Source organism: Phlebotomus papatasi, chromosome 1, assembly GCF_024763615.1.
Source record: "Phlebotomus papatasi isolate M1 chromosome 1, Ppap_2.1, whole genome shotgun sequence".
Classification (NCBI taxonomy): Eukaryota; Metazoa; Arthropoda; class Insecta; order Diptera; family Psychodidae; genus Phlebotomus; species Phlebotomus papatasi.
In genome coordinates this window covers 93,484,327-93,590,096 of record NC_077222.1, presented here as the reverse complement: position 1 = coordinate 93,590,096, position 105,770 = coordinate 93,484,327, and the positions used below count along the sequence as shown (strand labels likewise).

Here is a 105,770-nt window from a genome sequence, read left to right as displayed (position 1 = left end):
GATTTTGATGAGTGAGGGCTTAAACGAAAGATCTCACCAAATGCTACAACTTTCTAGAATATTTGAACTTCGTGGGACCAACACCAGGGGCGCCACAGTCGAAAAACCAATTTCAATATCACATAACCTCAATTATCTCGACTGTCGCTAAACCGATTTTGATGATTACTTCGACATAATTGTAGAGCACATTTGTCTCTACATTTCGTCCATACATCATTTTCCGCTCAGACTACGCTATCACTCCGATTTTGCCGTTTAAGTGTGAAAAGAATGATTTTTCCCATAATAACGCTTTGAAATCACTCAGATGCCAATTTGACTGCCTCTACTCCACCAAGACACTTAAAATAGGGTTTTAAATGGAAAGTCCCGCAAAATACAACAATTCTTTGATATAGTTGAAGTTCAACAAATGACTACTTGGGGCACTCTGGATGAAAAAACGAGTTAAGAAACAAAAAACCTCGCTTATCTTGGCTTCTGAGTAATTGATGAGTTCAAGTTCTACGGCAAAATTATAGAGTACATTCTGGTCTACATTTCACCCATATAACACTTTTCTGTCAGTTCATCCAAATCCTTGACATTTTGGTTCAAATACAAAACTTGTATAATTTCACGAATTTGATTCAAGATAACTGAATGGCGTCTCCCAACTTCAGCTCTAAATCGAATTTGCATGCACTCCGAGTTAGCTAACGTTAAGAATCTCACCTACATAAGCCGGTTAGGATTATCTGTCCCTTTTTAAATTTTCACAAAATACTTTGTAATGAAATTAGTAAATTTCAGTAAAAAGGGCGTATATTTTACTAAAATGATAATCCTGTGATCGTTAAATGGGAGGAATCATCAGCGTTCAATAATTAAAATTACTTTACCAGATTTTCGTTTTGATGAATTATCACGTCGGCCGTTTCCTTAAGTGGTCTTCAGAATAGAGATTTAATCCAGTTCCTCAAGGTCTCAAAATCCTACGTAGTAACCATTTTTTTGATTTTTAAGCATCGAATAAATCATTTTTAAGCTTTTTCAATGCTAAATTAAATTTTTCCAATACATCTTCACTGATGAGAAATTATTGCAGTTAAGCCATAACGATAAGTCTACGAGACGAGTAGTCTCAATAATAGGGAACTATTGAGCGTCGGGGGATTGGGTAACTTTGAAAAAGACGACTTTTTGCAAAGCTTTCGGCTCGGACTCAAAGCCTTCCTCAGTAGATAAATCTATAATTTTCTTACTTTGTTAATTGGTCTAAGCGTTCACAGGATATGGAAATTGAGATTTTACAGTTTAATTATCTTTAATTTTGCTTTTTAAAATTTTTTCTTGTATTCTTCTGTTCTGAATTTCTTTGTGAGGAATAACGTAATCTTAATATCGTATATTTTAGGGTAGCAAAATTACCCAAAAGTAAGGTATGTAAATTTACTGTTGTTAATCTTAAGGGGTTACGTGGATTAAAATTCTAGAAAACATTACTTTTTCTAAATTTTTTTTAACATAGTAAATAAATGATTTAATTTAAACTGAATATTCCGAATTTTTTATTTAAAAGTTTTAAAACTATAATCGCTGGGACCTGATTTTACGACTTAAAAAAAATTAATTTTCCGATGGACAAAGGTACCCTAATATGAATTAAAACCTATTCTCTCAAAAATATATAGTAATTTGAAAATTATTTGCATGAACGTGTATGCTCATCTTCAACAACCTATGACTGGAAAATTCTCCGTTTTGAGTTATTGAATGTCAAAGGTAATTCACTTTCGATGTCTTATTTTTCAATCAATTTTGGTTATACTTCGATTCTTAGGAAAGGTATTGAAATTTCGAATGCGGATGCATTGACCTTTATTGGTAACGAATCGATTAAGTATTGATGCGCTCATTAAATTTCACATAAGGGAAAGTACCCATGTACAGTACGGTCCCAAGCTTGATAATGACTAAATTTTGGCTATGTTTTTGAAAAATGTGATTCCGCAATATCTTTTAAAAACTGGACACTTTCCCCTAGTTTTTGAAAGATGGATGCGATAAGTCACATTATTTATTGAAAAACATAAGAAAAACTTAGTCATTATGAAGATTGGGACCGTACAAAGCATGGGCACTTTCCCCTATGGGAACTTCAGAGACATTTATCGCGGTAACTAGAAGTGCATATGCCATAACTTTACATATTTAACTCTATTTTTCACAATTAGTTACTAAATAATACACGAAGTGACTCTAATAGCCAATTGAATGTCATTATGACACAAAATGTATATGATTTATAAAATTCCAAAAAGTTTGGACATAAAACCAATATGGAATTACAAAAAAAAATTTCGGTTTTCATGAGCTCATACAAGATAATGACTAGTCGAACACCGGTTGTAGAGATTTACAATAAAATTTTTGAAAGTGCGGTTGGATTAAATCTACATTAACCAGCAAAATAATTCAATATCCGGCTTTTGGTACCGCAAAGCCATTAACAATTTTCAATTTAAATTGTGCAATTTATTTAATTAATAACATCACATCATTAACATTGTAAATGACAAATTAAAAAAAATCGCCATTCGTAGTTGAAAAATTAACTTTTAAATAATTTATCAATAAATTCTGTATTAAATTGCGTCTGATTAAAAATTAAATTCATCAAGATCGAAAAATGCGATATATTAAAGGAATATCATCCCCTCATGTTGAAAGGTATTCCATTGAAAGAATATTTAAACGATGATTATCGGATATTGCTGGTATGTTATATAGGAATATGGCACATTTCGTATGCCGATTGCAATCGATTTCAAGGTATTTTGCGATAAAGAGCTACAGAATGGTTCTGAAGATAAGTGAAAAAGGGAGAGTGAATGCGTGCTATTGTCTGACAAAATTGGCGGTAGTTTCCAGGATGAAGCCCAAAACAGAGCCAGAGATACGGGTTATTATCACACCAGAGATTTAAGACGAGCATTACATCCCACCTTCAAACGCAAAGGCATATAATCGAATACGTGACTTGCGTGATTACAGCACCTGAAACACGATTGTAGGTGCACGAAGGTGGAAGAAATTGTTCACGAGACTTTGGAACTTTTAAATTCCGCATCAGTACTAGGATCCTTGTTAGCAAAGAACGAGTGTACCTCCTCTAAGCTCAAGTTTTCAACTTTCCTTCTACTCATCATCGACCGGTCCGAAAATGTTCGTCTGCCAAGAAAAAAAAAGTCTAACTGCATTTTGGTGGAGCTTTGCCCTACGCCCTGCGAGCTTTTTCTTCCTTTGAGAGAGAGAGAGAAAAAATTCTGAACTTTGACGGAATGAATATTATTCCATGAGCCCTTGAGATGGATTTGATGGTGGATGGAGTAAAAAATCCAACCTCTAGGGATTCTATTATATTTCTTTTTCCATCCTGCTCAATTCTCATCCTTGAAATGTAGCGATGAGGAGAAAATATTGCCGCAATAGATCGCTGAGAGTTAGTAGAAGCTTTGGCTTACACCAAAACCACAGATTTGATTAGCTGTTAGATAAGATTAGTGAAACAATCTTGTATTAATGCCTAAGTGTCGCATTAATGCCAGACATTAATCAAGTCTTCTTAAGAGGCATTTGTGAACAAATTCCAGTCTTTGTGCATTTTATTGCTGAATTTTAGTGATGCTTTAAAAGCTGAATTTGAAGGTCACAGAAGAATCTACAGCAGTAAGGTAATCTTGGCAAAGGAAAAAATTAAGAAGTTATGAATCATTTTATTTTTTACTCACCATTTTGAATTATTTACAGACTAAATTTTTTTTTAAATTTTTAGTCAATCATTTTTAGTTATTTTTATGTGTTTATTTAAAAACTGTTTACTGTTTCTTTACTGTTAAAAACAACTTGAATTTAAACACATAGAAATAACTAAAAATGATTGACTAAAAATTAAAAACATTTTTAGTCGGTAAATAATTCAAAATGGTCAGTAAAAAAATAAAATGATTCATAACTTCTTAATTTTCCCTTTATCAATATTACCTGACTGCTATAACGTATGGCCAGTGAAATCTGCACAAAGTTCAAACACAATTTTCTAATATTTGTACATAGTTTTATTATAACTTTTTTACATGTTTTGATAGGTATGTATGAACTTATTTCAGGAAAAAATCCGGTCCGATCCGATGAGCTTTTCGGCACATTCGGGGAACTTCCGCCATTGATGTCGAAAATGTGGATGTTGCCATCTTCTTCAACTCTCGTTTTATTTTTCCCTTCAGCGTGACTCGAAAGTTTGAAAGTGAAAGTTTCGGGCATACACCTTTCACTTAATATTAGCCCAAAATGATTTAATAGGCCTCAATTGGGGGACGTTAGGGGGAGCTTTCTTCCTTCTTGACAACAGGTATGTCAAGTTCCTCCAATGCGTTCATTGTCTTCCTTGAGTAATGGCTGGGTGCTAGGTCTGGCCAGAAGATCACATTGTCCCTTCGATGATACTTATTGATGAAAGCTTCCAGCTTAGGCAAGCAATCTCTGATATAGACGTCAGAATTTTGCGTTAGACTCTTTGTGAGGAACGCGGGCTCAGACATTCCAGCAGCACTGATTGCAAGCCACAAAAGGACTTTTTTCGGGTACTTAGTATGCTCAACGTACTTATCTTTCTTGTCTACATTGTCGTCACATACATAATAATACTGCCCCTGCCACTTATTACCATCCATGGTGAAATAGGACTCATCGTCCATGACACAAACAATGTCGTTCTGAGCGTGAAAAACATTTTGGGTCAAAAGAGACAAACGAATTTTCTGAGTCTTTTCCTGAGTTTCTGAGACAGCTGGCTTCGGTTTTCTGGTTCTCCTCTTGATTCCCATAGACTCCAGATACTTCTTCACCGTTGTTTTGCTACATTCAAGTTTGTTACCAAGCTCACGGTACGACTTTGCAACTTTATTGGATGTTAACTTGCAAGTCGAGCCCGCATCTTCGATTGACTAAGGGTGCTAAAATTTCCAGATCCCTTAGCTCGTGTAGTGATTTTTCGCTTCCCATAGTTCGACAGGATGCTATAAATACTCCTTCGCGATATTCCCATAGTCACAAAATGTTTTACGACTTCAGATTTATTCAATGTGGGATGACTGTCCTGAAAATTACAAACTAATTTTCGTCTATACTCTTCAGTATTATTTGTCGGAGCCATGTTTCCTAACTAAATCTAGCAAAACTTTTATGTCATGTTAAGAACACATCTGGCAACACTGTAAAGTGATATAAATGTGACTGGTATACATTTTAATTATTTTTAAGCCTTCAAACTTTTGTGCAGATTTCACTGGCCATACGTTAGTGCCCCAGTTTCCCCTGTGTTTTATGCTCTTGTGCTTATCCTACATACTTTTAGGGTTGGTACCGGAACAAAAGTTGTTACCTTTGGCAATACCTATTCGATGATATAGGTTTCATTCGTGGCGAAAGGTTGGACCATTTTGCCCAATATCCTTTAATCATAAAAATAATGAAATATTTTTGGCCAAAGGAAAATGACGGAGTCATGAACCATCTTGGCCTTTTCCATTTGATTTAAACGGATTTCTGATCAAATTTTTACATTGATTAACTTCTTGGCTATCATATTCGACTGACTTTACACTCATGGGGTGACTTTGTACCCTGATTTTCTTTAAATAGTTTTGAATGAATTGTCTAGAAACCAAGAAACAGGGATTCAACTTGCTGCCCCTCGGGGAACGGAAAGTCAAGGTGAAAAGAATAGTATACATTTGCAAAAATCCCGGCTGTTACAAATGTTACTATTCAAATCCGTTTCTGGGTTGCTTCTAAGCCACTGCTGCGGTGTCACTACCTTCAGGGTCTTTGTCACTGTACTATAAGTTGGAGAACCGGAGTCAGTCCGATCTAGAACGTCAGAGGAAGGACGCATGGACTTGGGGCTCTCGGAGGAATCTGGCTGGATGCTAAAAGGTGTGGCAGATACACTGAGAGAAATCCGAAAAAGTTAAAATAACATTCCGGAAATGTTAATTTCACCCTGCATTATTGATCCAAAATCGGTGTAAATATTATGCTTTTTAGGTGTATGAGGGTTTAAAGTTACCCTTTTTCATGTTAATTTTACACTTAAAATGGTGTAAAATTAACATTAAAAAATGTTGATATATTTTTACACCTAAAAAGTGTCAAAGTTATGAGGAAATGAAGTTAATCGCACCCCCGTTTTTTTCTCAGTGTAGTTACTTACAAGGGCCCATTCCCTATCAGTAGTAAGCATAAAGCAGAGTACTGTTTTGTGGGCGTGGCTTTCCATGGAGCACGATACTGTTTTGTGACGCCACATCGATAACTCTGGTGTGTGGTCTACGTGGAGGACGATTTCCCCGCTCCGCGCTCCTCCCCTCCTCCTCCTCTTCTGCATTTTGGTTAATTATTTTAACTGAATATGAAGCACGATCCTGCTTTGTGGGCGTGGCTTGTCCGTTGATATGGAGCACAAGACTGTTGCAGGAAGCATTTTGATTGGTTATGAAGCACGATACTGTTTTGGGGGCGTGGCTTGTCTGTGGATATGGAGCACAAGACTGTTGCAGGAAGCATTTTGATTGGTTATGAAGCACGATACTGTTTTGGGGGCGTGGCTTGTCTGTGGATATGGAGTACAATACTGCTGCAGGAAGCATTTTGATTGGTTATGAAGCACGATACTGTTGTTGAGGGACGCATTTTCATTGGCTATGGAGCACGATACTGCTGAAGGAAGCGTTTTCATTGGCTATGGAGTACGATACTGCTGTTTGAAATGTGATCCGTTTCAGACGCCATATTGATCTTAGCTGTAAGCTTTAGGCGACCATCTTGAAATTTTTGGAACTTTAAACTTTTTGAGATTGCGCTTTTTGATAGTCATTTTGAATATTTGAATTAACGGAAATTACTTTGGTGGACTCTTCCTCATGTAATTTTTTTTCTCCCTATATAATTTATATGAGAAAAGATCTGCCATCCATGGGAATTGATCACCAGACCTCTCGGTTGCGAGTCCAGCACCTTATCCATTGTGCCATTGTGGCATGATAGAAGGTTTGTCAGAAGTCTTTCCTATGCAGTAAGCGGGATTCTCTATAGTCTCTGGCCTATATGCACTGTCCAAGTGTGGAAAGATGCAAATGCAATATGAGACCTTTTCGCGCGCTCGAGACCATATGGGAGAGACTATTTGTATGAGTCTTTGTGCGACAATTTGATTCCTTCAGATGAATGAAGCAACATGGAAAAAATGTCTTGCAGTGCGCAATATAATTGTAAAATTGAGTGGAATTTCGCAATATTCACTAATTTTACTGGCGATAAGAACTATCAATAATTTTCATTGGTTATTGAACAGCATGATGTTGATGCCGTCATGCAATTTAAACCATTTTCATTGGATATTGATCAATAGATATATTGAAACGTCATTGAGTTGAGATTTGCATGTAAACAGTTTTTTGTTTTTCAAAGCATGCAACTTTTGAGCTTGCGTATTTCAATATTATTTGAAATATTTAACTTTTTTCTTTAAATTGTAACATAAATTGCCGAAAAATATCTTAATTCTTCACTTACACGATTGTATCTCACATCATTCACATCTCTTGTTGATATGATCAAACGATCAATTTTATGCAATTTGTCTAAAAAATATTTTTCATTCAGTTATTTCAGATAAGAAGTGATAAATTTCGTGAAATATATTGAATTTCTGCTTATTGCAGATGGTGACTGCCATGAAATTTCAAGAATCTTAGTTTCAGATCCTCAATTTTCAAATAAACAAACTGATGATCAAAGATGTTGCTATGCATTTTTATGCAGTTGTGCGGGATTATTCGAAATTTGCACTCCTGTATCATGCATAAAATAAAAGAATTAAAAGATGAATGAAAAAATGTCAATGTGGGCAAAATTTCTTGTCTTGTGTATGAATCATTTAACTCTCTTGATCGCAAGTGGGAAAGTATGTAAAAAGTGTTAGATTTCTCATAACTTTGTATTACAATGTTCTTTTTCTCTGACATTAGAGAATTTTTACAACATTACAGAACAAAATTATTCAAAGTGAATTATTGATTTGTGTTTTCTCTTATTATAATTTAGCAAATATGAAAAAATCTGTAAATATATGTACAATATTTACCTAAGAATTTGATTATGTGGAGAAATGGCAGCAGAGTAAAATAAAATAGGAACCAACTTTTCATACAAAATTGATTTTTATGAATGAAATGTTGTATACACTTCTATAATTCGGTACCTGGGATGCTGAATTAACTTATGCATTTTTCATTGATGACTCATTATCAAATTTATGTATATTTCTGTGGCACATATCACAAAATAGAAGATGAAATCCTCTTTCTTTAGTAGAAGATCAATTTTTTTAAGATGACTCTCAGTAGAATAGGCATAAAAAATAAAATTCAAGCGATACTCACTAAAATAAAGTCAAACATTTGCGTTCTTACACTGATAAAAGAAATTTAGCTTTGCACTCACTAGCACTTCATCACTGAATACTATTAATTTTAGTTCTTGACCGTAAAGCTTCATCCTCCCCTGAATAAATGTTAACAAAATTTTATTTATTATATTGAAAAACAATTTAAAAAAAAGTAACTTCACTTGTTATTTAGAAAAATGTTCTATTTGCCCCTCGCATCCTACCTCTAGACTTTATTCTGAGATATGAACATGACATGTCCAAACATGTTTCATCGTGTATGAAACAAACATTTTGCATACGTTTGCATAATTTTCTCGGGAAATTTCGTCAGTACGATCAAAAGATCCTAAAATATTTTATAGGAATTTGAACATTGGAAAAAAAGTCTCATTTGTATCCCTGATTTATTGATGAATGGAAGGCATTTTCTTAGTGAAAAGTGATAAATCACAAAATAACTTATCTGCAAATATGGAGGCACAAGAAAGATCACATCAAGTTCCAAGTGTAATGAAGGGAAAGCATCACTTCTACAAATATAATCCTGATCCTGCTGAGGAACTTCGAAAGGAAGAGGAAAAATATGCAAGAAATCGACAACAAAATACAACTCCTGAGCTACTGAATGCATACACCTACTTTCTAAATCGAACATGCACATTGTTTACCACGATCGGGTTTACTCTAGACAATTTTTCACCAGTTGCTAAGATATGTGCCGTAAACTACTGGAATGGAATTGATGCTGTAGAATTCACCCAAAGTACATGGACAACGTTCTGTGCCAATGAACAAACTTTAAGGAAATTATTGGGAGAGGATGCTGGAAAGGATGATGCTAATATGAAACTGGAGTTGCTGAACATTCAACTTGACAACTGCGCGAACATTAGTAGTTACTGTGCTGTGGCAAATTCCGAACTACTTATTCTCAGCCAAAATAATGGAAATGATCGTTTATCTCTAAATATTGCAGAATTTGAGAAAATAATGTTACTTTCAGAATTTATAAATGAAACTTTGATTTACAAGTACAGTGGTATGTACAAGAATATTTTGAGAGATACAGCAATGTTTGTAAATCTTTAGGTGTGCAAAGATTGGAAAATTTTAATTTCTCAAGCTACTATACTTTTGATCCACCAATCAATTATTTTCGCCTGTTTCATGAAATTCCTTTTGTAGCAAGTAAATCAAATATTTCTTAAAATGTAACATGTGTATAAAAATCAAATGATGTCAAATATAAAGATGAGAAAACGTAAATGTAAATTGTTTTAATCTTGTATATTTGCAATCTGAATCCTCTTAAGATAAGAAGAATGAAGAAAAAATGAAACTTCAATTGCACAGGGTTATGCATTATGCCAATATTTATCTATACCAACATTCCCTTTTCATCTCAACATGTTTGCTATGTGAGCAAGATTAAAGTCAATGAAATAAAATTATTTGTGAGAATTTTGTCTTGTTGTGTAAAGAAATTGTTTTACAATCAATTATTTCAACATCAGACAATGTTTCATCTGTGCATCATGAAAAACACAACATGTTTCATTGATGCATGATGAAAAAAATCAATATGAAAATGCAGTGAAAAATTTTACCAACATAAAAAAAATCTGCAGAGATATCATATTTTTTATCATCTTGCACTTTTTCTGCATCAGAATATTTTCTTTACGTGAAAAAAAATCTTCAAAGTGGCGTCTGGCATTTTTTCTCAACGTAATTTGATTTTTTCTTTGCAGCATTAGCAGGATTGTTTTAATTACATTTTATAACACAATCAAAAATGATTGTATCGAACTTCTTTGACAAAATCTACTCGATTGCATGCAACTACTTTTAAACAATTCACATGATTCCTCATGTTGATGGCAACATAAAAACAAAAAAAAATAATGATACTTTGATCAGATGCGAAAGAAAACTCATTTCATTGTTTTACAATCAATTTTATTTATAACTTAGTCGGTTGTAGTTTTTCATTACACAAAAATAATCTTGACTTCATTTTTTGTTTTCTTCACGAGAAATATATTCTTGTAGACTCAACGTATGGCTCTCGGCATATAGGGCAATGTCTTGTTTTTGAAGCACATCCTTGACAAGCAGCAACGTGTCCACAAGGGAGGAAAGCGGTATCGTATTCATTGTTGTAGCATATTTTGCAGATTTTATGTGATTGCTGTACAATATCGTATTCTGCTTCTACATTATCACAATCCAAAATTTGATCGCCAAAGAATATCTCGAACAAATTATCGATTGTATTTTCATCATTAGTGTTAAAGAATTGTACCATCAATTGTTTTTTCTCCAAAATAGTCATGCTTTTTCCATTTTTCATTTTTCTTGAAAGTTTTTCCACTACACCGCGACGTAAAATCTCATTTTTGTTTTCATAAAGTAGGCCGATCATTTGCGCTATTGTCTTTTTATGTAAAATAAATTGCACCAAATCAGACTCTGATTTTTCTTTTGCCAAAGCTTCTGCTAATTGTCTCAAGCTGTGCGTACTCATTGCGATATAGATTTTTTCTGAGTGATTTTTTAAGATACACCATGTTAAATAATTGCGAAAAATGTTTGTAATGAACAATTTTCAATGAAAGAAAGGGGAGAGGGATTTTTGGGTTAAAAACGCTCTAAATTTATACTTTTAACTTTTTATTGCAAATTATATAGAAAATTATACAACACTACTAGAATTTTCAGATGAATATACATGATCTGAAGCAGGTTTCCTAGAATAATATAATAGCAGGTTTCCTAGAATAACTTTTGCATTAAAATTTACACATTACACTCATTTTTTAACGTTATTTTCCCACTTGACTTGGATTTTTTACAAATTTTTATTGCGTTTGGTTCTTTTGCCACTAGCAAGTGCGAAAGCAACTGCGGGAGTAGTTATGATACCTTTATCAACCAATTCGGTATTTTCGGGAATTTAAGCGGCTAATACAACTCAATAAACCTTTACCGATTTAGCCCTGATATAACAACTTAAACAAACGCAATAAAAATTTGTAAAAAATCCAAGTCAAGTGGGAAAATAACGTTAAAAAATGAGTGTAATGTGTAAATTTTAATGCAAAAGTTAAATATGACGTCATCGGATTCTGAGAAGTGGCGGGTGATATAGCGGAATGGGAGGGGGGGGGTGGGTGCCCAGTACAATTGGTGTATGTGTATTTTGTCCGAGATGCAATGCAACCTCCTCAGGTCGGGCCCAAATTTTGGATCTACACGTTTTTGACACTCATAAATCAAGAATATGTGCGCAAAAAAAAAACGATTTTCGTGGATTCTACAGGAGAGGTTTGAAACATATCCATGCAAAAGGAAAATCTCCAATTTCATTTTTTTGTTGCAAATGATGCTTTTCCAGGAAATCATTCCGGAATTTAGTATTTTTATTAAAAAAAAAAATCCTAATTTCACGTGTGCAGAGGATCATATTTCAACTGTGAATGGATTTTTTCCAAGAAAAGTTGCGATCGTGTAAGTGTATTTTACTAGGGCCACCAAGTCTTGTTCGAAACATGTCCTAGTGCATACAAAGAAGGAAAATCTCAAATTTCATCTTTTTATCACGTATGGTGTTTTTCCAGTAAAATATCGTACAATTTTGAAACTTTTATGAGACATTTTTCATTGCACGTGTGAAAAATAATATTTGAATTTCGCAATATTGGATAATTTTTTAAGTGATGCATAACTTGAACTGGATATTTCAACCAAGTGTGTAAAATTGTTGTTATTCTATAATCGACAGTCAAACCAATAAGTTTGTTTTACGAAAGATAGGCCAACCTAATTCACGGAGAATACATATTTCGGATACACAATAACATGGTGAGTTCCATATTTTTGAATAAAGAAATTCATAAAAATTATATTTGACGAAACTGTTTTGCAGTTTTTGATAAATCATAATCCTACGAAAGAAGAAGCTGAGAAAATTTTGGAAAGATTTACACGAAAAAGACCACATTCCGATGACCCGCCATCTTGGATAGAAGAAATTTTAAATAAAATGGAACGTGACATAGCTTCTGAGAAGTTACACAAAATTCAAAGGAGTGAGGTAGAGGAGTCTAACAAAGAAGTTGAAGATCAACTCATGTGTAAAAGAAAAGATAAGCTCACAGAAAAATACTTTGAAAAACAGGAGAAAAATCTTTACCTTGTAGAATATGTGACTGATTCAGAAGGAGATCAAGTACCTGCGGAAGATTTTTTATCTGATTTTGAGGAACAAACGTTATATTATTCTAGGAAACCTGCTTCAGATCATGTATATTCATCTGAAAATTCTAGTAGTGTTGTATAATTTTCTATATAATTTGCAATAAAAAGTTAAAAGTATAAATTTAGAGCGTTTTTAACTCAAAAATCCCTCTCCCCTTTCTTTCTTTCGTTGAAAATTGTTCACTACAAACATTTTTCACAATTATTTAACATGGTGTATCTTAAAAAATCACTCAGAAAAAATCTATATCGCAATGAGTACGCACAGCTTGAGACAGTTAGCAGAAGCTTTGGCAAAAGAAAAATCAGAGTCTGATTTGGTGCAATTTATTTTACATAAAAAGACAATAGCACAAATGATCGACCTACTTCATGAAAACAAGAATGAGATTTTACGTCGCGGTGTAGTGGAAAAAATTTCAAGAAAAATTAAAAATGGAAAAAGCATGACTATTTTGGAGAAAAAACAATTGATGGTACAATTCTTTAACACTAATGATGAAAATACAATTGATAATTTGTTCGAGATATTCTTTGGCGATCAAATTTTGGATTGTGATAATGTAGAAGCAGAATACGATATTGTACAGCAATCACATAAAATCTGCAAAATATGCTACAACAATGAATACGATACCGCTTTCCTACCTTGTGGACACGTTGCTGCTTGTGAAGGATGTGCTTCAAAAACAAGACATTGCCCTATATGCCGAGAGCCATACGTTGAGACTACAAGAATATATTTCTCGTGAAGAAAACAAAAAATGAAGTCAAGATTTTTTTTGTGTAATGAAAAACTACAACCGACTAAGTTATAAATAAAATTGATTGTAAAACAATGAAATGAGTTTTCTTTCGCATCTGATCAAAGTATCATTATTTTTTTTGTTTTTATGTTGCCATCAACATGAGGAATCATGTGAATTGTTTAAAAGTAGTTGCATGCAATCGAGTAGATTTTGTCAAAGAAGTTCGATACAATCATTTTGATTGTGCTATAAAATGTAATTAAAACAATCCTGCTAATGCTGCAAAGAAAAAATCAGATTACGTTGAGAAAAAATGCCAGACGCCACTTTGAAGATTTTTTTTCACGTGAAGAAAATATTCTGATGCAGAAAAAATGCAAGTTGATTAAAAATATGATATCTCTCTGCAGATTTTTTTTATGTTGGTAAAATTTTTCACTGCATTTTCATATTGATTTTTTTCATCATGCATCAATGAAACATGTTGTGTTTTTCTTGATGCACAGATGAAACATTGTCTAATGTTGAAATAATTGATTGTAAAACAATTTCTTTTCACAACAAGACAAAATTCTCACAAATAATTTTATTTCATTGACTTTAATCTTGCTCACATAACAAATATGTTGAGATGAAAAGGGAATGTTGGTATAGATAAATATTGGCATAATGCATAACCCTGTGCAATTGAAGTTTCATTTTTTTCTTCATTCTTCTTATCTTAAGAGGATTCAGATTGCAAATATACAAGATTAAAACAATTTACATTTACGTTTTCTCATCTTTATATTTGACATCATTTGATTTTTATACACATGTTACATTTTAAGAAATATTTGATTTACTTGCTACAAAAGGAATTTCATGAAACAGGCGAAAATAATTGACTGGTGGATCAAAAGTATTGCTGTTTGAAAAATTAGAATTTTCCAATCTTTGCACACCTAAAGATTTACAAGCATTGCTGTATCTCTCAAAATATTCCTGTACATACCACTGTACAGAAGTATTGTAAATCAAAGTTGCATTTATAAATTCAGAAAGTAACATTAATTTGTCAAATTCTGAAATATTTAGGGATAGACGATCATTTCCATCATTTTGACTGAGAATAAGTAGTTCGGAATTTTCCACGGCATAGTAACTACTAATGTTCATGCAGTTTTCAAGTTGAATATTCAGCAGCTCAAGTTCCATATTAGCATCATCCTTTCCAGCATCCTCTCCCAATAATTTCCTTAAAGTTTGTTCATTGGCACAGAACGTTGTCCATGTATTTTGGGTGAATTCTACAGCGTCAATTCCATCCCAGTAGCTTACGGCACATATTTTAGCAACTGGTGAAAAATTCTCTGGAGTAAACCCGATCGTGATAAACAATGTACATGTTCGATTTAGAAAGTAGGTGTATGCATTCAGTAGTTCAGGAGTTGTATTTTGTTGTCGATTTCTTGCATATTTTTCCTCATCCTTTCGAAGTTCCTCAGCAGGATCAGGATTATATTTGTTGAAGTGCTGCTTTGCCTTCATTACATTTGGAACTTGATGTGATCTTTCTTTTGTCTCCATATTTTCAGATAAGTTATTTTGTGATTTATCACTTTTCACTAAGAAAATGCCTTCCACTCATCAATAAATCAGGGATACAAATGAGACTTTTTTTCCAATGTTCAAATTCCTATAAAATATTTTAGGATCTTTTGATCGTACTGACGAAATTTCCCGAGAAAATTATGCAAACGTATGCAAAATGTTTGTTTCATACACGATGAAACATGTTTGGACATGTCATGTTCATATCTCAGAATAAAGTCTAGAGGTAGGATGCGAGGGGCAAATAGAACATTTTTCTAAATTACAAGTGAAGTTACTTTTTTTTAAATTGTTTTTCAATATAATAAATAAAATTTTGTTAACATTTATTCAGGGGAGGATGAAGCTTTACGGTCAAGAACTAAAATTAATAGTATTCAGTGATGAAGTGCTAGTGAGTGCAAAGCTAAATTTCTTTTATCAGTGTAAGAACGCAAATGTTTGACTTTATTTTAGTGAGTATCGCTTGAATTTTATTTTTTATGCCTATTCTACTGAGAGTCATCTTAAAAAAATTGATCTTCTACTAAAGAAAGAGGATTTCATCTTCTATTTTGTGATATGTGCCACAGAAATATACATAAATTTGATAATGAGTCATCAATGAAAAATGCATAAGTTAATTCAGCATCCCAGGTACCGAATTATAGAAGTGTATACAACATTTCATTCATAAAAATCAATTTTGTATGAAAAGTTGGTTCCTATTTTATTTTACTCTGCTGCCATTTCTCCACATAATCAAATTCTTAGGTAAATATTGTACATATATTTACAGATTTTTTCATATTTGCTAAATTATAATAAAAGAAAACACAAATCAATAATTCACTTTGAATAATTTTGTTCTGTAATGTTGTAAAAATTCTCTAATGTCAGAGAAAAAGAACATTGTAATACAAAGTTATGAGAAATCTAACACTTTTTACATACTTTCCCACTTGCGATCAAGAGAGTTAAATGATTCATACACAAGACAAGAAATTTTGCCCACATTGACATTTTTTCATTCATCTTTTAATTCTTTTATTTTATGCATGATACAGGAGTGCAAATTTCGAATAATCCCGCACAACTGCATAAAAATGCATAGCAACATCTTTGATCATCAGTTTGTTTATTTGAAAATTGAGGATCTGAAACTAAGATTCTTGAAATTTCATGGCAGTCACCATCTGCAATAAGCAGAAATTCAATATATTTCACGAAATTTATTACTTCTTATCTGAAATAACTGAATGAAAAATATTTTTTAGACAAATTGCATAAAATTGATCGTTTGATCATATCAACAAGAGATGTGAATGATGTGAGATACAATCGTGTAAGTGAAGAATTAAGATATTTTTCGGCAATTTATGTTACAATTTAAAGAAAAAAGTTAAATATTTCAAATAATATTGAAATACGCAAGCTCAAAAGTTGCATGCTTTGAAAAACAAAAAACTGTTTACATGCAAATCTCAACTCAATGACGTTTCAATATCTATTGATCAATATCCAATGAAAATGGTTTAAATTGCATGACGGCATCAACATCATGCTGTTCAATAACCAATGAAAATTATTGATAGTTCTTATCGCCAGTAAAATTAGTGAATATTGCGAAATTCCACTCAATTTTACAATTATATTGCGCACTGCAAGACATTTTTTCCATGTTGCTTCATTCATCTGAAGGAATCAAATTGTCGCACAAAGACTCATACAAATAGTCTCTCCCATATGGTCTCGAGCGCGCGAAAAGGTCTCATATTGCATTTGCATCTTTCCACACTTGGACAGTGCATATAGGCCAGAGAGTATAGAGAATCCCGCTTACTGCATAGGAAAGACTTCTGACAAACCTTCTATCATGCCACAATGGCACAATGGATAAGGTGCTGGACTCGCAACCGAGAGGTCTGGTGATCAATTCCCATGGATGGCAGATCTTTTCTCATATAAATTATATAGGGAGAAAAAAATTACATGAGGAAGAGTCCACCAAAGTAATTTCCGTTAATTCAAATATTCAAAATGACTATCAAAAAGCGCAATCTCAAAAAGTGTAAAGTTCCAAAAAGTTCAAGATGGTCGCCTAAAACTTACAGCTAAGATCAATATGGCGTCTGAAACGGATCACATTTCAAACAGCAGTATCGTACTCCATAGCCAATGAAAACGCTTCTTTCAGCAGTATCGTGCTCCATAGCCAATGAAAATGCGTCCCTCAACAGTATCGTGCTCCACAGCCAATGAAATCGCTTCCCTCAACAGTATCGTGCTCCACAGCCAATGAAATCGCTTCCCACTCAACAGTATCGTACTCCACAGACAAGCCACGCCCACAAATCAGTATTGTGCTCCATATTCAGTTAAAATAGTTAACCAAAACGCAAAATAGTAGCCGGAAAGGGCGGGGGGAGAGAGGAGGGCGGGGAGAGGAGGACGGGGAGAGGAGGGCGGGGAGCGGGGAAAACCGACCTGCAGGTAGCCCACCCACCAGAGTTATCGATGTGGCGTCACAAAACAGTCTCGTGCTCCACGGAAAGCCACGCCCACAAAACAGTACTCTGCTGTCCCCTTACTACTCATATCAATGTAACTCCACCTCAAAATAATCCCACCTCCCCCTAAAAATCTTACCTTTAACCCTTTAACGACGAGACACTTTTTATGGACTGAAAATCAACAATAAAAATTAAACTGAGAAACATAATCAATGATAAGTCTTACATCTAAACTAGGAAAGTCCAACAGACTCTGATTCGGTATATTTTGTGCTTCTATGAACGATAGGGAAAAATATAGCCCAAAAATTTAAATGATTTTTCTGACAATACACACAGAAAAATTTTGACTCTAAATTTAAGAATATATAAGATCCTGGGAACTTAAATTGGACGTGAATCCCCGAGGCGTTTAAGTTTAGAAGCTCTGAGCGAAAGAAATGAGCTAGAATCCCTAGCTCTTTCAAGTTAAGAGATCGGGAACTTAAGTTCAGCATTAGCTGGAAAATGAAAAATGCCTACAGATTTGCAACTAAAACTAAATGATCAAAGGATTTAGAATTAGGGCATTGGCATTCATTGGATGGGATTTGAAATTAAATTCCTTGGTGTTTCTGTTTAAGAATTTTTCATTTTTCTGTGTGATTTTTATTAATTTTTGACCATTGTTTGAGGGCTTGGGGCCCTCCCTGGATGATATTCTCTGTATTTCAAAGCCATTTGGTGCGTGAAAATCTTTTTCCAACATTTAAGCCTGCGCCGAGATTTGAACACGCGACCTTTGTGATGACAGTCGAGCATCTTCCAGCTGCGCCACGAACTCCTATAATGTATTCAAAGCATATCGGGAACCGTTGCATCGGCACACACGATATTCCAAAATGACATTCTAACAGCAGGATGGCAAATTTTACTGGTTTAGATAGTAATTTCAATCCAAATTACTATCCTCCGTTAAAATTTACTGTCTTCTAGTTAAATTCTAATATCTAATATGCGGCCAGTAAAATTTGCTACCCGGATATTAGAAAATCCCCGAGGCGTTTAAGTTTAAGCTCTGAGCCAAAGAAATGGGCTAGAATCCCTAGCTCTTTCAAGTTAAGAGATCGGGAACTTAAGTTCAGCATTAGCTGGAAAATGAAAAATGTCTACAGATTTGCAAATTGCAACTAAAACTAAATGATCAAGGATTTAGAATTAGAGCATTGGCATTCATTCGATGGGATTTGAAATTAAATTCCTGGGTGTTTCTGTTTAAGAATTTTTCATTTTTCTGTGTGTACCAATGAATAATATTTTTCGCTTTAATGAAAAATATTACGTATGAGTATTGTAGTTTTTATTGCCAAAGGGGTTTTACTTTAAAAAAAATTAGAAGTATAAAAAATAAATAAAATGAATTATGAATTTGAAAATTTAAAAATTCGCCATTTTTGAGTTTAAATATTTACTACATAGCATATAGCTAAAGACTTGTAAAAAATATTCTAGATTTCTTCAACCTTATACTTTACAATAATGTAGGGTAAGTGTGCCAAATTTCGGCATAGTTGCATGCAAGCGTCAAAGTCTCAAGTTTGAAATGTAATATTTTAAATTCAAATTGATTTTTTTATTCTTTCTTTTGTGAGAGTGTTGCTTGGAACTTTGTAAAGAGTTTACCGTCTTTATTTACTCTAAAATCATTCTTAAAACATTTTAAAATGAATAAAAATATAGACATAGCTTTGGTACCCTATTTCGGCCACCTTCATTCTCATAGTTCCTTGCCCTTCGGGAATCCTTACAATATCTTTTTTCACGTCATCTCGTTTGTCGTAACTACATTTTTTTTTCTTCTTTTGCATTGTATAATCTCTAGAGTACGTAAAATCTAAAAGTTCATGGAAATTCGAGGAACAAAAAAGGTGGCCGAAATTGTAAGCTGGCCGGAATTTGGCACACTTACCCTACAGATATAAGAAAAAAATAACTTTAGGTACCGTCGTTGCGGGTGACTTTGCACTCGGGGGGTGACTTTGCACTCTGTTGTTCGCGAGACTTTCATTAATTCTAGCACTTATTGATGGTCTTCGCCGATCCGGTCTACCATGTCAAAGTATATAGGGATATGTTATGTACCAAGTAAGGTACAAAGATCCCTAAAAGGATTTTTGTAGTTTCAGTAATAGTCAATGAAATGCTGATATAGGTATTTTGTCAAAAAACGGCTATGTGAAAAAGTTATCTGAAGGTGCAATTCCAAAATCGATTTCAGAGTAGTAAATTGCCCAAATCTAATCTAAATTTATCTGGCTAGAATAATCCACTTCGATTTTGTTGATTATTTTTATTAAAATATTTTTTTTCTCTATTATCTTCCTAAGAACGCATGATTTATGTTATAAAATTGCATATAATGGTCTTTCTAAAGCTTTTTTATAGAAGTATTTGTCTAAAAATTATCGAATTTTGTGGGAATTTAATATAAAGTGACCGAGATCTACAAGATGGTATGGTCGCCATCTTGATTTGACGTTTCTGTCTGCCATTTTGAATAACTGTCAAAGCAAAAATCTCATCCGATTGAGCTGAAATTTTAGTATGTTCTAGCTGATATCAAGGCCTTTTCAGAACATATATAAAATCCAACCTAGGTCAAGTGATTGTCTGGATATAGGGGCTTCAAGTTTAAAATTTTGACATTTTCATGAATACAGAATTATAGGGAGCCTGTTTTATCAAAACCATCACAAAAAAGGCAGCGCTATCGTTAGGCGATGAGATCTAACAAAAAAACAAAAAGAAAAGTAATGTTTTTGTTTATAACAGTGTATTATCTGAGAATCTTAAAAACTGTTTTCGCAAAGATGAAAAATAAAAAAAAATAATTAAATGCGCTTTTCGTTTTTTTTTTTTCAATTATGTTAGAGTAAGTAAATATATAAAATAAAAGTCTCAACCATTTTTAATAGTTACTGAGGCATTTTGTTTAGGTCTCAAATATTGAATATTAAAAAATAAAGACCGCCAAAATATGAGTATTACAAAATTTAAAACTTTGAGCCTCTGTATCTAGGTAAATACTTAACGTAGACTGGAACATAGATACGTTTTAAAAAGGTCTTGACATCAGCTACAACATACTAAAATTTCAATCCAATCGGACTAGTTTTAGGGTTTGACAGTTATTCAAAATGGCGGACAGAAACGTCAAATCAAGATGGCGACCACGTCATCTTGTAGATCTCGTGCATCTTACCCTTAGAACTGAAGATCTTCATTGTCGTTTATTATCAGAAATTGTTGATTTTTTAGTATTTATTAAAAAGTGCAAAGTCACCCGCACCTTATCCCAAGTGCAAGCCCTTTTTCTTGATTTTTTTAAACATAGTAAAATTTTATAAAATTAATGTTAGTGGCACAAAATCCATTCATTAACAACTGAATTCAAATAATTTTACCCATTAACCCCCCTCCCTTCACTTTAACTGTCCACTTTTAGAGGGTAAAGTTGAAAAACAGCGAAAAAACGTGCAAAGTCACCCGCAACGACGGTAGTCAGGAAAAATTATTTTCTTTATGGGACACCGGTGTTCCAATCGTCCTTAAAGGGTTAATAAACTGATTTAGACTTACAACTAACTTTTATTTGCGTTTTCTTTTATAATTACATACTGTAATTAAAATACAAATTAGGGATAAATAATTATGAAAAAATTAGGCAACATGATACTTAAACAATCAACAAGAATGAAAGGGACACCACGAAGAATGTCTGCAAAAAATGTGTAAAGCGGGATCTACTTTATGGAGTACTAGAAGTTCTGCTAGAGACTATAGGGGCTATGATATAAAATAATTTGGTACATATGTATATAATAATTTTCGTGCATATGTAGGGTAAGATGGGGTCATTTGGAATCATGTCTATTTTGGAATTTTGAGCTTTTCCCACTGAATCAGATGGTCAAAGAGAAAAAGAAAACAACAAAGGAGTACAAAATTTTACATTCAAGAGTACTTCTTCGTTGTTTTTTTTTTCCTTTTGTCATCTAAAATTATTAGAAAATCTCACAGTTTCAAATTAAACATGATACCAAATTACCTCATCTTACCCTATATAAGTCATTTTACAAAATATATCTGTACATCATAAAGATAAACTTAGGAATAATAGCATTCCGTTATGTCTTTTTTAAAAAGACTTTTGACCTTGCTTTTTACACTTTACCACTTGTTTAAAAAATTAGAATTTGTTCATAACTTTTAAATCGACAATTTGAATACAAAAATAAGTGATAATAAAATCTATTGTTAAATATAATATTATTTTGAAAAATTATGCAAAAGGGCTAGCAAAACGTTCCAGCTTTGCGGAATACTCGAACTCGTGAGTTAGACGCTATACACAAAAGTACTTTCGCTTAATTTATGACTGAATCGACTGAATCACTCAAAAGATCGCCCAAAATAGCTTATGAGTAATAAAATTGATTTTATGATAAAAATTACTTATCGGTTAGAAATTCATTCATTACCGGTTCATTAATCGATTGGAATCGGTTCAGACTTATCAGAAATTCTAAACATTTTCCAATGAGCCCAAAAATATGATACCATCCGAATGAGAAATACGCACTCTTTTAAACTTTTGACCTTGAAAACCTGGATTAGGAATTATTCAACGCTATTTTCGTATAAGGACGAAAGGTCCACCAGGCAAGCTCTAAAACAGTCTAGCAATCCTTAAAAAACATGGTTTTAGGGGAAAGAAAAAAGTGGGGGAAAATGAGGGGCATATTTACGATCTTTGTGTCGACTTATGGGGGTCTCCCGAAGGTCCCTAGTTCTCTATATCTAACCGTTTGACCTCTAGAGCTGGCAAAAGCCGGACGGGTAGACGGACAGACGGACAAACAGCGTGACGTCATTCCTCAGAAATCATCTGAAATGTGGATATATTGATAAAAGTGGTGCCCGAGGGGTGGAAGCTGCAAATTTTGGAAGTGAAAAAATCGAGGGATTTATATACTGCTCTCTCTGTTCGAGCAGTAAAAGCATTTCAAAACAATGACAATGACTTTGAATAAAAGGAAGCAAATGGGTGCCGCATGAATTGGGACAAAAAATCAAAAATCCACTTGCGAAATTTTGCGTTTGGGGTATGAAAGAAAAATTATAGATAGACTCTCTGGTGATGGCCAGTGGATTTGAAGATCACTGAAATGACCACTGAAGAAGGTCCATATCCAGGATCCAAAGCTCTGGGCAAGATTGAACAAGTGTTTTTCTTTGTGAATTGATTTCAGATACACTGGCCATCATCGGAGAATCTGCTGTGTACAGGGAGCGCGCTTTATATTGAGACTGACTTCAAGGTCTATTGGGGGCCATTCCTTTGCTCGATAGTTGTCGCTACTCGGCTTTCTTACAAGCTGGGTAGATCAGCTGATATTATAAGCAGAAAATAATTGTAATGGTCAAATCAAGTGAAGAGCACAATCGCTGAGTGACCATTACTGAAGCCCTCCGCGCCGATCGGATTGAATTAGAAATATAATTAAATTCTTCTCGTACAAAAAACCCACAGTTTACCGTATTGTCCGCAAATTTCAGAAAGCCAATGGGTCAGGAGATATTATCGACATATCGATCAGGAAGAAACACGCCAGGAAACCTTCCGTTAGGACTCCTGAAATGATTCAAAGCGCTCAGACGATGATTTGTGATGATCCAAGGCTATCAATTCGGAAAATACAGTGGAGGAAATTTAAATATTTGGTCCAACAAACTTAGTTTTATTATGCCAAGTAAAGGTCTGCCCAAGGATCATTTTTATCATAGTGACCCGCACTCACTCTCGTGCGTCCGTGAACACAAGTCGATAATTCGAATTTATGGTACAAATAGGGGGGAAATTTGAATAGGTATTTTTATTTTTTAATATTACTGGAACCGTTCTTTTATAAGAAATTGTTTATATTGATAATAAAATGATCAAATTAGACTTTTCCTTCAAATTAAAGCCTTCAACAGTAAGAAAATTTTATTTAATAACTAGAATTTTTGATTGATAGAGGCCATAAGATTTTAAATAATAAAATCGTTCTAATAAAGGGCTTTAAGGAGTTTGGCTTAACAATACTTGTTGTTACGTAGAGGATGAGTAATTCGGGAAACATTATTTGCCAATTCGTCAATAAAAAGGACTCCTAGGGACGAAAATAAGGTACTTTTAATGGTAATACCATGTTTTATAATAAGGATTTAGCACGAATTTCTTATAAAACAGTGAGTTTTACTTTATTAAACTTTTCAGATACATGTAAAATATTGAAGTACAATAATAGTTAATAAACATAATTTTGAGGGTCGATTGAAATTCAAAGAGAAATAAATTTCTATCACAAGGTTTGGCGGAATGTTATAAATTAAAGTTTTTACCAATAGAAAAAATAATATTTCGTCAGTTTTCATCCATATAGAAATTCATTTTTACTGAATACCAATCGAGCGACAAAATGCTGTTTCTTTACTGGTAGTTTCTTAAGAGATTTTGTCCACTGTAGGTAGATTGTAGCCATCAGGATTCCTCGGATGCGACGTGTAGTGATTGGTATTTGAATATCCTACCTGTATTTCAGATTTTGTAACGTAAAAGTCACAGCTTTGCAAAAAGTTTATATCAAATTCTTATCAAATAACATAGTAATACCTATTAAAGTACCTTATTTTCGTCCCTAGGAGTCCTTTTTATTGACGAATTGGCAAATAATGTTTCCTGAATTACACATTCTCTACGTAATAGCAAGTATTGTTAAGCCAAGCTCCTTAAAGCCCTTTATTAGAACGATTTTATTACTTAAAATCTTATGGCCTCTATCAATCAAAAATTTTAGTTATTAAATAAAATTTTCTTACTGTTGAAGGCTTTAATTTGAAGGAAAAGTCTAATTTGATCATTTTATTATCAATATAAACAATTTCTTATAAAAGAACGGTTCCAGTAATATTAAAAAATAAAAATACCTATTCAAATTTCCCCCCTATTTGTACCATAAATTCGAATTATCGACTTGTGTTCACGCACGCACGAGAGTGAGTGCGGGTCACTATGATAAAAATGATCCTTGGGCAGACCTTTACTTGGCATAATAAAACTAGGTTTGTTGGATCAACCCCACACCCACACCACCCCCTTTGAAAAAATACCTATTTAAATTTCCTCCACTGTAGCATCGATTCTCGAAGTGAGTGATCATACGATGCGTCAGAGTAGTGTCTGGAAGACCTTATATATCTTCCAACAGGACGGAGCGCCCGCGCACACAGATCATTTGGTCCAAAATTGGTTGAAGGACAATGTGGACATGTTCTGGCCCAAGGATTTCTGGCCTCTGAACAGCCCGGATTTGAATCCTCTGGATTAACCAACAAGTTCAGACATCCTAGTGTACCGCATCTAAAAGCAAGTATTGAGTATTGAGTCTGCATTCAGGGGTATGGATAAGGATGCGTTTCAACGCGCCTGTGAGCGCTTCAGGGCTAGGATGGCGTCTGTTGTGGCAGTGGGAGGGGTATATATTGAGTAAATGTAATCTATAACACCCAATAAGAGAAATCATGAAGACAATTTTTTTTACCTGAAAAGTAATAAATCTTACGGCGTTATCACACTTGCACATTAAAATTTTAATGTGATTCACATTAATTGTCGCTTGTGAGCGTCCAAATATGTTATTTGTGTCTTTGAGTCACTTAATATTTGGGGTTTTTCCATTTATTGATAAAGAAGTGGACTTGGCCTGCAAAAATAAGTTTAAATTGACCTAAAGCACAAATATTTTTTACATTAAAAAATTAAAGAGAAAATCGCATTAATTTTTCACATTAATGCTATAAATAAACTTATATCGAATTTTGCGGGCCAAGTCTACCTTTTTATCAAAAAATAGATCAAATTTTGAATATAAAATGATTCAAACACACAAATTACACATTTGGACTCTCACCAGCGACAATTAATGTGAACCATATTAAAATTTTAATGTGCAAGTGTGATAATACAGTTAGTAAGAATAAGAAGATGAATAAGTTTCAATTTGAAACACCGCACCCTGTAGATAAAATTTCAACATAAAATCATACAAAAGAATTATTTGTATTTGGAATATTTAGGTTTACTTTTCAATAGATTTTAATCTACAAACTCTCAGACAAGAAAGAATTATAAACAGTTATACAAAGAATCATCCTAAAATGGTTTTACATCATAAGGGAAATCTAGTTAAAAAAAATAAAGAGAAAAATAAAATAAAAGTTCATTTATTCCTGGTTTAAAAAATTTACAACCTTTATTATCTTCAATATAACAATTCAATCTATTACATACATTGTTGTTAATCGATTCTATCCTCAGTAGCATTCTTAAATGCTTCTTCCAAATTTCCAAGTCTTTGGCTTAAAATCTCTGTTAAAACCTCTTGGGATTTTTTAATTTCTACAAGAGATTTGTTAATTACATCAATTTCTTTTCTTTGTTCTACGTAAGATTTTGTAAATTCTTGCAGTGTGAAATTCATAGCTGCAATGTCCTTAACTTTGCCTTCTAGTGTATTGATCTTTTCCCAAAAATATGCCAATTTTTCATTGGTTTTTTGGGCTAAAATATTCTCCAAATTATCGGAATTTTTTAGTAATTCGGTTTCGTGATTTTGATAACAAGCATTTCCATCAATATTTGTAGTATTAACTGGAATTGTTGTATCAACATGAAGTTTGATATTAAGAGCTTTTAACTTTTTCAGCAGAAGAAACAGTTTTGAGCATTTAAACCTGTTATGTGATAGACCAACTTCAACTAATTTCGGCATAAAAGATTCAGGAGAGTCATTGAAATCATGCAAGGGGTTTCCATTCAAATAAAAGAATTGTAAATTTTCAAAAATTGACATTGTATACTCATCAACGACTTCTAATCGATTGAATGACAAATCGAGAAATTGAATTACATTGTCTGGGAAAAAGCTATCGTGATTAACCTGATAAATATTGTTATTTTGTAATTTTAATGTCTCCAGAGTCGACATATAGGCAAAGCAGGAGTCAATGTTATCAATATTATTTGATTTAAGAGACAGTAAAGTCAAATTTCTACATCTACAGATATCTTGTAGATTATTTCCCAATTTGTTATTATTCAAGTTCAAAATGTTTAGAGATGCAATTGAGTCTCCAAATGATATTTCAGTAATTTCATTATCTTCAGCATCAATTTCTTTATATTTACTTCCAATTGCAAGATATCTAACCTTATTTCTTGCAATATTTAAAGACTTTATTGAAGTATTTCTCAAGTCCAAATAAGTAAGTTGATTTGATATTAAATTAAGAGCAAAATCACTGGATAATAAATTTTCCGTCACATTGAGAACTTTTAATTTATTGTAGCTCAAATCTAACATTCTAAGCCCAGTAATTGTTTTAAATCTGTTCAAATCTAATTCTTCCAGGGAGTTTTTTTTAAGGTTTAATATTTGTATATTAGGATGATCGAAAACAATCATCGTTATATTATTTATTACATTATTAGATAAATCGACAATTTGGTGAACTCCCGAAAAAAGACTGCCTTCCAAAATTGTAATTTTATTGTTTGACAGAAGTATTTTCGATAGTTCTGGACAGTTAAAAAATGCATTTTCTTGTAGTGAAACGATTTCATTTGATGAAAAATCCAATAATCTTAGATGATCAATTGGAATTGAGTTAACGTACTTCAAAGTAGTATTAGTCACTGTTAAATATTTTAGGTTTCTTAGGGGGTAAAAAAGATTTACTGGAAGACTTTCCATAGATGAGTCCGTAATCTTAAGAATTTCTATGGCCTCACTATTGCTGAGATAGTAAACACGTTCACTTGATAGTTCATAATTCCTTATAATACACTCGACTGCTGAAATATGCCTCCCGTATTCATCATAGAAATAACCTCCATCTAAGATGTTAAATTCCTCACAGTGTACATTTTTATTGCGAATATTTTGTCCTATGGCTGTGGTAGCAATTAGAAGAAGTGATACTACGTTCCTTAGTGAAAAAAAAAGAGATCTATTAAACAGACAAAAGAATATAATTATTTTAAGAAATTCTACCTCAGAAGACACATTTTATTAGCAAATTATCACTGTAATCGTCTGACCACAAGTTTCCTCTTTAGTGTAACTACCACTACTGAGCTGAAAATGTTCAATTGCTCTCTATTTAAATATCAATCATCTTATCAACAATATTACAGTTTCATTCCATTTTTGCATACGTTATTTTGGTCTATGAACTGCACGTTCTCAAAAAAAAAGAAAAAAATAAGGGAAATGTACCAGCGATCGTCAATGTTACTCGGATCAGAAAGCTGTCCCACGTATCGGAACCCCAAAATAAAATGATTTTTTCTTAAATTATTTGCTGCACCAATTTTCTCTTATAGAATTTCCAAGAAAATTGTTATTATTTTCCTTATTTATTAAATTACTGTGTTAGAGTTTTAGCTAGAAATTCGCCATTCACCACTTTCTTAAAATTTTACCGGAGAATTGGTCAATCAAAATATTAGGAATTATATTTTATTACAATAAATTTATAAACCTTTGTAAATAAAAAGAATGGTCCTCAGTTATTATAATTTCATTTTATCAATGAATTTTATTATCTGGGTAGAAAATATTGATAATAAATTATTTTTTCGCGACAAGTCCATTTTCTTCCGTCTGTTCCTCGAATCGACACATTTTCTTCTTCACTAAGAAAAAACTGAAGATTTGAAACAACGCTATCGCCGAGTTGAATTAACTCGTCGAATATCGATGTAATTATTACTCTTTTTCGGTCTAAAATTCCATCTCGACTGAAGTATATGCTTAAGTGTTTTCGTTTGAAGAATATACTTTAGTCAAGACGATTTTCATGTGACAAAGTTCATATGGAACATCAATTAGAAATATGCCTAACAGTGTTTCATGAAGACATGTGCACGTGCAGTGCATCATATGTGATATTTCGCTCGAAACATAAGAAACTTCACATCAAGAAAATATTAATAAAGGAAATGAAAAATTAAAAAAATATATATAAAATTACCAAATCTATTCATTTTGGGATTTGAAAGAGTTATTTTAACACTAAAATAGAATTCTTTTAACTCTTAAAAAGGGTTATTTTAACTCTTAAAAAGAGTTATATACAACTCTTCTGAATATTATATCTAAATAGAAGTAAAATCAACTCTAAAATATAATTAATCGAAAATCACAACGAAAAAGACTTAATTTAACATCGATTCGTGTAAGTTGTACTCGTTTACACTGTGCAACAATTTCAAACTTTTTTTTGTCCCTGGGTTCTTATGCTATTTTTTCTATTGCTAGGGTCAATCGATTTACGAAAATACTTATCATTTTGATTTCATTTGGATTTTGCGCCTGGTATTTACGAGAAACGGTTTTTTCCGTTTTTTGATACTTGGGTGCCTATATCTCCGAATCTGCTGAACTGATTTATTTCTTAATTTGGAACAATTTGTTGTCCTTTACATGCCCGATAAATCCTCTGAACAAATGAAGTTCGTACAACTGACACCAGGGGCGCTGTAGTCCCATAAATGTCAGAAAACATGTAAAAATCGAAATTTGTAGCAACTTTGATCAAAAATATCTCGAAAACTAAAACTGTCCTTAACAATCTGTTTTGTGCAATCTGCTACATTTTCGTTCATGTACAACTTTTCTCTCAGATTATTTTTTAACCTCGATATTGAGGTTCAAACGAAAAACGAGCACTCAGCCAACTCAAGAAAAATTAACTATTTCGCAAATTTTGACTTTTTCTTTTCAAGTTTAGATAACCCAGAGTATTATTTTCACTTTTCTTACAGTTGTAGGACTTTATTAATACTTATTGCATTATAAAATGTGTTTAGATATAATACAAGGTAATAACTCAAACAATATCTTCAGTAAGATTTCAGTGTTATTTCAATCTCAAAAGACTATTACAAAAAAGGCATATTAACTGCATATTGCAAAATTTTAAATATTTCAAAGAATATTTCTTGTTAAATTGACGTTTTAGAATCAATAAGTATCTATTTTACCCTTTACATACCAGTTACATATGGAAACTTTGCAAAAAATCCCTTTTCTAAATTCATTTCTTTTTATAATTCTTTAAAAAAAATTCCTACATTTATCTACAATCCTACAATTTTAACCTCATAATTACGTGATTTTCGTCGAAATAAATCTAAAACTAGTTTTTGAACATGTAGTAATTGTTACTTTATGTATATCACATACGTTAAAGTTTTATACAAGTTTCCAAGTAATAAAATAATATTTAAAAATTTAAAATGTCATATAAAAATCACCATAATATCGATATTTAAGTATTAAATAATATAATAAAAGCTTGTACTGCCTAATTGCGAGGAAAGAAAGCAATAACACTCGAAATTGTGAAGGATTTATTAAGTTGGCTGAATGCTCATTTTTCGTTTGAACCTCAATTTCGAGGTTAAAAAATAATCTGAGCAAAAAGTTGTATATGAACAAAAATGTAGCTAATAAAATTCTCTATCAAACCCATAAATCAGGTTGGTTAGGACAGTTTTAGTTTTCGAGATATTCTTGATCAAAGTTGCTACAAATTTCGATTTTTCCATGTTTTCTGACATTTATGGGACTACAGCGCCGCTGGTGTCGGTTGTACGAACTTCATCTGTTCAGAGGATTTATCGGGCATGTAAAGGAGAATAAATTATTCCTGAGTGAGAAATAAATCGGTTCAGCAGATTCGGAGATATAGGCACCCAAGTATCAAAAAACGGAAAAAACCGTTTTTCGTAAATACCAGGCGCAAAATCCAAATGAAATCAAAATGATAAGTATTTTCGTAAATCATTTGACCCTAGCAATAGAAAAAATAGCATGAGAACCCAGGGACAAAATCATCGTTGCACAGTGAATTTTTCTAAGTGTAGATCTGCAGACCCTTCCAAATATAACTTAATCCGATCGATGATCAATGGTATACCTTGAACTGGATTTGGCCAATGCAATGTCGAAATTGAGTGAATGAATGGTTTTAGATTCAAAAAGGACGCGAAAATCTTGTTAGAAATATATTGAGTTTTGGCTAAGTAATTGCAAAAAATTTAGGACCATGCGAAGATTAAAAATTGACAATTATCTCAAGAATCCAAAAGCTAACTATGCTGAAATCGCGAAATTGATCGGGAAGTGAACCACTCTCCTGTTCGGAGGACTATAATTCGGTTCTGGAAACTCAAAACTGTTTCTCAGAATTCAAGAGGAAGTAGCTGATGGCCTGGAATTGAGGACAAGAGGATGAAAAACAAAGTGCTTGAGCTTTTCGAAAAGTAACTCAATCTTTCCGTGCTAGATGTTGGTAAAAGGATGGGAATACATTGGAGCTTAGTCCATAAAATCAAGAGGAGGAATGGTTTGAAAACCTACAAAGCTCATTCTGCTTCCCATAGGACCGACAAATAGCACTAAAGTGATAAAATTAAGTCACAGAAACTCCAACTATCATCTTTTCAAAGGATTCCAAGGCTATGAGAAAGATGTTTAACCCGTCCTGAACTCTAAAAGATTGAGAAATACTGGAAAATTTTGAAGACAAATGTCAGGAAGAAGGATCAGACAGCCGAAAAGGCCTAGAACTTGCTGGATTTCGAGATTAAGTGGGAGAAAGCCATCCGATACCGTGGAGACGGGTTTGTTATGTCCTTAGTGAATTCGGCGAGAAGCCATTGAATTAAAAAAAAAACAAAATCCTATAAAAATCTCAATAAAATTATCTTTTAGAAAATACTTTTGTTTTTTTTCATATTATCCTGTGGTTAACATGTGAGAGACATTTTTCAATGACCAAAATTTATCATATACTCGCTTTAGAAACTACCTTGGACCGATGGGAGGTATCCTAGAACCGATAGAAAGTGTTCTGGACCCAATGGAAGACGTCATGGTGCCAGTAAAAGGTGTATTGGATCCATTGGAAGGCATCCTGGAGCCGGCGGAGGGTGTCTTGGCGCCGATCGAAGGCATCCCGAAGCCGCTAGAAAAAGTGCTGGATCGGATAGAAGATATTCTGCAGTCAGCGGAAGTTGCTATGCCGACGAAAGTAATTCTACATTCGATTGAAATCCAGCCCACTCAAGTTGAGAATATTTTCCATGATGTTTTTTTTTGGCCAAAGTCAATAATCGGTGAAAGTAAAGGTGTGAAAACCAGGAAAAAAGAAAAACTTCCTATATCAGTGACGTCTGAAAAATTTCAGGAGTATCATAGGCAAAAAAAATAGAAAAACTAATATAATATTAGAAGAGGAAAAACAAAAAAAGCGACAGGAAATGCAAAGAATCTTGAAAAAGAAGTGAGTGAAAAAGAAAAGAAAAGAAACGGAAAAAGTAAGAAAGAAAAGTGAAGAGAAAGCTGGAGGCCAATAAAAAAAATAAACTCGAAAAAATAGCAAAATTTGAGGTTGGAAAAATGCTGTACTAAAATAATTAAATTTGAAAATATAGAGAAATGAAATAAATACCAAAATTTATTAAAAAAAAAAACAAGACCAAATTTACTTAAAATTGTCAATATTTTTTTGTCTGCCGATCCGTGGAACATCTGATTAACTCCCTTCTGATCCGTGAAACACAGTGGATTCTTGCAATTACACCTATTTTTTTTAAATTCTAGTGAATAGTGAAACTATAAATATACTCAGATATAGTTGAATGGAACACTAATACACCAATTGGCACATATAATAATATCAAATAGTGTTTTGGGGCTTATATTTCCAACTAAATATTGAACACTTCTCTTAACATTCCGATCCGTGGTACACTTGCCATAATAATAATAATAATTTTGCAACTTTCACAGATTATGAGAAGGTTCTGAGAGATTCTCCTGATTGCTGTAGCGAAATTTTCCGATAGAGACAGTATTTGATGCAGATCTTATCCGAATTGTACCAAATAACAAGAAACCCTGCCAATATCACCAAAATCACTGAAAGTACCGCCATTAAAGTCATTAAGGAATGATTTTTCTCTCCAGTTGCATCACTTTCCAGGTTTGAATTACTCGTCTCATTGATTCTATTCTCAATTTGATCCATTCTCATATTTATCAGTTGCATGAACTTCCTGAAATTCTTCAGTGATACAGCATCGGTAATTTCTTCATTTTTTTCATCTTTCTTCTTTGAATTTCCCAACGATGCGATTAGTGTAAGATTCGCCGCAAGTCCATCCCGAAGATTTTCATTGGATTTCACCATTTTCCACACAAGATCTGAATAATCTTGAAGTTCGAATTTGATTTTTTGTATCTCCCGCCAAATTGTTGCGTTAGCTTCATCGGTGATCCTTAGAGTAGATCCTGAAGATCCTGAAGAATTATGCTTGGTATTGTAACAGATGATTCCATGGATGTTTGTTGTGTTGACAATGGATGGTTTATCAATGTTGAGCACAATGTCATTTCTTGTGGCTTTGAGTTGTCGAAAGATCGTCAGTAGTCGGTTACACTGAAATCGATTGTGAGACAATCCAATGATAGACAAATGAGGAAGGATTTTAGCCAAATCATCGGAGATATCTTCAATTCTATTTCCATCCAAGAAAAGCTTCTTCAAGTTGTGCAAAAGCGACAAGACATGCCCATCGATTCCTTCAAGTAAATTGTACGATAGATCAAGCGTCTCAAGGACATTATTCCCATGGAAGTATCCGTAATCGATATGAGTGATTCGGTTCCTCTGCAGTTCCAAATGCTTAAGCGTGTGAATTTCAGCGAAACAAAATCCCAAATTTGCAATTGCATTCGATGCCAAGGATACTTCCTGCAGCTTCTCGCATTGACAAACATCTCCTAGATTGTCCTTCAGTTGATTACCCGCCAAATTGAGCACCTCTAAGGTCGCAATTGACTTCTCAAAGGCAATTTTCTCAATCTCATTGTTCTCAGCAAAAAGTTCTCTGCAATCTTTTCCGAGTGTTATATTTCTGAGCTGATTGTTGCTCACATTTACTGATGATATATCTGTATTTTGAAGACTCAGTGATCCCAATTTGTTGAAGCTCAACTCGAGATTAGAGCTGATAAGGGGCGTTATGGAGAGAATCGTCTGCGGACTCTCAACTTTCTTTAGGCGATTGTTGCTAAAATCCAATTGTTTTAGAGATCCTAAATGAGCAAACATTTCTAATTTTATCTCCTGCAGAAGGTTCTTTTGTGCCCAGAAGACCTCAAGGGAAGGTGTTTGAGCAAAAAGCCCAAAAGGCAATTGAGAGATACTATTTTCTGCCAAATTAACCGACTGCAATTGAGACAGTCCATCAAAAATGTTTCCTTGGACAACTGTTATTTTATTACCATGAAGATCGAGTTCTTTAAGGACTGTACATCCTGAGAAAGCAAAGTCAGCTAGAGAATGGATATCATTTCCAGATAAATCAATTGATTTAACTTTCTTCATGCTCAACACGTCAACACGATCAATTTTTGCCTTAACACTGATTGATTGCAAACTGATAAGCCTTCCAAGAAGCCTTACTGGAAGCTTCGTGATAGTTGAATTGAATATCTTCAAGTGATTTAAATAGATACTCTCCTCAATTGCTGCATCATCGCTGTCCATTAAATCCAATCCAATTAGTTCACAGGTGAAAGTTGTATGAAAAAATCCAGCATAGATCTTATTGGAGCAGGAGATGGTAGTACTCTGAGACCATCCTGCACTTGTAAGAACACTCACAATAAGAATCAACACCAGATTTCTGCAAAGATTCATTGGAATATGAAAATTATTCAGCACTTTGGGAATTTTTTTTAGACACTAACACTCTAAGATCCATTTTGACACTCTTTCTCAGCAGAAGATTAGCTCTAAGAACAGTCCTAAATGTTCAACAAACCCTTTACAAATGATCACAAATCACAATATCATAGTGATTATAATGAAGATGTTGACAAGTTTATCAGAAATTTCTCCACTAAGATTCACTTTTTGCTGTTTATGTGAACTAGTGACACTTATTATTGGCACATTTGATAACATTCATTCTCAAATGGGGAAAAAATGTTATTCACACTCAGAGAAACTTTAAGTACAATTTTGTTGTCCATAATCATCAGAGAAGATAATAAATTGAGCAGTATTAATTTGTATTATATTATATTGTTGTTGTATCCTGTGATAGAAGAATCTGCTATGTCCTTTGTTGTAGAACACCCAGGAGCGCCTTCCCCGTAGTGTGGATGCTCCTTCCATACTCCCGGAGTTTTAGGGAGAAGGCAGTGCATTTATTTATTACGTTATAACACAGTGAAAATGTCTTTTTCTAGATCTTTGCACCGACCGGGCGGGACTCGAAGTCACAACTGTGAGTCAAGCCGGGGATCGATCCGTCCAAGAGCCAATGATCTTACCTATTGCTCCACTGAGATCCCATTGAGCAGTAATTTATATAGCATAAAATCTTTTTGTGTTCTAATTTTAGTTACTTACAAAATGATGGCTTTAGTTGGATTCCGAGTTTGTTGTCACTATTCTTCAATTCAGTCATCTTGATCCAGGAACCATCGAAATCATTTACATTGTTCTTTTTTAAGAGGAAATTCGTGTCAATATGTTCTTGATGATGACTGTAAACTACTATTACTGACTACTTTACAGGAATGTCTGAAATAGATAAAAATCAGACAGTGAAAAATCTCTTCTTTCTGTAAAATATATTTGACAGTGACAGTTGTGACAGATTAAGCGTGTCCCAAAAATTGGGATCATTGTCCCATAGATTGTCCATCTATCGTCAAACTCTGCAATAGCAACACTTAAAATCAACTGACATTTCACAACATATTTCCTCATGGTGTAATTGCGAACAATAGTGAAATGAGATGAGAGTGAAATGGGGCAATAGACTTTGATAGAGCACTTCAAACATGATAAAGAGCCAACAAGTGCCATTCACGTGTGGAGGAAAGGGAAGATATTGCACAGAGGAACTAATTGGAAGAATAATGTGGAAAACTTTAATCACTAATGACTTCCAATTGCTATCATTTGCAATGTAGAACAATGTTCCAATCTCAGCTGCAAAATTATGCGATTTCCTTTCGAATAATTTAGCTAAAATCTTCAATTTGGAATAAATGTCCCATTTAAGATTTGCATTTTTCGGGGAAGTCCCGTACTATAAATTCATTTACCTTATCAAGCACATTTCTGCTGCGTCCTATGCTTATCTCCTATTTTCTTTATTTACAAAAGTCTCGTGTCGGATTTTTTTCTGCTGATTCTGCACGTTTTAATCGCTCATACAGTATAAAATAAATTTTGATAACTTGCTGAAAACAAGTAATGCTGTATGGGGGATTGTTGAAAAGCATATTTGTGTGTTTTAAAATAAATGTTACATTCCTTTGGCTGCAGCGATCAAGACATTTAGCAAATGATCTAGCGTAGATGTTGAGGCTAAAAAAGAGGTGATCACTAATGATGGTCTGCATTCTGCATAAGTAATAGAGTTGGAAAGAGCATGGACAAGTAAAATCCACAAGGTACAATTAACGATCTTAATTATGATTTATGATAGTGTCTAATGTGAATGTTGAAAGCTTTTGATCTTCCAGCATAAATTGTCTCAAAGACGTATGTGTTTGGAATATGTTTCTAAGCCTTTGGTTAAGCATAACTTTTTTCCCTCGATCACTGGCAATTGTACCCATGACACATTCACAATCAACATGATGATTTGATTAAATGCCCATCGATTTGTTGAGGTGAAGAGATGATGATCACTTAAGGATCACATGTGATTCATTCATCAAGTGATCAATTCCACAAAAGAACAGCCACAATAGTGGAATTCATTCAACTCCAAAAAATTTCCACGAAAACTTGCACATTTCTTCAATGATACAATCACTTTGGCGATCTCTTTGCCATCACGATTGGCGATATAGTCAAAATTTGTTTGTCTGCCATGCCATAAAAGATACATCTCGTGTCTCCATTCTGCCACTTTTATTCCACCTCGACTTTTGGGCACACGCGATCGCGCGATTGAAGGAGCAACAATCTGATCGAGAGTGGTTTTGTTTACACTAAATTGATTTTGTCCGTAAAAGACAGTCATTAGATCGTATTTTGAACCGTGCACCTTTCATTCTATTGTCACATTCAGCTATATATCAAATGACAAGAAATTAATCATTTCTTTTTCAACAGTTAAATCGTGGAGATGTTAAAATACATTACTTTAACACAAGTAGGGGTAAGGCAAGGCTTTCAGGCTTCGCACCCACTCTAGCTTCGAACACTTCATATCTTTCTCAAATTTACTTCACGGCTGAAGATGAGAAGCCGATTCTATGCCTTAGGATAATCCGGATAATCCATCTAGTGGTCATCACTCTGAAGTTAGCCGTTTTTATCAAAGCCACCACCCAAACTGAACTGAATTGGTATCGTCAGAAGAGTCTTCATCAGGATATCATTCCTCTCGTTCATTATTAACCTTCCTGATTTGAGAGCTCTCTCCGGTTGAGGTTTTTCCTGTACCGACTCGAAGGTATATCAGAGAGAACTTACCTTTTAGAAGTTCGAACGTTTAAACCAGAGGTATAGCAAGAACTGTTTGAAACCGAATAAACGTCAAAATAAGTTTGTCCAGGGGGTAAATTCTCTAATTTTGGTGAGTTGGTCACCAGTGACAGACTCACGAAAAAATTCGACCACTTTGTTCTCACTTTCTCATATTTTATGATTCTGTATACTTGAGTGAGAAGTTAGTGACAATTTTCCCGCGACTTTTTGACAGGAGTGGAGGGCAACCTTTTAGTACCGATTTTAGTACTTATTTTGCTCTAAATTTTGAACCAGCCCGCAGGCGAAGATTTTCTTCCTCTGAGATGTATGCCAAAGTGATGTGTCAACGTCAACGTATTTGTGTCTAAAGTGAGTTTTATAATTTCGCGAATAAAGTAAGAAAAACAATTATTAGAATCAGAATGTCGAGTGAGATATGTGGTTTCTTTTAGTTTAGTGACTTTGTAACTTTAGTGTTAACAAGTTTTGTTTTTTTTTTGTGGCTCAGTTCTTGAGAAAGTAGTGAAGTATTTCATCCGTACAGAATGAATTTTTATTGATACCTGAGATCAAACAGGTGAAAAATTAGTTGCTCCTTATCATTATTGTGTTCACAGACGCCTAAACATCCTTCCAAATCTATCGATTCAGCCACATTTCCCATAATTTTCTACGAGTCACCGAACCATCATCGCGCGAGAAGTGTCACGAAAATATCGTGACAAGTCTCACAAAAATGGGCATAGAGAATCACACTTAGTGACAAGTTTCGGTATTTTCTCATTTTTAGCACTTCTCACGTTCTCACAAAGTTAGAGAATTCACCCCCAGGGGACAAATTCTGAGATGGTGAGTTTTTCACGTGAGAAACTCACGGTTTTTAGCTCGTTTTCTGTAAACGTTTGGCAAAGCTTTCATAAAAAGTGTCACGTGAAACACTTGCAACATCTAACAATTCATATGAAAGTTTTTACGAAAGCTTGACAAAATGCTAATTAAAGGTGATCTCAGAGCCGTGAATTTCTCACGTGAAAAATTCATCATCTCAAAATTCATACCCAGGCAGTGTTTTGACAATTGACGTACATACAATTTTCATTTGACGTTTATTTGGTTTCAAACGGTTCTTGCTCTCCTCTGATTTAAACCAACGAGTTACACAAAACTGAGCAAGTTCATGGAAAGGACATTTATTATTTTAATGAAATTGCAATTGAAACGTTCTGCCATACTGAAATTCCACAAAACTTCACAAAAATTTGCTTTTTGCAGCAAACATTTACACACTGTTGTTGACATTGGTTGACGGAAGTGTCAAGAATACCGAAATTCGAAATGGCAGAACAATCAGTGCTAAAGTGGCGAGTACGTTAACTTACGCACTTTAGGCTTTCGGCAGGTTTTCTAATAGGCTTGGCTTGGCTTTGGTGTGGCGGCTCCGTTTAGTAATAACACTGTGCGACACGTTGTGGGTGTCTTTGACGAGAGTGCCAAAACTTGTTAGAGGGTCATTTAAGGACCTCAAATCTGCAATCCGTCTGTCCGGGTCACCTCTAGATTTTTTTGGAAAAGCATATTTAGTTTTTTGATGTTTTATAAAATTCAAAAATTCATATCTCCGGTTCTAATTATCCGGTGGTAGTCATATAAAGCTAAACTGACGCGTAATTTCATCCTCTATAACTCTTGTGAACATATCAAGCACCTACGATGAAATTAAAGTATATTTTTTAAAAATTTTTTGGAAAAGGGCACCTAAAATGCTGCATTTTTCTGTGTTTTTTCCATCTTCTAGTAATTTTCCCAGTTTAATAGAGCATTTTATATGTCAAATAACTATGCCTAAAAGTTAGAGAATTTAATATTCTTTCATTTTCTTTTGGTTTGAATTTTCTATCATAATTCGTTTATTCACAATAATTTTTTGAAAATAAAGTGCATTAAAATCTCTTATTATATATAATTATATTAGTATCTTTGTCTAACCTACTGAAGAGCATTCTCTTTTGCACTCTCACTTACAAATTTCATATAAAAAGAGGTGAAATGAAAAAAAGAGACGTATTTAGAAATAGAGAGAGAAGAATAGCTGTTATAAGTGCCAAAAAACTATTCTTCTCTCTTTATTTCTATATACGTCTCTTTTTTTCATTTCCCCTCTTTTTATATGAAATGTGTAAGTGAGAGTGCAAAAGAGAATGCTCTTCAGTAGGTTAGACAAAGATACTAATATAATTATATATAATAAGAGATTTTAATGCACTTTATTTTCAAAAAATTATTGTGAATAAACGAATTATGATAGAAAATTCAAACCAAAAGAAAATGAAAGAATATTAAATTCTCTAACTTTTAGGCATAGTTATTTGACATATAAAATGCTCTATTAAACTGGGAAAATTACTAGAAGATGGAAAAAAACACAGAAAAATGCACCATTTTAGGTGCCCTTTTTCAAAAAATCTTTAAAAAATATACTTCATTTTCATCGTAGGTTCTTGATATGTTCACAAGAGTTATAGAGGATGAAATTACGCGTCAGTTTAGCTTTATATGACTACCACCGGATAATTAGAACCGGAGATATGAATTTTTGAATTTTATAAAACATCAAAAAACTAAATATGCTTTTCCAAAAAAATCTAGAGGTGACCCGGACAAACGGATTGCAGATTTGAGGTCCTTAAATGACCCTCTAACAAGTTTTGGCACTCTCGTCAAAGACACCCACAAAAAGGTAAATTTTGTCGCACCGTGTAACCTTTCAAAGAGACAAATTTGTCTCTCTGAAACGTTATTACTGAACGAAGAGACAAATTTGTCTCTTTGAAAGGTTATTACTGAACGAAGCCAAAATAAGTCAGTCTATTAACTCTTTCGCATCATTAGGGTCATATATGGCCCGGGGAAAAAACTTTTTTTTTTTAACTATTTACATTAATTGAAATCTATCGGTTTGTGCACGACATCATAATAGAAGGATGTAAGATTCTTGGCTAATTTTCTCAAGACTCCAGATATTCAGGAAAAGAAAATATTTGAGATAAAAAATCACTAATTTCGAACTTTGTGAAATGACTTTTCTTTTTCAAAATTTTTTATATTCATTTATTTTTTTCAACCAAAAGTTCTTTAGAAAAACAAAATAGAATATCCAAAGATTGTATATTGCATATTTTGATATAATAAACTACTCTCAATTTTCCAGAAAAGCGTGTAGAATTTTCCGGGTCATATATGACCATATTGTCCCCAAGGGTAACAGTGTTTTCGTCCCAAACCTATAGCGAAATGTAGTTGGGACAGTGTTTTCCTTTGTGAAATGCAGGTGGGACATCTTGCTCCTGGATATTTCTTCTAATATCTGATGAATTATAACATATTTTGCATTATTTTAGAGTATTCTGCAAGGGTCTCATATTGTTCAATTGTATTGTGTGTGAATATGAGGATAAGTTTATTTTTGCCAAATACCACTCAAAATATTGTGACAGTGACTGATAGATTGATGGATAATTTAGATAGATAATTTATTTATCACAATGTCTGAGAAGTACAAATTTATAAAGTTGCAAGAGTGTGTAGTGTTTTCTGCGGCCACCGCCGTCTTAGCGTTGATGACCAACCTCCAAAGTGAAGACGGTGGAAAACTCTTTCACAGGTTGTATATGCCAATCATGCATCAAACATGAATAAAAAAAAATCATGATGTATACAAACTCTAACATACATTTTGCTCATTTTAATGAGCAGTAGGAAAAAAGCAAACAGAAAATGCTGCTCTGTACCATTTGTACTCCTTTAAACATAGTGAGAGAAATTCAAAATGGCTAGCTCTGACTGAGCTGTAAGCCATTAGTGGGCAGTAGACTGTTCAAGGGATTACCAGGAAGATTCCTTGAACACCAGGAGTACAGTGTTCATCAAGACAATCCAGTTTGCCATGGTTTTGGCCAAATTAATAACTTCAAGCAAAAAAAAACTCTTAAAAAGCCCGTGATATAGATTTTGAAAATGGTATGTACACTTCCCTTGAGGACAATAGGGTCATATATGACCCGGGGTTTTTTCCGAGTTTTCACGCAATCGATTTTTTTTCCTCTCTGAACTATTATATTTGATCATAAAGCATTAGGAAAAACTCAATTTTACATGAATTCATCTGCTGAATAAAAGTGTGACGCGAAAGAGTTAATGGACTGCGTTTGAACATTACAACTTACTTTGCTCACCGCTAGAGGTTACCAGTATAGGGGCGCTAAAATCGAAAAATCATTTTTCCTAAATTTAACATAGATCATCTCAAAAACTAGAAATACATTATCACACTCTTGATCGTAAATTTACGTATGTTTTCGTGCATTAAAATTCAAATATTTTCAATGACTGTTAACAGTCGTTTCTCTTAATTTAAAATCACAACCATCTCCTCGTTCAGTCTTCCGATTTTCTTTTTTTGTTTACCGACAAATTAATCGAAATTGTCTGAACTTCTGATTGAATTTGCTTCCTCTTGAACTTCCCTGAATGCGACTGACATTCCTCTGTGGGTGATTCTTCTCCAAGTGGAAGACTTATGAGTGTTTGATGGGAAGAGAGAGCAGGCGCCAGAGATAATTTGGAACCTGTTGAGAAAACATTCCGGGAGATTGTCTTTGGACTCGAGCGCATCAATAAATCCGTGCCCAATTAGCGCAGAAGAGTGCCCTCGAGAGCGCCCTGGAGATCCAAAAGGGCGGCTTCTTTTCTCACTTTCTTCCTGGACAAATGCACATAAATTAGCGAGTTGCCCTTTTTAATGCATGTGATTGACTTTTTTTAGGATTATCAAGTTTATCTCTGGGATCCATTGAGTTTTCTTTGGGATAGAGGTGAATGTTGTCCGTTAATTGAGCCATTGAGCTCGCGTATTTGATTGCGAAATATTTGGTGTTGAGAGGGTGTCTCTTGAAGATTCAGTCAATTAGCCAACATTATGGAGTCCATCGCCCTCAGCAATGGGGCCCATCTCATTGAGGTTTTTCTCTCACGCTCCACTCCACCAGTCAGTGAGCTTTGGTGCAAATATTTACAATAATTAGTGCGAAATTTTAATGTTATTGTCCCGTTCTGATTAACACTGTGTCCAAAGATTGTAAAATTCACAGTCAAATTGCCCAAATTCACCTTCTCTTTCCGTTTGCCTTCTTTCAACGACCCATCCAGCCAAATGCATGCACTTTTCTTGCGGGCATCTTTTTCCCTAATTCATCCATTTATCCCAAGAACTGCGCGAATTTTATTTGGTTGCTCATACAGTTGCCTTTTTTACGATTCGACCCAGAGATAACCCCACATCTTCGGCCAATTCACGGTGGGATTTGACCCCGAAAGAGTCCATATCGCGCCCTCAACTTCCAAACAACTAACGAGAAAGATGCGGCCCCCCAAAAAAAAACCACGACCCAGAGAGATCCTCATTTCGAGATGGACACGAAATGATAAGTTTATGTGCAAATTCTTGCAAGCAATAAAAATTCAATTAAATTTCACCGCGATTCACCTTGGAAAAAAATTCACGAGCACACAATGTTTCGAGAAGCTACTGTCCATTTTAATGCCAAGATCGCGATGCTGTGATTGGGGAGAGAATAAAAGAAATTGAATGGTTTAGGTTTGGTTTCAGCCAAAAAGCCAGCAGGAGAAAAGCAAATATAATTCCTTTCATCTCCATTCGATATTAATCTCTTTGTCTCCTCATGGAGAGATCCCTGAATTGGCGCCGTTTATGGCCAGGATTTACCTGGGCTCTGAATTGGCTGAAGAATGGAATTAGTGAGGGTCGATATTTTGCAATCTTTTGTCCATCTATTAATTCAATAAACGCACGCATGAATTGCGTGTCGAATTTCGCAATTTTTTAAATTAATTTGAAGAAAAAGAAGCTTTAATCGAATTATGCAGTTTTTGGAATTAGTTCAAGGTTTAAAGTATTAAACTTAAAAGAAAATGTACGAATTAACACTAGGCAACCAGTTGTCTTTCTTAATTAAATGTCTAATTAATTTAAATATATCCAGTACAAAGAAAAGATAAAATTCGTTACTTTTCTAAATGTTTTAGGAAGATGAGCTGAACATTCTGTTAAAAATGATTTTTTTTCATTTTTGGATATTTTTTTAGAGATTACACAGGCGGAAAATTGACCATGTATGAAAATACCGTTAAATCATTCTTAATAACGGTTTTTCAAGGTCAAAGGTAAAAAAGCTCTAGGGAGCGCATTTATCAGGCGAATGGGGCCATGTTTGAGCTCGTTGGAAAGGTCTTGGAATTTCCGACAAAGCTGGACTGGTTCCAATAGGTTTTGAACCAGTAATAAACTGGTTCTTAACCGATAACTAATTTTTATACGAAATTCAATTATATTACTCCTGATGAGTATTTTGGGCAATGTTTTGAATGATGTAAAAATCCGTTTAAATCGGTTGTGAACCGGAAATAAACCGGTTATAAAGCGATAAGTAATTTCCTCAAAACTATTTTAGTGGTTCTTTGAGTGATTTATAAATCGGTTTAAATCGGTTGAGAACCGGTAAAAGGTAAGCGAAGCTTTGCCACCCCTTTTTTAGCTGAGATTCTTTACAATCTCAGCTTTTGTAGTCACAGGTGAAATCCGACCTGGTCAGATCGGGCCCAAATTTTGGATGTACACGTTTTGACACTCATAGATCACGAAAATAATGTGCGCCAAAAATCGATTTTCGTGGACGTCCCGTCCCGTCCGTTTCATTTCGACTTCTGGAGAGAGAACGGAAAGAGATATCGACAAGCGGTTTTCGGCAAAGGTTAAAAGTCATTGGGCCGCTAGAAGTTGATGATGCCAAATCCACCCCCCTCCGTTCCGCCATTTTGGAACACCCCAAAATTTTGTTTTTTTTTTAACTCAGCCCCTATGGCATCGATCGATTTAAAATTTTAGTATGTTATAGCTGGGCCTAAGAGCTTTCGATCGGTACCAAACTTGACCTTCTCCGACCCCCCTGACCTGAGCTAGAGGGGGTCAAAAATTGAATTTTTGAATGGTCATATCTCCGGTTCTAGTTATCGGAATGCAAAAAATTTGGTGTTTTGGAAAGCTCTCGTGGAGCACTACAACTCTTGTGACATCCCAATTTTATCCGATTTAATCGAAGGTCCGATTAATCGAAAAATCGATTAATCGATTTCGAATATTTCGAAAACTAGACGATGCATTTTTTTAAAATTTTAATATGTTGTAGCTGGGGTCGAGGCCTTTCCAACGGTGGGTCGCACTCCTCCCTTGATGTTCCCTGACCTGAGCTATAATCAAAAATGTCTTTATGGGACTGTATTTTCTGTATTTATAAAGGGATTTCGATGAAATTTTAGCCTATATTGTATCTGAGAGCACGATCTTTCTAATAATGGGTCCCATCCGTCTCTACCCCAACCCACTGTACCCCGACCCTTACTATACCCATATGGACCGGACTCTATCACTTATGTTTATTAACCGATTTCAATGAACTTTTTTTTCTTTTGTTGGTCTTCCCCACTCAGACTATTTAATATAGAAAATGACCAGTGATAAGCCCAGATAAGCTTATGGTAGCTGAGATTCTTTACAGGTGACCTGGAAATACGTGCAACTCGGGGTGCTTGCAACTCTGAATGCGTGAAAATTGGATTGTGAGTTGAATTTCGGGGGTAAAGAATCGCGTCGAGCCAATTTCATCCATTTCGACTGCCAAGAACAGTTTACTCGACGCGATTCTTTACCCCCAAAATTCAACTCACAATCGAATTTTCACGCATTCCGAGTTGCAAGCACCCCGAGTTGCACGCATTTCGAGGTCACCTGTAAAGAATCTCAGCTACCATAAGCTTATCTGGGCTTATCACTGGTCATTTTTTTCAATACCAACACGAACAAAATCAACATAGGGGAAAGCGCGCTACCTTCGAACGATTCATTCTTCGCACAAATATTTTTTTTTTCAATGTGTTATAAATGAATTTGGCCTATTGTAATTATTATATTTAAATAACTAGTGCAATGCCTCATATTTTCAAAAAAGGTATATATCCCTAAAGAACATAGAGAAAAAATTCAATTGCCCGAAGCTTGAGTCGTCCGAAGGTAGCGGGCTTTCCCTTAGTTCCATCTCTGATGAAGGATTGGACTAGCTTCCATACATTTAATGCCTATTATTCTTTGCTAATTTACTTATCATTTTTCATTTTTATTTAATATATTTGAATTGAATTGAATTTTATTGTCATCTCTGTTTTTTCCCACCCCCCATGCGGCCATCGCCGTCTTAGCGTCGATTCCAACCTCCGGGATAAAAACGATGGAAAATCCCTTCATTTGTTGTATATTTCGGGACCGTACATATACACGTAGGTCACTTATATGGGAAGATGGGTATTAGGGCGTTTCAAGTAGGAAAAATTTTTTTTGGCACTATTCTCACGGTGCTGTATTTGATGAGACAAGAAAGTTTTTCTTCTACGACCATATGATCAGACGCTGTTTAGAGGTGGCTGAACGACCCTCTCTGTAGTGTAAAATCCGGTAAAATCAGAAATTTGTTCTACAGAGAGGGTCGTTCAGCCACCTCTAAACAGCGTCTGATCATATGGTCGTAGAAGAAAAACTTTCTTGTCTCATCAAATACAACACCGTGAGAATAGTGCCAAAATTTTTTTTTCCTAGTTGAAACGCCCTAATGGGTATGCTCACTAAACTAACTAAACTAACTAAAATAAATAACTAAATCAAGTTTTCACTTAGTGATGTGAATTGGCAAGTTCAAAAACACTCATTAACCTCACTAAACATACGTGGAGCTTAGGATCCTCACGATCTCCTCAGTGCACGCCGAATAGAGCCACGATCTGACTATCTCCATGGACAGCGCCGGAAACCTCAATGTCAAGTTGTTTATAAAATGGTTGGGGCTGAGAAATTGATGGACCTCGAGAATCCCGTAGTTCTCGGCCTGGGCACTACGCAGACCTGTCTCCTTCTTCCCATTCCATCCGCCCCGCCGAAAAAGCGACGCTGGCCACTTCGATCGAAGAACATCTCCGTGACTGTAGACATACACATGCTGAATAGGCAGGACTCTCAATTTCTCAAATAATGGGCGAGTGTGTTCCCTTCTCCCCGCACGCAACATAGCTCTTATAGCCGATTTCTGCACCACTTGGAGCCGCCCTATATGGGTTTTGCAGGCATTACCCCAAAATGACACACCATACCTTAACCTCGACTCAATTAGAGCGAAGTAGAACGATCTCACGATTTTTGAAAATACTTTAACAATTTGCTGCTGACAACATTTTTTGGTTGGACTAAACTGCTTACACGCTGACCAAGAATGTTTATGCAATTGTCCTTGTTCAAGATGAACATGCACGTTCATACAAATAATTTTCAAATTAGGATTTTTAATCTTTGAGGGATAAAAATGGGTTTTAATTCATATCAGAGTACTTTTGAACAGTTAAATCAACAAGATATTCATCCTATGTCCTTACATCCTAAAAAAGATACGAATAATTCAACACAAAAGTTGGACAGTTTTGGCTTCACCAAGACTTTACAAGGTTTTCATTACCCGTACTTTTTAAGTAAATGACTTATCGTTAAAGGATTTAAGGACTATTACGTAATTTTTAGATACTTTTACTACTAGGAATGTCTTGTCATTTCAATTAAAGATGAATAGTTTAACTAATATACGGATTTTAGTTTTGGCTAATTCGAGTCATTTCACTAAGTATACAAAACAAGCCTCATTTTATCAGCAAATATTAAAGAAACTAGGATGCTAAACGATCCTAAACTTTTACCATCCTATTTTCTATCCTTAACTATGTCTGATATCAATCTGCTACCATTTCAATCAGTAGTTTATATGATATTAGAGATTTAAAATTGTTAAATTCTTATTGAAATTAGGTGCTTAGTGCTAATGACATCCGTTCATTCACTTCTTGATCAGCATTTTTTCGTCAGCAAAATAAAGAATGTTCAATTTTGCAATTACGCATTGTGGGATCACGGAGTTCATCTTACAGTAATTAAATGGGGTAAAAATGATTTTGTATAAATAGGGTTAATTTTTGTTAAATAAATCAGATTGCAATAGAGATTCCTGAGTTTCACTTCTAGCAGCACGAGAGTGCTTGTTCCAGAGAAATCGCATCTCCCTTTTGGCCCAAAGACCAGCGGCATCCTATTGCCTAAGGATTACCAGCGGCCGATTGGCTCCCTACTGCCAGGAAACAGCGGCTTCTCTTCAAGAAGTCTTAAGACCTAGGGCAGGATTTGAGAGTATTTCTAGAGGAATTTTTCCCTAGAGGCATTCATTTGCCGGACTGCAAGGTTGGAAATTTATTTCTAACCTTGAAAACTCTCTCCAGGCACCCCCGGGGGTAGCCTACACAAGGGGGCATTACTGCCTTAAGCCCGGTGGCTCGAAAGAGCCGTTACTAGAGGCCGTGAAAACAGCTGAGTCGTCCAAACAGTGGAAGAATTCCCCAGATAGAGCAAGTGAATAATCTGATGGGATTCGGATTATTCTCTTCCCCTAGCTTCGGCTTTTCAGCTGTTTGGAGCCGAATCACTCCTTGTCAATTGACAATTAATTTACTTCATGAACGAAAGAGATTTGGATAGTCGGTTGGCTTTTAAATTTTGCACGATGCATATGCTTCATTGTAGTGGTAAGGCTTCTTACGTCCAAAATTCTTGTAAATAAGTAGGACTTTTTGTAATCTAATATATATTTTAATAAAAATGACTGTTTTAGTATATCCTCTAAAAGATTAAAAAAAAACTGTTGTGTTTGGAGGAATATTAGATGATATGAATATGAAATGAAGCATAGTCGGCCGCAGCATATGTCGGTGGAACTTATCCTACAGCCCGCTACTGCAACAGCGCCACTTTCAAATGGCACAAGAAAAACGGTCAATAGTAAATCAATTCAATGCGTTTTTTTTTCAATTAATTTATTTACTGCTCTTTATTCTCAAAAACTCTGTACACAAAAATATTATATTATTATTCATTATACTTGTGGGGAAAAGAGATATTGTGTGTTTGTCTTTTTTCATCTTTGTCTATTTCTTTTTTAAACTTCGGTGTTGGGGAACTAAAAAAAACTCAAGGAGGAAAATTATGCTGCTGTACGTGGATTAAAACTCTTTTAATAAATTCCATTTGCATTAAAAATTGCAAATTTACCATCAAAATTCTCATTTGTCCTGGGGAGATGATAAAAAGTCGTTGTTAGTGTGTGAAAAAAATGTTGAAAAGAACAACATTAAAATTTTTAAGACACACACTAAAAAAAATGTTTACACAATTTCCGTTTTTTTTTTGCTAAATATGCAAGTTAATTGTTAATATTTGTCTCCATAGGCTTATTAAATTGTTAAAATATTTTTTTTCTTGTTATGAATTCACTTTACAAAATGTTTTTTTTTTCTTATTTCTTTTCAATACCTGAGAAGTTTATAATATTCATTTTTTTTCTTTATTATTTACTTCCTTATTTTATATACCTTTTTTTGTTATTGAGAATTCTTGATTTTTTTTAAGTATTTGAAAAATATGTTCTTTTTTCTTCTTTAATGTGTTACTGATAAATTTTTCAAATGTTACAAAATTTTTTTATTTTCTTAATTTTTTAGCTATTCATTCTAATTTTATTATGCGATTCCTTTCTTTTTTTCTTCAATGCAATATTAAAAGTTCACTTTATTGTGGGGAAAAAGACATTTTCAAATATTGAAATTGTATTTTATTTATGATTTTTCAAATCTCCTCAGTATTTTTTTCTTCATTTTTATTTCTTAAATTTTAATTACTATGATTTTTTTCTTATTTTTTCTTTTTTTTTCTAATGCTGAACTTGAAAATTTCGTACATTTTCTCTCAGATTTTGAAGTTTTTCTTTTATAGAAAATACTCAGTTTTTTTTTAAGCACGTACACAACATTTTTTAAAAGATTTTTCAAAATTCTTTTATTCGCCGCGTTTATTTATTTAATTCTTTTATTTTTTAAATTTTCAATACCTCCTTGAAAGAGTAAATTTGAGTATAAGACTTCCTTGAGTGTCTCTCAAAAGAACAGAAGCAGAAATTGAAATTAAGAGGGCAGGACTTTTAAAAATTATTCTACATTACAATTTATAAAAAAGAAAATGGTTTTTTTTTGTCTGAATCGTTTGAATGAAAGATTTCTTTTTCAGAATTCACCATTTCACTATTTGCCATTATTTCAAAGAAGAGTTTTCCTTTTTTTCTCAGAGTAAAAATTATTTACTGAATATATAATACGCCTATTTTTTTGTTTTAATAAAAATTACACTGCTTACATGTCTAAATTGTACATCGACATTTATTAATTAGAAATTATTATTTTTTTTCATTATGCTTTTTTTCACTTACAGTCGAGAGAAAATGAAAACTAATTAGCCGCCTAAATATGTAAAATATTTAATTTTAATATATATATAAAAAAAATCATCTACTTTGAACAAATCTTCCACTTTTTTCAGCGGGGAGGAAAAAATCGATCCCAGGGAAAAAAATAACACTTACATAGCTAAACACTAAGAAAAGAGGGAGAGGGGGGGAGTGGAAAACTAAAGAAATTTAATTACAAAGTTTGTTTTTTTAATATTTTCGCTTAAATTAACTTCATTTGCTACTTTGTTGTTTTGTTTTTTGTTTTTTTTATCTTTTTTTTTATATCATTCAGTAAAAAAGAATTGCAGCCAAGCAGCAGAACACCATTGAATGGATTTCACTTGTCATTCTTGATCTTTCGTCTAATTCTTTCTACACATCTTTGTTTTTAAAGTTGAAAGTATGACCCAAAAGGTTTCAATGCTAAATTTTTTCTATTGAAGTTTTTTCGTGTAACCTTTCTCTTAATTCGTCACGCAATGTCCAATTCTTTTCCAAATACATTTTCAATTCTTTTTTTTTAAATAATTTCACTCAGATGTGATAATAAAAATAAAAAGAAAAATTTTCTACACGCCAATAATTCATCAAGTCTTATTTTTTCGTTTTTTGAAAGCCCTAAAGCCATCAAGTTTTCCCAAAGATTGATCTAAAAATATGTTTCTTTTTTTTTTAAATTTTTATTGAGCATAGGAGAGCCTTTGAAAACGTAGGAAGGACAAGGTTTTCTGGAAAGGAACAACCCGCCATGTTGAAGCCTTTTTGTCAACTAAAATCACTCAGGCCATTTTGAACATCGTAGATGTAGATTGACAACTGTCCCAATCTCATCTCTGTCCCAAATTGTCACAAAAATAAGAAATTGCATTTGAAAGGTTTTCCCAGCAACTCATCGAAAATTTTATCGTCATCAAGGGGTGCAATCCTTTCAGGACAGGAAAATACAAAATTCTTTGCCAAAGCTTTCGACGCTTCAACGCGTCTTCTTCAGTGGTCAAATCTGTGATTTGTTTCTGAAATTTTGTCCGCACTGTCTGTCTACTATTCCAAATGAGGATGTACAGGGAAAATCGGGAATTCGTCGCGGGTACTCCTTCTTGGACATTGATCTGAGACCTCAGTTGAGAGAGTTGGCCTCAGATCAATGTCCAAGAAGGAGTACCCGCGACGAATTCCCGTTTTTCCCTGCAAATCCTCATTTGGAGTAGTAGACAGACATTGCGGACAAAACTTCAGAGACAAATCACAGATTTGACCACTGAGGAAGACACGTTGAAGCGTCGAAAGATTTGGCAAAGAGTTTTGTGTTTTCCTGTCCTGAAAGGATTGCACCCCCTGACGCATCCCGAGGGAGTTCATCTCCTGGACCTTCTTATACGAATTGCCGTCAGTAATCTACCGAAAATTTATCGTCATTGCATAGATTTTTCGATTTATCTCGTGAAGACACCGGTGAGCGTCGGAGAGGAAGCAGCTCAGAAAAACAACGATTCTTCCCAAAGATTTCTGCTCAGACTCCAAGCCTTCCCTCAGTGGTCAAATCCAACAATTCCTTGCTTTGTCACATGGTCTAGGGATGCACAGGGCATGGGATTTTGAGGGAACTGCACTTTAAATTCTAATATTTTATTAATTTTGTGGCATTTGAAAATATTTTAGCTTCACTTTTTTTTGGTCTTCGTTTTGAGATCTTTCGATTTATTCGCACTTTAACAGGTTTTCTCGATGAACTGTTGACAGGAAAGTGATGTTCAAGTAAAAACCGCGAGAGCGCGCTACTCGCAAAAGTGACAAACCACCGCAAGGCCGCTACACCGCGTCGCTGTCATTTTGTTCCTGTCGTTCAAAGAGTTTTGTTCAAAGTATTTTGACTTGTGTTTTTTCTCCAATTTTCACGATTAGCTTGGTATTTTTAGTATAATAAATTACTGAAAAATAATCTCCAAGTCATCTAAATGTGTTTTACAAAGAAGCGTTTGTTGTGAAGTGTTTTTCCTTCTTGATATTTACGGAAGAAAAATACATTGAATATTTTTTGTATGATCTTATTGTGCATCCATCTGTTTTTTTTTTTTTTACTTAAGTTTCTCTCCAGTTTACTTCTGGTTGTCGACCGTATGGATATTTAAGTCAAGTCAAGGTGGGAGTTCGATCTATATTTTTATTCTTCAATTTATTTTAGTTAGCCAACGTTTCGATCCTGGATGGGATCTTATTCATGGTATCAAAAATCTGGGAGAACAATTATCAGGCAATTGTTAGGTACACTACTTTTCACCAATTCCTCTTTCAACACTTCCTCATCCATCTATTCGTCCTCCATTGGTGATGAATGAGGAAGTGTTGACAGAGGAATTGGTGAAAAGTAGGGCTTCTAATAATTGCCTGATAATCCCCCAGATTTTTAATGCCCTGAAGAAGACCTCGTCCAGGATCGAAACGACGGCTAATAAAAATAAATTGAAGAACAAAAAAATAGACCGAACTTTCAGAAAATTTCATCCGTTCGAAGAAAAGGGGACTTGAAGAAGCTTTCTGGGCAACAAGGAAAATCCCAGTCTCAGGATATTAGTTCGACATTGTGGCCCCCATTACTGGGTCCCTGAAACCCCTGAAACTTGGAAAAATTCACCTGTGTACCCTTAGCGCATAGGCATGGCTTGTCTGATATTGACCAGGTGCGGATATCTTCTCTGGTCACTCATGTAAATTTTCATACATGTCATTACGCCTAGTTCAAACAAACAAGAGTAACGACCTGCATGAAGAGTTATGCGAGTGACCAGACTTCAAATGCACTCAGAGAGGGCATAGTTCCGTCTCATAATAATCAACAACGCAAAGTGCCTTTATCAAACCATTTCGAAACAGTTCCCATTTTATGAATAGGTCTGTGAGAACGTGGGCCTTTTCTAGGGCCTCGTAAGTTATTAATTCAATAAGAAGGCTACAAACTGAGCTCTACTAAATCTGGAAGAACACTGAAGTTCTACTTCCTGCACATTGCTTCCGAAACTCCGTCAAGGAACAAGGGAAGAAATTAAAAGTTTAGGGAACTGATATCAATGATGTACCTTACATAAACAAAATCCTAATTTTGTATCAAGGACAAATTCTGAGTACCGTAGATGAGGGTAACTTTGCTGCCTCCCTGCTGATTACAGCTTTTAAGTCCAGTACTTAAGGATAGTCTTTACCGATCGGATATGGTAAATCAGTTTGATGAAGGCTATCTTTAAGTACTAGAATTTAAGAAAAGTTTATAAACAGAAGGAGCGGGCAAAGGGACCTGCATCTACGGTATCTTAAACTCAGAACCCAATCAGTTCAGTGAACGCATTCAGTTCAGAGATATTATTGCCAGAATGGTTCTCTGGATAGCGGAACATGCTGGTGTGCCGTCCATCGCCAGCCTCCCGGAGTATGTCGCGTATGCAACCACTTTTTAAGTGCATTGAAAGAGTTTTTGTGTCGAGGCGACGAGGTCGCTGAAGGCAGTGAAGAATTGGAAGGAAACGGTGCCGCTAATGGGCAAGAAACAAACACACGGTCTCTTTTATCAGCGGCCATCGGAGAGTCCATATGGCTCCTCTAACCGCCATCAGACCTTTCAGCCACCAGCCACTCACCCAGCGCATTGCTTCTGGTATCTAACAGAAGCCCATAAGCGAAGCCGAGAAAGAAGATCTAAAGAAGTCCACCCGGCACTCTCCAATTCATCCCCTTCACCATCACCACAAGGCCTCTCGTCATATCCTAGCCCAACCATCGTTGGAAAGCCCTCATCGGAGAGCACAGGGGACTGTGGAATTACGTCCTTGCCCCAATCATGAAAGGAATGTGGATGCAACAATTGGAGAAAATATATGATATTCAGTATCAAGTAGAGCCACAAATCAAGCTTCCTCACAGCTTCTCGGTTGAAAGCCGACTCAGGAACCGATTCGTACGCGCTTTCGGGATATCCCATCGGACGCTAATAACTCCATCTATCGGCGATATAGTATTCTCTGAAGTTAGCCGTTAAAGCACTTTCAGAAGCTTCAGAGTCACCACTCCAACTGAGCAGTGATTGGTACCGTTGGCTTAGAAGAGTCTTCGTCGTCAGGACAGGCATTCATCCTCCGACTCCTCTAGGCTCAACATTCCTACTCATCATTCTTATTCCAATCAACAATTGCCGTAACTTACTCGTCACCTAAATGAGCAACATGGGCCGCTCGGTTCCTCGGGTTCGGTACCCGATTTCCAAAGACAAAGTTTCCAAAAAAAAAAAAAAAAATTACCTCAGACAAAGATTCCAAAGACAAACTGGGAAAAACAATAGTGTAAAAAACAAAACGGAAAAAACGAAGATTCCCGATCCCGTTTTTTCCACAGTTGGGCTACGGATTATTTTCCGTCGATTGAGTGCTTGAAGTAACTCGTACCACTTTTTAGGTGGTCTACCTCTTGGTCTTGTAGTCGATGCTAGACGATTTTTTGGACCCTTTTTGCAAGTCTAGTGTCGTCCATTTGGTTCACATGATCTCTCCAGTATCGCCTTCTTGGTCTTGACCATCGCACAATGTACTGGACTTCACACTCTTCGCGAATATAGTTTTCATTTTGGTAGTCCTGAGCGTACGTTTGGTTCTTCATTAATCCGAGGGGTCTAAATGGGTTGGGGAATGGTAATGCGACACGTTGCCTTTTCCGCTCAATTCCTTTGCTTACCTTCGAGCAGGCTAGATTCCTGGTAGGTTTCAGGTCCCGGTACTCTCAGGAGACTGATAAAAGATTGGGTAACCAACAGCAGACACGAACCTGAGGCTAACGAACAAGGGATCTGGTCCTTCTAGAGAGAGCATGATTGTTACGAAATCTCGTAAGAAACCTTCGATAGGACGGACTTTTCGACAACGACCTATGCGACATTTCTGGAGCGACCTGACGGAGAGTTGCAAGGACTAGAGGAGGGTAGTGCGAGAGGCCCGGTTCCTTAAAGGGACGTTGCAGCCACCTATGTAAGTAAGACATTCATCCGAGAGGACACTTGCAGATTCACCAGGAGGCAGAGGATTTCTCGATAGTACCCATTGAATCACTTCTCCGCTGCCTTGGGAGTCGTCGTGCGCCCAAGGAGGACACGCCGCGAAAAGACTCTTTCTTGCGACAGAGAGGAGATTTCGGGTAGCTTTCTCAAGGCACTGTTGTGTGTATTTTGCCCATTACCCCGTCCCGGAATGAGAGAAAACTTTAAGTTGATTTCACTTAAATAAAGTGATTTTGACTCATTTAAAAAAAATTCTTTAAAAAATTGAGTATCCTTCTTAATTGCTTAGTTAGAGTAGACCTTCTCTTTTTGTAAACTATTTTTTCAAAGACCTGATTTACGTTAATATGTAGATTCAGGTCAATGTCTCTTGCATAGCATCAGCGCCTCTGGTGGTGAAGTGGATAACTAAAAAATATCTGATCGTACTATATCATCGAGTACAATTCCTTTTTTAAGTGAAATATGATTTGAAAGGCAGCTCAAACTTATTTAAAAAAATTGAGAAATATTTTCAATCAAATATAAACAATTCAGCTCTCCTATTTGCTCGTTATTTTTTTTTAATATTTTTTTTCTGAGTGACTTATAATAAATTTTTGAAAATTCCTTTTCTTCCATTTCAAAAAAAAATCTATTTCAATTTTTTATTTTCAAAATTATTTATATAATTCAAAAAACTTCCAATTGACAATTTAAAAAAAAATTGGGTGAAAAGGATATTTTTTTTTTCTAAAAGAAAAAATTAATCAATTTGCAGATTTGAGAATAAAATCAATAGAAAAGTCTTTAAATTTGGCATGAGCGTCACAGTTGGCAGTCTTGTCTAGATTATTTTTAATATTACAGAGAATATTCTTGTTACTCACTTTGCTGGCAATTTTGCTGGATTGTTTGCTGTTCTGCTGACCACTGCAAGTCACAATTTCGACAATTGGTTGGGGGTCAAAGTTATTATTGACACTGCAATTGTTATTATTAACACTGCACGCATCACTTTTGCCGGTGATTTGAAGCCTTTCCGGATTTGATGGTACCTTCTTCTTCTTTGCTCTTTTGCTGGAAGATTCTTGATATTTAATGCCATTTCTTGGATATATTCTCCTGCACGAACACTTCCATTTGGCTGATTTTGTGACCATTTGTCGCATCTTCCGGCAGCGTCTTGTGAGATATCTCACCAAACGCCTCTCATTCACCCTCAAAATTCCCCTCAGCTGCAAATTCATCCGTTTGCCCGTCAACTCCCTGCCTCTGACCCCACCACCAACTCCTCCACCAAATCGCCCCTGGACGAGTGGTTGTTTTCAGCTGGGCTTCGCCTGACCGTCGTCACGTCGAATTGTCTGTGCTTGCTGCTGTTGCTGCTGCAACAAGGCAAGTTTCTTCACATTAACAAATTATAGCCAAATCTGTTCTCACTCTGCACAACGCGTTCTATTACTTGATAGGACGACGTCGTCTGCTGCGCCTGGAAAACACTCGCACTTCCGGCCGTTGGAGCTCCAGCGGCGCATCTCGATCGGGACGAATCCGATCCACTTGCTGTTGCCGTTTGGCGTCCGCCGGCCGCCGCCTGACCCACAAACGGCTGCTGCGTCACAGGCGAGTGTCTACAAAGGGAATTTTAAATGAACTCTACTGAAAGGTTTCATCCAACATAAACAATTCATTTGACTGAAATTTCAACATCCAATAAATGTTTTATATCGATTCAATCCGATTCTATGGGACATTTCTTTATGTTTAGGGGAAGTATGCCAAATTTCGGCCAGCTTCTAATTTCGGCCACTTTGAGTGTAATTTCGGCCATGGAAATAAATTAATTAAAATTATGTATGTTATCTTCGAATAGTCAATGAATTCATTTTGCATTTAAATATTTATTCATTTTAGGATGTATTAACACAAGGACCGTTAAATTTTAGGTATAATTTGAATTTAAACAGATCGATTGTGTTTCTAGCAGTCTTACGATTTGTGGTGAAGTGCAAGAGGTTTTTCTTCGGTGTTTTTCATGAAAATTGATTAGTTTTGAAATTTTCTATTCGTTCCGTCACAAAAGGTGGTCAGAAAAAACGTGGCCGGTTTTTCACTCAAAGTGCCCGGAATACTACCCAAAGGAATGTCCATATTCTTTGGGTAGTAAAATTCCGCGGAAATTCCAGTGGAAAACTAACGTCCAAATTGCAAAAATCCGCGGAATTTGACGCAAAAATTCCACTAAGTTTTCTATGGAATTTGGAGCCGGTAATTCCATTGGAATCATAGCTCTCCATGGAATTTCAAGTACGAACCACTGGAATTCCAGCGTTAAATTCCGCGGAGTTCCGTGGAACATTTATATGGAAACTCACGTGAAACGTCCGCAGGATAAGTTGGAAAAGTCACATGGAAATTTCTACCGTCTTTCCATAGGGTTTTACATGGTTTTTCCACTTTTTTCTCGAATGTCAAACAAATAGAATGGTGTTGCGATAACGTGGATAATTTATTTCCAAACCTTCCGCAAAAATTTTTAGTGACTCCTGCGACGAATTGTAATATAATTAACCCTCTAACGGGTAAGACCGCCTCCAGGCGGTCTTCACAAAAATCACATTTACAGCGACAATCAAAGGTTTTATTTATTTAAAAGTGCTATAGTGTCCTCCGTAATAGTCTTACTAACATCTTTTGAAAGTCTGAGCTAATTTTGACTCTTCGTTTTGTTGCTATCCCCAGTTTTGTGTGACAGGTCAGAGAAAAAGCAACAAAAAATATTTGTGCAAAAAAACTCATTTCCAATTTCCATAAAAATACCGATTTAAAGTTATCTGACTAAAATAAATTTATTTTTTACTGAAAGATATGTCATTCTACTTTGTATATTTTATTTAAAAAAGTTGAAAAAACTAAAAATGTGAATTTTAGAAGCAAAAAGAGTTTCAAACAAATTTTTATATTTTCTCACCTAGCGACTAAACTAAAAGAGATATTGAAGAATGGATGGTTTTTTCGACTTTATTGGATCATAATTATTCTAGAAAACATTGTTTTAGAACTTTTTTCGCATATTAAAGAAAACACCGTTAGAGGGTTAATTATGCGACACTGCGTTTTGTGTTCATAATAGTGAAGTGATTACATTAAATAGGTCGCCAACCTAAAATAAAACTGTTTTTATATCATACAATATCTATTTTATGAAAAAGTATTTTTTTTTATAAAATAGTTTTTTATTATCTAAAGTGGTAATTCGTTATCGCTGGTTCAGTAAAAGTTATTAAAATCCCCGTGATCTTTGCTATTTTTTTAATATTCGGAAGTAAAATCACGAGGTGCATGTGGTAGCTTCATTTGTTCTCCATTTTATTGAGATGGAAAAATCCACATAAATTCCACGAACATTCCATGGATATATTCCACAGAAAAAATCCAGCATAAATCCAACAAATTTTCCTTGGAACCTATTATGGAAAATTCCTATAGAATTTTTCAAGGAAAAATACTGGAAAATTCCATAGGAATTTTTCGCTTGTTATTCCTATTCCACTTTCTTTTGCTATGGGGCAATTATGAAAAATTGATAATAAGCCTACTAATATTTAATAGAAATGCTTAAATCTCTTAGGAAAAATAAAAGAAAATTGACTCTATTTGAAGATATGAACGTTCGAAAGGAGAGTACTTTCCCCTACATTGTAAACCGAATAAAGAATTGTAATCTGGTACAAAATGGCAATAAATAACATAAATAAAACACTCAAAAACGAAAAAAATATAAATCGTAAGGCGCATTTTTAAGTAGCCAAAAAACATATTTTAGCCGAAGTCGACTTATGAAGGAATTCTCCGGAAACCTCAAGACCTCAAGTCCATATCCTAAACCGTTCTTTCTTAACTCTGATAAGAGCGAAATTCTTGTAGAATGACTGAATCCTGGAAAAAGCAGGATTCTGAGCACTCACAGCCGGAATTTTCACCTAAAGTAAAGGCATTCGAATATCGGTTTCAAAAGTCTAAATGAAAAGGCATTATTAATTCTCATTTTGTCCGGTTGGTGGCCACAGTATTTCATGTTCGAATTTCGAAGTGTCAACATGTGTCAAACTTTACTTTATTGTGAGGAAAGTCAAATTAACAAGGTTTACAATATTATTATTATTATTCTTATTTATTTCAATCAATACCAATAGTGTCCGCCCCTCTTACATGGTTTGAAAAAGAAAGAAAATCAGAAAATAATAACAGAGAAGAAAGAAAGGAAAAGAGAAACGAATTTAGCCTGATCCAGTCTGGTAGAATCTAGTGATGCCGATCAAAGATGATCTGGCATGCAAAGAAATGGAAATCTAATATTTCTAACCGAACATTAGATCCCTTCATAATCACTGAACGCGAATTGTCAAACTTGCACAATTTTTTCGAATTTCGAATATTCGAAATACTGTTTTAATTTTTCAAACATCAAAGACATTTTGTGAAAACTGAAAGCAATTGTTAGCATTCAGAACTGGAATTTGTCCAAGAGAGATGACATTTGAAGACCAGTTTTAAGAGCCAAAAAGATATTTTTATTTTCCGTTTCGTCCCCGTGATGGCTAGGGAGTTTCAAGTTCGAATTTAAAAGTGTATGAAATGAAGTGTTAACAGTGGTCAAACTTGACAATGTTGTGAGGAAAATCAAAGGAACGAGGCTTACAACATTCCTGCCCCAATATTAGAACCTTGCTTCATAATCACTGAATAACTCTCGGAAACTTTTTCGTATTTCGAAAATCAAAATTCTATTTAATTTCTTCCGAACATCACAGATATTTCGTTCAAATAGTGAACTGTAATGCGGAATCACACCTGGAATTCGCCCGAAAGAAAAGATATTCGAAGATTGGTTTCGAAAGCCAAAGCAAAAATATTTTGACTTCTTGTTTCGTTTGCGAGATGGCTATTGAATTTCAAAGTGTCTCAAGTGCCAATGTTTGTCAAACTTTACTCTGTTGTGGGGAAAAACGAACTCACAATATTCTTGGCCCATTATTGGATCTTTTCATAAACACTGAATAACTCGCATTTTTGTAATTTCGAAAATTAGAAATTCTGATTAAATTCTTTGAACATCAGAGATATTTTGTGCAAATAAATAAGCCGTAATTAACATTGACAATTGAAGTTTGCCTAAAGGAAAAGACATTCAAAGATCGGTTTTGAAGGCCAAAGATATTTTTATTTTCTATTTCATCCTCATGTTAGCTAGAGAATTTCAAGTCCGAATTTCGAAGTGTCTCAATTATCAATGGGTGTCAAATTTCAATTTGTCGTGGAGAGAATCAAACTAACAATATTCATGTCGTTCTTGCCCCAATATTAATCAGATCCTTTCATAATCACTGAATAACTTACATAATTTTTTTTCGAATTTCGAAAATTCAAAATTCATTTCAAATTTTTCGAGCATCAAAAACATTTTTTACAAATAGAAAACTATTATGAGTAGAGTATTCACAACTTCAGTTTTTCTAAGTGAAAAGACATTCAAAGACTGCTTTAGGAAGCCAAAGACATTTTTATTTCCCGTTTCGTTCCCATGATGGCTAGATAATTTCAAGTACGAATTTCGAAAAAAATTCTACAAAATTAAGTAACGTTCATTTTTCGTACAATGCTTATAGAAGGCGTGGTTAATTTTTTAGAGGGCGGGATTAACAGCAAAAAAATAGAAATGTAACTATCAACATAACTAATTGATGTTCTTTCTTACTGAAACCGTTCGAAAAGAGGTTTCTCGCTCGACTCTACCTTCCCTGGAAACCACAAAATATTGGATGTTGTAATTTACTTACATAGAGAAACCTTTGTTAAACAAAACCATCATTTTCTCCCCAAATGAACGACGATATAAGGTAAGATACAAGAAAAATACGATACATCAAATTTTGTTGAAGAGTATGGAAGAATTTTCCACCAGAAACTTCTCTTCATTACAAAGCATTTCTGGCAAAAATAAAATAGACAAAAAGCTGCATACAATTTTGCTTAAAACTTTGTATTACTTTCTCTACAAAAGGAACGTTCCATTTGCAGAAGAAGCAGAAAACAGAACAACTTCCAGCACGTGTTTCCCTCAATAATGCATGAAGGGAGAGAGGAAATTTAATTCCTCTCCAGAGCCGCCTTCCAGCTCAAGGTGCTCGAAATTCTGCTAATCCCTTACCCTTCGCGTGGAGGAAGATAACACTCAAAAAACCACCCTACTCACCTCACACTCCCGCCGCTAGGGGGCTGATGGGGCGTAATTGTAACAGCGGAAACGGCCGAATGTCGGAAGTCTACGCCATTCTCCACCGGAATCTGCTGCAGCTGCGGCTGCGAGGGTTGGGCAGGAGTTTGCTGAACTGTCGGCTGGACACTGAATGGCTGTCCCGACGCCGATGATCGACTCGTGCGGCCCGCCGCAGCTGCTGTGGCCTCCGAGGGACCATTCACATTCATGCTGTTGAATTGAACTGCAAACGAACGACTAAATTCAGTGGCGCAATTTTACAAATAAAGCTAATTAAAAAAAATAATTTAATTAATTATTAACAGAATTTTATATCCTCCAAATGGATTCAGAACTTAAAAAAAAATGTTCTGTAATTCTCTAATTATCTCAAATAATGAATTCTTGATTACTTTATGGCTTCTACATATTCTTGTAAGAAATCTTCCTCAAAATAAAACAGTTTCATTTTTATTATTTCATTTTTCAGATTTTTTATTTATTTAATGTTTACATTTCAAATCAGAATATTAAAAAAAACAACTTTAAGTAAGTAAAAAAAAATATCAACGGAACTTTAAAATGTTTTTTACACATTAATTAAATAATTTTTTCCTCAAACTTAAAAATTTGAATTCATAAAAATTTGGTCCGTCGCCGTCGTAACGTTAATGTTGACCCTGTTAAGTAAAACTTTATAGGGAAAGTTACTTCACAGATCGTTAAGTTTTTGTATGCTTAGAATTTTTTTAGAAATGCAAGAAGATAAAACAGTCAAAAATTTGTACTTTGGAAATAAATTTGTAACTTTACAAAATTAGGAGATAGAAGATTGTATTTTGGCCAGTAAGTTTGAATCTTATACAGGCTTCAGATAGAAAAAGCTTAGAATTAGTTAATTAAGAACAAAGGACCTATATTAGATTTGGAGAAAAGCAATAAAATTGGTGGCTATTTGGGATTTTGATTTTCAGGAACTGGGCTAAAACGGCTAAAACTCTAGTCTGAAGACCGCTTTAGGCCCATTACAAACAATGACTTGTTCATTTACAAAGCTTTGTAAAATTAACAAAGTTTTGTTTTTCATTTCAACAAAAGTTTGTAGAAGACAAAACTTTGTTAATTTTACAAAGTTTTTTAAATGAACAAGTCATTGTTTGTAATGCGCTTAAAGCTGTTTTTCATCTACAAACCTTTGTTGAAATGAAAAACAAGTTTGTTTATCTACAAACTTTTATTGAAACGAAGAATAGCTTATTCATCTACAAAACTTTGTAAAAATGAGCAAAGATTTGTTAATCTACAAAATATTGCAAAAAAAGAAAAAAAATGTTCATCTATCGACTTTTGTCGAAATGAACGAAGATTTGTTCATTTAACAAGTTATGCAGAAATGAACAAAGGTTTGTTAATCTTCAAACTTTTGTTGAAATAAAACAAGGTTTGTTCGTTTACAAACCTTTGTTAAAGTGAACAAAAGTTTCTTTCATTTACAAAGCTTTGCAAAAAGAAAAAAAAAACTATTCATCTACAAATGTTTGTCAAAATGAAGGAAGATTGTTCATCTACAAACCTTTGCCAAAAGAGAACAAAGTTGTTTTCATCTACAATTTTTTTTAATAAGTAAAGAATTGGTTATCTACAAAGCTTTCTGAAAGTACACAAGATTATTGATCTCCAAATGTTAGTCAAAATAAACAAAGGTTTGTTCATTTACAAATATTTGCAAAAACAAAGGTTTGTTCATCCACAAACCTTTGTTAAAATGAATTAAAGTTTTTTATTTACAGAGTTTTGTAGAAATGAACAAAGGTTTCTTCGTCTACAAACCTTCGCTCAAATGACTCAAAGGGGTTCTCTACAAAGCTTTGTAAAAACTGAGCTATGTTTTGTTCATCTATCTACTAACTTGTATCAAGATATATAAAAGGTTATTCATCTATTAACCTTTGTCAAAATGAACGAAGGTTTGTTCATCCACAAAGCTTTATAAAAAATCAACAAAAGCTTAGCACAAAGAACAAAAGATTGTTCATCTACAAATGTTTGTAAAAATGAACGAAGTTTTATTCATTTAAGAAGCTTTGTAAAAATCAACAAAAGGATTGTTTATCTGCAAACTTTTGTTGAAATTAATAAAGATTTGTTCATCCACAAACCTTTGTTAAAATAGACGAAGATTGTTCATCTACAGAGCTTTGCAGAAACAGACAAAAATTTGTTCATCTACAATTTTGAATTCAAATGAACAAACGTTTATTCATCTACAAACCTTAAATGAAATGAACGATAGGATTGTTCATCTACAAACATTTGTCAATATGAAGAAAGGTTTGTTCATCTACAGGGCTTTATAAAAACAAAGGTCAGTCCATATACAAAGCTTTGTTAAAATAAAGAAAAGGTAGTTCATCTACAAACCTTCGTCAAGTTAGTCAAAGGTTTGTTTATCCACAAAGCTTTTCAAAAAAAAAAAAACAAAAAAACAAAAGGTGTGTTCATCTACAAACGTTTGCCAACATGAATAGAGGTTTGTGTCCCTACGAACTTTTGTTGAAATAAACAAACCTTTGTTAATTTTAAATAATTCAGAGACTACTAATAAAATTTTCCCAGAGCTTTCGAATCAGTCTCGAAGGCTTTATCGCTAGTCAAGTTTTTAAAATTTTCTCTGAGATCCGTTCGTAAATTGCGTTATAATTTTTTCAGGGCAATTAGGGGAAATAAAGACACTTTTTACAATTTTCACAAACTTGGTATAAAAAATTTAGCTTCTTCAAGGTGTCTGGAAACTCATATTTACTCGCACTCATTGAGAAAGATTTTACAACAAAGACTTGTTCATCTACAAACCTTTGATAGTAAAGGTTTATTCTCCATAAATATCACGTTTCTCACAGATTGCAGGAAACGTTTCTATGATTTTGAAAATGTTTGTGAAATTATTGAAATGTTTCTACGATTTCGGCGGAAACGTTTCTGAAATTCTGGAATTATTTGTGCGATTGTAGAAACGATTTTGGAAACGTTTCTGTGATTACAGAAACGCTTGTGGATTGTGGAATACTGGAAACGTTTCTAAAATTCTGGACATGATTCTGCCATTAAAGAAACATTTCTGCGTCTATAGAAACATTTATGCGATTGTAAAAACGATTTTGGAAACGTTTCTGTCATTATGGAAATGTTTTTGGAATTCTGGAAACATTTCTGAAATTCTGGAAACGATTTTGCGATTGCAGGAACGTTACTGCGTTTATAGAATCATTTGTGCAATTGTAGAAACGATTTTGGAAACGTTTCTATGATTACAGAAACGTTTGTAGAAATCTGGAAACGTTCCTGAAACTCTGGATACGATTCTGCGATTACAGAAATATTTCTGCGTCTATAGAAACATTTGTGCGATTGTAAAAACGATTTTGGAAACATTTCTATGATTACAGAAACGTTTGTGAAATTCTGGAAACATTCCTGAAATTCTGGAAATGATTCTGCGATCACAGAAACATTTCTACGTCTATAGAAACATTTGTACGATTGTAAAAACGATTTTGGAAACGTTTCTATGATTACAGAAACGTTTGTGAAATTCTGGAAACGTTTCTGAAATTCTGGAAATGATTCTGCGATTACAGACACCTACGTCTATAGAAATGTTTGTGCGATTGTAGAAACGATTATAGAAACGTTTGTGCAACTCTGGAAACGTTCCTGAAATTCTGGAAACGATTCTGCGATTGCAGATACGTTTCTACGTCTATAGAAACATTTGTGCGATTGCAAAAACGATTTTCGAAACTTTTCTGTGATTACAGAGCAAAGTAATTTGGTAATTAATTTGTATTGTACGTCTCTTATAAACTGTTATACAAGAATGATATATTATATAAAACCATTTAAAGCGTAAAAATATTTGGTCATTCTAATGTCTTATAACTTCGTAAATTTTAAAATGTTTGTCGTCATAAGTATCAAGTGATTTGAGGAAAGTCTGGATTCACTGGAAGCGTTATTCAGTTATTCAATCTATGATAAATCTAGCCAAGATATCATAGAACTTCTAGATCTATTCCAAACAATTATAAAGCGACTGAAAATAATTTGTTTATACATAACACAATTTATAATAAAAAGAAGCAGTATGATTTTTACATTATTTAAAACACTTTTGACACGAAATCAGATTGTAAGCATTTAATGAAAAATTTCACATAAATCTTACAACTGCCTCAAAAGTTGGAAAAATATCGATGAAAATGCAATTCTGCATTTTCAGTCAATAATTCCACCTCAGCATAAATTTTCTTGCACCCCAAAAAGTGAAATAAATCAAAAGTAGAAGAGGACACTGAATAAAAAACGACAAAGAGCAAAGTGAGAGTAAGAAATCAATCGCTTTTTGAATAAGTTAACTTACAACTTGGCATTGTTGGAGTTTTGTCTTCCACAAAAAAAAAAACAGATTTAGGTCAGAAAGTCTGCCCTTAAACTCTCTCTAAATGCATGATGAACACACAAAAAGACTTTAGAGAGCTATTATTGAGTTTTTGGGAAAATCAATTGGGAAATGAAAGAGAGAAATTGAGTGTATCAGCAATAATTTTATTTTGGACAGTTTGATGAATAAATCTCTCTCCAACATTGACATATCAGACAATTGTGCTAAAAGAGCTAATTATTGCCGGAATGAGGAAGACATAGAGGACAGCCTGTCCTTTATTCTGTCAACAACATGTTCCCCTGACAATTGGCATTAAAACCCATTTGCAAAATTTAAATGAAACCCCATTGAAATTGACTTTAATGGTCTCTTAACAAGATTACTATTTTAAAAAAATCAATGGATATTTGTGGTCAAATTTAGTTGACTTTTTTCCCATGAAATTTCCCATTCCTTTCCATTAAAGTGTAAATTTTTGAACAGTTTGGGGACTTCTTACAGAAAAGGACAGATACATAATTTGGAAAACCACTTTGTGGGAACTTTTTACTGTTTTTTTTTACTGTTGTCCTTTCTAAAAGCCTTCACTCATTGGGAGCAATTTTCATTAAAAATTTGACAGAATATAGGCAATATCCTTCAAAAAAGCAATTTCTGAGGAAAGTTGATCTAAATGGTACAGAGAACTTACATTCTCGTGATTTCAATCTAATGTTCCTTGTAGAATTTTTATTAAAAGTTTCACACCTTTTTTTGTGAGGATAGAAAATTACAATATTCTTAATATTGATGAAAATATTTTTTTTGGAAGCGTGGCCTAAATTTATTTCTGGCGGAACATACAGAAGGGCAACGCATAAGAGAAAAAAGATTAACATTTCAGTCCCATTTCGAGAAATATGGTGTTTCTCGACCGTTTCGTGTTTCTTCAATGATTGAAAAAAATGTGATTCTGCAGTTTTATGGATTTTCCTTTGGAAGAAAAGGTTTGAAATACAAGAAAACTGGATGTTGTAAAAAAATTGTGAAAAATAATGAATTTTCATAATTAAACCAAACTTTTTTTGACATTTTATAAAAACAGTAAACTTTTAACCTTTTAACAAACAAATAGCCAAGGTTTTTCTTTATAGTAGCATATTTATTTGATTTATGGAAGTGTTTCTTCAATTTTAAAAGCATTTCAGGGTTCTCGTGAGCGTTCTTGTATTTACAGAAACGTTTAGTTTCTTCAATTTGATTCCACGATTCTAGAAACATGTTCACGTTAATTGAATGCAGTTTTTCAATTCATAGAAGCGTTTCTCTTGTGCATTTTGTACGCGCTATCTTATCTACATAATAGATTTTGGAATTAATACAAACTTTTCGTGTTTCTCTAACACATTTCGACGATTATTGCAATGTTTCCATTGCTTTTGGATAATTTTTGCGTTTCTATATTCCCGTATTTCTTATAAGAATTTTCGCGATCATATTCGCGTTGTTTTTCAGAATATTTTTGACCAAATGTATTCTCGTTTTTGTATATTAAGTTCAATAACTCTTACAAACGTATCTATGGATTGCAGAAACATTTCTACTATATAGAAAACGTTTCTACGATGATTAGAACGTATCGGAGATTACAGAAATGTTTTTTTGTGGTTACAGAAACATTTCGACGATTGTAGAAATGTTTCAGATATTACAAAAACCTTTCTACGACTCAGAAATCGTTTCTGCGCTTCAGAAAACGTTTTTGCGCTTCAGGATAACGTTTCTATGATTATAGAAACGTTTCTACGTCAATAGTAACGTTTTTACAACAATAGAAGCATTTCTGCGATTACAGAAACATTTTGGCGATTATAAAAATGTTTCTGCGATTATAGAAATGTTTCTGAGATCATAGAAACGTTCATGCGATACATAAAAACATTTCTACACTTTAGAAAAACTTTTCTACGATTATAGAAATATTTCTAAGATAATACAAGCGTTTGTGCGATTACGGAAACGTTTCGATGATTATAGAATCGTTTCTGAGATTATAGAAATATTTCTGAGATTCAGAAAATGTTTCTGCTCTCTAGAAGAAATGTTTCTGCGATTGCAGAAACGTTTCGGTGATTATAGAAACGTTTCTGCGATTACAGAAACGTTTCGGCGATTATAGAAACGTTTCTGAGATTGTAGAAATATTTTGCGATTTAGAAACGTTTCTGCGATTATAGAAACGTTTCGTCGATTACAGAAACGCTTCGGTGATTATAGAAACGTTACTGAGATTGTAGAAATATTTTGCGATTTAGAAAACATTTTTGCGATTTAGAAAAAGTTTCTGCGCTTTAGGGAAAACGTTTCTAAGATTATAGAAACATTTCTGCGATTATAGAAGCGTTTCCTCGATTACGGAAACGCTTCGGTGATTATAGAAACGTTTCTGAGATTGTATAAATATTTTGCGATTTAGAAAACGTTTCTGTGCTTTAGAAAAAAACGTTTCTGCGATTACAGAAACGCTTCGGCGATTATAGAAACATTTCTGAGATTGTAGAAATATTTTGCGATTTAGAAAACATTTTTGCGATTTAGAAAACGTTTCTGCGCCTTAGGGAAAACGTTTCTAGGATTATAGAAACGTTTCTGCGATTATAGAAGCATTTCGACGATTACAGAAACGCTTCGGCGATTGTAGAAACGTTTCTGAGACTGTAGAAATATTTTGCAATTTAGAAAACGTTTCTGTGCTTTAGAAAAAAACATTTCTGCGATTATAGAAACGTTTCATCGATTACAGAAACGCTTCGGCGATTATAGAAACGTTTTTGAGATTGTAAAAATATTTCTGGGATTCAGAAAACGTTTCTGCGCTTTAGAAAAACGTTTCTACGATTATGGCAACGATTCTGCGATCACAAAATCGGGTTCTGCGATTACAGAAACGTTTCGGAGATTATAATAGTTTCTACGATTTTAGATATGTTTCTGAGATTATACATCGTTTCTGCAACTCAGAAAAACATTTCTGCGACTGTTGAAACATTTTTGCGGTTACAGAAAAATTTTGACGATTACAGAAAAGTTACTACGATTACAGAATCCTCTCTGCGATCATAGAAACATTTCTAAGTATTGAAATAATTGTGCGATTCAGAGAATGCTTTTGTATTTCTTGAGTGCATTTTCGCAATTCTAGAAGTGTTTTCGTGTTTCAAAAAAACACTTTCGGGTTTGTCGATGTTTTTCTATGTTTTTTGGGTGTATATTTGCCTATACGTTTCCATGCATCTTGGATACGTTTACGAAGTCATCGGAACGTTTCTTGTTTCTTAAATGAGTTTTTGCATTTCTAAAAACACTTCTGTGATTCTTAGAAGCTTTTCAGATTTTACAGGAACGTTTTCACGTTCCTTTAATGTATATCCAATCCATGTTTTTCAAAACGTTTCCGTGGATCAAAAATTTCTTTTTGCTCTAACGATGTTTTATTCTGGAATAAATTGACCGTCGAGGAATAATCATGAGGTCTTTAAGTATCCGTACCACTTTTATTCTATAACATAATCTTTCATACCAGTAACAACAGCAAGTTTTCAAAAATTTAAACTTGTTTTACTGGTGATGGGCTTTAATTTTTTTGCAAGATTATTTTATTTATTTTTTAACTGATCGAATTTGAGATTTTTCTTACGGATAGTTTTTTTTTAATTATTATTAACCGACTACGTCTTATGCCCAACGCACAATAACTTTTGTTTAGTAAACATGTTTTTGACATTTCAATCAGAGTCAGTTCATCATTTCAATATAGTCATAAACGATCCATATAGCGAAGTGCCCCTATTAGCACACTTGACTGTATAAAGATTTTTTTTATAATTATTATTAAAAATCTTTAAAATAAAAATGTTTTGAGATGGTTTGCAGAAGATTTTGTACTCACCTTGACCAGTTGCAGCATTGGGATTGGCCAGTGGAATGGCCAGCCGAGCATTAACTGCCAGTAGATGATCCCGCCTGGCCACTAGATTGTTCACATGTTCTTCCAGCCTCACATTTTCCGTCTGCAGCTGATGCAGGCAGGACAGCAATGAAGCAACTGGGAGAGAAAAGAAATTAAAGCCCTCCGAAATATTCCCTGGCGTCGCCGTTAGACTTACTGTCAAAATGCTGAGCCTGCTCCATTAGAAATTGCGATCCTTGTTCCCATTGTCGTTCCAGCAGTTGCTCTAGGCTCTGTGGCGTCGTTCCTGATCCACTACTCGATCCGGATCCTGCTCCTAGCATCGTAGTCAGAGATGGCGGACCTTGCGTTGCTGCTGCCTTGGAACTGCTGTACGGTGTGTGTTTCCCGGGAAATGGAGGTCCCACGAGCTGAGGACTAGTGTCCATGGCTGGCGATGTGTATACGCTGTGTGCCTCAATTTCCATGTGAAGCTGATCTGACATCTTCTGAGCCACGCTACTGGCCGGATTGAGTTGATTGCCCAACATATGAGTGACATGGATGCCATTTTGGAATATCTTGAGCTCCTTCGATTCCACCTGACTCGGATTCGATGCAGCTGCAACAGTTGCCGCTGCTGCCGCCGCCGCCTTGCGACTTCTCTTTCGTGTCGAAGCACCAGCTTCACTTCCTGGACTACTCGGTGGTGAATCCTTTGGCGGCAGACTACTTGATGCTGCCACAGTCGATGACGTCGAAGGTTGCGATTCATAGGTGAACTTTAATCCCGCAAACGAACTACCACCCCCCGAGACAGCCGAAGCAAAATTAACCGTCGTTTCTGGGGTCCTGGAAGTAGAATGAGGCGGTGGCGTTTCACTCATCACGAGCCCACGAGTTGCTGGCCGTGATGCCTTTGCCACCATTTGGGTCTCCAAACCACTTCCGCCTCCTCCTCCAAAGCCCCCAACAACACCACCCCCAAAATCGCCATGATTGTGCCCCCCAGCAGCTGATGTTGTGTGACTATTTGTGATGGAAAAAGTACATTCAGTTGCAGTGGGAAAGGTGCTCGAATCGAACTGCACCACATTCTTTTGATTTTTGACTGATGATGAATTTGCAGATGAGGCCGTTGGACGTTTCTTTGATGATCGTGACTTACTACTTTAACATTGTTTTTTTTTTTGGTTTTTTTTGGGACATGTTTTTGTGCATGATTTTTTTGAACACCAAAAAAAATTAGGGCATTTTTGCATGTGGTTTTGTGATTTTTTTTGTGATTTTGTTTTCGCAGAAAGCCAAAAGGAAAGAAGATGTGAATGGAAGCAAAAGATTACAAGATGATACAGAAAAATCGGCAGACAATGTTAAGAGAGGATAATAATACATTTAAAAAAAAAGGAAGAGAGGCTTACATGAAAAAAAAAAAAATAAAAGAACCAACAAAGGCAAAAATTATTGTGGAGAGAAAATTGTAACTATAAAACATAAATGTTACATTATACACATGGAGAAAAAAAAAATTAGCGCAAAAAGCTGTTTTCAGCTGAGAAATATTCATAGCACAAAATTCAGTATCTGTTGCTAACTCTGCAGAAATGTGCAACAGCACTCGATTGGTTTTAAAAATGAAGGGGTTTATACGTTGCACTGATTTTATACTTATACTTTATTCACTGACTTTTTATTAAGATCTTTAAATTTAATTCTTTTAACTTATTTATTTATATTTGATTTATTTTTTCGTGGTTTTTGAAAATGTGAGGTTATGGTATTCGAATGATTTCTAAAGAAAATACAGCGAATACGTTTTTAAATATTCAATCTTACTACATATTTCCTATTAGAAATTACAAAAATTGAGTGAAAAACATGATACAGCATTTCTGTTTTGAGGTTAGTTATAGCATAACCTCAAATTTATTTTTTTATTTGAGGTTATGTCTCAACTAACTTCGAAACAAAAGGGGTGGCAAAGCATCCAAGTAAAAAACTAATTCAAAATGGTCAAAACATGCAACCAACTTAAAATAAACCGGCTATATTTTGAGTTTATGTCATTTGAGAGGCCAATAGTGGGTTTGGACATTTCTAAAGTTGTACATCGCACATTGAATATTACAATGGCGGATGTCAGATTTCAGCATTTTTCAGGAGACGGCCTCAGAAACTAAATTTGATAATATTTTCTTATTTTCATTTACAAATTTTAAAGATTGTTTGTATATGATTCCACTGGATAGAGCACATTATGTGGAACTCGAAATGTTGGACTTTTATTACCCAAAAATATAGTTATTTAAAAAAATAAAAAATAATCCGTCACTTTTACACTTATGCGGCAAAATTGCCAAAATTATACGTCACTGTAATACTAAAAATCCAGACAAGGATTTTAAGATACGCCTCTTGTTTAGTAATTTAAATTTTAATAGAATTATTTTTTTATTGGATTTCAACAATATTTCTTTTGTTGTTCAACTATAAATTAATTTTAAAAATCCTAGACCCATTGAAATTAAAAATAAATAATGAAAAGTTGTGTATTTTATTTATATTTCATTTTATTTGTCCATGAATCCAATTCATTTCTTCAGATCTCTTTGTACTCTATATACAATTGACATTTTTTATATAAAAAAGTCAAGATTCGAATATTTACAATTTAGTCAAGATTTTGATAAAATGTGTAGTGCTTTTTTAGAATAAGATTTCAGTCACACAAAGAAATAAAATCACGTTTCTTTGTATCTTTTAGAGGAAGTGGTCCATTGTATACCTTTTCCATCTTGCAATTTCTCTCTACAAAACAATCCACTGCACTGCACGAGCGATAACTAGGTTATGTTGTCACTGTTTATTCCTCGAAATGTCAAAAAATGAATGCCGTTTAGTGATACAGTGGCGTAGGATTCATGGTCAGTGGAATAGTGGCGTATGATTCCTCAGATAGCGCCATTGTAACACTAAAAACACTCATAGAAATAATTATACGCCACTTTTATGCTATTTTTGTTCTGCAAGCTTGACAAATACTCAAAATTATGAAAAATATTTCTAACAAAGTTGTTGAGATTATTAAATATAATGAATATTTATTAAATTTCCTATCAGAAAACAGCAATATCTCAAAATTGACAAAAACCAAGATCCGCCGTTGTAATATTCAATGTGCGATATGATAAATACATGTGTTTAAAAGTGATAATAAATAACAAGAAATAATCTGTTTTTTGATAATTCATAATTTAGGTTAAAATGGCATGTTAGACGGAGTTAAAAGGTGGGAAATCGTCCAGATACTACCGGAATGAATCTGCATCGTTAATTGCCAAATTTTATGGAAAATCACGAAAGGTTATTACATAAAATATTCAAATATTATAATGGTGAGGCACGAGTACATCTGAAAAACGCTACTTGTAGACCCAGGGTTTCGACTCAGAGAGTCGATAACCGCATTGTAGTATCTGTGATAGTGACCCAATGATGCCTGCTTCATAAATTGAGAGACAGTTGGTTACTGAAGGAATACAGGTCTCTACTGTTACAAAAACCAGCCCATTTTGAAGGAAAATGGTAAGAATATTTGGGTGACTAGCAATATTCCATTGGTTAGCTAGTTTAATCTGGATAAAATGTTGTAGTTTTACTTGTTGAACATGTTTCAAGTAAATTAACAACTTTTTATTCAGATTGGTCTTGCTTACCAATGGAATATTGAGAGCTACCCAAACATTCTTATCATTTTCTTTCAATATGGGCTTGTTTTTGTAACAGTAGGGACCGGTGTTCCTTCAGTAACCAACTATCTTTCAATTTATGAAACAAACATCATTGGGTCACTATCAGAGATACTTACAATGCGGTTATCGACTCTCTGAGTCGAAACCCTGGGTCTACAAGTAGCGTTTTTCAGATGTACTCGTGCCTCACCATTATAATATTTGAATATTTTATGTAATAACCTTTCGTGATTTTCCATAAAATTTGGCAATTAACGATGCAGATTCATTCCGGTAGTATCTGGACGATTTCCCACCTTTCAACTTTTTGTAATTTTCCATTTTTAGGGCAGAATCACATTGACAGTAAAATGCTCACCGTCACCGTCAAAGCCCTCACCGTATTTCGTTGATTTACGCATTTTCATTGCAATTCTTACGCAAATTCTGAATTACCGTGTTACATTATGTCATACTCGGTGGCACTAGGTGAAAATAGTATAAGAAAATTGAAGAAATAAAGCGAAAATGCGATAAACGGTAAGCAAAAAAAACTAGGATTTTTTTGCTACAGTTTTTCGTACAGTTTTATTGCTCACCGTTTATCGCATTTCCGCTTTATTTATTCAATTTTCTTAAACTATTTTCACCTAGTGCCACCGAGTATGACATAAGGTAACACGGTAATTCAGAATTTGCGTAAGAATTGCAATGAAAATGCGTAAATTAACGAAATACGGTGAGGGCTTTGACGGTGACGGTGAGCATTTTACTGTCAATGTGATTCTGCCCTTACTCTAAATTATAAAATATCAAAAAACAGATTATTTCTTATTATTTAACATCATTTTTATATACATATATTTACCACTGACAACTTTAAAAATGTACAAATACACCTTTTGCTCTTCAAATGACATAAACTCAAAATGTAACTGGTTTACATTAAGTTGGTTGCATGTTTTGACTATTTTGAATTAGTTTTTTTAAATGAGGCAACAAACTTTTGATTTTTCAAAAATGACCAACTTTCGGAAAACAATTATTTTTGATATGAAATAAAATTAATTTTTTTTTTTTGAAAAATATAAATAATATCTACGGATTACAGGGAACTCATCTGCAAAAAGAAAAATTTTAAAAAGTAATTTTTTCTATCATTTTTTTCAATTGATTTCTCAAACATGCATTAGGCAACAAACTATTGACACCCACTGTATGTCAATTTGATCTTCATAACAAAGCCTAAAAATGTTCAAAGCTTTTCTTACGTGATTCTGCATTTATTCAGTGTCAAATTGAAGTAAAAATTATTATTAATCCTTTTCTCCATTTTTTTAAATTAAGTGATTAAAATTTTTTGCGTATATAAAAAAATAGTCACTGAGAATCTTTAACCTATGAACCCCTTGTCCATTTCAATCTAATCACCAATAGTCTCCAAAGGTATCAGAAATCAATTGGCTCTTAAAAAGCCATAAAAAATTAATAGGTCTTTATCTCCTCTCACTCGCCTGAGTGCCTCTTCTGAGAGCTTCCAATCTCAGTCTATGAATATTTCCCGCCAAAATCAAAGTGGACTGAAATGTTTGAGGATGTGACGAAGAAACCAAAGAGAAACAAAACACAACGGGATGATTTACCAAGAGAGTGGACTGAGAAGGATTCTTACCTTGATCGACGTCCTGGGAGATTCGGTGGATCCTCCTGGACGGGCGTTGGCGTAGCTCTGGGCGGTGGTTGTTTCTCGTACGTGATCTTGAGCATTCCACTGTCTGACTGATGCACAGCCGCCACATTGCCGGAAGTCAAGATCTGACTGTGAATCCCAATGGGCGAGAGATTCTGCATTTGCGTGGCAGCCCCGGAAGCCGGAGTACTGGCCTGTTCGGGTGGATGGGCCAGCAGGGGCGACGAGGCGGCTTGCTGAACTAGAGGAGACTGCCTCTCCTGCATGCCCTGATGCTGCAGGATGACATTCTGATGATTCGGTGGCATCTGCACAATAGGACTTGCCCGCTGGGACTGCTGGGGATTTCCCAGGCGTCCCATCGTAAAGCTACCCATTTGTTCGGCTGAGCGATTGTGCAGAGCCTGCTGAAAGAGACTTCCAGCCGTACTGGTGCTCGGAATATTCCCCGACAGCATTCCCGGACTGCTGCTACTTGTATTGTTATTCGTGGGCAGATTAATTCCAGCCACAGATGCCGTTGACAGCGGCACAGACACTCGGATACTCTGTGTCGTTGTGCTAGGCTGCATTTCGGCCGGCGTAGCGGCGGCAAAAGGCGACGAAGCCGCCTGTACGCGACCCAAATCGCCCACATCCTTGATAACAGGCGGTTTAATAATTGACGCTGTCGCTTGCACCGGCATTGGCTGATTGCTCGCCAGAACGTGCTGCTTGGGCAGGGACAGAGTAGCTGGTCCAGTTGTGAGAAGAGTACTCCCCAGAGGACCATCCGTTGGTGTCTGGAGAGCCGGCGATGAACTCGCTGTGCTCTCCGTTCGCACCTGACAGCCAAAACAAAAAAAAAAACAGAAGAAACCCAGAAAGGTTTCCATCAGACTAACTTCACTTTCATCTATTTACCATTTTTCTTTCCTCTTTTCGGCTTTCGTGCGGCACTCATTAATGCTTTTCTTGCACAACTCAAAAGTGTTTTTTTTTTCTTAATGCGATTTGTGAGTTTTCTATTGACAAATACTCACCACGAACTCTTTACTTTATTTGAACTTTGAAAATTAAAGGTTTCATTATTTCCGTTAATTTGAATTTGAATTTTGACAGACTGACAAAATGTCAAAATTTCAAAATACGGAACCAAAAGGCGAATTTCATTTAACTTTTCTCTGATTGGACATACTTTGTAAATTAATTTGATTTTAATGCATGACATTTCTTATACGTCAGAATTTTCGAATTTTAAAAAGTTTAAGAGAGACAGTATCTTCACTGAGAGAAATCCGAAAAAGTTTAAATAACATTCGTGAAATGTTAATTTTACCCTGCAGTATTGAAACTGATCCGAAATCGGTGTAAATATTATGCTTTTTAGGTGTATTATTGGTTAAAGTTACCTTTTTCACGATAATTTTACACTTAAAAGGGTGTAAAATTAGCATTAAAAAATGTTGATATATTTTTACACCTAAAAAGTGTTAAAGTTATGAGAAAAAAAAGTTAATCGCACCCTCTTTTTTTCTCAGTGTTTGAATTATGATACAGGGACCTCTCGACATTTCATTTTTCCATACGTCCTTGCATAGAGGCACTGAAGATTATATTGGCGAGTTTTTTCCTAAAGAGAATTGACTTATCAGTCTGATATATTTCGAAATCGTGCATTAAAAGCTATCTAAAAATACATATTTCATAATGTTCGCCGAAATAATACAAGAACTACGAGCAAATTTGTTCAAGTCGCGGTGCAATAGCTGCAACATTTTTACAAGGAAAAGTGAAAAATAGCTTCACTTTTTATTACACTGAGAAAAAAACGGGGATGCGATTAACTTTTTTTCCTCATAGCTTTTAACACTTTTTAGGTGTAAAAATATATCGACATTTTTTAATGTTAATTTTACACCTTTTTAAGGGTAAAATTAACATGGAAAAGGGTAACTTTAACCCCTAAAACACCTTAAAAGCATAATTTTTACACCTATTTCGGATCAATACTGCAGGGTAAAATAAACATTTCCTGAATGTTATTTTAACTTTTTCAGATTTCTCTCACTCAGTGTAGGATTGATGGTCCCCTGTATGTCATTTAATAAATTTCCGAAATTCCGGAAATATTCATCAGCGGCCAAAAACTCGTTATCTTCGACTATTTAAAATATTAAATTGATTAGGTTCCAGTAAAAGCAAACGTAGTTGAGCAAATTACATTTTCCGTTAAATTCAAATTTTGACATCTAATGAAATGTCAAAATTTCAGAATTTGGATAGTAAATTTTTGAAATTTTCCAAGGACTCGCTTCTGACCTGAAGCTCTCTTCACAAATTTAGTTCAGAACAAAAATCTTCAACAGATTTCAAAGTCAAATGTCAAATTAAGAAAAAAAAACTCAGACCCAGGGTATTTCAAAATCCTCTTCAAATATTTTTCTATGACAGAATAAAGTTTTGAAATTGTTCGGTAAGTATAGCAATTGGAAAAAGGGTTCATTTTCTTTAAATTTCGAGGACATTTCTTTTCGAAATTTCGAAACAAAGTGTTTTTCCCAAATATTTGAATTACATTTATATGGTCTAAAATTATTTATAAACTTTTATTGATTGTTTTTTACTAAAGAAATAGCAAAATATTAAACAGAATACATTTTATCATAAGATTTCGAATTTCAATTTTTATGTCCCATAAAACATCAAGATTTCGGAAAATGACGCTAAAGTTTCCGAGATCCTTGAAGTTTTGGGTTGTGGTCTGCAATAATTTTATTTTTGTCATTGACTTATTAAATTATGAAAGGTTCAAAATGTTGAAAAGAATATTTTGTACTTTAAGTTTTGAGTTCTAAATTTTAACAACTCATAATGTCAAATTTTCGTAATGTATTATAGGTTGCTTCCGAAACCATCCGTATTTTCTGTTGTGTTCAGAAAGATTTAGTTGACTTAAAAGATATGTAAAATTAGGTTTTCAATAGTGAGCTCTTAACATCAATTTGATTTTGACATTAATCCGCAATTAACAAATTATCCGGTTTCCGGAAAATCCGGAGTTGTTTTTTTTCATTTTCAACTGAGAAAAATGTTTTTAAACACATAAAATTTTGTAAGATGAAAAGAATCTGATATTTTTAACCTGTTTTGACTTTGATAAAAAAAAAAACGTCAAATTTATGAAAAATTTTGTATTACCTCCTTAAGATATTCCTAAGGCAAAAGTATCAGGTTTTTTAAAGGGATAATGAAAAATGAAAAAATTTGTGAATTCAATTGAACACCAGAGAGAAATCTAAGAAAGTTTCAAGCATTAAACTTTTTTTTTAATTTAATTTTGACGTTAAGTGAAATGTCAAACTTTCCGAAAATGATCCAAATACTTCGAAAATGTCCGAAAAAAAAACACTTTTTTCGAACAAAATTATGTTATTTTCTTGCGTGAATATGATTGCGAATTTAGGAATGCATTCAAATATTTGAATTTTATACTTTGAGTTGAATTTTATACTTTGAGTTGAAATGTCAAATTTTCCGAAAATGATCCGAGCACTTCCGGAATTGCCCAAAGCCTCCTTATTCAAAGAGAGAGAAATCCAAGAAAGTTTTAAGCATTACACTTTTTTTAAAAATTTAATTGTGACGTTAAATTAAACGTCAGACTTTCCGAAAATGATCCAAATACTACGAAAACGTCCGAAAAAGTTTTCGAACAAAATTATGTTATTTTCTTGCGAGAATACAATTGCGAAACTAGGAGAGTGCATTCAAATATTTGAATGTTAGAATATGTTAATTTAGAAATTGAGTTTTGGCATTAACTGGAACGTCAAACTTTCCGAAAACGATCCGAGTGTTTCCGGCATTGCTTAAAGACACTTTATTTAAGAAAAATCATGTAATTTTCAAGGGCGAATACGGTGATAATCTGGGAGTGCTTTCAAAATCTTCTGAACATTACACGTTAATTTAAATTTAAATTTTGGACGTTTAATGAAATGTCAAACTTTCCGAAACCGATCTGAGTGTTTCCGACATTGCCTAATAGACAGTATATTCAAGAAAAATCATATAATTTTCAAGAGCGAATACGATGATAACCTAGGAGTGCTTCCAAAATTTTCTGAGCTTTACACGTTAATTTAAATTTAAATTTTGACGTTTAATGAAATGTCAAACTTTCCGAAACCGATCCGAGTGTTTCCGGCATTGCCTAAAGACAGTTTATTCAAGAAAAATCATGTAATTTTCTGAGCATTACGCGTTAATTTGAATTTTGACGTTTAAAGGAATGTCAAACTTTCCGGAAATTATCCGAATTCTTCGGAAATTCACCGAGTGCTATTTTTTTCAAAGAAATAGAGAAAGACTCACCTTCTTGACCTCCCCAAGATCCAGCTTGTCCACTGAGCTCAACGGAATGAGAGTGACTGAGACATCTTTGATGAGATCCCTGCAAAAGGACAAATACGCGGAACTTCAATTGTAGAGAGGGAAAAATGGACACAGATCAGTTAGAGTGATGCATCAACCCACTGCCTGTGGACACTCACTTGTTAACATCCTCAACGCTATTTGACTTCCCATCTGCCTTCCTCTTCTTGGCCACATTTGACGACGTCGAGCTAGTGGAGCCCTTGCTGTTGTCACTGCCAAATACTGATTCGGAATTTACCACAACACTTTCCGTAAAATTGGATGTTGTGAATTTTCCACTGGCATCCTTGGTCATCAACTCCTTGGATCCCTGCAGCACTGAAGGCGCAATTATTGAGCTGGATTTTGTGGCTGTAGCCGAAGGAGTTGACACCAAAACTCCAGTTTTTTCCATTGTAGCCACTGAAGCCTTTCCCATGGCTCCCATGGCAAAATCTTCCTTTGCCTTTGAGGAGGATTTATTCTTCTCCCTGAAGGATTCTTTGTCCTTCGAACTGGACATTTTATTTGCCCCTCGACTGTGTTTCTCCTTCTCCTTCCCGCTCCCGCCACCTGAAGAGCCCATTTTACTCGCTGCTGGTGTCCCAGTTGCGCTCCCTGACGCCACAGGAGGCGTTGTGGCAGCAGCAGCGACAGCCGGTGCCATTTGTGGCACAACAGTCGCAGCAACAGCAGTTGGTGCCGCGGCTGTTGCTGCTGCTGGACCTGATACTCCCTTAGTCGAGGAGCTGGACTTCCTCTGTTTCGAGGAAGTAGCTGCAGCTGCAGCTGGCAGTGCTGATGCTGAAATTGTGGCAGTACTTGGCTGTGCTGTGCCAGGTTTTGGTGCTGGAGCCCCCGCAGTGGCTCCAGTTGCCGTTGTAGCCGCCTCCGAATCCTTCTCTGGCGACGATGGACTATCACTTGAGCCAGCTTCATGCTGTATTGGCTTATACGGCGGTATAGTCTTGACATTCCCTCCCTTCTTCTGATCCCCCCAATTCCCCACCAGAAGAAAGTAAAAAGTACCCCATCAGCCAAAAAGTATTCTTTCTAAAATGATACCAGAAATCTGAATACTCACGAGTTTGCTATAGTGATACTGACAGTATCCACAGTATTTGACATTGTCCAGGTAATTTCCCGCTTCCTCGCACAGTAGCCCCAGGGCCTGGGCGCAGGTCACGTGAAATTGCATCCGGCATCCTGTCTTGTTGCACTGCATACACGCACCTACATTGGCACGACTGCCCTTTCCCATTTCCTGGCATATGTAGCAATCTGCAGATTGCCACGAGAGAACACAACATTTATACCCAATATCATCCTAGAGAATTCCTTTCTAATGACAAATGCCTCCATCAATTCTTTAAATTATTCAAATTACAAAATTTAAAAACGTTACTTTTCCGTTAATTCGCATTCAAATTTTGACATTCGAAATTTTAGAAATTTCTACAAAACGCTAAGACGGCGGTGGATGCTAACTGTTTCTTCAATTCCTTAAACCCTTTCCATTCTTTCAAGAGATTTAACCCATTCCTTGCCATGGTATTACACATCATACGCAATTTGAGTGATCTTAGATGATTTATTCCTGGGAATTTTTTTTCCGAATTGCTATCGGGAATGGATTTTTAGTAACTTTAGTTCTTCAATTTCATGGGATAAATAGTCCGACAGAGATGAAAATACATTTTGTTATTGCTTTCTTGCTTCGCGGAAGGTCATGTAAAATTTTTGTTCAAAATGGCGGATGGAAAATTCGATATCTCGTCGAATTTGTTAAAATTGGTCTCTTTTCTCTTTCCTGATTTGAATTCTAGTTACCAATTTGTTTTCTTGGATAGTTAGCCTATCTAAAGCAATAGAGTTTGTAATGAATTAATAATAGAATAGAATAATAGATAAAAATTTATTCTTTTCAAAAATTTCATCTACTAATCTGTAGGAAACTAATCCCAAAATATGAATATTCTATCTCAAGTATTTCTGGTACATTGACTGAATGGGTTAATCTCAATGGCACGCATTGTCATTGTAAATAAACAAAATAAATGGTTCTTACGGAAATTTACTGAAATGACAAAATTCACGAAGGCAGTCGAATTTTTCCGACAAAGTTTCATGTTTTTTCGGAAATACCATTTCAGAAATATTCAAATTTCACGTCACACACATTTAAGAAATTGTCAGCAGGGGAATTCCGTAAAACTATGACAATGTCATATGACAAATTTAGATTTTTTTAATACAGTAAATTTGGCGAAAATGTTCAAAAATATGCGTCATATCTATGATTGAGAAGTTCATAGAGCTACTTGTAATAGCCATTCGATACTCACCAACCTTTTTTCCAAATTAACCACGAAAATTTGTCATATGACATTGTCATATTGTTACAGAATTTCCCTATACAGATATGTGATTTAGGAATTACAACAACTTTCTTTGGGATTGTGTTTTTCTTTTTCAACAAAATGACAAAGTGAAAATATCACAGAAAAATAAAAGAACAAAATTGTGAAAGTTAAGATATATTTAGGTAATTTTTTAACAGTCTGCCTGTTATATCCTATCAAACTTTCAATGTGACAGCAAGTCAACACGCCATCTGTATGCCAATTAATTTAGTTTTTGTGACTACAGGAAAAATCTTTCGTTATTTTGACAGAAGATTCCTTTACTATTTTAGTAGCAATTACTTTATTTTTTAAGATATTTTTTGATTTTATTATATTTTTATATTTGAAAAAATGGTGATGCAAAGAAAACTAGTGATTTTCCAAAATTTTCAAATATTTTGAATTAATATAATTATACTCAACTTCTGATTTTTTTTCTCAATGTCTTTTTTACGGATAATTATGAATAATTAATAAAGAGATAAAATACTGAGGATTTAAAAATAAAATAAAAAGAATTGACAAAGCATCCCAGCTTTGCGGAATGTTCGAATTTACGAGATAGAGCTATCCGTGAATTATCCCTTTGCATTAAAAGTGTTTCGTTTTACTTTCCGTTTATTTTCTAAATTTAACCCAATCGGTTGAGAAAATAAGCCATCCAAAATGGTTTAATACGGACCTTCGAAAATTCGATGTCGAAAAGTTTTTTGGACAAGTGTCTATGAATACTTTCCTATGGACTAGTGTCGGCCAAAAGTTTGTTGACAAATCTATGTTCGAGAAACCAGATGGAAGGAATGATAGAAAAAATATCTTTTTATAATTTTTCTTTTTGCAAATAGGTTGCCTGTAAATCCATAGATGTTATTTCTGTATTTTAAAAAATCTTGGCTCATTTTCTTTAATATCAAAAATAATTGTTTTCTGAAAAGTATCCGAGAAGTAACAAGTTGAAAAAAAAAGGTTTGAGTTCGAGCAGTATGGGAAAGTACTCTCCCTTCGAACGTTCATTGCTTTCATTCATTCGTACATTCGTTCATTCGAAAAATGTAAAATTTCTTTTATTTTGATGAGAGACTTACATATTTCCATTAATTACTTTATCATTTATTGATAATTATGTGACAATTATGTACAAGTTTCTTAAGAAAAATAAAAGAAATTCACATTATTCGAAGGCATGAACGTTCGAAGGAAGAGCGCTTTCTATAATAAGGAAATAGATCAAATTAAAATGTTTATTCTTTAAAAAAAATGTTGAATTGCGTTCCTTCTTATTATTATTTTTTTAGTGCCGATTTTTTGGTATGGGAACGAAAAATATTTTTAAAACCTCTGGCACACCTTTTAAATCAGGAAAATTTAATGAAGTGGAAATGTGAATCTCTTTCTTTCTTGGACGCTTTGCATATGTTTATCTCACTCTTTCGGACTTCAAATTCAACAGCTTCAAATTTTTGATCTCACAATTCGGTTGCACTAAATTGAATTTGTTTTGATGTTTGAAAGAAGAAGAAGAGTGCGAAAGAATGAGATAGACATATGCAAAGCATGCGAGAAAGAAAGGAATGTCAATTTCGACTTGATGAAATTTTCCTGATCTAAAAGGCGTGCCGGAGCCATTGCAACTGCTTCAGGAAAAGTCAGTCAAATTCGGAAATTAAATTTTCCATAAAATCAGTTGAGAACCAAGTAATATGGCAAAATTAGCTTAATTGAAAACAATTAAAGTTATATTGTTATTAAAAATGGCAAAACGACGAATGATTGAGATTTTTCTGTAAATTATTAAAAGTTCACTTGTTTGACGAATAGATGGCGTGCTGACTGGTGTCTAATTTTTTTCAAAATTTTCACAATACAAATATAAAGTTTGGAATCCCAAAATCATTAAAGAGTAAATTTCAGTGACTTGTGGAATGTGTAAATACTAAATTGTCACCTTAAAAATTTCTCCAAGAAATTTAATTACTTTGACAGCTGTCAAATTAATGCATTTTTTTTATTTCAACAATATTGTTATGACTTAGAAAAATAGGAAAAAATGATAGATGATTTTTCAAAATTCTTCTAAAGACTTAAAAAAAAGCAAAACTTAGATTACCTAAACTTGCAGAATATTTTTTGGAGACTTTTTCATAAAAAAGTACCTACAAGAGTCTATCTGCCAAATTCCATTTCTTCTTATTTAAATTTTATTATTATTAGTTTTTTTTTTAAATTCCTGAAGTATTTGCCCAATTATTATAAAAAAAAAAAAACAAATAAAAAACCTGAAGCCCATTAAAGAATCTTTTTGGAGACATTTCTACCATATTTTACGCAAAATGTGACCCATATTCTTGCAATATGAACTTGAACTCCTGACAAAAGATGAAAAAAAAATCCAGGAAAGAGCAATCAAATTTACGGTACTCTCAGTCAGATCCATAAAAAAAACAACTTCTGCAGGGGAAAATATTGAAGAAGATAGAAAAGTAAATTGACTTACTCTTGGCGTATCGCTCGGCCGGAATGAGTTGCAGGATAATGGGCTCCATGGTGGTGACATTCCCAAATCGCACTTCCGGAATATATAGGGCACAAACCACGTGCGCCCAGCTTGCATTGTCTGTTTTCTTGAGTGCCCCATCTCTCGATGGGCACAGCTCACATCGAACCCTAGCACTGCGCTCCTGACTTTCACACTTGCGACAGTACCAGGGCCCCGTGGGCACCGTCACAATCCCATAGCAGGCCTGATGGACGGCCACGGTGCAATTCTGGCCATCGCAGTACACCAGTGGATTCTCGGGCCATCCTCTCTCGTCGGAACAGACACAACATCCACCAACCATCTCCTTCATTGCTGCTCCCGCCACTATTCTTTCCGCATATTCACGAAGAATAGGCACAACAGTTATCGTTCAAGCGCGCACTTGTCACTAGTCCTTCCACCTCCTTTCTCTTCACTCTCTCACTCTCTTCCTCTTCTCTTGCGCGAATCTCGGCAAAACAACGCCGCACTATTTTGACGACACTCTCACTCACAAGCTATTATCACTGAAGGTTGCAAAATTTCATGAAAATTTCACCCAAGGGAAGTTTCAGTGAAAATTTCAATGTTTCACTTTTTTCTTTCAAAATGTTGAAATTTGCAAAAATATCATCGATATTCTTGTAGAGTATATTGAATATCAAATTTTCTTTTAGAAATATGATTTTTGGGTAATTAAAAAAAAAAAAAAACAGATTCTGCATTTTTCTTATAATCACAAAAGTTCTGGAACTAACTTTGACGGACATTTTCTTAAATTTCTTAATGATCCTTTCACACTTTATATATATATATATATATTCAAAACCAAAAGGCATGTTGTATCTCCTACTACAGTAGACTCTTCGTTATCCGGCTGACTGGGGGACAAAATTACATTTAGGTTTTTTGAATGATCAACGGTTTTTCTATTTTGTGCAGTGTGAATTTATTTTCTGTCTGACAAAGAAAAAGATAATTTTCTTCATGGTGTGCTTATGTTTCATTTTTTATCACAATTATGTATTAAAAACTTCGATACAATGTTAATAATACTTTAATTCACTCTGGACAAACTTCATGTTTAGTGAAAATAATTTTGAATATATCAACCGCCAGTGTTTGGCAGCTGTCACCCGGATAACGAAGTGCCGGATAACGAAGAGTTGAGTGTACTTTAAAAGAATTTATTTGTCTTCTTTTTGTGAAAAAAAAACAGTTGATGATTTTTCTGATTTAAAAAATGAGCAAAAAAACTAAAAAGTTGTCATATAGTACCACATTGACGTGAAACGCCACAATTTTTTACAGTAGACTCTCGCCTATCAATGGACTCTTCATCCGGAATACATAAAATAATCCGTGAGACAGCTGGATTTCCAAAATTTTGTTGACATAGTTCACTGTTCGAGGTTTTGTCAAAGCAAATTTGTTCTAATTTACTGTGATTCTTTCTCACTATGACTTTTTAGGAAAGTATGCTTATTCAGGGAAAATGTCGCATCGGTCAGGACCAGAATTCATTTGACAGATTTACTAAGTAAACAAAAAAATCGTTGGATTTCAGAAGATTTGATGTTTATCAATCTCTTAATCCTTGTGACATTTAAGCCCATCTCTCAATGATCAGCGAGAGTCTACTGTATATGGATTTTGGCTTCTACCACATAACTAAAGTGTTTACACGTTTACAGTTATTGGCTTTTGTCACTTAAAAATTGAAAGTTGAGATAAACTTGACCGAAAATTGAATTTGTGGGTCTTAGAATAGCTGTAGAAGTCTTTCGAAATAAAAAAAAATTAATAGCTTTCTAAAACATTTATTTTTTAACTGCATGATTTGATAGTCATATTGAATGTAACCATTTGAAAGTGTCCAGAAACCTGTTCTAGGCAGTCCTTAGGATTTAATTGTTCTGAACGCAAAAATGATCTGACCGGTTCATATTTAAAATATTTAAAAATTTAATTGAAGTTTATATTTGAACAATACCATGCTCAATTAAATAACCTACAAGCATCGAAAAGTCAGAGCAAAGAAAACCCTATTTAAACAATTAAAATAAAAATAAAAATAATTTTTCAAGTTGTAGATGAAAAACATAAAAAACGTTTGAATGCATTGAATTTATGCATGACCTGGATAGGAACGAATAATCATTTTTATGCCTTCTTACGTCCAACGCACTATTACTTTTGTTAGTAAATATGTTTTCAAAATTACCTTTGAGTGTGAGCGAGATGACTAGATTTAGATTACACTCACTCTCATAGAAACACGCTGTGCACAATGCCCAGCGCACAATAACTTTTGTTTTGTAAAAATGTTTTTGAGAATTCAATGACAGTGAGATCTACACAGTGTGAATGGTAGAACGGCAGATCGCGCTGATCAGTCTCCAAGATTGCAGTGATTGCGCAATCAGTCTCTAAGATCGCGTTGATTTCGTAGTCTCCAGTAGCGAAATTCTGTAGCGATATGACAATGTCATATGACACATTTTGGTGGTGAATTCTGAAGCAGGACAATATTAAAGGCCAGTGAACTCAAATCGCTATATTAAGGAGCTCTTTGAAGCTTTCCGTAATTAATACGAATCTCGAATAGTTTTCCCAAATTTGTCACATAAAAATTCTAAATTTGTCATATGACAATGTCATACGGTTACTGAATTCCCCTACAGGATCGCTAACCCTGAGTGGCAGACCTGTTTACCCCATGGAGATCTAGATTTAGTTACCTTCACTCTCATAAGCAGTTTCGAAAACATGTTTACAAAACAAATTTATTGTGCGTTGGGCATTACAAAAAAGAATGTGGGGTGATCCAACACCCCCCCCACTTGTGTGTTTGTCCATTGTCCCCTGCCCCATGTGGAGCAGGAGATTTGATGTCGGCAAGTCCGCTTGCCATTGACGTGGCCCGTTTTTTGAGCAAGATATATCTATTTTTTAAAGCCTCGACACGATTAATAATAAAATTACAAAGAGAATGTACAAAAATTTTAAAAGAACTATACAAATTAAAAGAAACCGAAATAAAAAAAAAATCAATGAAGATGTCAAATCTTATTCAACAAATGACGCAAATCAATTCAAAAGATTTCTTACAAGTTTGTGAGAGGTCGTTTTAAGAAATGACTCTCCAGACGTAGTGAGCAACGCAATAAGCAACCCACTGATCTCAAAACGAACAAACAAGAAGATATCTCAGACGGCTCGCGCTCAATCTACCCTTCAAGATAGGCCGGTTCTACCCATAACAGGCGATAACTCAATTATCTATCAATTTTTGTCTCAAGTTAAGGTCATTTCTTTATAATTATTCTATATTTCCATTCTCCTCAGAAGCAAATCAAAAAGTTTGGCATCTTACTCATGATTTTCAAAGTAAAAATAATTTTATTTGTTAATTTTGAGTTGTTTACTGACCAGAATTGTATATTTATGGCTCCGGCACACCTTTTAGATCAGAAAAATTTCATAAAGTAAAAATTCACATCCCTTTCTATCTCGCACGCTTTGTAGATGTCTATCTCATTCTTTCGCACTGTTCTTCTTCTTTTAAAAATCAAAACAAATTCAATTTAGTGCAATCGAATTGTGAGATCGAAAAAATGGGATAGACTTATGCAAATCTTTTGAAAGAGAAAGGGACGCAAATTTTAATTTTATGAAATTATACCGAGCTAAAAGCTGTGCCGAAGGCATTATGAAATCTTTTCATTTTTTTACTGTTCACAAATCTGCATTAATTTCTAGTCATTTTATTTTTTGAAAAAAAAATACAGTAGAGTCTCGCTATAGTCCATATTTGGTTCGATTTTACACTTGAGTCGCACTAGTTCATGTCATTTTTTTTAAAACAGATCTGTTTGCTAAAACCGCTTAGCAAATTACCCTAAATATTCCTTTTTGTGCATTTCCAAAATATGCAAAAAAAAATATGTTTTTCTGTAATGTACAGTAGACTCTCACTCAATCGGCTCTTTTTCAATCGGGCGAAAAATTTTGTTGACAATTTTCACGTTTAATTGTGAAGTTAATTCGCTCAAATTCGCTGTAGTTCTTTCTATATTATCGAATTCTTTATAATATTGAGCGCTTTTTGTGGAATTTACGAAGACTTTGACGCCCAAATCTATCGATAAACCGGATGACATTTTGCGCCAAATGCCCAATTGAAAGAGAATCTACTGTAAATATTAACCCTAAAAAAATCTTACCACAGAACCATGAGATATTCCATCACTTTTTATTTATTTTATTATTTTGTTGTTTTTAGAAAAAATTTTACCAGATTTATTTAAAAATTTCAACATTTTGAAAATTGCACTGAAACTTTCGCTTGGTACTGAACACTAACTCACACTGTGTGTCCAGAAACTGCGCAGAGAGTGCGTGTGTGTGTTGGAGGCGGCCCCCAAAACAAGCCCCACACTCACACTCTGGGCACTCGGCGAGGTGAATGACACTGGGGGCCACAGCACGGCAGCCTCACGCACGCCCGGGTCACGCGATCACGCCGCCAAATGGCATTTTCCTGCACACAACTAGCACACAGTCTCAACGCGCGCGCGCGCCACTCCGGACGCCTTACACAGTCAGTCGGCGGGCCCCCCGGAGGGCACCATTGCGCCATAGCGGCCACTGCACGCCAAGCCAGCCATGGAGGCCCAGCATCCACTGGCCCCGGGGCAACTGGGGGCGGATTGGGGCCACACAAGGGTCGGCAGGAGCGCGTCTCACCACACACACAAACAAACAAAACGGGGCAAAAACACTGTGTAATCTCGAGGGAGACACAAGAGGCAATGAAAATTGTCCGGCTGAACAAAAACACACTTCCACCAGTGCCTACTCGGCTTCTGCCCACTCCGCGTCACCACTGTTGCCCCCTGATGCGTCCTGAGGGTGCTTTGGGGTCACTTTTGGGGTGCTATGGGGTCTCCCAGCGCGAAATATTTGCGTTTTTTTTTCTTGCGACACAGAGGGTACAGTTTGACGTTTGCACTTTCCACACACTTTCCGCTGAGCGGCAGCACATGCATTTCCGGCGATTGTGGCGCTCACTGGCGGTTGCTTTGTTGGAATTGTGGGATTTTGTCCCAAAATTTTCGCAATTTTGCCGCCAGGAGGTGTCAGTGTCTGTCAAACGTGAAATTTGTGAAATTTTTGCAGAAAAATTGGTTTTTGAGCCCCAAAAAGTAACCCCAAAAATCATGGCTAGTGAGTATGGTGAGTGTTTTGTGGTGCTGCAGCCTTTTGCCGAGGGCGGAGGCGCTATCTACGGCAGGAATTCCTATGCAGCGAGGAATGAGGTGACTGAGGTTCTCTACTTTCCGGCAACTGAGGATTCTGCCCCCCGAAAGGTGACAAGAAGCCCCTTTAACACTTTGCAATTGCCCCTAAATGATGATGTGTCTATCAGTGCTCTGGTCTGGAGGTTGAGGGTGCCCCTGCGAGGGCCGTAATCCTCAGTGGCCCCGCCAATGCAAATGGAGCTGCAGACAGTGGAGCCAATGACAAAGGAGTCGCCGTGGGGCTCTGTTTCACTGACAATGAGGCCCCCAGCGGACTTCTGGGCATCGATCTTGTCCGGTAAGTTCATTATCTCTAAGACAAAGTGAAAATTACGTCCCTGATCCTGCTAAATTCGCCGTAGACTTGGCTTAGAGAGAGGAGGAACGGCCTGTGAAGCTGTGGAAGCTATTGGGGCTCTGGTTGAAAAATATGGGACTGAGGGGGGTTCCCAGGCACCCAAAGCTTCCTTCGTGATATGTGATCCCCAAGAAGCGTGGTTCGTAAGCGTTGTAGGGAATTTATGGGCAGCAGAGCAAATTTCTGGTGAGTGTCCCAATTTCTTCCGGAAGCCCCAATAATAGCCTCCCCTTTCCCCCCAGAGGGCTTTCGGGCGTCTCCTAGGGGTCTCAATGTCTCCACAAAGATCGACAAGTGCTCTTCGGATCTCCAGGAAAAGGCTCAGAGTCTTGGAGTTTGGGATGGAAGCGGAAGTTTTGACTTTGCAGCTTCATTCTCAGCTTCTGGATCCACTGAAGCCTCTTTTCCCCTCAATTCACCATCGGCCGAGGGCGCCTTCTCCCTCACGCACATGTTTCAGCTGATGCGAGCTGAGGAACTGCACCAGGAGGCCGTGGTATCCAGCCATGTGTCCACCTTGTCAGCTTCCGGAGTTTCCTGTCACTGGTTCACTGCTACTCCCAATGTCAGGGAATCAGTCTTCAAGCCATTTGTCTTTACTGCCAGTGCCAGGATCTCCCCACTGACTGTCCTGGATGCCAGCAAGAGTGACCAGACGCTGCTCTTCAAGTACCATCGGGGAAGAAATTGGGCAGCTGTGGGCAATCTTCTGGCATCGCTGGAGGAGACTTGCGTGGCTGAAGTCAAGGATGTCCTGGCCAATATTCAGGACCCTGAGAACAATGAGCTGGACGACTTGATGAAGGATTGCGTGGAAGCTGAAGTGAAATTTTATCGCTAAATTCCAAAAGGGCCGTGAGTCTCCTTTCCTTTTTACAGTTCTGTCCTGAAAATATTGGAGCACTTTTTTCCCATCAATCTCATTATTTATTTATCGCTATTAAAATATTTAAAAGATTTTTTTAAAATAAAATTTTATTACAATAAAAACATTTTTCGATAAAAGTATTTATCCAGACTCAATAAAAAATCTTGGATAACTTGGATAAGATAAATATTTATCCGGAAACGTCGCTAATATTGTCTTTCGAGAAATTTGAAAAGTACACTTGAATTTCAAACAAACTTGTCTGAAAAAGTTACTTCATTACACTTATCCGATTTAGGATAACACGTACATGTTGATAAAACATCTAGGATAATTGTAGTAATGAGCAGACTTAACTCGAAATTCTCCTCTACTCTTCTGGATAATTTTCCACGGCATTGAAATCATGAGGATAACAAAGTAAAATTATCCAGATGCAATCATATCCTGGATAAAATAATTACAGTAATCCTGATACACTCAATCCCGGCATTAAGTCCTTCGGGATTATGCACCTGACGGAATTATGCACATACAATTATGCAAGTTTGCCTACCATTGGGAGTCAATTTATGAAATCATTTTTGAAATACGCCTAAATGTATACTATGTTGCTACGCGGGTAATTTGAAAAAAAATTGCTACTTTTTCAGAATAAAACTTTAATTTCTTTTATTAAGGTAATTTTTTTTTTAAATATTCTGAACATTTATTGAAGAACTCTGGCCAAAAAGTACTGTTTGTTAATGCATTTTTATTAAACAGGTGAATCTTTTTGTTTGAACTACTTTTACTCCGCGCGAAATTCGTTCTACGGCCGATTTATTCAGAAGAAATCCCCTGCAGTTATGCAAATTTTCTCGATGCGTAATGCCATTTTGAGCGTTTGTTTTTTGGTCCCGAAAATATGCATAACGCCGGGATCTAGTGTATCTTACAAATATTACTACGAAAAAAATTAGTATGCCTATATCAAAGAAATTGAAAAAGATAATTATCAGGATAATACTTTCACGCTCATGAAACAACTAAGATAACAATAAAAAATGAGCAAAGACAATACTTTCATATTCAGGACAAATACAGATTCTCTACCTCTTCTGAATAATCATTTTTTTTGATAAGTTATCAAGATAACAAATGAAAATTATCCAGATATTATCATAAAAAACTTCGATATCTCGGATAAGGTATTCAGAATTAAGGAGGCGTATATCAAATAAATTCAAATAAGATTCCAAACACTTTGATAATGTTCATTATAAATTACTATGATATTATCTACATTCTGATTAAATAACTAGGATAACGTTAAAACAATGGTTCAAAACGGTAGCTCCATATTCTCACTAAATACAGGTTTTTTACCTCTTGGATAACGATTACTTGGTCTCTAGGGTAACATGTGGTATTTCGGGGCACTTTTTAGCATTTTCAAATTTCAAACAGCCTAATGACTTCTCAAATTATTTTTTTCTTTGTTGATACAAATATTTATGTTCCTTATTCTATCCAGAATAAGATTCTTACCGAAAAATGTTGAAAAATGCATAATTTTTTATTCAAAATAGCAAAAAATGTAAAGAAGTAAAAATGGTGTATTTCGGGACAATTTGGGTATTTCGGGACAGGTACAAATCGCTATTAAGCAAATAAATGTCACTGAGCCTGACTATTTATCTTTAAGTAGAAGGTCTAAATTTCACTCTTTTATAAAAATTTTGTTTAAATTTCACTTGTAAAGTGGCTTAAAACGAAAAAAAAACTCAGCACGTTTGTGTTGACATCTGCAAAATTGACCACACTGAAGGTTTTGTAAAAAGTGGAATGTGATACTCACAATTCACACGTAGAGCTTAAAATTTCATATAGAATTTACAAATAATAAGAAAACAAATATTTAGAGGATTTTCGATGTGTCCAGAAATACCCATATTATGTCCCGAAAAGCACCTTTTCCAGAAATACCACACGTTATCCTAAGTCACTAATGTAGCAATATAATTCTTCATAATTTATCAAATTTAAGAGTTTGAAGCTTCTATCCAGAAGTTTTGATGATTGTAACTGTTTTGGATAATTAATGCGAGAAGCAATAATGCTTCAAAGCTGGCTATAATGATTATCCAGACAAGAAATATCTGACTATTGTTTACGATAATGAAAATAATAAATATAACACCACGAAGAAAGTTATATTAGTTTTTTTGCATTACTTGGATAAACGAGTTGACACATTTTATTTCATTCAGTTATTTTTTAATTTGTTGAATAGTTAGATAACAAAATTCATAAAACTTCTGTAGTGCTTGAATTATATCAAGAGTAAAAAATATGAGTTCCTGAATTACTTTTAAAATATTGGGAAAAAACTAATACCAATAACATTTAAATTTATCTGACTACTATGACTATTTTCACAAATAACTTTAGAAATGTCAAAAACTATAACTATTAGAGGGTTTTCTGTACAATGATCACTGATATTTCTCGTATTTCATTTGTAATGTACTTGGGATTATTCAAAAAAATTTTGGATAATCCTTATATCATGATAGACGTCAATCAGAGTTATCTAAACTATTTATAAAACCACAATTGTTTTTTTTTTCAATTTTCAGGTTAAATAGATTAGGCTCTGTTTTATCCCGGATAATCATGATAAGTGTACTCTGAAAAAATGTCTTGTTAAACGAACAAATGGATTTTGTTGAAATTTTGTCAAAAGGTTGCTATTTACCAATTTGACAAAACATTGTCTTGTATTTTACATGGAAAAATACCCTTTTGACAAACTTTTATCAAGATCCAGTTGGCCGCCGATTTGACAAAACTTTTCCATATTCTGTATGAAAGAACATCCTTTTTACAAACTTGTCTTGTTAATTTGACAAAACATTTTTTTCAGAGTAGTAAATATTCCCAATCTTGGTTTATCCTATACTCATCGGACAAAAAAATGGATAATAGCAGTAAATCATCAGAATTTTTAAATTTTTGCAAAAAACTAATTTGGATCCGAATTTTGGATAATGGATTATCAATAATCGGATAATAATGCATAGTTGGATAATCGTTATCTATTATCAAAATAACCAAAACGTTATTATAAAAACAACCGAATTCATAGTTTGTGGTCAACGGACGGGACGGACGATACTTAGAACAATTGCCGCGAAAGGGCAATTGGGAGACAGACGAAAACGGACGAAAAAACGAGGAACAGGCAGACTTGGATTGGACGCCTAAGAGAGCGGACGTAAAATAAAAAGTTTTAAAGATAATCCGAGTGTTTAATTAAAAAAATATAATGGAGTCTACAAGTTATTTTTTATTTTTTATATCAGAACTGTCTAATAGTACTTTGGATCATTCAGCAGTGATTTGGATAATCTTTGTAAATCATCGGGATTGAAAAATTGTCAAGAAAAACATTAATCCTGTTCTGAATCAGTCGGTTATTTAATTTTTTGCTCAGTATAGTCCTCATGATCGACCGGAGAATTATTAGTTTCCGTCTTCGGTCTGGATAATCGTGATAAAATATTAGCGATCTTATATACATGTTTGTAAGTTTTTTAAAAAACCTATGACCTTTTATTATGTCGATATATTTTCAGAAGAGTGTGATAAACTTTCTAAAATCAACAATGCTCCAATATTTTCAGGATAGGACTGTAATTTCCTCTCATTTTTTTGTATTTATATTTGTTTTATACAATTTTTAATTTTGATATTATTTTACCCAATATTTTTTATTGATTTATTTAATTTGTTTTTTTTTATCGAAATACCTTCGCAATTATGCGATACTTTACTGTGACTTTGTGATTTATTCATTCCAAATGACTTATTATTTTATATTATTTTATGACGCAAATAAAACCCCTTTAGAATTTCTTTTATCAACAATACAGCGTACTTTCTATTTTTCTTTGCTTTTGCAAATATTGACAAAAAGTGGAAAGGGAAATTTGCAATATTTCCTCTGATATAAAGTATTAAAATATTTTAGAAAAGAAATATTACTGAATGGGAAATTGATTGCGAGATAACACTCGAGGGCACCGTAACGGAAAAGGTATTGAAAAAAAAGAAGATCAGAGAAGGAAAGCACAAAGAGCATTTTATTAATGGATTTTTTTTACTGCTGAGAGTAGGTTTTGAATAACAAGTATTGAGGAAAAGACGCCTTCACAATTTTACTAGTAATCTCTTAGGGGCTTTATCAATGAGCTGAATATGATGCGATATTATCAAAACATACCTTTATCACGTAATATTTGTCTCTTATAAAATTGCATGTATTCAAGATGAAAAGTGAATAAAGCTAATACATGAAATTAATAATTGTGTTTCTTTTCAAAGTTTGACACTTTTAATTGGCAAAAAGGTTATTATTGAATTTGAAGTTATGTAACTACTTAACCTGATTTTTAAGTCAAATTGAAAGGTTAGACTTTTTCCAAGCATCCACACTGCGAGGAAGGCGTTCCTGGACGATCTACGATCAGCAGACTCTTCCAACACGAGCAGGTTGTAAAGATTACATTGTAATACAAATAAAGTGCCTCGATAATAACCATAGAAAGTAAGGTTATGCTGGATTAAACTTCAAGGAGCCGATAAAAATAATTTTCCATTTACAAATTTTTGCATATTATATTTATTTATGTAAGGGAGAAAATATAAGTTTTTTTTGTATACATCTAAATGGGTGTAAATAGGAGGAGTAATGAGATACATAACCTCTTCCCTCTAATTCCTATGTTCAACTTCAAGTAGGGTAAATGTCCTAATTCAAAACCATTTCAGTTCAGACGCTTTAACTTTGACAGAAAATTCAATACATCAAGTTCATATTTTTTTTGAAGAGCATTACATAAATTTGCTCCTTGACTGTTCTAGAATGTTACTGTTTAGTGAAAATTCTTTAGATATAATTTAAAAACTTCTTAAATACAAGAAAAATACGCGAGCGTAAAATGCCGCTATTGGAAACAAATTAATCCAAATGGAGACAAGGGAAAGTTTCTAATTGGAGACAAACAGTGTAAGTGAAACCGCGACGAAAGGCTTCCAAAACTTTGTTGAGTTGCTCTTGAGTGTAGAATTTGTTCTTATTCTTGGTCTTTTCTCCTTTCCCATCAAAAACAATAAGAAAATCTCTCAAAAAAATCATATTTCTGGTGTTTCCTATTGAAGCATTTGCAGACACTTCAGAAAACCCCTTTTTCTTCACAAAATAGGGAATTATTTCATTTGAAAACTTCACGTACTGTTAGCAATAAAGATTAGCACTTAATTTAACTAAAATTAGCCAGAAATACGACATAAATGTTAAACAAAACGAATAAACAACAGTAACCTCATTGTGTTTTTCATTGGAAAACATGGTCGTTCGATGAAAAATTCGATGGTGAAAAGGTACACTTTTAATTTTTCTGAGAAACTTATAAATTAAAGTTTGTCAATTTGAATGGATTTTCACTTTATTTGGAGCAAAATTAACTAAATAATGAAACTGTGGTATAGAAAATATCAATATAATAATTTAGTACTGTATTTATAAATGAAAATAATGACATTTCCATTTGGAGTAGTGAAAAATTTCCATTTAGAGCAGGTTTTGAATTAGCTTAATTTGCCGTAGACTAGATTCCTGGTAGGCCCCGGTACACTTAGGTGAGTGATAGGAAATTGGGTGACTAACCCTAGTGGGAAGTCACGAACCTGAGGCTAACGAACACGGGACCTCTAGGGGAATTCTGTATGATAATGTCATATGACAAATTTTTTATGTGATAAATTCTAAGAAACGACAAAAACATGATTCATATCAATCACTGAGAGCGTCATGGAGGTCCTTACAATGGGCATTCAGTTCTTATTGGCCTTTATTCATTTTGTCCTGCTCTCGAGTTAACATGAAAATTTGTCATATGACATTATCATTTGTTATAGAATTCCCCCGTTGGTTCCTTAACTTCAATCTTGTTTATGATTTATCTTTAATCTTGTTTTTGGTTCTAAAAACAAGATTGTGGCGAAAATTCGCAAGGAACCTTGGATACAACGGGCCTATGCTTCGTACATGGTGTTATGTATTGAAATTAGTACAGTACCTGCTAATGTAGTAAGTTTCTGAATATTGTACATAGAGGGAACTAGTATAGAGTGAAAGAGTGAAAAGGTCCTTGTACCTGAACTGTCGAAAAGTCAACATCTTAAACGTATAAGGGCCTTGACAGACCTGAGGATTAGCCGAGAGACGCCTCAGCGTAATTATATTCGAAATAATGGTTAGACTTCATTTCTCTGAACTAAAGTCTAACGTATCCACAAAAAGTGAGGGTTTAGTTTAGAGATAGCGGCTGACAAATCCACTCAACCACCACGGATTTATCACATAGGACATGCAATACAATTTGCGTCATGGGATATATTCCATCATTCAATCATCGCAGTATAACCTAAGAGGTTATGTTTCTTTAATCTATTTTTATAACTTTTAGGTTAATATATTTTTATAGAAAGGTGTAATTTGAAAAAAATTGATTCTATTAATATTAAAACAAAGTACAAAATGAGGGCAAAAATGGTAATGAAGAGATAAGTTCATGTTCAACGAGAAGAGAATCTAATTAAAACTTGACGAAAGTTTAATATTGATTTTTTATTCATGTCCCTGTTCAAGTCAGTAATTTAATACTTACTCATTTTGTTACTAATTGACCCATTTTTATTTTTTTCTACCACATTCTAACAATTTCAAACAAATAAAAATTTAACGAATGTCTAAAAACTCTGAAAACTAAACAAAAGTTAATGGAAATTTATGAGTCATAATTTTTATTAAAAAATTATAAAATTTTGTACTGAATTTATTTTAAATATGTTTTCAGAGAATTAGGAAATTTTAATTTAACGAAAGAACTCTAGTCAATACTTTTCTTAAGTTCTACCAAATTTAACACACAAATATTTTATAAAGGATATAGCATAAATTGAAGTTAACGCAATTAATAAGTGGCCATGCAAAAACTTTACAACTTTGATTGTGCAAGTGAAATTCATGTCCAACAAGACATTTTTCAAATTTAATAATTTTAAGTAATTTCCAAGATTTTTAGGCAAAATAACCCAATGCTTTTAAGGTTAGAAACAACTTTTCGGTAGAAACAACGTAACCTCAAATTTTGAAATAACGTCTTTGTCAATTTATAGTAAAAATTATATAGTAAATATAGTAATATATAGTAATATAGTAATATATATAGTGTATATAGTGAAATAAACAGAATGTTCTATACAAGAATCTTTCGTTAAGTTTGTTTTTTTTAGCATAATGACTAGCGCACAATAACTTTTGTTTGTAAACATGTTTTCAAAATTTCCCATGAGAATGATCGAGATGACTAGATCTAGATCTCATTCACTCTCATTAAAATGTCAAAAACATGTTTACTAAACAAAAGTTATTGTGCGTTAGGCATAATGCCCAACGCACAATAACTTTTGTTTAGTAAACATGTTTTTGATATTTCAATTAGAATGAGTGAGATCTAGATCTAGTCATCTCGCTCTCTCTCATAAGAAATTTTGAAAACATGCTTACAAACAAAAGTTATTGTGCGCTGGTCATAACGCTTCATGGCATTTGTCATTTAAATTTGAAAAGGATCTTTGCTCTGTTTATTTTCTTAGAGTAAAAAAGCTTCAGTCCATGTCCATCCCTAGCCAAAATGTGCTTTATTTATGATTTTCAGAGGAAAATCTCATTGAGATTTCAACGGTAAAACAAGCAACAGGTAAACAGTCTTCTCATATAATTAATGGGGCACACGTAAAACTGTGGTCGTAATTGATGGTAACTTCTCAATCGATTTAAATGCCTTCTTTTTGTTCCTTTTCGCCTTGCACTTGAGTGTTGCTTTCAAATGTATGGCATATTTCATGCCATTTAAATGACAACATAATCACACTTTGAGCCAATTAAAACAACTCCAAGACTCTCCACTGAGATTATCTCGTCTTTAACAAAAAAAAAGCAGCCCCATGAGCATCGCTATCAGTGTTGGCATTTCTAAAGGCGTTTACTGCCACGATATTTCCCCACATCAAATCACACTTCGCGCCAATCGTGATTGCACCTCAAAATTGCAATGATATTAAATGCTAAATGATACCGTCAGAGCCTTCAAAATGTGCAATTCGGAGAAGAAGAAAAAGTTATGCATGCGAAAGATGAAAGAGAAATATTAAAACAAGAAATTTTTTATTTATTGTACTGTGCACACAATAAACTTGAGAGTTTTATTATCGCATGTCGTGCTTTTCTGATTCCATTTGTTGCTTTAAACAGTAATTAATTAAGTTAAATTGAGACGATTATGTTGAGTTTTGAGATTGAGTCCATTAAAAAATTTTACATAGTCAATTACATTTGCATTTACATAATTTTTTGTGTGATCCTCTAATTTTGAGAAAACTTAACGAAATTATTATTGATAGGTATAGAGTGTGAATCTTTCAGCGTGGGTTGGAACGCCTTAAGAGTAATTGTAGAACTCCATGCGAAACAGATTCAAATGTCGTTGAATCTGGGAGGCAAGCCAAGCCCGGCAATTGGTTTTTCGTTAAGTTAGAATTATTTGATCCTTTTAAAATAATATTAAAATAAATCTACATCGGGATTTACAGACTTATTGTTTTCAAATTTCGATTAAAATTAACTATAGTTACTTTCGTTAAGTTTTCAAACATTCGTTTAGTTTTTGTTGTACCAAAATAGTTTTTTTTATTATTAGAAAAAAATACATGAATAAGTTAATAAGTAACAAAACAAACAAAAAAGTAGAATTTGTCTTTTCGTTAAGTTTGTTTATCCAAGGAGTGACCAAAATATTTATTAAAGATGAAAAATATGGATTACCTTTTCAGAACACTTTAAGACCAATAAGGTGTATCATATTCATATAGCTGTAGGTGGAGTATCATATATATTGAGTTATTTTTATTTGTTTCGTAAAGTTTTTCTTTTTATCATTAATGAACTATTAGAAGATTTTTTTGGTAATAAAGATGTAAAGCTGTACCGTTTGAATGTATTCTCATTCCCATTCCAGATTTGTTCATGTTTCTTTGGAGCGAGATGCTCCTTGGACGATGTTCATTAATTGAATTTCGTTCAGTTTTACTTCTTCCATTGCTCTTGTTTCTTTTCCCATAAGTATATGTACAGTCAAGTTCCTCAAATATGAACTCAATTCAAAATGTAAAATTTGAGGTTATGTAAATAAAATTTTACGTCAAATATGAGTTATAAAACCTTTTTCACTGGATCTTTCTCAAATTTTCGTATCTCATTAGCTTCCTTGGCAAATTTCATTTATTTAACAATAAATTGTAATGATAAATACTCTACACTTTTTTTTAAATTCAGGGCATGTGCATTTCACATAAATTTCGTTAAGTTTTTTAAAATATTGTTTACATGAGAAAAATCCCAATACTCCCCTAATCTTTAAATTTGAGGAACGTGACTGCAATTCCGAAACTGGAATTAAATTTTTGATATGCTTGCTTTATCGCGCAAGCGATTGCTTCGCGCTTGCTTTATATTGCAAGCGTATATGCATAATCTTTATTACTTATCTCTATCTTTCGTCAAGTTTTTTTTAGGATAACAATAAAATAATAAAAATAAAAACTTGAGAAGTTACTTTAATGTCTTACTCAAATTACGGAAATATTTATGTTTAGTTTTTTTTTAAATAAATTAATATTTATTCATACATGTTCGTTCATTTTTCGTTATGTTTCTTTTTTAATCAAATTTTCAGCAGTTGGAGATGTTAAGAAAACATTTGAAAATTATTTCAATGAAATATATTTTTTTACGAGATACCACCACAATTGTTTTGTTCTTTTTCGTTAAGTTTACAAGCACGCTATTAAAAGAATTACAGGTCGAAATGGGAGAAGAAATTATAAACAAAAATAGAATATATATTACCCAATTGCCTTAGTAATTTTTACGCATTTTTTATTTAATACAGTTGTATAATCCATAGCATTGCTATTAATATTCCTAATGAAAAAGAAACACAATAAAATAATAATTATAAATGTTATTAATATTCATAATTAAGAATGTCAAAATTGCAGCTTTTGAAAATTGAATGAATAAGTTAATTTCCCTCTTTACTTAATAAAAATAACAAAAAATAAGTAAGATAAATACCACATTCGTTCATTTTTCGTTAAGTCTCTTATTTGGAATCAATAAAATTACAGAAGGCGATTACTGAACTAAAAGTACGAATATGGAAAAAAATTTTGCATTGCTTTATTGATAGGCCATTGGATCACTGCTAGCTTTCTCCAAATGAACAATATTCGCAATTTTCGGCAATAAAATAATAATTCATATGGAAATAAAAGAATACAAAATTTTATTGAAAAAGCCAGAAATTGCAACTGTGGACAATTTTATTTGCCGACTTTCCCTGCTGAACAAACAAAAGTGAAGAAATTATGATAAATACCACCTTCGTTAATTTTTCGTTAAGTCCGTTATTTTAAGTCAATAAAATTACAGAGAAGCGATTGCTGAAAATTCCAAAAATGGAAAAACCTTGAGGATTCCCTTATTGTTAACTTTCTCCGATGAGCAACAATAACAGAATTATTACGCAAAATATCTCATTACTTCACCTTCAATTTCCAGTGATATTTTGCAGACTTGCTCTCAGCAGTTGGCAGAAATATACTTTGGTTTTCGATTGTGAAACATCGCGAGATAATTTGTCGCGACCATTTCTCTGGCAATATTCTTCTCCGATGGTCCAGGAGGGAAGATTCATGAACTTGAAACATGCTCATCTCATGAAATATTAATTTTTATGATGTCCACTTTTTGGCAGAAATTGATTTTATGCCACAAAACTGCACCCATTCGACAATGTCTTCTTTCATTCTCTTTTGTGCCAACAGCTAAAATAATCGTCCGCCGAACACGCACTCAATTCTGATCCACAAATTGCAAGAGGGGAAAAAAAGTGCCGCGAAGGTGCAAAAAATTGTGTGAATCTTTAATTGATTTTAAAGAATATTGTGTGGATCGTCTCCATCGAAATTACCCCCTTTATTTCTCTGTCGAGCGACAAATTGACACAGACACGCTTTTTTGCTGTTCTCGGAAATTGTCTGTTTTCCACACATTATTTGATCAATGGTTTTGATTTCTGCGAAAGAGCAATTCATTTCCGATAAATTATGGCACTTTGAAGGGTTGAAAACTAACAATATTTGCCATCTAATGTTTTCCGGAATGGATTTATTTGACATTCTTACTGGTTTTTACTGTTTCGATGCAAATATTTTCACTAAATATATATTTTCCTGTTATTTTTCAACATTTCGGAAAGTTTTTATGCATTCCGGAAAAGTTGGATTATAATGGCACAGGTTTTTCTGAAAATAAAATTCAAAATTAAAAAAAAACTTGGACTGGAAACTGTTGACAACAATTCAAAATGTTTTAAAGAAGACTTTGCTTGTTTGCAAATAGTCCGAAAATCCCTCTCTAAATTTTCGGAAAACCGACATTTTTAAAGTTGAAATTTTTAAATGCTCTTCATGCTTCTTTTAAAACATCTTGTAATGAAATATTGACATTTTATAATAAATATATCTCAATATTCCGGAAAGGATGTCTGTCTTCTAGGATAAGCACGTTGTGATGATTTCCAGATTTTCGGAAAATAAATTTATGAATAATTCTAAATATTTTTAAATGCAATTGTTAAATGTAGTTTGATTCTGAATTGCTTTCGGCAAGTATTGAATTCACAGAACGTTAAGAACTCGTTTAAGACATAATTTCGAGTTTTCCGAAAAATGTAACACTTGAAAGAACGGCTGTGAAATATTCATGCAAGTAGAAATTGTTCAGGTTGCAGCTAAATGACAAACGGGTGTTAATTTTTCCATACGCAAAATGAAAAATTAACACCCGTTTTAGTTTTATTTGGCTCCAACCCGAATGATTTCCACTTTCCGGAAAATTTTAAATTTAAAATCGATATTCTTAATATTAGTTTAAGGATTTGAATTCAATATTATTTTCAATTTTCTAGATTACGAAAAGGCTTAGTTGTTCCATGAAATGCTGTGCCTTGGCTCATTAATGTTGCTATTATTTATCGACATTCCGGAATGGTACAGTGCGGAACAGATAGATCATAATTTTCTCGTATTTCTAAGAGATCAAATTTATGAACTAATCTAAATATAGTGCTGGAAATTTCTACAAAAACTTTAATTTTAATCTGTTTTACGAGAAGTCCTGAATTTCCACAATAAAAAATTTAGGCAATAGTTCCAAATTTTTCGGAGCACTAAGAAGCTTAAAATCGAACTTGTGCAATGCTCTCATTTTTATTTTAAACACTTTTTAACAACTTATTTTCTATGTTTCGGAATGTTTTCGCTCGTTCCGGAATAGATAATTGAGTAATATTTTTGTAAAATGCATTTTCCGAATCTGTAATACTCCCTTGAAAAAGATAAGATTTCAATTTTATTTTATTATTCACTATTAATAAGGTAAAGTACCCTCATTCAACCGTGTTCCTCGACTCGACCGGTTGGTCAATTTTTGAATGTTTCATGGTCAATCGATTTAATTAATGTTATATCATACCAAAATATTATAACAAATATAAATAAATTGAATAAATAAATCTACCGGTCGAGACGAGGAATCGGTCGAGCGAGGGCACTTTATTTTACTATACTCGAGAGCTAAAGGAATTTTACAAATTCCTCCGGAAAATCCGTAAATTTTAAATCGAAATTCTGAAACGATTTTGGTGAACATAACAATGATGATCCTGCAATATTACTTATATTTCAATATATTTTTAATATTATATAACTCTGTATTTCGCGGAATGAAGGTGATCACTTCAAGGATCTAGATTTTTCGGAAAATGACCTATTAACTGTAGAGCCTTAAATTTTAGATCGTCTAGCATTAGATTTATTACTCGTACTAGCAAATAAACTAAGAAATTAAATAGGCTTTTCAGCAATTCGTTTATATTAGTTCTATTTTATTGCCTAACATTCAGTATTTCAATATTCTGGAAAACATAGGCTTGCACAAAGCTCTACGATATTCCGATGACAGCTGTAAAACACCCGGAAAAATTAGAAGGACCTCCTTTCTCTCATATGAGGTATTTTCTTTTGTCATTTTCCGTCTTAATTAGCCGAATATCGAAGAGCTCATTGTAAATTCGGAAAAGCTTTCAGGTTTTTCGGAAAATCAAAATCACTGTAGTTTTCAATATCGAAATTAGACATCATTAAAAATACTTCTAAATTCCAGAATTTCTCGTGAGAAGAGAATCTAATCTAGGCAGTTATTTCAAAATTTCCGGAAAATTCATTAATTTAAAATTTAAATACTGTAATGACTATAATGTTCCTATAGCCTCATTTGCAAAATTTTCCCCCAAAATATCAGTGTAATCATTTATTATCCCTCAGAATTATTAATACACAAATCAAAATGCAATTCCAACAAAATTCTGAGTCTCTATTTACTCGTTATATTTGTATGCAAATTGCTCCGAAAATAGGACTTGATGAAGCAACATCATTGACCAAAGTCTCTTCCCACGAGAAACAAAATTTGTATCTGCAATTATGGAATTCTCATCCTCAACACGAGGCTCTCTCCTCAAAGGATTGTCCGCAGGCTATTTAATAATCCGGAAATAATTGATTTCATTTCGCAACAGATTTTGGAAATTCTCAACACTTCGTTGTAATCCCAACCAAAACTGAATTAATTTTGAAGTCTACAAAGTAATAAACATGAGGATAAATTTGTTTTAACAAAAAAAGGCGAAGAAAAAAAATGTTTCAAGGGAGATCTTTCATCGCCTTCCGCTAATGCAAAAATTCAGCTGAAGAATATTAATCACGCCCTTCACACAACCAACTCGCTCATTAGTTGAGTGCTCCCGAACTAATTCAACTGCACTTTTTCGCTGTCCTTTCCTGCTGAAAGAACAATTGCAAGTCATTTTCAATACTTTCTGACACTTTTTTAATTGACTTTGTGGGAGTGTCTAACAAAATGAAATCCTCATTTTGAACTCTTTTATTGTTTGGACGGTTCAAACTCACATTTTTTTTTAAACTTCAACGTCAGTCGTTGAAAAATTTAGTAAGTCCTCTGCAGTAGTTACTGTAGCTTGAAACTTTCCTTTGATATTTTTTTGTTCGTAGCAGCATTCTCGTTTTGTATTTTTTAAGCGAATTGTAATTGCCTTGAGCAGACAGAACCTAATGAGCTTGTTTATTTGTTCTTTTTGAAGTTCTTTATTTACTTCTGAATTCAAGCAACGATCCTTTAATTTGAAAGAAAAGACGCCGAAACCGAGAAAAAGTTTCCATTGTATAAACGCTTTCCGCTTTCTTAATATTATAAAAGTGCAATTCGATTCTATCTTCGAATATAAGTTTCATATTAAAGTAACTAAATTTTTTGATTATTTTAGATTTTTTTTTTAAATATTGGATTTATTAACTATTAATTCAAATGATGCAATAATTTGTAGTAGAAATAAATTCTTTTGTAATTTATTTATTTAATTATTTAATAATATTTCATTTGGGTCCCGGTAAAATCCCGGATGAGTAAGGATCCCGAACATCACAATCTTGTAAGGATCAAAACTCCAAAGAGAAAAAATCCCGAATGGACATTTCGACTCATTCGGGAATATGGCCTTCGGGATTACGACCCATTCAGGATTTCGATCTATTCTGGATTTTGGCGTTCAGGGTTTTAGCTTTCGGAATTTTGGCCCATTTGATATTTCTAGTTTTTCGGAATTCTGGCCCATTCGGGATTTTGGCTATCCCAAATTTTGACCCTTTTGGGATTTTATCTCTTTGACATTTTGCAGCATTTAGTATTTTGGCTTTTCGAAATTATTATCCATTCTGAATTTTGGCTATTTGGGAATTTGGCCCATTCGGTATTTCTAGATTTTCCGGATTTTGTGTCTTATACGGGTTTC

The 105,770-nt window shown here is 34.2% G+C and overlaps 4 protein-coding genes across 13 annotated transcripts; 1 reads left to right on the top strand and 3 right to left on the bottom strand.

Moving 5' to 3' along the window:
• Window positions 1-25,897: 25,897 nt before the first annotated feature.
• LOC129809782 (toll-like receptor 6) lies at window positions 25,898-27,876 on the bottom strand. The gene is made up of 2 exons (XM_055859871.1): window positions 27,728-27,876; window positions 25,898-27,662 (listed from the first exon to the last, which is right to left on the bottom strand). Exons 1-2 carry the CDS (start codon window positions 27,739-27,741, stop codon window positions 25,973-25,975), a joined length of 1,704 nt encoding a protein of 567 aa, XP_055715846.1. The 5' UTR covers window positions 27,742-27,876; the 3' UTR covers window positions 25,898-25,972.
• A 4,307-nt stretch (window positions 27,877-32,183) lies between these two features.
• Window positions 32,184-34,658, bottom strand: LOC129809778 (leucine-rich repeat-containing protein 15-like). The gene is made up of 2 exons (XM_055859867.1): window positions 34,502-34,658; window positions 32,184-34,437 (listed from the first exon to the last, which is right to left on the bottom strand). The coding sequence occupies exons 1-2, from the start codon at window positions 34,513-34,515 to the stop codon at window positions 32,538-32,540; spliced, it is 1,914 nt and encodes a 637-aa protein (XP_055715842.1). The 5' UTR covers window positions 34,516-34,658; the 3' UTR covers window positions 32,184-32,537.
• Window positions 34,659-55,392: 20,734 nt separating this feature from the next.
• Window positions 55,393-89,183, bottom strand: LOC129809769 (protein AF-10). 10 transcript variants are annotated; one of them, XM_055859831.1, is made up of 11 exons: window positions 88,504-89,183; window positions 84,114-84,664; window positions 80,299-80,495; window positions 79,352-80,202; window positions 79,173-79,275; window positions 74,799-75,640; window positions 69,613-70,565; window positions 69,396-69,551; window positions 61,021-61,267; window positions 56,227-56,395; window positions 55,393-56,167 (listed from the first exon to the last, which is right to left on the bottom strand). In XM_055859831.1, the coding sequence occupies exons 2-11, from the start codon at window positions 84,466-84,468 to the stop codon at window positions 56,090-56,092; spliced, it is 3,951 nt and encodes a 1,316-aa protein (XP_055715806.1). In that variant the 5' UTR covers window positions 84,469-84,664; window positions 88,504-89,183; the 3' UTR covers window positions 55,393-56,089. The 10 variants fall into 10 exon arrangements, with proteins under 10 accessions (XP_055715806.1, XP_055715805.1, XP_055715808.1 ...); XM_055859830.1 differs by having other exon boundaries at window positions 88,508-89,183; XM_055859833.1 differs by having other exon boundaries at window positions 69,613-70,562; window positions 88,508-89,183.
• Window positions 89,184-89,263: 80 nt separating this feature from the next.
• On the top strand, window positions 89,264-95,013 carry LOC129809787 (secernin-1). Its single transcript, XM_055859876.1, has 4 exons — window positions 89,264-89,509; window positions 89,569-89,738; window positions 89,803-89,984; window positions 90,041-95,013. The coding sequence occupies exons 1-4, from the start codon at window positions 89,360-89,362 to the stop codon at window positions 90,637-90,639; spliced, it is 1,101 nt and encodes a 366-aa protein (XP_055715851.1). The 5' UTR covers window positions 89,264-89,359; the 3' UTR covers window positions 90,640-95,013.
• The last annotated feature ends 10,757 nt before the right edge of the window (window positions 95,014-105,770 follow it).

Bases quoted from the DNA above. Each gene is read 5' to 3' on its own strand.
- LOC129809769 (XM_055859831.1), bottom strand. From the start codon at position 84,468: ATGAAGGAGATGGTTGGTGGATGTTGTGTCTGTTCCGACGAGAGAGGA. The intron at 80,496-84,113 runs GTAAGTCAATTT...GGCAATCTGCAG, and splicing joins GGCCGAGCGATACGCCAAGA to ATTGCTACATATGCCAGGAA. The intron at 79,276-79,351 runs GTGAGTGTCCAC...CTACAATTGAAG, and splicing joins AGCGTTGAGGATGTTAACAA to TTCCGCGTATTTGTCCTTTT.
- LOC129809787 (XM_055859876.1), top strand. From the start codon at position 89,360: ATGGCTAGTGAGTATGGTGAGTGTTTTGTGGTGCTGCAGCCTTTTGCC. The intron at 89,510-89,568 runs GTGACAAGAAGC...TGTGTCTATCAG, and splicing joins AGGATTCTGCCCCCCGAAAG to TGCTCTGGTCTGGAGGTTGA. The intron at 89,985-90,040 runs GTGAGTGTCCCA...CTTTCCCCCCAG, and splicing joins GGCAGCAGAGCAAATTTCTG to AGGGCTTTCGGGCGTCTCCT.